Source organism: Gracilinanus agilis, chromosome 2 (genome assembly GCF_016433145.1).
Source record: "Gracilinanus agilis isolate LMUSP501 chromosome 2, AgileGrace, whole genome shotgun sequence".
Lineage (NCBI taxonomy): Eukaryota > Metazoa > Chordata > Mammalia > Didelphimorphia > Didelphidae > Gracilinanus > Gracilinanus agilis.
In genome coordinates, this window is record NC_058131.1 from 359,421,251 (window position 1) to 359,565,429 (window position 144,179).

Consider the following 144,179-nt stretch of genomic DNA (forward strand, 5'->3'; position numbering starts at 1 on the left):
CTGACCTTATTCATTCCTTGTCCACCAATCAGTTGAGGCCAGCCTGATCAATATCCTTTTGTACCGGCGGCTATGTGTCTTATTTTTTACTGGTATCCTCTCATCAGCTGAGAAGTAGTATGGTATTGGACATAGCAATGGAATTAGAACCAGAGCACCTTGGTCTCTTACTTAGCACCTGGGTGACCTTGAGCAAATCATTTCCTAAGCTTCCTTCAGGGTTAGGCCACAGGGTCTTCATCTTCAAACACCTAAGAGGAGAGGTTCTCTTAGACAAACTTAGATACCCTCTGAGCTGCTGTGGCCTCTGCTTCTCTTAGGCTTCCAGGCTAGGGGTTGAGGGGAGCTTGAAAACTTGACTGGTTGTCATGAAAGAGGAGAAGCCTCAAGGGCATGAGAAACACCATGATAAGACCCCAGTTCCCCTTGACTCACCAAGGGCTTCTGCTTCCTGGAACACACTTATAAAAAAGGACCTCTGGATTAAAAAAAAAAATTAATCCTTATCAGAGATTCTGTATGCCAGGTTCTTTTGTCTCTCTGAGAGCAAGAAAAGGTAGCCCTGAAGCTTCATTTTGGGAAGTAGGGATGATGTCACAGAGGAGAAAACATTCTTGCTTTTTGTGTTTATTTTGCCCTTTTGGAACCCTAAATGTTTGCATGAGGTAACATGTCACACAATAAAACTGGTTAAAATAAAGTCTATGTATCATATCAGTCCAAAATCTTGGGTCTTAAACATACAGTCTTCATTCACAGCTAAATTACCAGGTTTCAGGTTCTTGTGTATGATATCAGCTGAATGAATTTCCTTTAGGCTCCTGTGAATCTGGCACTCTCTGGTCATTTGTGAGCTTTTCACATTTCAAAATGTTGTTCAGGTCCATCCCTGAAAGGTGGCTAGTACAAGTGCTATCATCCCTATTTTATAGAGGACAAAAGTAAGGCTTCAAGATGGAAAATGAGTTGTCCTTGATCTCACAATTAGAGAAAAAATAAGAGCCATAACACCCTTGTCATTTGATTCAAAATCCATCACTTTTAATTCATTATTAATAAGAAGAACTCATATTTTATTTTATCCTAAGTACTTTATCCTTGTGAGATACAATGGCCAGGATTTCAGCAAGGGGTCCATTCCCTCCTTCCTGTGTATACTCCTCCAGGGGCCAAGTTTCAGTAACTTAGAACAACTTCCTGAACAGTGGGGCTTTAGTCTTCCTAGATTTGAAGCTATTCTTCCAAGAAGGGGGTGAATGGAAGTGGAGGGAGGACAGGGGACATATGGTAGTCAGTTGTAGTCATTCATTTTTATTTATTCTGAAACACAAGCTAAAGATTTGTGCAAAATAAAATGTAAACTCCAGTTTGGGCCTTTGGGCTAGGAGTGTGACTTCCAGACCATTGTTCTTAGATATCTTAATGGAGGAGATGGCCAACAATGATTCTCAAGCAGGAACTGTCATATATGTACCATGCTAATGTAAAACAATTGCATTCTTCTTTTTCCCTTCTCTTTTTTTTCTTCCTCTTCTCTTTCTTTTCACTCCCAATTTCTTTCACCTCTTTCTCTCCCTCTTCTCTGTCTCTCTATCTCCTATCTCTCTCTTCCATCTCTTTCTGTTTCTGTCTATTTCTCTGACTCTCTCTCCCTCTCCCCCTCTTACTCCTTCTCCTACTTCTCTTCTCCCTCCCTCTTTTTCTCTCTTTTCTTCTACCTTTTTTCTCTCTACTCATTCCTAATTCCTCTTCCATTATCCCTTTCTACTGCTTTCCTACTTCCTCTTCCCTACTCTCTATTTCTCTCTCCTTCTTCCTTTCCTCCCTATTTTCTACCTTCCACCTACCCACCTCTTTACTCTCCTCCTCCCTTTTTCTTCTCTCCTTGCTCACTCCCAGATCCAGAGTGGGATTGGACGTCTGATCCTGAAGGAAGAGATGAAGGCTCGTTCCAGTTCCTATGCAGATCCCTGGACCCCTCCCCGGAGCTCTACTAGCAGCAGAGAAGCCTTGCACACTGTTGGCTATGAGACTTCTCTCAATGGCTGTAAGAGCAAGATGGGTAGGGGTTGAGAAGTCTGAGGGATTCCCAGTCTCCTAGCCCCTCAGAGTTGGCTATCCCAAGATCCTACTCAAAATTTAGGAGAGTCTCAGGCTCTAGGAAAAGAAATACAGTTATCCCCTGAACCTTGGCTCCTGAGCTTGCAAATTATCTCTTGAATCTGGTATTGTGCGTGCCACCTTCTTCTAACTTGAGTGCCTGTTCCAAAATTCCAGCATATCTTACTTAGTGAAGAATATCATTCCTTCTTTCTGATCAGCAGTACAAGATTCATCCTCAGTCTATCTGCAGTTCCCTTAGTGATCTTGGAAACGTCTAGCTTTGAGCAATCCTTTCCAACTTCTCCCTTCTAGCCACGTGCTTGTCACATTTGTTTCGTACACCCTCACTTACTCCTTGCATCTCAATCCAAGTAGTTTTCCTCATAGACGTGGAGTCAAGAGACCTGAGTTTGGCTCTCTACCCATATGATAATCATCAGCGCATTTACCCAGCATTTGAAAGTTTGCAATGTTCTTTATAGATGCTATCTCACAACAACCCTTTGAAGTAGATGTTATTATTAGTCCTGTTTTAGATGACAAAACTAAGGTTGAAGGAAGCTGTGGCTTGCCCACCATTATACAGTTGATAGAGATCTGAGGCTTGAACTCAGGTCTTCCTGACTCCAAGTCTAGCACTCTATCCACTTAAACATCATCTAACTATTTAAGTTCTCTCTGTTTTAGTTTCTTCATTTATAAAACAAAGGCATTAGAATATATAATCTTTAGGACCACTTAATTCAAAGAGGAGATGGTATAGTTTGGTGGAAAGACTGCTGGATGTGGAGTCCAAGTACCTGGGTTTGGATCCCATTTTTACTACTTACTCTCTGTGTGACTTTAGACAAGTCATTTAACCTCTCTGGTCTCAGTTTCCTTTTCTGTAAAATAAGGAGGTTGTACTAGATGACTCCCAAGGTTCCTTCTAGCTCCAATTTTAATATATATGGTCAAATGATTCCCTGAGTATGTTTTAGATCACTGACCTGAATTATACAGAATTATAGATAAGCCTATATTCAAGGATTTTTCCAGTCTGTCAGAGGCTTTGCTTTGCTGGCATAACCTATGAGAGCCCAGACCGCCTCTAAGCCACTATAAGACATTCAATGGAGACTTTACTGGAGTATAAGCTGCTCAGCAATGATGTCTGTGTCTGTCAACTGAAGATCACAGTAGCTATCTTTGGCAAGGCCCATCACTGGGGGGCTGACCACAAGGGATGGATATTTTTGGCTGCAGTGACTAATGATGATAATCTGCTGTGTTGTGGAGGGTTTAGGTACTATGTCGGTGAAAAAAAGATTTACAGTGATGAAATCATAGATCTCCGAAATGCAGTTAAACTTTGTGTGGATTTCTTTTGAAACAATTTGTCATTTATCTTAGAGATATGCCGGTTGGAACTGGGAAGATCACTACTAAGAATAATCTGTTGGGCAAGGTTGTAGGGAGAGAGCTTGATAATTTTCCTCCACCCCAAGTGACAAACTGAGGCCTTGTTATAACCATTGCGGAAGGAGAACAGAGAGTGCTGAGAACACAAAAACCCTTCAGCTTCAACAGAAGCAGTAAAGAGAATAAATGAAAGAGGTAGAAAGTTCACAAAGCAAGGGAAACCCAATGTTTGAGGCAGGACAAATGTGACCTGGAGGGAAAAATCTTGCAGTGATCTAAGAGTCAAAGAAGCTAGAATAGAATTTCAGTTCTGTCATTAATTCCATGTGTGACCTTGAACAAGTCCCTTCCCTCCTCTGGGTCTCAGCTTCCCCCAACATAACATTAAAAGACTAGACTCACTAATCTCTAAAATCTCTCCAAATTCTGGCATTCTATGTTTAAGACCCTTTGCAGCTCAAATATTCTAAATTCTTAGGACTTCTTCAGCTCAGACATTCTGTGCTTTGAGGTTCCTCCAGGCTCTAATATTTTAGATTCTAAGGGTCCTTCTCTGGGCTCTGACATCCTATGCTTTAACATCCCTTTCAGCTTTGGCACTTTGTGTTCTAAGATCCCTTCCATCTCTAACATCCTATATTTTAAAGTACATACCAGTATTGACGTTCTACGTTCTGTTAAGTCTCTAACAACTCTGAGAATCTGTGTTCTGTTATTGTATGGTTCTGAGAGTAGACACAAAAGGGAAACAATTTCTGTTTCTGTTTCTGTTTCTATACATTGATCACTAGTTGGCAACTCAGCACTAATTGATGGCCTGTGAACCCACTTTGCATTGGCCAATAGATCAATTGGTAAAGTATCTGAAAATTGCTAATTGGGAATATGGGTACCACATAAGGGAAGCCACACAGTATAATTCAGAGGACCAAGTCTATTAGCGGGATAGGTCTTGCCTTGCATACCACCTTGTGCTGACCTGATCTATCTCTGATTGCAGCTCCCCGGTCCCATTACCTGGCTGACAGTGGTACGTAGAGTTTCTAAACCTTGGTCTAACAAAAGACCTCTTCACCCCATCCTACCCTAGTGTGAATCTACCTGCTTTGACTAGGAGATTGGGCTATATGTGGTGAGTTGGTTGGAATTGAGTCTTGCCAAAAGTTGAGTCCCTTATCATAATTTGGACCTTAAGGAGGCACTATTCAGTGTTACTACTTGTTCTGTTTCATAGCTGGTAGGCTACGTTAAGGAAGGGATGGAGCCTATTCCCAAAGCAGGATGGTAAATGAGCTGAGGTGAATATGCCATCCTATAAGCCAAGGTAGAGGTGTGTGATCTTTGTTGAGGAACTCGAGTCCCCTTAAAACAGAGAAGCTCATAAATCTTGGAGTCTTCTACTCTCTCTACCCCCTACCGAGACTAGAAGCAAGTTCTGGATTTGGAGTCAAAAGACCTAGGTTTGAATCCCAACTCTGCTTCTTAGAGATATATTTGTGTGACCTTAATGCAAGCCTCTCAACCTCCCTGGGTTTCATTCTCCTCATCTATAAAAAAGACAAATTTAAGGACAGCTAGGTGGCTCAGTACATAGAGAGCCATGCCAGGGGACAGGAGGTCCTGGGTTCAGTCTGGCTTCAGACACTTCTTAGCTGTGTGACCCTGAGCAAGTCACTTAATCCCAATGATTAGCCTCTTCTGTCTTGGAACCCATTGATTCTAAGACAGAAGATACGGGTTTTTTTCAGTGAGAGAAATTTACTAGATAATCACCGGTATAGATAATCTATGCCTTCCTATTCTAAATCCTGTGATCCTATTTAGAGATCTCAGGTTCAAACCCTAATTCTGCCTCTAACTGGCTTTGTAAAGTTAAGCAAGTTGTTTCTCCTCTCTGAACTTCCATCTCCTCATCTGTAAATGAGGGGCCGGAGTTGGACAAAATGTTCACTAATTTACTTTTTGACTCTATATGCTATGAATTTGGAGGGAAAAAAGGCTAATTTTTAAGACCTCTCCCTATCTTGTTTGTAGTTCTACACTCATGGATATGGGGAATATTTTTAATAGAGTGAATCTCCTCACTGCCCTCCCTAGATAAGAGAGGTCTTTGGAGTGAAGGTACAAGTGATAGCTCTGCTGTTTTCTTTTCAGATCCCCTCATTTCCAAGTCAGCCTCACTTCCTGCCTATAGGAGAAATGGGCTTCACAGGGTAAGGAGGCCGGGTGATCACATCTATACTAGGGCTGAAGTTCTTCCCAAATTTGATTTATTGTTCTGGGGGACTTGGGGGGGTAAAATGTTGACAAAGCTACGAGGGTGTTTATGGATAGAAAAGGTTTCCCTGAGGAAGTTTTGTTTTGTTTTTTTCACTTGGGGATCCAGTTAACACCACTTGAATCCTGGGAAGGAAAAACATGGATAAAATGAGGATGTTAGCATAGATGGCCTTTGAGTGAATAGCATGACATGGTAGATATAAAAGTTAATGGGGGGCAGCTGGGTAGCTCAGTGGATTGAGAGTCAGGCCTAGAGACGGGAGGTCCTAGGTTCAAATCTGACCTTAGACACTTCCCAGCTGTGTGACCCTAGGCAAGTCACTTGACCCCCATTGCCCACCCTTACCACTCTTCCACCAAGGAGCCAATACACAGAAGTTAAGGGTTTAAAAAAAAAAAGTTAATGGGCACTTAGATTGCATGAGTAGATAGATACTATCCAGAGTGAGGGATGTGAGAGTCCTACTGCCTTCTGTTGTAGTTAGACCATCTGGTCCATTGTGTATAGTTCTGGGGAAGGATGGTAACAAGTTAGAACATATACCGAGAACAATGAGGATGGCAAGGGAACTAGAGATCTAGCATGAAGCCATCCCCCCTGGCTGGGAGATTGGGCTATTTTAGATGAATTGGCTCCTATCAGTAGATGCATTCCACATCATGGTTTCCTGGGCCTTAAGAAGGCACTATTCATGCCTTATAAGGACTGTCATGGGAACTAGGGATATTTATCCTGGAGAAGAAAAAGAAATGGGGAATGGAATATGATAACTATCTTTAAATGTCTGAAGGGCTATTATGTGGAAGATGGATTAAACATGTTCTGCTTGGCCCCAGAGAACAAAATTGGGAGCAACAGGTGGAAATTACAGAGAGCCAGATAGGGATTGGAGGTTGGGAAAGACTTCTTAATAATTAGAGCTGTCCTGAAGTGGAATAGACTCCCCCAGGAGGCAGTGGATGTCCTGCTCCAGGGGTCTTCAAGAGGGAAGCCAGAAGGCCATATCTGATCAAAAATGTTGGAAAGACAGAATCCCATTTCAGACACAGGTTGGATTGAATGACCTCTAAGCTCCCCTTCAGCCACCATGGTGGGGCCAGCTTTGAGACTTTGACTGGTCATTACTGTGGAGAGAAACCTCCCAAAACTTGAGTCAAAAGTCTCGGAAGAGGCCCACTCTCCCACTAGTCTATGCATCTGTGTGCACGTGTGTGTGTGTGTGAATGCACGTGTGTGTGTATGTGTGTGCATGTGCATGCAGGTGATAGATCATGTAATGCCAACCTTGTGGTTTCTCTTTTTTTTCAGACACCCAGTGCAGATCTCTTTCACTATGACAGCATGAATGCCGTCAACTGGGGAATGAGAGGTGAGCCAAGCAGAGCCGAACTTTGACAGGGAAAGATTCTCCTCATCACTGGTTCCTTGAACTCCATCACTGCTTCCAAATGGAGATTATCTCCCTAGCAGAAAGTCAAATCCATCACTGCTAATAGACTGAGAGATGGCCTGTCCTCATAGTTCTGTCTCATCTCATCATCCAGTTCCTGTTTCCTTAAAATTCAGTTTAATTTTGTTCAACACATGTGGACTAAACTCTTACTAAGAGCTAAGATGAGGGGAATCAAATACAAAAATGTATCAAGCCTTACCTCAAGGGTCTTATCTTTTACTTTGGGAATACAATTTGTACACAAAAAAGTAAACACTAAGCATACACAGAAGCTCTTTACTTCAAATTAGGAAGGTCTGAGATTGAATCCTGCCCCAGATATTAGCTATATGACTCTCGGCAGGTCACTTAACCTCTTTGCCTCAGTTTCCTCATTTTTAAAGTAAAGAGTTTGGATTTGATGAAGTCTAAGGCCCCTTCCAGCTCCAAATCTAGAATCCCATGATTCTATATCCTAAATACAAAGTAGTTTTGCTGAGATTAGGGAAAGAACTCCAAGTCAGGACATCAGGAACCTTGAAGGGAACTAGGGATTCAAGAGGCTGAGGTAGTGAGGGAGGGAGGACGTTTCAGGCCCATAGAGCTGGAATGTTCACTGTGAGGAGCAGTAAAAAGAGGCCACTTTGGCTGGAACACAATACAAAGAGTAATGAGAAATGAATCTAGAAGCCAGACTGGAAAGGAGTTTAGATGCCAATAATCTGTTTTCTCCCTATATTTAGGACCTTCTGTCCTCTTAGAACTATAACAGTAACAACCAGAACAACAAAAAATTTTTCTAATCTCTCTGGCACTTGTAAAATGCTCCCCTCACAACAGCCCCTTGAAGTAAGTCTGTTGTTCAGTTGTGTGATACCATTTTGCGACCCCAGGGACCATAGCTATCCATGGGGTTTTCTTGGCAAGGATTTGGGAATGGTTTGCAATTTCCTTATCCGCTGGATTCAAAGATGAGGCAATTTGCCCAGGATCAGGCAGCTAGGAAGTGTCTGAATCTGAATCTGAACTCAGATCTTCCTAGCTTCAGGTCCAGTGTTCTTAATCACTGAGCCTCAGCTGCCTCTTTAAAGCAGGCCACACAGGTATTACTATCCCATATAATGGCTGAGTAAACTGAGGCTTGGAGAAAAGTGGTTTGCCCAAAATCATGTTAGTGAATTAACAGCATTCAAACCTAGGTCATCTGATTGCAAGTTCATTGCTTCTTTATATCCCAAAGTGGAGATAGACCTTAGAAATAGAGTCTGAGCCTCTGTTCAATGAATCAATTCCTTCTTGGTATAGAACACTGGATTTGAAGTCAGAACTCTGTTCAAATACTAGCTCTTTCACTTTACTTGCTCTGTGACCTTGGGCAAGTCACTTGATGTCTTTGAGTCTTAATGTTGTCCTCTGTTAAATGGAGGCTTTAGTACTACCTGTGTGACCTTGGATAAGTCATTTAATAGCTTAGTTTCTATATGTGTAAAATAAGCAGTTTGGGACTATCTCCACAAATTTAGGCAAGTCACTTAAAATCTTGGAGCTCAAGATACTGAACTAGGTGATTTTAAGGGCCCTTCCAGGCTCAAATCACTTTGATACTATGATCCTTGAGGATCTTTCTAGCTCTGAATCATCTGAGACTTGTTGGTCCTCATCCTGTCAGCCTCCTGGTCTAAGACCCCCTCCAACCTCAGTCCTGCCCCCTCGCCAGAGTTCCTCCCCTTTCAATGATTTCCAAACAACCTGCAAACAAAACTCTGGCTACTGAGTGGAGGCGAACATGGCACATGCAGTACGTTTCCATTTGGCAGACACCTGCCAAGCTCTCCTACACTGAGAAGCACCCGGTCCATATGTGTTCCCTTCTTGCTGAAGCCAGGAGTCCAGTGGGACTGAGTTAGCTGCCAAGAGTACTGTCCATCCTCTTCCCCAGGCTCTCCTGAGGTGTGTCAGGATGGAAAGAGTTACCTCCCCTCAAGGGTTTCCTCTTGAATGTCTCTCAGGAGTGGATAATGGGATTTGTTGGGGGGAGTGGGGGAAGGATGGAGAGAGAAAAATCTTGAAAAAGCAGACATTGCCTTCCCAATGTAAAACATACTAAAGTTAGGGAGAGGGATGAGGCATTATGGTGGGAATCAGTCTGGTGACATAAATTGATCTGTCTCTCTCTTTTTTCTCTCTCTGCAGAATACAAGGTAAGAACCATCCCATGTTATGGGGGCTATCTCCTACACAGAGAATAGCTGTGCTAGCAATTTATCATAGCGATGTGAATATTCAGTATTTTGCCTTTCAAAGATGGCCTTCCTTTTCACCTCTATCCCCCAACCGCAGATCTCACTATGGATCCTACCTTTGGAAATTAAATGGAAGAGGCAACATGGTGTGGTCAAAAGAGGAATTGCTCTAAAGTCAGGGGGCTGGTTCTATCTCTGATCTTGTCACTTGTAAGCTGTGTAATCACCCATCTGGCAGCCTCAGTTCCCTCCTTAGTAAAATGAGGAAGTTGGACTAGGTGATTTCAGTCTGATATTTCAGAGTACTCCAAAAGATCATGGAATATTATATCATAGATTATTGACCTAAAATTAGATGGGACTTCATCTAGCCCAGGATCTTTATTTACAGATGAGGAAATCGAGGCATGGGGAGACAAAGTAATTTTCTCAAGATTATATAAATGAATGAATGCCAGAGGTAGAAATTGACCAGGTCCTCTAATTTCAGGGTCAGTCCTCTGAACTTAGAATCCAAAGGCTCTGAACTCTTAATAGCCTCCATTCAGATCCATAAGCAGCCTGGTTCTAGGACTAGTACTGGAGCTCAGAGAACTACAAAATGACAGTAGTTTCCCCAAGCCTTCTTTGATCCATCTGTAAGAGTTGAACTTCTGATCCTTCTGCAGCGAGGTGAGCCCCTAAACTCTGAGCCTGGTTGGAGGGCTGAGTCACTTGTTTAGAAGCTAGATTCCTTTCATAGTTTACCTCACCCCTTCCTCCAGGGCTCACCAAATCCTTCATGATAAGCTGTCCATCTATCTCCTTGTTTGCTCTGCAGATCTATCCATATGAACTGCTCCTGGTGACCACCAGGGGGAGAAACCGACTACCCAAAGATGTGGACAGGACACGTTTAGAAGTGAGTGGAGAATTGATTCAATTTCAATTCCAATTCCATTGCACAAGGGTTCAAGTACTCTAATAACAGTTCTGTGTTGGAGAGATGGGTGAGGAGTACAAGATTGCAACAGGGTGCCAGAGGGCCTGGGTTTCAAGGCCCAACACTGCCACTAGGGCAGCTCAGTGAGCTATGCACCCCAATACCCCTCACCCTTAGTTTGTACCTTTATAACTTGGAGATAGGAATACTTGTACTACCTGCTTCCTCGTGCTATTATGAGGAAAGTGTTTTATAAACCTTAAAGGGCATTACAAATGGTAGCCATGGCTAGTCTCCTCCTAACAACTGTGCACTGGGTAATAACATGCTCATTTTACCTATCAAATGAGAAGTTTAGAAAACATACTAGGTGGCTCAGTGAATTGAGATCAAGGCCTAGAAATAGGAACTCAAATTAGACCATAGACACTTCCTAGCTGGGTAACCTTGGGCAAGTCACTTAATTTCAATTGCCTATCCTCCTTCTATCCTCTTTCTGCCTTGAAATAGATACTTGTGTCAATTTTTACACATAATGTAAGAGTTTTTTTAAAGCATGATATAGAAGTAAACTGTTTTTATCTGCCTATACTCAATTCATTCTGGTTTATGTTATTAAGTAGCTCCCATTTTCCTTATCTTACAGAGATTAGAATATAGAAGTTGAAAACAGATGATCTCTAAGGTCTTCATCAGCAGTGATATCCTATAATCCCTTCCAATTTTACATCCTCTAGCCCAGGGGTCAGCAACCTTTTTGGCCGTGAGAGCCATAAACGCCACATTTTTTAAAATGTAATTTCGTGAGAGCCGTACAGTGCTCACAGTGAGTGCTCCTGTAACAGTGCCTGAAAAAAAATGGACTTTGTGGCTCCTGCAGAAAGAGCCATATCTGGCCCTCAAAAGAGCCATACCTTGCTGACCCCTGCTCTAGCCTATTTCTAAGACTCCTTGTAGATCTAATGCTCTGTGTTCTAAGGTCTATTTTGTCCTCAATATTATGTTAAGATGTCCTTAATATCTCCAAGATAATATATTTTATGAGCCCTTTTGACACTTCCATTTTATATCTCTTGTTCTAAAGGCATTTCTAGATCTGACATCCTGTGTTATAAATTTCCTTCCAATACTAGCATTCTATATTCTAACATTTGTTTTAGCCTTAAGTCTATGGGTGTTGGGAAGGAGGGAGGCAGGGAGGGAGAGAGAGAGAGAGAGAGAGAGAGAGAGAGAGAGAGAGAGAGAGAGAGAGAGAGAGAGAGAGAGAGAGAGAGAGGGAGAGGAGAATGGAGAGAGTGGAAAGAGGAGGGAAGAGGAAGGAATAAAAAAGAAAAAAGGAGAGAAAGAAAAAGAAGGAAGGAAGAGAAAAGAGTCTATGACTTTAAAAAAAAGGAGTCTATGGCCTATAGTTTCCTCTATTATTCATATTCTATTTTCTAAGATCCCTTCCAACTTTAACATTCTATGTTCTGAGGGCCTTTGTAGCTCTTATGTTCTATGATCCTTTGGTTCTATATAAGGAGAACACCAGGAGTTGCCAAGCAGACAAAAGCCAGCTAAAATGGAAACTTCCCAAGGAGATAGGATTTAGAGCTGGAAAAGACCTTAGACATCACTTAATGCGACTCTCTCTTTTAATTCAACCCTCTGATTTTACAAATGAGAAACTAAAGACCCACAAGGAAGTAATATGCCCAGAGTTATACAGATTGTTAATAACAGAAGTGAGATTTGAATTCAGGTCTTCTGCCATCAAATGCAATACTCTTTTCAGGGACTATATGCCCCTGGTTCCCCATCTAGTCCCCAAGCTACCCTCCCCAACTCATGCTGTTTTCCCTTTCTCTGTCCCCCTACTTCCAGCGTCACCTCTCCCAAGAAGAATTCTACCAGATCTTTGGCATGACCATCACTGAATTTGACCGACTGGCCCTCTGGAAGAGGAATGAACTGAAGAAACAAGCTCGGCTCTTCTAAGATCAAAATCTATAAATAGACATTTCTATAAAGATATATGTATAAATCTCTATATTGAAGCTTAGTATAACCCACTCTCATATGGAAGGAGATGCTGCCTGCAGGAATATTTGCTTTTCTGGACTGTCAGGCAATTTCTAAGTTATTCAAAAGTTTTTATCTTCTTCATGTCCTCTTTTCTAAGTGCACTGAGATCCAGGGAGGGATTTTCAGGGGGCTCTAGCCCTTTCACTAGGATTCTTTTTATACAGAAACATCAAGTTCGTCTTAAGTAGGGCTCCTCTAACCCCCACCAGAATCCCAACCCTCTTCATCAAGAGAGGCTATGGGAGTCTCTTCTCTGTTCGATCCCCTGTTTCTTTCCCAAGCTTCCACTGTGTACTTCACATGAGGAAGTGGAAAGAGCACTCAATTTCTAGTCAGAGGTCCTGGGTTCAAATCCTGGCTCTACTACTTATTACATGGGTCACCTTGGGTAAATCATTTAACTCTTCTGGGCCTCCATTTTCTCTTCCACAAAATGAGGGGGCTGGACTAGATTATATCTAAGGTGCCTTCTAGCTGTGGTTCAGACCCCTGATTGGATACTCCCACGGAGTGATCCACAGGGCTCTCCAGCATCTTTGAGCCCCTCTGGCAGCCGACTGAAGAGAGAGAAGACTTTTTCACTGTTTCATTTGTAATAAGGAAATTTTGGAAGAAAAGGGGAGGTGACCTAGGTAGACTTTACAGAATGTGTCCCCCACCCCCAACACTGGAAATCTTTCAGTGGAATGGACAGATAGAGGGGTTTCCTGCTCAGGTACAGGTTGAACCAAAAAACAATGGGGTCCCTCTCAGCTCTGATATTTTATTATTCTCTAAAAAAAACTTCCTGACAACTAGAGCTGTCTAACCATGGAATATATCACCTCATAAGTTAACGAGTTCCCCATCAGTGGAAGTGTTCAAGTAGAGGCTAGATGAACACCTTCCAGGAAGAGTGAAGACAGGATTTCTGCACTGAGTGGGGGAGGAAGGGGACTAAATGAATTCTAAGCTCCCTTCCAGTTCTAAGATTCTAAGATTCTCTTCCTCTAGTCCAACACTTTTATTCTATCCCTTTACACATCAATCAGTTACATCAGTGAATAGTGATGCCCTAGGAGGAATGACTTCACCTTGTTTCCCCTCCAGACTTCTTTCCTCAATCATGATCTTTCCTTTGCCCAGAAACCAGAATAAGGATCACTTATCCTTCCTCTCTTGCTCCAGACTGCCTGACCCTTTCCCCTCTGCAGGGTAGACCAATCCCCTAAACCTCTATGAATTCTAAACTCTATATTCAATGTGCCTAGTGTCTCAAACACACAACAGGGATGATGCTCTCATCATTCCCCTTCTTGATTCTAAGAAAGTCTGTGTAACTCCAAGGAAGATTTATAGCCAGACACCTGTTCCCCTTGAGTAAGCACTAGGCTTTCTTGGGCCCTCTGGCTCCATTCCTCAGATCCAGGTGTGGTTCACCAGGATGGCCCTGGAGAAGCAGCTGCTGAGTGGAATATCATGGCTTATATTCCTGAGACTCCTCTTGCTTCTGCTTTCTCCCTTAACTGGCCTCTTTGCCCTTTGGAGTGGATGCCTCTCACTCTCATGCCTGCCTTCTTTCTTGAGAGAGTGATGGCCTGAGGAGCCAGTGATATATCATGGCTTATTTTCCTGGAAGCCCCATGCCTCTGCCTTCTCTCTTAACTGTCCTGCAATGGTGGATGGCTCCTCTAAGGAGAAACAAAGCATAAAGCAAGTCCACAGGTCACATAGAAATGGCAAAAGAGGAGCCTAAGCCTTCTTTGTGGTTCCTGTTGGTGGAATGATAAAGGTTCTTCTGTTTGATAAGAGCTTGTCAGGGCCTATGTTAAACTAGGGAGGAGGCTGTGGCCTGCAGTCTTGTGAAGGGAAACCTAAAGACCAACATTTTGATGCTATCATTTGAAATTCTAACCTGTATTAATTACATCCTTGCTTCCTATTGGGATCTTCTCGGCTTGCATGGTCCAGGCCAGAAACCACCTTAGGAGCTGAGATCTGATTATTTGGAAAGATTTGAAAAAAAATTTTGGTTATCGTTGTTGGATTTTTTCCCTCTCCATAAAACACATACTTTCAACTAATCCCTATGCCCTCTTGTATTTTTTTTTCTAGTCTGGATGGAGTTAGATTCAACAGCAGGAATATAAAGCAGACTTCTCATAGTCAAAGAACCTAGGTCTCCATTGAGCAATCCCTTCCCATTTGTACTCCCCAGGAGCACAGCTGATAGGTCTGTAGGAGATTTTATAAGCTAATGTGGGCTTCCCAATGGTATGAGCTGGTAGGACATTCATCTACTATTTACCTACTAATTCTTGCTTTTAAACATGGGCATGGCTACCACCTTCATCCCAACGCATAACCTGACATATTGAAAAAATAAGCCCTCGTTTGGGAATCAAGAGTTCTGGAGCCTTTCCCTGTCTGGCAGGAACACTCTGTGGGACCCTGAGCAAGTGACCTTCCCATCTCTGAGCCCATTTTCTTAATCATACAATGAAAAAGATTGAATTTGATGTTCTCTAAGTTTCCTTCCATTTCTGACATTCTGTGTTCTCCAGCCCCTTCCAGCTCTGATGATTAATGAAATGGATACGTCTTTGTAGGTGATGATGTTGGAAATTATTATGTCACTTTAAAATTTGCAAAGTGCTTTATATACATTAACCTCATTCTATCAAGACAACAGTCTTCTGTAGAAGGTAATTCTGGTATTGTTAACTCCATTTTATAGAGAAGGAAACTAACTCAGAAAGATTAGAACCCAGGTCCTTCTGACTAAATGTTACCATAAAATGTCTTCTATCTATTGATCCATGCTGCCTATTCAGTCTAACCAAGTTTATATTCTTGGTGGAAATGTGCAAAGATGTAAAGATGCATCATCCTTAAGGGAATTCTGGAGATTTAGGAAGGAAGATGGTTGATCTCCTACTCACCTCACCCTCCCACTTTCCAAAGGGAGATCTGGAGAGGGAAAAGAGGCAGGGTGTACATCCATGCAAAATTCACTCAGTCTTTCAATTCTCCCAACCCCCTGAAAAGGATCCAGCCAATTCATTTTTGGAGGTATCTATCTTTTTTCCTTCCACCTTCCATGGAGGCAGGCATCTGAATCACAGAATGATGTAGTCAAAAGAGAATTGGGGCTTAAAGTTGAAGGACCTGGGTTTCAATATTGACACTAGTACTTACTGGCTGATCTGTAAGATATGAATAATGAGGGGCAGCTACATAACATTGTAAATATAGTGCCAGGCCTAAAAGCAGGAGGATCTGGGTTCAAATCTGACCTCAGGCATTTCCTCAATGTGTGACCCTGGGCAAGTCACTTTACCCTATTTGCCTAGTTCTTATCCTTCTGTCTGAGAGTTGTTACTAAGATAAAAAAGGAAGAATTTAAGGAAAAATTATGAGTAATAATGCTTGGGGGAGCAGTTATCTATTTTTCTCGTTTACCATTGAGTAACTTCCTTCTCCCCTAACCCAATTTTAGGGAAACCAGATGATCTGGCATCATTGCAAAATAAGTTTTATAAAGATCATCCCTTGGATCATAGGACTTAAAGCTAAAAGCCCAAGCCTTTCATTTACATGGATGAGGAAAAGAAGTCTCAGAGATATTATTTAAGTGATCAGACCAAGTTTACATCTGTAGTAACAAGCAAAGTAAGAATTAGAACCCAGGGATTTGGAGTGCTAATGAAGGGTGCTTGCATAGCCCCTGGGTAGCTTCAATGACCTGGGTTTACTATAAGATGGTGATCTTGTTTTTATAAGGTAAATTGCTGACAGAATATAAGGGATTTGGGGGAAATAGCAGTCAATAGCAGAAAAGTGACAAATCATCAGTTAAAAATGGTCAATAAACAGTTCAACCTAGGAGGAGGGAAAGAGAAATGGAATGTAAGCACTTTTCCAGATTCAACAAATAATCATTGAGCCCCTACTATGTGTAAAGCGCTGAGTTCAGTGCTGGGGATACAGAGATAAAATGTGGCATGAGGGATAAGCTCAGCAAAACAGGGTCAAGCGCTGGTGCTTAGGACAAAATAAATCAATCTTTGATCTCAAGAAGGTTATAATAAAAAATAAAACACAAATATGTATAATAATTATGGTTGGGGGAAAGAGGTATCAGAAAAATCCTCATTGAAAACCTGGGTGATTGGGAAAATGATGTAATCTTGTCAAAAACTGAAACATTGGAAAGAGCTAGGTGGTTCAGTGGATTGAGCTCCAGACCTAGAGGTAGGGAGGGGATTCTGGGTTAAAATCTGAACTCAGACACTTCCTAGCTGTGCGACCCTGGGCAAGTCATTAACCCCCATCTACTAGCCCTGACCACTCTTCTGCCTTAGAACCAATATATAGTATTGATTCTAAGATGGAGGATAAAGATTTGTTTGTTTGCTGTTTTAAAAAGGAAGTGTAGGACAAATCAGAGGGGAAAAGAGTGAATTGCATTTGGGACATGTTAAACTTAAGATGTTATCAAAGTCAAGATTCTAGCAGATAGTTGGTGATACCACACTGCAATTCAGAAGAAAGATAAAGACTGTTTATGTATATCTGGGAATCATCTGCATAGAGCTGATCATTAAACCCTTGGGAGCTGATGAGATGATGTGATTACCAGAAGACCTTGTAGAAAGAAAAGAAAGGAAAAATCAGAATAGAACCCTGAAGAAAATCCATGCATGGCAGGTGGAAGAGATATGATGATCCTCCAAAGGTGACTGAGAGAGAGTAGTCAGACTGTGGTAGAGGAACCAGAAGAAAACAGCATCACAAAAGCCTGACTGAACAGGAAGGGAAAGAATATCTAGAGGAGAAAGCAGCAAACAATATTAATAGCTGAAGAATGGTTTAGAATGAGGCCTAAGAATGGGCCATTGGGTTTAACTAATAAATCATTGTTAATCTTGTGGGGGAAGATGGTTCCGATGATGAAGCAGAAAGTCAAAATGCAAGGGATTGAGAGTAAGTGGGAGGAGAGGAAGTAGGGAAGCTAGGTATTATAGTGGATAGTGTTAAGCCTGGAGTCAGGAAGACTCATCTTCCCAAGTTCAAATCTGGCCTCAGACACTTTCCAGCTGAGTGACCCTGGGCAAGCTACTTAAAACTGTTTCCCTCAGTTTCCTCATCTATAAAATGAGCTGGAGAAGGAAATGGCAAACTACTCCCAGTGTCTTTGCCAATAAAACTCCAAGTAGAGTCACAAAGAGTCAGACAAACCTAAAAACATAAAGAGAAAATGGAGTCAATGAGTGAAGATAACTTTCTAGGAGAGCCTTGAGGGGATAGTGAGGTCAAATAAAGGTATTTTAAGGATAGAAACTTTCTGGGTATATTTGCAGATAATGAATAGCAGAAAGATCTAAGTTTAAATGTTGAGAGGGGATCAAGAGAGGGGATCAAAAGAGCAAGATCCAGTAGAGGCTAGAAGGAATAAGATCAAAGGTATGAGCAGAAGTGGGAGCCTGATCAAGATGAGTCACCTTTTCCTGAGAGGGGAACAAAGAAAGAGGGAGTAGGGCAGGCTATTAAAGGGATTCAAGGTGTAGAATTGAGATGAAGTCTTTATTTCCTTAGGTATGTCGTGAGGTCCTCAATATGGGTCAGGAAGTAACAGTGTCGTGAGGAGAGGGGAGAAGGCTTGGAGCAGCAGCTTTGAGGAGAGCAATAGACTCACTCGGGGAAAAAGAAGTTTGGCCTGGATAATTCAGATTTGTAGTGGACTTGGTTAATATGGTTGTAGGACTTTCTCCTCCAGTGTTTAGGAGCAATAGAGTAGAAACTGAAGGCAGATGATGGGGAATACCCAGGAATTCCATTTGTCAAAGCCTGAGCTATAAAGGATTCAAGGGAAGAGGATCCATGAATCCTTTTCCTCTCTTCCACAGGATATCTGAAGATAGTAATCATATCTCCTCTTAACTCTAAATTCTGTGATCCTGTAATGAGTCTAACAAGAGCATCACCATCTCCCTGGTTCTAGACTCTATGCTTCTATTAATGCAGTCTAATGGGGCAGCTAGAGTGCTGGGCCTAGAGTCAGGAAGACCTGAGTTTAAAATTTAACTTCAGATATTTATCAGCTATGTGACCCTGGACAGGTCATTTAACCTCTTGTCTGCCTTAATTTCCTCATCTATAAAATGAGGACAATGATATTTCCTACTTTCCAGGATTGTTTTGAGGATAAAATGACATAATAATTGTCAAATATTTAGCACAGTACCCAATACATAGTAAGTGATATATATCCTATTATTATTAACGTGACATTAGCTTCCTTTGCACTTTTGGCCAAGAAGGGCTTTGTAGGAAAGTAGTAGAATGTCCATTACTAAGATTAAAGGGATTTTGCAGAAAAATTGAAGGAGTCAATTCAGTGTTAGCAGCATAATCCTTTTTATTTATCATTTTCTATAGATTGCTATGTAGTTAGTTTAACTCCAGACAGCAAAAGATGCACTGATGGGGGCAGCTGGGTAGCTCAGTGGATTGAGAGTCAGGCCTAGAGCCGGGAGATCCTAGGTTCAAATCCAGCCTCAGACACTTCCCAGCTGTGTGACCCTGGGCAAGTCACTTGAACCATTGCCCACCCTTACCACTCTTCCACCTAGAAGCCAATACATAGAAGTTAAGGGTTTAAAAAAAAACAAAAAATAAACAAAAAAAAGATGCACTGACAAAGGCAGCACCAATCCTCCAAACTGGGGAAGCAACAGGTAAATCGGGGCAAAGGCTGACACCATAAAGTGAAACTGGGAAAGGATACAACCAGGAATATCATCACAGAGCACAAGAGCACAGTGGTCTTCAAGGCATGGCAGGAGGAGTCAATGGTACTGTCAAGAGAGGATGATCTGAAAATTTTTTGAGGAACCTTTGAGGTCTGTTTTCATACCATGCTTCAGGGAGGCTCAGGTGTTTTATAGAGAAAGGAAGGATCCTACTCAGGTGTGTTGGACTGGCCTGAGATCACAGGCCAGGATCAATCAGCTGCCAATTGGTTAAACAACTAAGCATTTCTAGCTAGGGAGGTTTCAAGCAAAGACAATATCAGACATAGAGGGTTCTAGAAGGAATGGAATTAAGGGAGTTGTAGTACAGGTAGGAAGAAATAGGACATGGATAGTTTGTTGGATAGAAGAATGAAAGGTTTTTCTGAACTACCACAGTCAGAATCAGATATATAGAGAAAAGAAAAGTGAAGAGATGGTGTGTTCAGTAGCTATTCAACAAAAAGTCTTCCTTCAGATGTGTCAGATGGGCTGGTCCACACTGAGATTGAGCTCTGGTTGAGGAGGGGTTGTGAACCATTCTGGACCAAGAGCAGACCTCTAAAAGAAGATAGCAGGAAGCTTTCCCTTCTTTTTCAATCCTAGTAGATGCCCCTTTGAGATCTGCTTTCTGTGGCTTCATCCAGGCAGAGTGAATGTGTGTCACTTCCCTAGAGAGTAGGGACAGAGGCATTATTGTGCTGAGCAGGACAAGGGAGGCTTTCATCCAGCTGCCAACATCAGGCTGGCACAATGGCGAGATGCACAGGGGCACAAAGTCTGAGAGGAATATAGGAGGCAGGAGGCAGGGCCACAAACCAATGAAAAATTCTCTCCTGGGCAGGCTCCAATTGCCGAGCAAAGTGTAGGCTGGAGATGAAGTTCTTATGATAAATTAACTTCCCTTATTTAGGAGAGAGTAGTAGAAAGAGCTCTAACCTCAATTAACCAAGTAGACTTGAATGGAATCCCAGTTCAGTCAGTCAAGAAGCATTTATTAAGTGCTTACTATGTGCTAGATTACAAAAAGACAGAAAGTCCCTGCCTCAAAGAGTTTACAGTCTAATGGAAGTGACAACATACAAATATTTATACAGAATGAATAAGACATAAGAAATAATTAGCATAAGAAAGGAATTAGAACTAAGAGGAGTTGGGAGAGGCTTCCTATAAAAGATGGGATTTTAGTTGGGACTTAAAGGAAGCCAGGGAAGGCAGTAGGTGGGGAGAGCATTCAAAGCATGGAGGACAGCCAAAGAGGAGAGATGGAACGTCTTGTTCATGAAACAGTAAGGAGTCCAGTATGACTCGATTAAAGAGTATATAATGGATGGTAAGGTGCAAGAATACTGCAATTGCAGGGAAAGGCTAACTTGGAAAGGATTCTGAGTACTAGAAGAAGATTTTATATTTGATTCTGCAGGCAAGAGGGAGACACTGAAGTTTATGGAGTAATGGGGTGATAGGACTAGGGGTGCATGAGGAAAACTATGGTAATGCCATGAGGGTGGATTGGCATAGGGAGAAACTGGAGGCAGGCAGACCCACCAGTCGACTTTTATAATAATAGTCTGGGTGTGAGGTGACAAGGGCCTGTGCTAAAGTGGTGGCAATATCAGAAGAAGAAGGGGGCATATTTAAGAAAAGTAGTGAAATTGACAGTCCTTGGCACTGAATTGGATATGGGGGATGAAAGATATTGAGGACCTGAGACTGACTGAGGGACTAGAAGGATGGTATTACCCTCTATAGTATTAGGAAAGGCAGGTTGGGAAGGTCGGGGGGGGCGGGGGGGAAGGGGGGGAATAATGAGTTCCATTTTGGATGTATTATGTTTAAGATATCTACTGGACATCCAGTTTGAAATGTCTAAAGGCAGTTGGAGATGTGAGATTGGAGGTCAACAATGAAGTTAGTTAAAGGTAGGTAGATTTGAGAATCATCAGAATAGAGATGGTAATTAAATCCATGGGAGGTGATGAGATCCCCAGGTAAAGTAGTATAAAGGAAGGAAAAAAGAGAGCCCAGGACAGAACCCTATGGGACACCTATGATGATCTGAAGATCTAGCAAAAGTCAGAGAAGGATGGACCAAATAGGTAGGAGGAGAACCAAGGGAGAGTGAAGCCCTGAAAACCTAGAAAGAAAAGAGTATCAAGTTGAAGAGTGTGATTAACAGGGTCAAAGGCTACAGAGAAGTCAAGAAGAATGAGGGAGGACTCAGAAAAAGTCAATGAATTTGGCAACTAAGAGATCACTGGTAATTTTGGAAAGAAGAGTTTTAAAGGAATGATAAAGTCAGAAAACAGATTGTAAGGGATTAAAAAGAGAGGGAGAGCAGAGAAAATGGATGCACCTAGTAGGAGATGATCTTTCTGAGAAGTTTAGCCACAAAAAAACAGAAGAAATGTAGAAATATAGTAAAGAGGCATAGAAGGATAAAGTAAAGGAGTTTTCTTAGAATGGAGGAGACATGGACATGTTTGTAGGTAGTAGGGAATGAGCTAATATAAAGACTGATAATAAGTGATAATGTAATGATGACAGAGGAGACAATCTGTTGGAGGAAATGGAATTAAATCACATGAGCAGGTAGAGGGGTTAACCTTGATAAGGAATAAAGCAACTTCATTGCATGAGACAGGGGTAAAGGAGGAGTTAGTGGTAGAAGGCTTCTGAGGGATAAAAGGAAGAAGGGGGAGGAGGAGCTCACAGAAAACAGTCTTAATATTTCCCATAAAAATAGTAGGCAAGGATTTCAGCTGTGGAGAAAAGATAGACATGAGAAGTTTGAAGAGAGATGAAAAGGTTTGGAAGAACTGCTGTGGAGAGTGGGATAGTGAGTTGATAAGGGAGGTGTAGAAGCATTGCTGAGCAGCAGTGAAGACCCAGTAGAAGTAATGTAACATAAATTCTGATACTTTATCAACTTGAAGACCCTGAGAAAGTCTTTTCATCTTTTTTATTACACAGTTTCCTCATATATAAAGTGGTGGCGCTGCTCCTCATACTTCATTACTCTCAGGATTTTGAGGGAAACACTTTGTTGTTTTTTTTTAATAATTTTTAATATATTTTGTTTATTTACATCACCAGTTTCCTCCAGGACTCCCACCTATCCACCAGATAACCATCCCATATAACAAATAATATTTTTTAAAAAGAAAAGAAAAAGGAAAATATGTGCAACATGGGACATTTGTGAACCTCCAACCCCTGTAAAGGAATGGAGTGGGAGTGTCCTTCTCAAATCTCTTCTTTCCAGACATGCTTATTCTTTACTATTTTGCAACATTCACTTTTTTTTGCAGTTGTTCAAGCCATTCACATTTTTGTGGTCCTTGTGTATATAGTTCTTTTGACTCTTTTTCCTTCACTTTGCATCAGTTCATGTAGATCCTTCCAAGCTTCTCTGTATTTGTTGCATTCGTCATTTCTTACAGCATAGATATGTTCCATTACATTCATGTGGTGAAACACATTTTGCTTAGCCATTTCCCAATCACTGGGCCTCTGCTTTGTTTCCAATTCTTTGCTATTTCAAAAGATGCTGCTATAAATGTTTTGGCAAATATGAGGACTTGCTTCTTATCAAAGGTCTCTTTGAGGTAATGGAATCTCTGGAACACAGAGGAAATCACTTTGTTAATATTAACAGCCCCACAGAAATGGAACTTATGCCTTTACTTTTGTCTAGCACTTTATCCAGAATATCTTTTACCTCATTTGCTCCACAAAATAAAAGTAAAATGCACCAGGACATGGTCATTATCCTCATTTTACAGAGAAACTGTGACCAGAGATCATCCCCCTAAGGGAACTATAGCTAATGAATGGAAGAATTAAGACTAGTTCTTGAATTGTAGGATCTCAGAGCTTTTGAAGCAGGAAAAGGCCTCCAGAGGACATCTAGTACAGCCCCTCTCAGAGCTGGAATCTCTACTATATCATCTTGAATCAAAGATCACCAAGACTATGTGAAAACCTTTCTTGTGGCAGGGAACTCACCACCTTGTGAGGCAGCCCTTTCTCTTTTGGATAGCTCTGAGGAGGCTTTTACTTATATTCAGCAGAAATCAACCTTAAAGAATGCTGAACAGAAAGGATCCTTAGGTACCATCTCTTCACGACCCATCCCCTTCATAGAGAGGATAATTGGGGTTCAGAGAAAGAAACTGACTTGCTCAAGGTCACCCAAAGAATCAGGAATAGAACTGGCACTAGAATTCAGATCCTCTGATTCATAGTCCAGACTGTTTCCCACATCATCATGAGATTTCATACTATAAGGATAGTATACTCTGAGATGAGGTTTAGCAAATTCTTGTGACCTTCAGGCTCTTCTGAACTTAAGAAGACAACCTTAAAGGTGTCAAAACCTTGTTTTTACTCCTCTTTTTCAGACTTGTAGAGGTGATTCAGGCTCAGGTGTGAGCTTAATTTAATTGAAGAAACACTTATTAACCTATAGATAAGTGAAACGGTGGATTGAGCTCTGGGAAGGAAGGAAGGAAGGAAGGAAGGAAGGAAGGAAGGAAGGAAGGAAAGGAGATGGCTGCCTCCAAGAAATTTCTATTCCACAGAGTTGGGTCTGAGTTTGGCCAAGTAACCTCTTAAGTTCCCTTCCAACTCTAAGATCCTAAGATTTATGATTACATGGCTCTAATCTGACTGCCAAAATTGCTAGCTATGTTACCTTAGTAAAGTCACTTCTTTCTGATCTCAGTTCTCTCCATCAATAAAATTTAGGCATTATAGCCCCTGCCTTAGCCATTCTTGTAGCACTAATATATACTAATATTTGGCACAAACTTCCTTTTTTGTTTCCAAAGATAAGTGGTATTTGGGGATTAATTGAAGACATTAGCATAGATTTTTATTAGGGATTCATATTGTCCATTTGAGCATACCTAATAGATTAGCCTCACTGAGTACATCATTTATTCAGTAAACATGTATAGAACATCAGGAGTTCATAGTTTAATGGGAAAGGATGAAATATAAACATCAATAATTCCTCCAGGAAACTCTTCCCTAATGTCACATAGCACTTTGTCTTATAGCTTTCTAATACACGTATCAAATAATGTTGTATATTATAATTATTTCTTTATGTGTTTTATCCCTGTATTTTCCAGTGAACTCCATGGGGGTAGGAACCCTGCCTTTTCTGTATTTTGTATGTCCCCCCCAATACTTTACACATGGTAAGGACTTAATAAATGTTTGTTTATCGTTGATTGCCTGACATTCTATAATATGAAAAAACTCTCTAAGATGTACAAAGTGCTATAGACATTCAAAGGAAGAGGATTTCATTAATGGGAAAAAAACCAAGATGAACAATTGAAACAGAAAGCAAAAAAGGTTGACCTCTGACCATATCATCCCACTCTTGACAGCATATCCCCCCATTGCAAATTTCCAAAAGAAAGCAAGGAGGCTATCAATATGAACCAAATTTTAACCAAGAGGAGGTGGTTTGTGAAGTGGAAATGAAGAGAATCTTAGAAGAAAGTGACCTTAAAGATCATAGATTGAAGTTTTAGAAGCATCACCACTGAATTCCTCTTCTGATGTTTTCTTAGGCCCTAGAGCTGACTCTAGTTTGTTGATAACTGTGCCAACTGAGCATTATTTCTGCCAGATTCTATCAAGATGGGCCTGGTGATTGAGTTGCATCTGGGATCTAGACTCTAGCTAATTTTGGAGAGATTTGTCATTAGCTTATTGACATGATAATGAAATTTTTGGCTTTTGGTCTTCAAGAAATTCTGGAAGACCATCTACTGTAAGGGTTCTTGAACTTTTTGTGTCTCATGGAACCTTTGGCCGGTTCATAATCAGCCTATGGATCTCTTCTCTGGGTAGGATAATGTTTTTAAATGCATAAAATTCATAGGATTATGAAGTAAAACAATCATATTGGAAAGATTATGAGATACTTTAAGAACAAGCTAGTTCACACTCCTTTCAAAACCTATACAGATCTCCTAATGAAGCCCAAGCTTTGAGACACTAAATCAAAGAGGGTTTACAATATTACAGTAGGGAGAGTGCCCCCACTGAGGAAACCAAGAGCCCTTGGTCAGGTACCATAGGGATTAATATGTCCAATTCCAGACAAAATAGATGGGGCAAGAATGCAAGACAAGAGTTTCTTTGTTTTACAAGATTTAACTCAGAAGGTAAGACTAAACTGTAGCTAGCCGAGGGCCTGAGGAAGTAGAAGAAGAGATTAAACCATAATCCAGAAAGGGCCAGGATACATAGAAGGATTTAGGATTTCAGCATGACTTGAGAAAGAAGATAGTTAAAGGTCCAGCTGAGAGATTGTTCCTGGGTCTTCATGGTCCTAACTTCAGCTCATCCATCATTCCTCCTAATGGTTGAGAATAACAGCTAAGATTTAATGTCATCCACTAGAGAAGCCACAGTGGTTCCAGAAAAACTGATGTCCTACTAGGCTTCATTGCCCATATAACTACAGTTTATGCAACAGGGCAGCCTTGGGTGGCTCATATCCCAGAACAATAGCTGAACCAAAGCGAATTTATGTGAAAGACTGGGGTCTTATTCAGATTCACTTAGATATCAGATAGGAAGATACTAAGGTCATAAAATTGCAGAACCGATTGACCTTTGTAGCCTGAAAGGCTCCCAGCCAAAGCCTGAAAAGGGAAGTGGTTCCAGGGAGGAGAAGGTGGGGTATCTAGAAACAGCCTGTCTTGGGGCAGCTGGGTAGCTCAGTGGATAGAGAGTCAGGCCTAGAGAAGGGAGGTCCTAGGTTCAAATCTGACAAATCTGAGCTCACACACTTCCCAGCTGTGTGACCCCGGGCAAGTCACTTGACCCCCATTGCCTACCCTTATCACTTTTCTGCCTAGGAGCCAATACACAGAAGTTAAGAGTTTAAAATAAAAATAAACAAACAAACAAATAAATAAATAAATGAAAAAGAAATGGCCTCTCTCAAAAAAAAAAAAAAAAAAAGTAGGCCTGACAGAGACAATGAAAGAGGAAAATGATAAATGTTGGAGAGGCTATGGAAAAATAGGCACACTTGTATACTGTTGGTAGAGCTGTGAATCAGGCCAGCTATACTGGAAAACAATTTCTAAAAGTGGATCAAAAAGTTACTAAATTATGTATGCCCTTTGTATATCACTACCAGGCCAATATGCCTAAAAGATCAAAGAAAGTAAAAAAGGACTTATATTTACAAAAAAAAAAAATTATAGCAACTCTTTTTGTAGTAGACACAAATTGGAAACTAATGGGCTATATTCCCAATGGGGAATGACCAAACAAACTATGGTATATGAAAATGATGGAATATTACTATGCCATAAGAAATGATGAAATAGACAAAGGAAACTGGGAGGACTTTAATAAACTGATAATAAGGAAAGTGAGCAGAAGAAGAAGAACAATCTATACAGTGACAGCACTGTCAAGAAAAACAACTCTGAAAGGCTTTAGAACTCTATTCACTGCAACAATAAACCATAAGTCCAAAAGACTGAAGATGAAACACTCCACTCACTTCCAGCCAGAAAGGTGTTGAATATAAAGTGCAGAGAGAGACATACACTTTGGATATGATTTATGTGGGTATCTGCTTTGCTGGACTATGAATATTTATGATAAAGATTTTGTTTTTCAAAGCAGAACAATTTAGTGGGAGGGTAATGGGAAGGACAGATTATAAGCACATATAAAAATAAATAGATGCTTAAAAAAGAAATGAAAAAGCAGGCCTGAAAACTAGAAGTATTTGGGGACTAACACAATATGGCATTGCCTCCATTTTAGTGACCATTAGTGCTTTTTCTTACTAATATCCTAAAAAATGATGCTCTGAATTGAACCCAGTATTTCAGAGAGGGTCTGACAAGAGTTCAGTGGGACTATGCCCCTCTCAATTCAGCCTAAGATCACATTAGTTTTGGATGTAGTTAATATCACACATTTGACTTCCTTTGAGTTTCTGGCTCACTGAGACCTCTAGATTACTTTGATATCTCTTCTATCCTGTATCTGGGAAACCAATTGTAGGGGGTTATGAGGTTTTCAAGCATTTGTAAATAAATTTGCTTATCTCATGGAATGCTGATGAAATCTTCCAAGAGGAAGAGGCTGGGGAGTTTGCTTCTAGAAAGGCCTGATAATGTGTAACAGAACTTGTAAAGACATTGTATAATTGGTTCTGGTCTGCTAACCACATGGTAGGTAAAGAGGAGACTTTTTGGCTCTTTGGCTTATGGTACCAAAGCTGGGATGCATTCAAAAAGGAAATAATCAGGCAGAGTCTAACCAGAGGTCTTGGTGTGAGCTTTTTCTGGATTTGCTATCACGGGAGAAAAAGGACTAGCTATTGAAGACTTCAGGACTACAGAGAGCCACTGGACCTTCTCATCCCATAAGATGAAATGGACACTTTCAGAGGAAACTGGGAAGACCATTCATTCAAGTCCTCTCATCAACATGTAATCATGCCTTTCTAGAAGCAGTCTCCCAGCCTCTTCCACTTAGCGCATTGTACTAGCACCCCATTACACACATACTATTGTTTCTACCGGAAAATGCTATAAAGTTCTAAATAATGAACTTGGGGGACACAATCACTTTAACCCTGAGGCTAGTTGCTTTCTAATGTAAACTGATCTTTACCACTTGGAAATCGGTAAAACCAAAAGAGCCTAAAAGTCACTCAGGATGACACTGGAATGGTCCAATGAGAATCATAAATAAATAAATAAATAAACCTGAGCTATGGGAAATGAGGACTCTAGCTATGAGCTACGCTTCTCCATTATTAGAAGACATCAGTTGGGCTGGGCAACTGCTTGGTGGGATTATGCTAGGGGGGATTCCTGCTTCACAAAGACATCTTGAGTTCATTCTTAGTCCTAAGAGACTATGATTCTAGGACTGAGGGATGTTGAGGAAGATGAAAGAATACATAAGAATAAAGTATGCTCAATTCAACATTCATTAGACATCTATTATGTTCAAGGAACTCGAGATGTAAAGATCAATGTAATAATGTAATGCTGATCTTAAGGCGATAATACAAGGTAGAATGAGACTAGAACAAAGAAGAAACATTGGAAAGGTGCTCTGAGACAATCTAAGTAAGATCAGGGAAGACTTCATGGAAAAGATGGCTGCTAGGCTGGGATTTTTAAGGAAGAGAAAAATTTTTAAAGATAAAAATGTGGCAGGAATGCATTCTAGGCATGGGGACCAATCTACAGTACTACTTGGAGTCGCAATAGGGCAGGAGATTAGATTTGAAGGTGAGTGTATGCTAGTAAATGTTTAATAATCAGATATCAGGGTGGGATGTACATATAACACACGTGAAAAATATCCTTATCTTCCATCTTAGAATCAATACTATATATTTTACTAGCACAATACTATATATTGGTTCTAAGAAGAGCAGTAAGGGCTAGGCAATGGGGGTTAAGTGATCTACCCAGAGTTACACAGCTAGGAAGTATCTGAGGTCAGATTTGAACCCACGACCTCCCATCTCAAGGCCTAGCTCTCTATCCATCAAGCTACTTAGCTGCTGTCAACCTCATATCCCCCCATATAACACACTTTTAAGGTTTAATATTTTTCTCCAATGAACATTTTGGAGCTATACCCAATGGGCTCTAAAGAAGTATATACCCATGGACCCAGAAATACCATTACCAGGTTTGTATCCCACAGAAACATATCTTAGACTGATATAATTACATTAATGTAGGTGCTTCTCGTACTTCCCATCATATTCAGCTCCTTCACTGAATCTTCCAGGAAGGATCCACCTAACGTGGCTATTCTTTGCTTCTTTTGGAAGCTCAATACTCAGGCAGCACAGCTATGTCAGCACAAACACCATTATCATTAGCATCAGTATCATCATCATTATCACCATCATCATCATTAGGAGCAGCATAATCATTATCCTCATCAATATCCTCAACATTGTAATACTCTCTTAGCCAATTGATGCCTGTGGGGTTTTTTGTAGTATGGTGTCAAGTCCACCCTGGGTCTTAGAAATAGTAGACTTAGATTCAAGTTCTGACATGATCATATCTTAGCTCTGTGACCCTAGCTAGGGAAGTCACAAACCCTCTGGTGCTCACTTTTCCCATCTATAAAGAGGATAACAAAACTTTCACTAACTGCCTCATAGGCAATGGTAGGGAGCCTTCCAGGCCCTCAACTATGTACTTCAGTATCTCGAGGATCTATCACTTCAGCTCCACTGACACAAGTCAGAGCTCCTCTGTAACTTAGATGGCCACTGAGAGTTGTTCTAGCTAAAAAAGTCATCCCCCCTGTGGCCAAACCCCTGTGACAGCTCTCTGATCCTAGCTATTCTTTGGCCAGCAGACATAAAGTCCATTACCAGACTGTACTGGAAGCCTGCCTGGCTTAGTAGCACTTGCCAGACCCTGTGCTCCTCTGGCATAATGAGAACCCAGCTCCATGCTACAATAGAACATCAGAGAAGTACTTTAGTGAAGGGAAATGCCAAATAAATATGAGGTCTCTTTCTACTTTTCCAGTATTCTTACACTTTATTCCCCTCCACATACTCCCATCCACTGACTCTTCACTTTCTAATACCATGCATTTTTTTCTGGCTGTCTCCTATGCCTTGAATTCTATCCCTTCTCACTGTTGTCTCTTAGTTCTCTTGGCTTCCATTTTTCAAGACTCAACTCAAATCTCATTTTTCTGCCGTAAGACTTTCCTAATGCTAGTATCTTCCCTTTGTTGATTATCTCCAGTTTATCCAGGCTTTATCTCATTTTTTCATTTTTTTTCATATTATCTCCTCCATTGGACAGTATCTTAGAGATCTTTCTTTGTATTCTTATTACTTAGCATTAGCACAATGCCTGCACACTTTTGGTAGTATTGTTTAATTGTTTCAGACAAGTCTCACTACACTTTATGATTCCATTAGGGGTTTTCTTGGCAAAGAGAATGGAGTGCTTTGCCATTTCCTTCTTCAGCTCTTTTTATAGATGAATAAACTGAGGCAAACGGTGTTAAGTGACTTGCCTAGGGTGACACAACTAGTATCTGAGACTAGATTTGAATTCACTTCCTCCGAACTCCTGAATGCCAGGTTAAGAAGTTTGTTTTTTACCCTGTAGATAATGAAGAGCCCATGAAGGATGTAAAAGGGAAAGAAATTCCTCAGGGCAAACCAACTTCCCTATTTCTATCTGGCATATCGCTGTCCTTCCAGACAGGTTCTCAATCTCAGCACTATCCTTGATTCTTTGCCTTCTCTCATCCCACAAATCAGTCAGTTGTAAGGTGTTGTCAATTCAAACTGCTCAGCAGCTTTCCCATTCGACCCCTCCTCTGCACTCACAGAACCACCAGGTTCTCATCAGCTCTCCTCTGGACTTCTAAAGTAGCCTCCTAATTGGTCTCCCTGCCTCAAGTTTCCCCTTTCAATCGATTTCCCACACAATTGCCAAAAAGATATTTTTAAGGGCAGATCCAACCACTTCAGTCTCCTCAATAAGCTGCAATGGCTTTCTTTTACTTCAAAAATCAAATTCAAACTCCTGTGTTTGGCATTTAAAGACTTTCTGCTACCGGGCTCCAAACGATTTGTTCCTGGGTACTTCACGCTATTTCTTCTAGGTGCTTAATAAATAAATGTTTGCGGATTGACTAATGGTGGAGTGACAGAAGGAAAAGTTGAGAACAATGCTTGGAACAAAGTAGGCGCTTCATAAATTTCAGTTGATTGACTCACCTACAAATGTTAAAACAGAAAATAGCCCTAGAGATCACCTGGTCCAGGCTCTTCACTTTCCAGAGGAGGAATGCTGAGGCTCAGAGAGTCGAAATAGTAGAAGAACCAGTCTCAAATCTGAGCTTCATGGGACCTCTGAAAAGCTACTTTGGTTTTTTTGTGTCGATTTCCTTCTCTGTAGGATAAATGGGTTGAACCAAGTGATCACCGAGGTTTCTTTTGGCTAGATTGTTAGATCACTAGGCCAAGATCAAGGTGGCCATACGGGGCAAAGACGGGATTCGAACCCATATAGTCTACCCCATCGCCTTGCAAAGCACTTTGTCCCACACCGGACTCAATTAAAAGAATCCAGGGAGGGAGAGTGGTCCCGCCCTGGACAGCAGAATGTAGGGGAGGAGTAAGCTCTAGGGCAGCGGGTGGTGCTGATCCTGGGGCTAAAACTGGGCGGGAGCAGGGGGCTGGGGCGGTGCATCCTGTCTGGGGGTGGGGATATTTGGTGCGGCAGGGGGTGGAGGCTGCCACTTGCCGACCTGCTGGGACTGTCTCAATCCCAGCCGAGGCGACTAGAGAGCTGCAGCTACGGTGCGCCTCGTCCCGAAACCGGGGCTGCAGTTTACGCTCCGGGCAGCCCATCTGCGCGCCTCCAGCCTGGGCTCTGTGCGCTGGCGCCATGGAGCAGGACAGAGGTGAGCGCAGCAGAGGGTTGGCCTAGGGGTAGGGGAGAAGAAAGCCCTTACACTTGTCTCCCAGCGCTAGGGAGCCGGAGGAAAAGGGCTGCGTCGGGGAGGTTGGAGATGCTGGGGGCTGAAATGATGGCCAAAGGACGGGGACACTGGGAGTCCTGGCACTTCCCTGCCCCCTGGACGGATATTGAACAGTGTCGGGAGATAAAGACACCCCTGAACCCCTGCGCCTTCTCAGTTCCCCCTGAGCGCCCCTTATACCTTATACTCGGCGAGGTCTGGTCCCTGGCGAACGGGGCGCTAGCCCTGGCCACTTCCTTACTCCCTCCCAAGCCCCTCTCCCCCTTCACTACTTGGCGACTCTGTCTTCCCTTTTTACACCAATACCCGGCTGTTCTCTAGTCCCTCAGTTCACCACACTCACCTTTTGCACACTCTCCTCCCTCCCCATCCCCCTTCCCGTATATTCCTTTCTTCTTTCCCTTCTCCACAAACCCTACACTTGACCCTCTGCCTCCCCCCCTCCCTTCTTCCCTATTCCCCTCACATCCTGCTACTCCTCCCTACTTCCCTCCCTCCCCCCTTTCCACTCCCTTCTCCCCTCTTCCCCTCCCTTCCCGCTTCCGTTCCCCCTCCTTTTCTCTACTCTAACCCTCCCTTGTTCTGGGATGTACCTGCCCAGGGCTTAAGCAGGGTCCTGGACGGTCAGGTAACTTGTGTTTTCCGGCCCAAATGGGAGTTTCCAAACGTTGGAGTGGAAAGTGCACTGCACAGACCACCTGAGTTTGCTTCTGGTTCTGCTGTTTTAATTGATAGTATCTTATAAGATAATTAACTTCCTAAACCTGTTTCTTTATATGTTGAATGGAGACAAATAATACCTGCCTCCCAGTTTACTGCCACCTTGTACTAAGAAAAGTGCCCTATAAACTACTGAGGATTGAGATGCTTCTTAACAAAACAGAGAACTTAAAACTCCTGGAAGAACAGAAGCTGCTTAGTTTTTTTTTTTTCTTTGTAATCCATGAATGATCAGTATTTGCATATAAAATTATTATTATTATTATTATTATTATTATTATTATTAAAATCCTTACCTTCTGTCTTAGAATCAATATTGTGTATTGGTTCTAAGGCAGAAGAGCAGTAAGGGCCAGGTAATGGGGGTTAAGTGGCTTGTCCAGGGTCATACAGCTAGGAAGTGTCTGAGGTCACAGTTGAACCCAGGATCTCACATCTCTAGGTCTGGTTCTCAATCTACTGAGCCACCCAGCTGCCCCCATATAAAATTTTATTATTAGGGGCTTGAAGGGGTTGTTGTTTAGTCATTTCAGTCATGTCTGATTCTGTGAGACCCCATTTGGGGTTTTCTTGGCAAAGATATTGGAGTGGTTTGCCATTTCCTTCTCCAGCTCATTTACCAGATGAGGAAATTGAGGCAAATAGGATTAAGTGACATGCCTAAGGTCACTCTGCTAGTTAAGTGTCTGAGATCAAATTTGAATTCAGAAAGATGACTCTTCCTGACTCCTGGACTGATTCCAAGGCAAGTACTCTGTCTATTGTGCCACCTAGCTGTTTGAAAGGGAGGAGTTCTGCTAGTGCTGAGTCCTGAGGTGTTTGGCCAGTTGCCCCCGTAAAGGCTTGAGCAGAAAAGACTTTGATGGCTGGAGCAGGGGGTGTCAGATAGCTTTTGCCCACTTAGTGAGGCAGTTTGAACTATGGAAAGAGCCTTGGTGTTGAGTCAAACCTGGCTTCAAATCCTGACTGCCTCTTTGTGATCTTGGGCAAGTCACTTTACAGTGATGTCTCTTGGTTTTCTCATCTGAAGAAAGGGTGTAAGTTTCCCTTCCAAATCTGGTTAAAGATCTTCTATTATAATGTTAAATAGACTAAATCAGATTAATACAAGAGGAAATAACTTCTTTCAAACCTTCATCTTCCAGTTGTTTCTTTTTCTAGATGTTGAAAAATAAGATATGCTTTTTTTTTCTTTTTTCTAGTTCCCAAATAGTGTTTAAATTTAGACTGAATTAGCCCAAGGGGAATGAATAATTTTTCTACACATGCATAAAGGCTACTGCTAATGGAAACATGATTATTCCTTTAAGAATGACATCTGATTTATTTAAAAGAACACTAGATTGAGAGGTTGCTAAGTGGCACGGTGGATAGAGCATAGGTCTGGAGTTGAGAGGATATGGATTTAAATCTGGCCTCAGAAACTTCCTAGCCATGTGATCCTGGACAAGTCTTTTAACCCCTTTTGCCTAGCTCTTGATCTTCTGTCTTAAGAGTTGTTAGTAAGGGTTTAAAAAAAAAAAAAGAAAAGGGGAATGGGCATCAGGAATTTTGACTTCCGAAAACTCTGACCTCAGCCAAATCAATTAATATCTTTATACATAAGTGGTCTCATCTATAAAATCAGAAGTATGACCTAGCTGATCTCTTAAAGTTTTTCCAGCTATTCTGTTTTATGTTCTGACATTCTAATTGTGATATTAATGGATAATTAGCCTAATGTAGGGGAAAGTACCTTGAAATTAGAATTAAGATATTTGGGTTCAAATTCTGCTTTTGACACTAGATAGTTGTTTTGGGGGCAAGGTACTTCCATTCAGTAGAACTGACTCAGTTTCTTCACCTGTAAAATGAGGGAATTGGACAAGATGATCTTAACAGACCCTTCTGATTGTAACTCCTATGCCTTCTGTATATCCAGACATCAGTAAACCTTTATTATTAAACACCTACTATAAGCCAGGCATTGTTGGGATACCAAAAAAAAAAAAAAAAAAAGATAAGCAATGATAACACCTGCACCACCTACTTTGCAGGACAGTTGAGGGGGGGAAGTACTTTCCAAAAGTAAAGTACTATAAAAAATATGAGATGATTATTAGGTCACTTATGGGTCATGTCCTGGGCTCTCTTCCCTTTTTCCTCTATACCAGTGATAGTGAACCTTTTAGAGACCAAGTGCTCTGTCCCACTTCTCTCCCCCACCCCAGATAGAGGAAGGAGACATTGAGGGAGTGCCCCCAACATTTTGCTCACAGGAGGAAGTAAGAGCTTCCATTGGGCTCCTGGGCAGAGGGTGGGAAGGCATGGTGGAGAGGGGGAAGGGAGCAGCTCTACCCTAGTCCCTCTGCCTATCTAGTAACTAACTGGCAGGCAAGGGGTCTGTGCTCATAGAGAGGTCTCCGAATGCCAGTGGTTCTCTATCAGGGCTCTATACTGTTTTGGTGATCCCATTAGCTCCTATTGTGGTTTCAATGATATGCTGATGATGCTTACAACTGCTAATCCAGCTCTAATCTCTCCTTTTTTAAAATTTTATTTTTATTATCATGCAAAATATACTTTCATATGGGCCTTTGATGTAAGACCAAAGTCATACATAACCAAAACCCCCAAATAAAACCAAAGATACACTGATGTGAAAGACAACTCCAACAATTCTTTCTCTGGAGGTGGATAGCATTGCCTGTTATAAGTCTTTCAGAATTGCCCCAGATCATTGCATTGCTGAGAGTGGCCAAGTTTTCACATTTGATTATCATATAGTATAGTTATCTATCCTCTCTTAACTTCCAAATCTGCATCTTTGACTGCCTCTTAAACATTTCTCAAACTGCATGCCCCATAAACCAATATTGAATTCATTCTCTTTCCCTCTAAATCCTCCTCTCCTTCCAGATTTCCTTATTACTTTTGAGGCATCATTATCCTTCCAGTCACCCAGGAGCTCAATCTAGATGGCATCCTCATCTTTCACTCTATCCTTCCACCCACAGCCAATTTCAAATCCTTTGCCAAATCCTGTTGATTTTACCTTTGTAGCATCTCTGGGATGTTCCTTGTTCTCTCTTCTGATACTATCACTACCTGATACTGCCATAGCCTACTAGTTCATCTCCCTGCCAAAGTCTCTCCTTTTTCAAGTTGACAGTTGGCCCCTTAAAATCAGATTTTCTGCTTCTTTGTCTTATTTAACTTGCCAAAACTGTAAAAATAAAAGATGACTATAAAACTAATTAGGCAATGGATTGATTATTGATGATAAACTGATTTTGATACACTGCTTGCTGTGCTTGCAAAGTATCTTCAGTTTATATCAGAGAAGTGAAGCTCATAAGTGAACTTCTCTTCAGTACCAGGCGTAAGGATGCTAAGGACTTGTTATAAAAATATTTATTGAAATTATAAGGATAAAAAAGGATTTCTAACTCTAAGGGATTCTGACTCTAAGGGATTCTGCAAGGAACCGCTTCTTCTGGATCCACAAGCTACACTGATCTTTCCTGATCTGACTAACCCAAATTTTTTACTCTTCTAAATAAACTAACACTATTATCCTTAATTCTTAACTTCTGCTTCCAAGTTATAAAAATAACAAAGGCTAGCTAGCTGAGTCTCAGCAAGAACCAGGTTGGGGTTCTGAGCCTTAACAGAGGCAGAGTCCAAACCAAAGACCAGAGTTTTCTTTGGTCTTCTCAGAGTTAAAACAATCTATAAAACAGTAATAGATAGTCAGTAGTGTTTCCCAAGTTGGAGAAAGAAAACACTAAGCTCCTTCTAGTCTTTCCCTCCTTTCCTTCTACCTCAGATAGTGAGATAGAGAGAAAAGTTACCTCCTCCAAGCCTCCAGAGAGAGAGTCTCTGTGTGTGACTGCCAACTGCCAGAGACCAACTGTCATTCCCAGAGAGACTGTCACAGAAAAAAATTAGACTTTAAACTGACACTCTGGCTCAGTTCTTTTTAAAACTCCAATTCTTTCTCAAACTAGCTGCTCTACTTCTTATCTCTAAACTAATGAAACAATATTTATTTTCCAATATCATCCTTATACCTTCTAGTCCATCATTTATCAAATTAAACTTTCTAAATTGGGGATTGATTTGACTATATCAACACCCTATGCAAAAATCTCCAGTTGCTCCCTATTACCTCCTGGATCAAAGATAAAATCTTCAGTTTGACCCTTCACAACTTGTCTTCTCCTTTCTTTCTAATCTGCAATCCAGCAGCACTGGCTTCCTTGTTGTTCCTTGAATGAGATACTTCAATCTCCAGACTCTAAGGTTTTCACCTCAGACACAAGTCATTTAGCCTTTATCAGTCTCAGTTTCCTCATCTGTAAAATGGGGATAGCATTTTTATTCCTTACCTTCCGTCTTAGAATTGATACTAAATATAGATCCCCAAAAAGAACAGTAAGTAAACTAGATAATTGGGGGTAAGTGACTTGCCCAGGGTCACACAGCTAGGAAGTATCTTAGATCAGATTGAATTCAAATCCTCCAGATTCATGGCTGGGTACTCTACTATGCTACCTAGTTGCCCCAACATTTCTAAAATATTTCGCAAACTTTAAAGCATTCTATAAATACTAGTCATTATTATTATTATTATTATTATTATTGTTATTATTAGCATTTTCCCCTGGATGTCCTTCATGCCTGGAATATTTAACCTCCTCATTTCCACCTCCTGGCTTCTCTAGCTTTCTTCAAGTACCAATTAAAATCCCACGTCCAAAAAGCCATTCCTGATCCCTGTTAATGCTCCCCTCTTCATCATTCTTGATGTGTTCTGTTTGTACTTATCCTTGTACATATCTGACATCTTGTTTATACTTTGTTGTTTGCATGTTGTCTTCCCCATTAGACTGTCAACATCTAGAGGGCAGAGACTGTTTTTTTTTTTACCATTCTTTGTGCTCCCAGTGCTTAGCACAGCACAATGTTAATATAACATAGTAGGCACTTAATATGATTAACTGACTGTGGCTTTTGTTCTATTAACATTGAATGGCTTCTTTGACATCTGTTAAGGTCATATTCATGTGCTAAATTTTGACAGGAGATGATCCTGGATTTCCAAAGACTGAGGCAATGAATGAATGGAGCTTAAATTATGCCTTGCTTTACCAATAAGGAAAGACTATGTTGTCTTTAGTGTGAATATTTTATTGTAGCAACTTTTTAAAGACCTTCTAAGTCAGAGAGAGATTGTTAATCGTGGTAGCAAATTAAGGTCCCAAGCCAATGAAACATAGATCCCTAAAATACTGATGTTACTTTTGAATGATTCTTCCTTCAGCCCTGATGAGTCTCATAGCTGGAGAGATGACTATTGGGTGTTAACTTTACACTAGCAATTAAGGATGAATTACTAAAGGAAATGAGGCAGCAGAAGAGAGAATTTTGGACTTCGAATTGGCAGAGGTAGTCTTGAATCCAGCCTCTCTTTGCCACTTATTAGCCATTCGCTAAGCAGATCACTTCCCTTTATAACTGTATAATTGTATCATTTATAAAGGTTTATAACTATCATCTTTAAAATGGAGATAATAACGACACTACCTACCTCTCAGGGCTTCTATGATGATCAAATGAGATAATGTACACAGCACTTTGCAAACTTCATTCCAAATGCAATGAGGAACTTTTTTTTTTTTTTTTTTTTTTTAGCAAATTTAGGGATGTGAGCTTTTGGTGGGGGGGACGGGTAACTTGAGCAGCTTGTGCAGTGAGCTTTGGAGGGAGAGTGACTGAAGGAGGAAGATTGGTTAAGATACAGCTACAATAATCTAGTCAAGGGGGAAATGAGAATCTTTGTAAGGATACTGGCAATGTGAGGGGAGAGAGAGAAATGGATTTGAAAGGAAGAATGAACTGGCCTTGGTTCCTGGACATGGGGAACCAGGGAGAGAAAGGAGTTCCTATAATACAACATTTCTTTTTACCAAAGGGGAGACAAAAGAACAGAATAGGGAAGTGACTTAATCATAATCAAACCACTGAACAGAGACAGATCCAGAACTGGAACCCAAATTCATGTTTCCAGACTCCTGTTAATGTCATTCTAGTGGTTTCACAAAGGCTCTAGAAAAATATACTTAATGTAGAAAGAAATTATAATTGAGTTAATTATTATTAAGAAATTATTATCAGGGGAAATAGAACTCCCCTAACTCACAATTTAAATTATTACTAATATGATTCAATATGAAGTGCTGATAGCCAAAGAAGGAACTGTTAAAAGTCTGTTTGCAGATCAAAACATGCCATTTTCTACTTTATTTCCTTCATGAGTTTTTTAAGTATATGTGTGATATGTATCTTCTATCATGATATGGGCAGTATGGAAATATGTATTGCATAAAAGCACTGGTATATATCAGACTACTGCCTCTGGGAAGGGGAGGAGGAAGAAAATGTGAAATCATAAAATGTCAGGAAATAATAATTATTTTAAAATTGTTTCTATGTGTGACTGAAAAAAATAAATAAGGAAAAACTTTTTGAAGGAAAGAAAAAACCATAGGTTCAAAAAATGAAGTGCTGAAATCCTAATAGTTAAAACTAGAAGGAAGCTTAGAAATTATCTCTTCCAGGGGCAGCTGGGTACCTCAGTGGATTGAGAGTCAGGCCCTAAGATGGGAGGTCCTGGGTTCAAATCTGCCTCAAACATTTCCTAGCTGTGGGACCCTGGGCAAGTCACTTAATCCCCATTGCCTAGCCCTTTCCACTTTTCTGCCTTAGAGCCAATATGTAGTATTGATTCCAAGGTGGAAGGTAAGGGCTTAAGAAAAAAACAATCATCTTTTCCATCTCCTTATTTAATAGATGAAGAAATTTAAGAGCTAGAGAGAGTAGGTCTGACTTGCCCAAGGTCACAGCAACATGTTAAGATTCAATGATATTGGCATTGTAAGAACCCCTTCCATCAACTCAGATGTTCCCTTTTAACTAAGTAACTTTAAAGACTTTCCTGAAGATCAGAAAGTTTAAGTGAACTAGCTGGAAACAGAATTTGAACCCAAATCTTTCTAATTGTAAATCCAATATTTTAGCTGTTATGCTTTTTTAGATCTTGGTCCAAATCACACCAGGTACTAAGTAGATGGGCAGCTAGGTGGTATGATGGATAAAGTGCCAGGCCTGGAGTCAGGAAGACCGAAGGAATTCAAATTTGTCAAGATACTTACTATCCAGGTGACCTTGGGCAAGTCACTTAACTACCTTCATGTCCTGGTTTGTAAAATGAGCCAGAGAAGGAAATGGCAAACCACTCTAGAATCTTTGCCAATAAAATCCCAAATGGGGTCACAAAGAATCAGGCATGACTCAAAAACAACAAAAATTAAGGAGATAGTAGAGCTAAAAGTGAAACTTTGACTTTAAATCCAATACTCTTACTACTTCTTTAATGAAGAAATACAAAGGTACATATTACAGTGATCCCTCACCTACTGCAGTAGTTATGTTCCAGAGACCTCCAAGATAGGTGAAAATCTGCAAAATAGTGGCATACTGCATTTCCGTTATGTACAGTGAGGTATCAGCTCTTACTGAGTCACCTAAATAAAGCCTTAGATTGTTAGCATAAAGATGAGGGATGAGTTTGGTCTGGGGACTCTTGGACTGGAGGATGATACCTTTTGGAAAAGTGAAGGGGTCAACAAAGGTTCAATGGGGTGCTATTTATCCAGTTTTTTTGCTCTGAAGAAAACCCCATTCTTAAAAATGGGTGGTGTGATATAATAGAAAAGTTCTTCCCTGGGTGCCAGAAGACCTGGGGTATAGGGAGGCTGGTAACTTTGGACCAGTTGTTTCATCTCTAACTCTATGATCTCCCAGAATAAGGGAGGTCAAAACCTTACTTCTTTCTTGTCTGGTTGGGACTCTCTTTGAAGTATTCTCTCTAGCTTTGTGGGTTACATTTTTAGAAGATCTGTGAATAAAATGGTGTGTGCTCAGAGGTGGGGACCAGGATGGGGAGGGCACTTGAAATCTTGCCAATTGAGTGTCAGTTGAATGAACTGGAGATGTTTAGTCTGGAGAGAAGAAGACTAGGGTGTGGAATGAGGATGTGAAGGGCTACCATGGAGAAAAGAGACTAGATTAAGATCACAGGATTTAGAAAAAAATCAAGAAATCATCTAGTCCCAACTATTAATTTTCAAGATTAGGAAACAAACTCAATAGAGTCATTTGATTTATTCAAGTGGTGGAACCAGGATTTGAACCCAGGTCCTCCAATTTCAAATATGACATTCTTTGACATGTTATTTGTCTGAATACATTTTCTGAAACATATCCTTCTATTGATTGTTACTCTTCAGTTATTTTCAGTTGTATCAGACTATGATCCTGTTTGGGGTTTTCTTGTCAAAGACACTAAAGTGGTTTGCCATTTCCCATTTCCTTCTCCAGCTCATTTTACAGATGAGGAAACTGAGGCAAACAGGGTTAAGTGAATTGGCCAGGGTCAATCAGCAAATAAATGTCAGAGGACCAATTTGAACTCGGGAAGATGAATTTTCCTGACTTCAGGCCAGGTGTTTTATCTACTGTATCACTTTCTATCTTCCTTCTATCAATTAGGAAGAATTAATTAAAATCTGCTATGTGAATCTATCTATCTAAGGCTTAGAATAAAGTAAAAGACAGGGTTCTTATTCTGATAGAAGTTATAGTCTTCTTGGAAGAGAGAGAAGAGATGCCTCCCCAACCAAAAACTGTGGAGGAGTCAGAAGGAGCCTGAATTCTAGGCTTGACTTTACCGTCAAACAAATCACTTTTGTTCTTTGGGTCTTATTTTCCATCTGTTAAAATCCAGATTGGACTAGATGATCTCAAATGGCCTTTTCCAGCTCTCACAGTCTGTGTTCTATGTTCTGACATCTAGTCTTCTCCATTCTTCTAAGAGCCTTCCAGCCTTGACCTTCTTTGTTCTTTGAACTCCTTTGTCTGCTATTTTGTGGTTTAATACAAGATCAAATACAATCAATTTCTTAGAAACTCTGTGGGTGGAATAGTTGAGGAAGACTTCAAAGCAGAGGTTTTCCTTGAAGATCATTGGGTGGTGCTGAGGTTGGTGAGGTCCTTCCTGGTGGAGAGGCTACTCTTCAACCATACCTCTTCATTGACTTTGCCCCATGCCCAGAATGCACCTCCCTTTATTCCTGTCCATCTGGCCTTCCCTGGCCTTCTCAAGACTTACCTTGAAGTTCACCTTCTTCAAGAGGCCTTCTCAGTCTTTTATGTGTGTACCTCCTCTAATCTCACTTCTCCCTTTACTGGTAGATTTAATCTGTATCTCAGATGTATATCGATATTTGCATGTTATCACTTCCATTAGACTGTAAACTTCTTAAGGGCAAGAGCTATGTTTTTTGTTGTGTTTGTTTTTTAAACCCTTACCTTACCTTTATTTTTTAATTTTAAAACAATTAATTAATTAATTAATTTGGAATATTTTTCCATGGTTCCATGATTCATGTTCTTTCCCTCCCTTCCTTCTACCCCCTCCTCCTGTAGCCAATGAGCAGTTCCACTGGGTTTTACATGTGTCATTGATCAAGACCTACTTCCATATTATTAATATTTGCACTGGGGCGATCATTTAGAGTCTACATCCCCAATCATGTCCTGATCTACCCATGTGAACAAGCAGTTGTTTTTCTTCTGCATTTCTACTTCCACAGTTCTTTTTCTGGATGTAGATAGTGTTCTTTCTCATAAGTCCCTCAGAATTGTCCTGGATCGTTGCATTGCTGCTAGTAGAGAAGTCCATTACATTGGATTGTACCACGTTGTGTCAGTCTCTGTGTATAAGATTCTCCTGGTTCTGCTCCTTTCTCTCTGCATTAATTCCTGGAGGTTGTTCCAGTTAACATGGAATTTCTCCAGTTCATTATTTCTTTCAGCACAATAATATTCCATCACCAACAGATCCCACAATTTATTCAGTCATTCCCCAATTGATGTATACTCCCTCACTTTCCAATTTTTTGTCACCACAAAGAGCACAGCTATAAATATTTTTGTACAAGTCTTTTTCCTTATTATCTCTTTGGGGTACAAACCCAGCAGTGGTATGGCTGGATCAAAGGCCAGATGGTCTTTTAAAGCCCTTTGGACATAGTTCCAAATTGCCATCCAGAATGGTTAGATCATTTCACAACTCCACCAACAATGCATTAGTGTTCTAATTTTGCCACACCCCCTCCAACATTTATTAATTTCCTTTGCTGTCATATTGGCCAATCTGCTAGGTGTGAGGTTTACCTTCCACTTTAGAATCAATACTATGTATCAGTTTCAAGGCAGAAGAGCAGTAAGGGCTAGGCAATGGGGGTTAAGTGACTTGCCCAGACACAGCTAGGAGTGTCTGAGACTACATTTGAACCCAGGACCTTTTGTCTCTAGGCCTGGCTCTTAATCCCCTGAGCCACCCAGCTGTCCCTCAAGAGCTATGTTTTAACCATTTCTTTTTTTCTTTTTCTTTTTTTGGTATGTCTAGTGTTTAGCACCTTAAATGCTTGTTGACTCGGCTAATATTTGAGAGCTGGTATAGAAGTAGCCTGGCTGAAGAAATAGGCTCTCCATAAGTATCTAGTGTCATTGCTTGGAGGAAGTTAAAATAATTTTTTATCATTTATAACAATAATAAATCTTAGGATCTGAAGCTAGAATGAACAAAGGTTGAGACCAACTGCCTAATTTTTTATAGATGGAAGAAACGGAGGCACAGCCTGCCTGGGTTTAAGTGATGAGTGTCTAAAGCTGGATTTGAATTCCTGAAGCCAGATGGATTACGCTGGCCACTATATGGAGATAAATTTGGATAGGTAGACTAGGGGGAAAGTCTATTTTTATAATCTGATGGGGTGGGGCAACAAAAGCTTCTGGGTTTTAGTCTGGGTTCTATTGCCAAATTGCTATGTGAATTGATGAAGATTCATAAGCCTTTAACTTGTGAGCTCAAGGAATCAAGTAGCCATCCAGGCTTCAGTAAGAATTCCAGCTTTGCCTCTTACCAACTCTATGACCTTGGACAGAGTACTTGATTTATCTAGGCCTCAATTTCATTCTCTGTAAAATAAGAAGGTTGGACCAAGCCCATCTCTAAGGTTACTTCTATAGCTACATCCTCCAATCTTTCTTGGTACTTCTGAATAAACCCTACCGTCCTCATTTGCCTTACCATTCCTGATAACTCCTTTTCCTTTTGGTCCAGGGATAATGCTAGGGGCCCAGAAGGGATGAGCTGCAAAGTACCCTGGAGTATATTGATGAAAAAGACTTATTTACTCCAAAAGTGCCAGAGCTTCAAATTCCAGGCAGCCCCTGGAACTCCCTTGTGAGATCTCAGATTATATTGCTTAAAGAGAATTTAGGGATCATCTGGTCCAGAGGGTCTTAACCTTTTTTTTGTGTCTGGGACCACTTTGGCAGTCTGGTGAAGCTTAGGGATGCCTTGTCAGAATAATGTTTTTAAATGCATAAGATAAAATGTGTAGGATTACAAAAGAAACGTTATGTTAGAATATAGTTAGCAAATTATGTTTGGGGGAAAAAAAAAACAAATTCAGACTCCAGGTTAAAAATCCTTGATCTAGTCCACTCTAACCCCCATTTTATAGAAGATGAAACTTCCCTAGAGAGGGGAAGTGACTTTCCCAAGGTCACACAGTAGTAAGGAACAGAGTCAGGATTTGACTACCTGGTCCTCTTGACTCCAGAACCATTGCTCATGCTCTTTCCTTTGTGCCTTTGTGGTTTCCAGCTCTTGTGACAGTATGCTGCTCCCCCCTACCCCCCCATCCCACTCTTTCCTCTTGGTCTGCTCCTCCCTTCTGGCCAATCCCTTATCCACCCCTCTGCATACACTCTTAGTTCTAAGATGGAGTGGAGTAAGAGGGAGAGGTCAGAAGGAAATGAGGGGTGGGGGGTGTGGGGGGAGTATGGGCTGCCCCTTCCTGGATCAGCCCTGGGAATCCAGCTGTGCTGTTTGCAAAAGCAGTTATCACTTGCTAATTCTTTGTCAGACTTAAAAGTTGGGAGGAGGGAAGGAAAAACTTGAAGGGAGTAAATGATGCAGAGTAGGAGAGGGACATGGAAATGGCAACATGGGGGAAGGGAAGGACAAGTCAGAGCCCTTAGGCTTTAGAGCAGGAAGAGATTTAGAGATCTGGCACAATCTTTTCATTTTACTGAGAAGGAAACTGAGGTCTTAAGACATTCACTGATTTGCTCCAAGTCACACAAGTAGCTAAATGGCAGAGTTTGGTTTTAATCCAGGCTTTTGACTCTAAATTGAGCCTTTTTGAAAAGGAAAAGGAAAAGAAGAGAAGAGGAATGAGAATAAATAACTCGTGTATGTGTGTGTGTGTGTGTGTGTGTGTGTATTTTTTTCCCTCACAATAACCACGTAACGTAGGTATTATAGATATTGTCCCCATTTTTGGAGGAAAAAAACCCAAGGTTTATAGAGGATAGAGAGACCTGCCATCATACAGGTCATAAAGAATTGGAATCTCAGACTCTTAGCCTAGTTTTCTTTCCTCTATATTACAGAGAAGAGAGAAGAGAAGGAGGGAAGAAGAGGGGAAGTGCTGGGCTAAGCTATATAGGTTTTGATAGCTCTCTGGTTCAGCAATTCAATTTCCTTCATCCTTTCCTTCCTCAGATAACCTAAACTCAACCAAAAGCAAACAAAGCCTGATGCATACCCCCGTAGATTCTAGAAGTGGTAGATCTGGAAGGCATACCCCTTATTCATTCATTCACTCAGTCAGTCAGTCATATTTCCTGGAGGATGGACATGAGACTCCTAAAAGGGAAGGTTTTTACCCTAGTTCATACAGTAGCAGAACTGGGATCAGAACTCAAGTTCTCCCAAAACTGCAAGTAAAAAGCAGAATGACAGATGCAGACTCCTGTTTGTGGAGACTTTCAGACATTTTAGTGTTTGTTCTCTGCTCCCTACTCTGTATTTGGGAAATGAGGCAGGGAGAAGAATTGTCAGAAGAAATTCAGGACTAGGTAAAACTGGTACCAATCATTTCCTCCCTCCCCACTCTTAGGTTCAAAATATTTGCTTCTACTTCAAAGTTTCTCCTAAGTTATGGGCATCTTCCTTGCCTCTCTCTAGTTCCTGCAAACTGGAAAAGTGAATTTTAGCACTGTATTCATTGTAACTAGATTAAACCACCAAAAAATAATGTGCCCCTATGGAAGTGGTGATAATTACAGCTCCCATCTCTGGAGATTGTAGAGTCCTTGAGGTCAAAGACTAACTCATTTTTTTCTTTATATTCCCAAGCCTATAGGGCAGTACCAGGTACGGAGTCAGCATTTATTTAATACATGCTAGTTTATCAATTGAATCTGTAGCACTTTCAGATTTATAAAAATATTTTCCTCAGAGCAAATCCTTGGGTTCAGGAGTGCAAATGCTTCCTTATATTTTAAAATGGGGAAACTAAGACAACCACCCAGTATCTCAAAGCTACTGTGTTAGGACTGTAAAACAAATCTGGTCCTGTTGACTTCTGGGCCAATATTCTTTCCATGATAGCTTAGTGCCTCTAATAGGTTTTATTCTGGAAGGGAGAAGTCTAATATTTATATGTCAGGTAGGCTGGCTATTCAATGTTTTATTTTAATGCAGGGCCTTCTTATCCCTGAAATATGTCCTCCATCACCATAGTTCTTTCTGCTATTCAGTCAAAGTATGACATTTATTTTCTCTTCTTAGCACATATTCTTCTTTGTATTTCTTGGTCCAGGAATGTAGAATTTTAGAACCTTCAAACTGGAAGGGACCTTCGAACTTAGAATGTCAAAACTAGAAGCGACTATAGAATGCCCTAAGTGGAAGGGATTTTAACATAGACTTGGTAGAGTTGGAAGACGCTTCAGAACATAGAACCTGAAGATTGGTAGAGACCCAGAACAAAAAACAAAGGATGTCAGAGCTGAGTAGGGATTCATAGACTATAGATCTGGGGTCGGCAACGTATGGCTCTTTAGCCATATCTGGCTCTTTTGAGGGCCAGATATGGCTCTTTCTGCAGGAGCCATAAAGTCAATTTTTTTTTTTCAGGCGCTATTACAGGAGCGCGCACTGTGAGCACTGTACGGCTCTCATGAAATTACATTTTAAAAAATGTGGCGTTTATGGCTCTCACAGCCAAAAAGGTTCCGACCCCTGATCTAGATGATCAGAGCAGGAAAGATGTTTGGAACATGGAGTATAGAATATTATCTCAAGTTGGAAAAGGAGAGCTTAGGACCTACAACATAGCATGTTGGATGCAGAAGGGTTAAAGATCATGAAGTCCAAACCATCATATTTCCCCCCTCAATTTTGCATATAAGGAAATTGAGAACTAAAGAATGGAAATAGCTTGTTTAAGAACACTTGTGAGTTAAGGAGGAGAGCTCTCTATCTACTAGGATATATCCCAAGGTCATAGACTGAGAGCTGGAAAATATCTTAGTGGCCATCTATTCCAACCTCCTCATTTTATGCATAAGGATGCTGAGCTTAAGAAGTGTAAATGAAAGGAAATTCCTAGGGTTTTTCTTTTGTTTTGTTCTAAAGGAAATAAAATACTGTAGAGTTTATAGGCTGTAGGGATAGAGACTAGATTTGTGATTTCAATGAAGTAGGGAACTCCCAGGTGGATGAGGGAACTCTCTACCAAAGCAGACCTATACATATAGTGTTAGAGAATTGCCTTAGAAACTTGCCCAGGACTTGCTAGAGGTAAGACTGGACCCCAGGTTTTCCTGATTCCAAGCTTGAATCTTTACTACACTGCTCCTCTACTAAAGACCAGCATGTCTTTAGCTAGTATTTATGTTACTCTTTCAGGACTGCAACATACTTTACAAATATTACCCCTTCTTACCCTCACAACATGAGCAGTTGGTGGTGAAGAGGAGCATTAGGCTTAGAGTCAAGAAGACTCATCTTCCTAAATTCAAATCTGGCCTTCAGGCACTTAATAACTGTTTGGCCCTGGGCAAATCACCTAACCCTGCTCACCTCAGTTTTTTCATCTGTAAAATGAGCTGGAGAAGGAAATGGCCAATTACTCCATTATCTGCTAAGAAAACCCCAATTAAGGTTGGAAAGAGTTGGACATGTCTGAAACGACTTAGCAAGGAAAAAATTCTCAAATTCCCAGAAAGTAGTTATTATTTAAATAATCACTTAATTATTTTATTTTTAATTATTTAAATTTTTATTTATTTAGTAATTATTTCTTTGTAATTATTTAAATAATATTTAATGAACCGACCAAAGAAGCTAATAATTCAGAGTGCTGAGGTTGTTCTTCCAACAGCAGGGTGCTTTAATTTATTAAAATTTAATTTATTACTAAATGAATAGTAAGATCACTTTAATTACAAGGCCAGATCAGAAACAGTGACCTTTCCCTGGATTTTCCTCTTAGTTACCTTTTACTTTGTTGAAAAGGTCTGGGCTTCTCCTGCTTCTAATATCAGATTCTCTCAATAGCTCCAGATATCCTCACTTCTTTCCCCCTGATCTCAGAGGATTAGATTGTCATCTTCCTTGCCAAGGCTAAATTTATCCAACTGTGCCCAGATATATTGCTTTTCTGGTAGCTGGGGCCACCCCTCTTTGCAGCCATGGCCCCGGAGATATTTCAGTGTCTCCTTGGGGCCCATTCTAAGTCTAAGCCTAACATGGAATTGATCTTTTTGGAGGGTGAGTGATCCCTCCTCCTCAATCCGCTGTCACCAATTACAGAGCTGGAGGCTCTGTAGGATTTCACAGAGTGGGCTTTATAAGTGGATTTTTGATGGCTATCTCATGTATGCTACATTACAGACTCATAGAAGGGTCCAGTTCATTTGTCAGATAGACAAATTGGGGTTCAGAGAAAGGACAGTGATTTGTCCACAGATACAGCAGGGTGGTGATGGAGCTTGGATTAAACCTCAGGTACCCTGATTTCCCAGCTCAGGGCTCTTTAAGCCACACTCTACCTACCAAATGAATTACTAGTTTACTTCTCCCACCATACTTCTAAAGATCCAGATGATCAGTGGCATGAGCAAGAAATTTCAATGTGTCTCCTAAGAGATGCGTTATACATACGTGAATTTGCAGAACTCAAAGAGCAGTTTCTGGACTCTATTACTTCAGGAGAGACAAGAAGAACTTCTTTTCCATTCTAACCCTTTGCTGCCTGCCAGCCCTACCTTCCTTGGCTTTCCTTCTCCTTCAGGCTTACTTCTTTCAGGAATGATTATTTTTGACCAAAGGCCCTTTTGCTGGGGAGCCAGAGTTCTCAGAGTTCTCTTCCTGCTGGGCCAGTCCTGCTATGGTTTTCCTGGAAATAGCAGATCATTTCTGCTCACATAGGACAAGAAAATGTTAGACTTTAAGTTGGGAGGTCTGGATTTGAATTCTGGCTCTGATACTTGCTATCTGTGTGACTAGATAGCTTCCTCATCTATAAAATGGGATTAATAAGGCTTATTTTACTTCCTAAGGTTATTGTATGGACAGTATTTTGTAGATCTTAGTCTTTTGGAGATATGAGTCATTGAATTATTAATTGTAGCTATGACACTAAATCTCTAAAATGAAGGCTAGAGATCAAATGATCTCTGATGTCTATTCCATTTATAAATCTGATCCTCAGAATAATAGTAATAGCTCACATATATGGGATTTTTTCTGTCTCCAAGAATGTTCACATCTCATTCATTCTTTATAATTACGCTATGAGAGGGGTCAGAACAGAAATGATTATTCCAATAATACATACAACTGAGACCCAGAAGGAGAAGTGGTCTGACCAAGTAAGGTCCTTACTGGGGGGATTCACTGGGCAAACATTTCACTGCTGAGAGGCAGTGGAAGGACTTGCCTTACTTAGAGTATCATATCAAATAAATCACTGATTTGATACAAAAAAACCTCTTGACTTTATGCAGTTCTTGACCTAAGCTATAGTCTTTGACTTGTTGTTCAGTCACATCTGACTCTTTGTGACCCCATTTGGGGTTTTCTTAGCAAAGATACTAGAGTGGTTTGCTGTTTCCTTCTCCAGAGGAATTTATAGATGAGGGAACCAAGGCCAACAGGGTAAGTGATTTGCCTGGGGTCACACACCTAGTAAGTGTCTGAGGTCAGATTTAAATTTAGGAAGAGAAATCTTCCTGCCTCCAGACATGGCACTTTATCTACTGCTCTACCAACTGCCCGTACAACAGAGGCATTGTAGATTATTAAGAAGAGGTGTTGTAAATATTGTCATCCCTATTTGACAGATAAAGATCAAGAGAAGTAGTATGATCTATTCTATGACTATGTATTTGAGTCAATGGCGGAGCCTGGAATCAAATAGAAGTTTGCTGACTCTAGATCCAAGGCTCTTCCCCTTATGCCATTTTCTCCTTCCAATTAATGGGATTTAAGCAGTCCTGTTACCTGACTTTGAAGTGAAGCCCAGAGCATCAGGAAATCAGTGTGAGCTTGTTTCTGTCTTATTCTTCCTCCTTCCTCCTCCCCAGTTGTTATATATCATATTTTGTGGGTATGTTTGGAGGTAGAAGGGACCTTAGAAGTTTTCTAATTCCAAATCCTTCATTTTAATAGATGACACCTACAGAAATGACTTGCCTAAAGCTCTGCAAATAGTTAAGTAGAAGAAGTGGGACTTGAACTCTGAGTTCTCATATGGAATTTAGCTCTCTTCTTCTTGTTCACCACTGGGCAATCTGTTTGAGTAAGTAGGAAGGAAGCCCAGGCTAGTCTGAGAGGGTCCCAGGATAGATTTGAGCTGTTGTCTAAAATTCCATTTAGAGACCCGACCTATTGCCAGCCCATGGGGCTTTGTGGGAGGGAAGGCTACAGTAGGTCAAGGGGGCTGGGTTATTCCTTCTCCATCCAAGCCTCAGCTGTTAGGATAGAATGCTCAGCAACATTGCGGCAATTCCTCCTCCTGGGAATGTGGCAGCCCCGCCAAACCCTTAGCTTTTTTTAGCACAACTTGAATTAAGAAGAAAACTGATCTGTGAGGCTGTGGAGGGTGGGAGGTGGTAGACCCTTTTCTCCCCACCTCAGCCTTGACACTCCTTTAGCCAGGCAGCCTCTGCCTGCCACACCCAACCCCAAAATGTTCTCATTCCACTTCTGAGGAGTTTTAAGGTCCTAAGATCATGGGATTTAGCGCTGTGAGGGGAACGTGGGGATCATGAAGACCTACTATTACAGAAGAAGAAACTGGGGTGCAGAAAGGCAGAGGTATTTGTCCAAGATGAAAAATATACTGACTGACTCTGGAATCAAAGAAACTGGGGCCAAATGATGGTTTTGTAACTGGGCAAAAGTCATTTCACCTCTCTTTTCTCATATATAAAAACATGAAAAGTTTAGATTTGATGATTTTCAAGTCCTTTCCAAGGCCCAATAGTACAATGGATAGGACACTGGATTGGAGTCAGGAAGACTAATTTTCCTGAGTTCAAATCTGGTCTCAGAAACTTATGAGTTGTGTGACCCTGCACAAATAATTTAATCCTGAATTTCCCAGTTCCTCATTTGTAAAACAAGCTGGAGTAGGAAATGGAAAACTACTCCAATATCTTTGACAAAGAGTCAAACATGCCTGAAAAATAAAAAGGTCCTTTTGACAACTATGATCCCACACTGTCAATAAGTACAAGAGCACATAGGATCATAGATTTAGAGCTGAAAGGGATCTTAAAGGTCATCTAGAGTTGTGCAGGCCTCTCATTTTGAGGAAACTGTCAACCAATCCAATTTTTGCCCAAGTTCACAGGCCATCTGACAACCAATCCAATGTCTTTTCCACTGTACCATGCTACCCTCTGGGTGAGCAGGCGGGGGAGATGTGATTTGGAGAAAACTAGGCTAAAAGGGATCTTACTTTGCCATCAGTCAATTTGAATGCCAAAAAATAAGTGTGGCCAGAGCTCTGTACTTTTGAGGCCTGAGATCGTGGGATTTTAGAAATGAAAGATGCCAAAGAGATCATCTAATCTCATTTTATAGAAGAGAAAACTGATGAAGTTAAATAAGAATATCACAAAGGTAGTAAGTTGAAGAACTGGGATTCAAACCCAAGTTTTATGTCTCTGAATCCAGTGCTTTTCATCATTATGTCGAACTGGGCATGCTAAATCAATTGGCCACTCAATTTAGCATTTATTTAATATGTACCAGGAATAGTGTTAAATGCCAGGACTACAAAGACAAAAGCAAATTGTCCCTACCCTCAAGGTTCTTATATTCTAACGATGAGCCAAGATGTCCATCACAAGTTATATGCAATCATTCTAGAGGGGAAGGCATATAATCTGGAGGAACCAAGAAAAGCCTTTTGTGGAGGGTAGTATTTGAGCTGAGTTTTGCAGAAAACTAGACTTTAGGACATAGGTGTGGTGAGATCCCATTCATAGGATCATGGTCCTAGAAGTGGAAGAGTCTTGAGAGACTAATTTAACCCTCTTGATATAATTAATTAATTAAATGTGGCCGAAAATGTTTAATTAATTAATTTAGAATGTTTTCCCATGGTTCCATGATTCATGTTCTTTCTCTCCCCTTCCCCTATCCCCCTCTGGTAGCCAATAAGTAATTCCACTGGATTTTACATGTGTCATTGATCAAGACCTATTTCCATATTATTAATATTTATATTAGGGTGATTGCTTAGAGTCTACATCCCCAATCATATCCCCATCGACCCATGAGATCAAGCAGTTGTTTTTCTTCTGTGTTTCTACTCCCACAGTTCTTTCTCATAAGTCCCTCAGAATTGTCCTGGATCACTGTATTACTGCTAGTAGAGAAGTCCATAACATTGAATTTTACCACAATGTATCAGTCTCTGTGTACAATGTTCTTCTGGCTCTGCTCCTTTCACTCTGCATCAGTTCCTGGAGGTCTTTCCAGTTAACATGGAATTCCTCCAGTTCATTATTCCTTTCACCACAATAGTATTCTGCTTGATATCATTTTAAAGAGGAGGAGACTGAGTCCTAGAGAGACTGACCCAGGCATGGGAGCAACCAGTGCTAAATAGAAGACAATCTCTCTCCTCCAGAGGTTTACAGGACACAGTTCACTGTGATAGATTTCTACATTTTGGCTGTTGGTTTTGGCAATGGAGGAGGGACAGATCATCATAGGATCAGAGGTTTAAGGTTGAAAGGGACTGCAGAGAAACTGAGACCCACCAGGATCTGTGAATTGCCCACGGTTCACATGATTCGAGTATCAAGAGCTGAGATTTGGACCCAGGTTCTCTTGAATTAAAATGTAAAACTCTTTTCACTGCAATGTTTATATAATAATAATAGTAATATCCAACATTTATATTGTTCCTACTATGTGCCAAGCACTTCACGAATATGATCTTTTTTTTAAACCCTTACCTTCCGTCTTGGAGTCAATACTGTGTATTGGCTCCAAGGCAGAAGAACAGTAAGGGCTAGGCAATGGGGGTCAAGTGACTTGCCCAGGGTCACATAGCTAGGAAGTGTCTGAGGCCAGATTTGAACCTAGGACCTCCCATCTCTAGGCCTGGCTCTCAATCCACTGAGCCACCCAGCTGCCCCCTCACAAATATGACCTTATTTGATCCTCACAACCATCCTGGGAGGTAGATACTATTATTACCTCCATTTTACAGATGAGAAAACTTAGACCAGCAAAAGTTACATGACTTGCCCAAGGTCACAGTACTTACTATTTAACTCACAATATCACAATCTAGAGACAGGTAATATTATTGTCATTCTACTGATAAGGAAACCGGTTGAAATGAAGAGAGACTCTAAATGACAGAATCACAGAATGCTCACCCAGGAAAGAATCAAAGGGGTCATTTAGAGGAATCTCTTGATTTTACTGAAGGGGAAGCTGAGGCTGAGGGAAGAGAAAGGAGTCATTCACAGTCATAATGAAAGACAGAGCTAAGATTCAAGGCTTTTGAGTCCAAATCCAAATGCTGTTTCCACTCTATCCTTCTGCATCCTTGCTTGTTCCTGGCCTCATCTAGCCTATAGTCTATTGGGGAGATGGTCTCTAGCAATAAGGCAAGATAAAGGAAGTATTACATGAACACCAGAGAAAGGAAAGGTGGCCATCTTGACTCAACCACTTGCTATCTCTGTAAATATAGACAAGTCCTACCTCTAAATCCTCTTTACTTCCAAAGTTAATGTCTATCCAGAAGAAGGCTCTATGTGGTTAACATTTCAAAGTTTGATTTGGGGGAGTGGCCCTAGGAGGACTGAATGCTTTTGAGGCTCATTGTTAGAAGACAGGACTTTGCCTGGTCTTCCTTAAATTCTCAGATGTTTGTATAATCAGTCCATTCACCTTCTCTTCCCTCCACTTCAGCCTTCCGCTCCACTTGTCTCCCTGTCATCCTATCATGCCCACCCTAGGATGAAGTGTCAAAAAGGGAGGTCCTTGGGGTGCTGACTGAGGTACTTTGCTGTCTTGTTCTAGGACCTGATTGTCCCTGAAGTGGGGTGCATGTCCCATGAGATTATAGATCCAGGATGGCCTTTGAGAGAGCCTAAGATCTCCAACCCATCATTTGAGTGTCAAAAGATCAGCAGTTTAACACTGGAAAGGATCTTGGGGGTCACTAAATAACTCATTTTACAGATGAAGAAACTGAGACCCTGAGAGGTTAAGGAACTTGTCTAAGAAAACAAATGTAGTAAGCATCAAAGGTGGAATTTGAACTTATGCCTTCTGATTCCAAAACGTGTGTGTGTTTGCACATGTAAGTATGTATGCAACTGTCTGTATATTTGCATGCATGTCTGTTTGGATATGTATATATGCATGTCTGTATATATTTACTACATTTCTACGTATCTCTGTGTGTGTGTGTGTGTGGGGGGGGGTGTGTGTGTGTAAGCTCATAACTTCCCCACTTCCTCCTGGAACCATTTCCTTTGTGAGCTCAAGGGGGAAGAATGTTGAAGACAAAGGAACAATTCTGGGAGAACTCAGTCCCTCAGCCTTGAGCAGCTTCCATCAAAGCCAGCTGCCCGTCTCTCTAGTGACACTGATTTGTTTCCTGGTGATCAAATGGGAACAGGGGAGCTAGACTAAAATGGAAAGAGCCTCTGGATAGGGATTTGGGAGACCTGGGTTTGAATCTAGGCTCTGCCAGGAGTCATGGCACCTGGGGAACTCATCCTCCCCTACAAATAGAAGATTAGAATAGATATTTTCCCGTATCTTTCTAGCTATTTTCCTAGGTTTTTCAACCTCTGATGAATTTTTCTGGCTTTAGACTTGTCCTAAACTGCCCTCTCCCTTCAACCCCTTTAACTTTCACAACCAGGAATTGCTAAGTTGGTAGGCCTATCAAATAAAACTTAGGTTTTTCTTGACATTCAAGACCCTCCAAAGTCTGGCTCCTATTTACCTTTTTGGACCAACTTTTCCCCACTGTGGCTCAATTGTTAAAAGTACTGGGCCTGCAGGCAAGTAGGTGGCTCAGTGGATGGAGAGCCAGGCCTAGAGATATGGGAGGTACTAGGTTCAAATCCAGCCTCAGACACTTCTAGCTGGATGACCCTGGGCAAGTCACTTAACCACCATTATCTAGTCCTTACTGCTCTTCTGCCTTGGAACCAATAAACAGTATTGATTCTAAGACAAAAAGTGAGGATTTTTTAAAAAGGGACTCAGCCTGGAGTCAAGATGACATAAATTCAATTCTAACCTCTGATACTGCTTAGCTATGTGACCTCAGACAAATCATTTGTCCAAGGTCACACAGCTAAGAAGTATCCTATGCCTAGGAGACAGCTAGGTAGCTCAGTGGATAGAGTGTCAGGCTTGGAGTCAGGAAGACAGGAGATCAAGACCTGAGTCTCAGATATTTCCTGACTCTGGGCAAGTCACTTAACCTCCAATTGCCTACAAAAGGATCTTTTGGAGAAGGAAACTGCAAACTACTCCAGTGTCCTTGCCATACCCCCTCCACCAACCTCCCATGGATAGCTATGGTCCATGGGGCCACAAAGAGTCAACCCAACCAAGCAACCAAGTCACCCACTAAGGGTGGCCTATGTCGTGGCATTCCTTAAAATGCTTTGTGACTTGACTTAAACTATTTTCTCCACCTGGAATGCTCTGCATTCCAGCACTGCCTGTCCAAAGCCTACATAGCCCCCAGGTCCTGCTCCAGTGTGTCACATCCTCTATAAATCTTTCCCTTACCCCTACCAGCTGGCAGAGAGTTCTCCATCCTCTAACTATTCCATAAGCTTTTTTTTTTTGTGGCATTCTTATAGATAATATGATATTCTGCCTTTTGTTGTAGCAGTTGCTCCATTTGTCTGATAACCTAAATAAGACTCTGTCTAACTTGAAGGCCAAGGCTTGTTTTAAACATCTTGCTATTCTTCATAGAACCTAGCACAGGGATTTGAGTAGGTACTGAGTATACATTATATTATTATTACTAGTTGTTAATCATTTGTTGTCAGTTGTTTTTCAATGGTGTTTGACTCTTTGTGACCTTTTTTGATGTTTTCTTGGCAAAGATACTGGAATGGCTTGCCATTTCCTTTTCGAGGCCATTTTCCAGATAAGGAAACCGAGGCAAACAGGGTTAAGTGACTTGCCTGGGGCCACACATCTAGGAGAAGTATTTGAGGCTGGGTTTGAACTCAGATCTTTCTGTCTCCAGGCCCAGCACTTTATCCACTGAGCCACACAGCTGCCTTCCAATAAAATTTTTTTTTCATTTTAGAGATTCTTTGATTAGGTGTTTTTTTTTTAAACCCTTACCTTCCATCTTGGAGTCAATACTATGTATTGGCTCCAAGGCAGAAGAGTGGTAAGGATAGGGGGTCAAGTGACTTGCCCAGGGTCACACAACTAGGAAGTATCTAAGGTCAGATTTTAACCTAGGACCTCCCATCTCTAGGCCTGGCTCTCAATCCACTGAGCTACCCAACTGCCCCCTGATTAGGTGGTTTTGACTGGCTATAATTATTAAAGGAAGAAGTCAGAATGATAGAAATAGTAGGGGGCCTGACAGTGTATCTGTAGAGAAAGAACTGTTAAAGATAAAGCCTATGTCTGTGTGGTGACATAATAGTGATAGGCTGATGATGCTAATTATAAGGTTATGGGCTGTTGGATTAATTCACATTCAGGGCTTTTTGGAGTACCAAATTAGTGGAGTTAGTATGGAGGTTGGGGTTAAAGTTTTTAGCATCGTAGAAGATTAAGATTTTGGATATGATCGTTTCCATAGGCATTAGAAATGGCAACGAGTAAAGCTAGTCCTACTCTTGCCTCACAGGCAGAGAAGACTAGTAGAATTAGAGGTGCTATGGAAGTAGAAAATATGTGGAAGTGGGGAAAATAATAGGACTATGAGAATAGTGATAGTATTATGCCCTCTAAACATAGTAAAAGTAGTTGGGGTTACTTCAACTTCAGTGCTTCAAAATATCTATGATTTTGTTAATGTAGATCCTAACCAATTCCCTACTCACGCATATCCCGACTTTTCCACACCATATAATTGTTCTGAGTTGCTGTAGCTTAAAAAAAATTTAAATAAATTCATCCCCAGCTGACTAATCTGAGGGTGATCAACTTTTTACACTTAGGTAGGCTGGTCCTCAGCTATTTCAGGGCTCGTATTCAAAGCCTTCTAATTTAGTAGGATGTGCAAGAGCTTGTGAACCACTGATGGAATGATCCAGAACCTGGGGTCAGCTGCCCATCATTGTGGAACATTAGAAGAGAACTTCTGCAGAAGTATCCATAGTGCAGCGAGTAGAGTGCCCAGCCTGAAGGAGCTCTGTGACCCTGGGCAAGTCACTAAATCCTATTTACTTCAGTTTCCTCATTTGTAAAAAGAGTTGGGGAAGGAAGTGGCAAACCACTCCAGTATCTTTGCCAAGAAAACCACAAAGTTGGGCATAACTAAAATGCCTGAACATCATCTGGCTGAAACTCAGTTGTTAAACCTTTTTTAGGATGCCCCTTCATGAGAGGGTCTTCCCATTGTTGATTTTCTCCAGTTTATCCTGCATATACCTTACTATCTTTGTTTTCAAGTGTGTTTCATAAGAGCAAGAACTGTCTTTAGCCTTTCTTCTTAATCTTCAGTTTAGCATAGTGCCTGGCACATAGTAGATGCTTAATGAATAAATGTTGGCTGATCATCAATTAGAGTTATAAATGACCTCCAAAGCCTTCTAGTGCACCCCTTCCATTTGATAGATGAAGAAACTGAGAAGTGAAGAGTCTGTCCAAGGCCACTTAGATAGTAAATGTTAATGGTGGATTTGAACCCAGGACATCCTTTGACTCTTGCACAAGTAGAGCGAACTATAAGGAGATAGGACTGAAGTTTAATGCTGCATTCTGCTGCTTTTGCTTGTTTGTATTTTGCGTGTGTGTGTGTTTGTACGCAACTCCACTTGTTCCAGGCTACAATCTTTCTTATGGCTTTGTAAGGTCAGGAAGTGTTTGTTTGAATGATAAACAATGCTGATCCAGCTGGCTTCTGTGGCCCCTACTTCCAATCTGCTGTCTGGCCTTCACCAAGGATTGGAGGGAAATGCTTGTCAATTCAAAGGAAGGAAGGGAGATGTCCGTATAGCCCCAGCTGGGTACATTTGCAGTGGGTTGGATGAGACAAGAGATCTGGCTGTGGGAAAAGGGAAAAGAGGTTCCTCAAACCTTGGAGAGAAGCAAGGGAAGGTGACTATATTCCCTCTCTGATAACCTTTGGAACCAGGTGTCTGATAGGCAGATAATAATAGTCAGAGCAGAACATAGTCAGGATGGAGAAAGCATATTCACAGCTAGAATGTGGTTCCCGGGTAGAAGCCTGTTGATCCTTGTGTACCTCTGAAAGTATGGAAGGATTTTGGGAGAAGGAACACAGCTGGTCCAAATGAGACTGGATGGTATCCACTGATAAGAAGTGGTCTCAAATTATTCTGACTCATGCTTTGGATTATACATCTGAGGATCCTTTGAATCTAACAGGAGGTGATAATTTTGGAAGAGAGGCTGGACTCTGACAATAGGCAAAACCATCAAATGTGAAACAGAAGGAAGGCCTGGATATTAGCATCAATTCTGCTAATACTATTTAGCTGCCCCCATTTCTGAAATACTCTCCCTCTTCTGTTCCAACTACTAACCTCTCTGACATCCTTTAATTCCCTACTAAAATCCCACCTTACACAGGAAACCTTCCCCAGTCCCTCTTCAATCTATTGCCTTCCCTTTGGTAATTATTTTCTACTTATCTTATATATAGTTTGCTTTGTATATTTTTGTTTGCATGTTAGATTGTAAGCTCCTTGAGAACCAGATTTGGGAGGTTAAAGCATCGCCTTTCTTTTAGAATTGGGCCCAGTGGCATGGTGTCAGTCAAAGCCCCTTGCAATTCTGATAGCCTTAGATCCTTGCCAATGTTTTTCTGCTGTTTCTTAAAGGTGGTCCCTAACTGCTTTATCAGGTTAACAAAGTTGCTTACACTTAAAGTGAGCAAAATAAAGTTCACTCAAGGCAAATGTAGAATAAGAAAGTCAAGCAAGTGGAGAAAGATACTAAAAATGGTGGGGATTATTCATCAATATGATCAGGTTTAAAAAGGGAGAAAAAATGATCCAGCCTATAGCAGTAGGACCAAGGCCTATAAAACTTGGAAAACAATGCTTCCTCTGTGGTGAGTATTGATCAAGCCTTTATTAGAGTGCAGTACCCTTCAGGGGCCCTGCTGGGAGAAGAAAATGTAGACAAATGGATGAAGGTCTAAAGAGAGCATTAAGAACCCTGAAGGTTTTATGCAAAGGGAACTATCCTTACTTAGAATTCTAGTGTTCAGTCCTAGGTTAAGATTCTTTAATTAGCTTCTAGTTAGGGAATTCAGGTAAATGGCCTAGTATTCCTTTCAGGATTTTTACACACATATTAAAGCACAGATATAAAAAGGTTTTTGATTACTTGCTATGTGCAAGAAATTATTCCAGGGACTGCCAATATAGACAAAAACAAAATACCACTCCTCCCCCAAAAGAATGTAAGCTCCTTGAGGGCGGGGACTGTTTTTGGCTTTCTTTGTATCCTCAAATAGCATATAGTATTATCCCCTTAGCACCATCCCTGGCCCATGGGAGGTGCTTAATAAATATTGATTGATTAATCGCCATAGACATACAAAGTCAACCATCATAGCACTTTGAGACCAGAGAAAACCAGATGAATAGCATTTGCCAGAACCCAATAAGAAACTCGTTAGTTCACAGTGTTGGATACCTACCATTTTTAGGATTTTTTTTGAAATTTTAGAACTGGAATGAGCATTAGAGATTGCCTAAATCTTATCCTTCCATTGTGCTGATGAGAAAGCTGAAGTTGCAAGAAATGAAAAGGGCTGTTGAAGGCCATAAAGGTAATAAGTGGCAAAACCAAGTGTAAGTCCAATTCTTTCTGTCAAGTGTTCCACCATTTTATTTTATGGATACAACAGTTATTACTTTCACACCTAAGGTTACTGAGGCCTTAATGGTTGCTGCATTTAAGGCCATGTCCCTTGAGTGTTAGGCCTATTTCTCAGGCTAAAGGAAGTTTCAGGAGTTAACATGGAGGCAGGTAAGGGCTGTGCTTTGGAAGAGCTGGTTAGTACTATCAGCCAGAATCTTTGTGAATCGTATATTTAGATTTGGAGAGCATTTTAAATGGAGTTATATGGCTCAATGGATGCTATTCATTGTTGGTAGTGTGGAATATAGGAAGGGAAAACTATTTCCTATTACCAAATGAGATTGACTACCTCACTAGGTAATGATCTTTCTATCAGTTATGTTGTAGAAGAGATTTCTCCTCAGGTCCTGGCTGGACTAGATGATCTCCTTAGGTTCCTTCTTAGCTCTGAAGTGGCAGATATGAGTTCAACTCCTTCCACTCCTACCTATGTGACCTTAGGCAAGTAATTTAGCCTCTCTAGGCATCATTTAGAGACAAAATTGAGATCATGAGGCCTGGAAACAGGAATCTGGCCTCACCCACTTACTAGCTGTGTGATCCTGGGCAAGTCACTTGACCCTGTTTGCTTCAGTTTCCTCATCTTTAAATGAATTGGAGAAGGAAATGGAAAAACACTCTAGGATCTTTGCCAAGAATAACCAACTGCCCAAATGAAGAATTAGACATGACTGAAATGACTGAACAACCTGTTTCCTCCTGTGTAAAATGAAAGAACTGGACTAGATAACCTCTAAGGCCCCTTCCAGCTTTAGATATAGTATCTTATGAAGATAAAAAAGGGCCATATACCACCATAATGAAGTACTCTGTACCACCCTGGACAGAATGGGAAAAGAGTAACAAGTGCAGAGAAAGGAGGTATATAACCTTTTTTTTTTTTTAATTTTTATAAAATCCTTACCTTCCATCTTGGAGTCAATACTGTATATTGGCTCCTAGGTGGAAAAGTGGTAAGGGTGGGCAATGGGGGTCAAGTGACTTGTCCAGGGTCACACAGCTGGGAAGTGTCTGAGGCCAGCTTTGAACCTAGGACCTCCAGTCTCTAGGCCTGGCTCTCAATCCACTGAGCTACCCAGCTGCCCCCGGTATATAGCTTTTTTTTTTTTTTTTTTTTTTTTTTTTTTTTTTTTTTTTTTTTTAATTTGAAACCCTTAACTTCTGTGCATTATAGGTGGAAGATTGGTAAGGGTAGGCAATGGGGGTCAAGTGACTTGCCCAGGGTCACACAGCTGGGAAGTGTCTGAGGCCGGATTTGAACCTAGGACCTCCCGTCTCTAGGCCTGGCTCTCAATCCACTGAGCTACCCAGCTGCCCTCGGTATATAGCTTTTTGAGGAGAGCAATGTGTTGTTGTGGGAAGAACCCTGAAAAAACTTGTATTCACCTCCTGGCTTAGACCTTTACTCTCTGTGTCTTTGAGCAAGTTAATTCATTTTTGTGAGCCTCCTATTTCTTATCTCTGTAATGGGAAGAATACTTGCAGCTTAACCCATCTCACAAGGTCATTTTTTTTCTTGCTTTAGGTTTGCAAAGCTTTTTTTTTAATATATATTTTTATTTTTTAGAAAAAATTTTTCCATGATTCATGTTCTTGCTCTCTTCCCCTCCACTCCCCCTGGCCCCCAGCCAATGTGCATTTCCACTGGTTTCTTCAAGAGTCATTGATCAAGACCTATTTACCTATTATTGATAATTGCATTAGGATGGTCATAAAGAGTCTACATCCCCAATCATGTCCGCCTCAACCCATGTGTTCAAGCAGTTGTTTTTCTTCTGTGTTTCCACTCCTGTAGTACTTCCTCTGAATGTGGGTAGTGTTCCTTTCCATAAATCCCTCAGAATTGTCCTGGGTCATTGCATTGCTGCCAGTATAGAAGACCATTACATTCGATTTTACCACAGTATATGCACTTCGAGAAGAAAGAGGACCAAATTACAAGGTCATTCTGAGGAAAATGCTTTGTAAACTGGGCCTGCCATATAGGTATGAGCTAATTATTACTGTAGTTATGTTAACGCTGATGAATATTTGGCTTTGGGTGGAAGAGGCCCCTAGACACCAAGTAAGGAGATAGGAACCCTGGAGAACTAGCCATTTTTTGTTTCAGAGGTCAGGGAAGAAGAAATTCTCTTGCTTCCCTGTTTTCTGTCTTGGGGTAGGTCTACTGAGAACAGTGCTCTGAACTAAGTAAGGCAGCCCTCTGCCTGGTCATAGTTTTCAGAATGACCCTGAGGAACTGCCTCTATGTTCCCTGGGGTTTCCTTGTTCTTGAGCCAGGGAGGAAGCTGACTGCTTGGAAACAGCTGCATTTCCTGGTGAGATTATATGTGTGAAATCCAATCTTCACTCAGCCATTTAATAAGCATGTCCTGAGAATCTCCTGGACTTTGACATGTAGTAGTTGTGTGATCTTGGTCTGGTCACTTCCCTCTCTGTTTCTGTAAACAGGGCTTAGAGCTAGACTTGTGATTTCATTGATGGAAGGAATTCTCAAGAGAGAAAACTTTCTCTACCAAGGCAGTGAAGTCATTTTGTCTTAAAAGGCTCCTCCAAGGCAACTCGGTCACTTAAAATTTTAGAGAGCTGCCTGGGGGCACTGAGAGTGGGTTTGAAAGTGACTTGCCTAAGGTTGTTGAGTTCTTTCAGTGTCCCACTATCCATGACCCTATTTGAGATTTTCTTGGCAAAGATACCTGAGTCGTTTGCTATCTCCTTCTCCAGCTCGTTTAACGGATGAGGAGACCGAGGCAAACAGGGTTAAGTGACTTATCTGGGATCACACAGCTAGGAAGTATCTGAGGCCAGATTTGAACTCAGGAAGAGCCCTTAAGACTCCAGGCTTTAGCTTCAGCTCTTAAGTAAGCATAGGAATCATCTAGTCCAACTTCTTTACTTTACAGATGCTGCAGCTGATGGCCAGAGTGGGAGGTAACTTACCAAAGGCCACACAGCACACTACTCCCCAAATAAGGATTCAAATGAAAGCTTCCTCGTGTGGAGTCTGTGGTCCTTCTGCCACCTTCTACAATAAGCTTTCGCCAGTCCTAACTAAATGCTAGTTCCTTCCTTCCAAGATTTTCTTCAGTTTATCCTGGATAGATCTTGTTTGCATATAATTGTTGGCTTGCTGTCTCCCTCCCTAGATTGTGACCTCCCCAAGGGCAGGGATTGTTTTGCCTTTTTTTTGTTTTTTAATCTCCAGTGCTTAACACTGTGCCTGGCACCTAGTAGGCACTTAAATAAATCCTCATTGATTTAGCTTAACTATTTCACAATAGAAAAAATAAGGGGGAGCTTTGTATTAAAGCAAACTAGAACTTGAATTATTATCTAAGCTAGGAAAATGTGGTAGAGACATCACGTCCACTTAGAATGACTTCATAGGATTTATAGCTGGAAGGGAAGGGACCTAAGGATCATGTAGTACAACCATGTCATTTTACAATTGAGAAAACAGCTTCAGAGAAGTCAAGTGAATTGTCCAAGGTCACACAACTGGGAAATAACATTCAGGATTTAGATCATCCAGACCCCTCCTCTGACACCAAATCATAGAATTCTCTGCTGACTTTCCAGACTTTAAAAGGTGCTATCCCTAATAGAGGTAAAGCAGTTAGTGCAACAAGTTCTTTACTCAGGTTGGAATGGGTTAATATTTCATTTGGCCCTGGCCAAGAAGGGGGAAACAGAAGTTTCAAGAGATTGAAGAATATGAAGCGATACAGCAGGAAGAGCTACTTCCTGCAGACATCCTGGACTCAGAGCCGCACTGGCCTTAAAGGTCTGCTTGGGATAAGGAAAATGCCCAGGCTCTACATTGTTTTGTTTTGTTTTGTTTTCCTTGGGGGGAGGGTGGTATTTGGAGCAGAGCTGTATTCTGTCTATCAATGCAGAACACCTGCTCTGCAACTTACAGCTCTCTAGAGTACCCTGGGGTATGGAGAGATTAAGAAATTTGCCCAGAATCACACAGCTGTGTGTTAGAGAGATGGGACTTGACCCCAGATGTCTCAGACTCTGAGGCCAGCTCTACCCACAAATCCTCATGTAGCCTACCCTATCCTGTGTAGAAAAGACGGGAATAATTGGTGCCAAGGTCTGGTGCCCCTTGTCTCAGGAGCCAAGATGATCAATCCACTCAAAATCATGCCTTTCTTGTGTCTCTAGACCCTGGCTCTGATTCTTTGCAGAGCTTCACCTTGTCAAATGAACCCAATGGATTAGATCCGTAATTCCCAAAGTGGGTGCCACCACCCCCTGGTGGGTGCTGCAGCGATCCAGGGAAGTGGCGATGGCCACAGGTGCATTTATCTTTCCTATTAATTTTTATTAAAATTTTTTTTAAAATTACTTTCCAGGGGGCTAAGTAATATTTTTTTCTGGAAAGGGGGCGGTAGGCCAAAAAAGTTTGGGAACCACTGGATTAGATGATCACTTATGTTCTTTCTAGCTTTGAACTCTTTGAATCCTATGAATATAACCAGGAACCTCAAAGATCTTATTCATTGAAGTCCTTCTTCAATGCCTCATCAAGGGGCAGAAGGGGGCACTGATTCTCAGCACTGGTTCTGAAGTTGGAATTTATTATGGTCATCATTCAGTCATTTCAGTCATGACTGACTCTTTGTTACCCTATTTGGGATTTTCTTGGCAAAGATACTACAATAGATTGACTTTTTCTTCTCCAGCTTATTTTACAGTTGAGGAAACTGAGATAAATAGTGTTAAGTGACTTGCCCAGGGTCTAGTAAGTGTCTGAGGCCAGATTTGAACTCATGAAGAGGAGTCTTCCTGACTCCAGGCCTGGCTCTCTACCTTCTGTGTGTCATCTAGCTGCCCACTTTTATTTTAAAAGCTTCCTAACTGGTCTCCTTCACTCATTTCTCCCCACTCCAATCCATCTTCCTACACTGTTGCCAAAGTATTTTTACTTAAGTACAGATGTTATAATATTACCCCTTTACTCATTTAACTCCCTTGGCGTTCTATTTCTAATAGATATAGAATGTAAACTGCTCTATTGAACTTTTAAAGCCCTACATAACCTGGCTCCAACCAATTTTTCCAACTCCATCAGATATTACTCCTTCTATGTTTAGAGATCCACCTAAATTAATATTTTCTTTACTCCTGATACATTCTCTCTTCTGTTCCTGTGCCTTTTAACTGCTTGTCCCCCATATCTGGATTCACATCTTCATCTCTGCTTCATGGAATCTCTCTCTTCCTGGAAGACAAAGCTTAAACTCTACCTTCTACATGAAGCTTTTCCTGATTCTCTCAGCCATTAGTGTCTTCTCTTTCAAACTAATATTTATCTCTTTATGTTTATTCTGTAGCATTTTTCATCACTGACCCTCTGAAATGATGGCTGAATATTGTTTTGTTCAGAGTCTTGTGCTCTTTTTGCCAAATCACAATGCTTTCCACAAAACATAGGGTCTAACAAAGAAGAGAGAAGGGAAAAGGGAAGTTCAAGTCGAGGGAACGGAATGGAAAAAAAAATCAGAGGAAGGAATATTTGTGACATGTTGTTCAGTCTAGCCAAAATGGAGGTCATGTGTACAGAGTGGTAGAAGTTCAGATTGAAAAGGTCAGTAATCATAATAAATCATTTTGGCCTCACTTTGAAGCTCACAAAGTGCTCTTCTCACCACAGCCCTGTCAATTATTAGATTATTATAGTTATAGGTAGGTTATTTCAAGCAGTTAGGGGATGCAGTGGATAGAGTGCTGGGCCTGGAGTCAGGAAGACCTGAATTCAAATCCAACTTCACATACTTACTATCTGTGTGTCCTTGGGCAAGTCACACCACATGGTCCATGGGGTCACAAAGAGTCTGACATGACTGAACAACAACATTATTAATAATGGAATTAAGAGAATGACAACCAATGGAACTGTACACCATGACACAATGATCACTTGAAGAAACTGGGAATGCTTAGTCCAAAACAGAGAAGATTTGATGAGGAGAGATGTGATTGCTGTCTTCAAATAGCTATTAATAGTTGTCATGGGGAATGGGGCTTTATTTTCTGTGGTCCCAAAGGGCAAGATAGGAATTGGAACAGGACCTGTGATATCATTTAAATATGGACTTCAAGACCAGCTGTGTGTTTGTAGGGTATGCTGCATCTGCCTAAGGGGGAATTCTGAACCTCTGTGTGAGTGAGTGTGTGTGTGTGTGTGTGTGTGTGTGTGTGTGTGTGTGTGTGTGTGTATGTGTGTGTGTGTGTGTCCGTATGTCCATCTATCCTGGAACTCTTTGGCAGACTGGTGAAACCAATGGACTCTTTCTCAGAATAATGTTTGTAACTGCCTATTATAAAATACACAGGATTACAAAAGACATCATTTATATTGATATAAAGTTATGTACCTCCCCCTTTTTTTTAAGTTCATAAATTCCAAGTTCAGAGCCCTTGACCTAAAAGACAACAGTAGCTGAAATGGAAATGAGGGGGTATATGTAGTTGCAGAATAAATGACAAACCAATTCCTCATAAGAAGAAATTTCTTAGAACTGTCAGAAGTCACACGTAGTATCAAATGTTTGTTTTTCTAATGAACTGACCTTCTAACATCTCTTGTATATATCTCTCCTCACCAGTGCTACCACCCTGGTATAGGCTCTCATCTCCTCACACCTGGATTATTGCAGTAGCCCATGGACGGCTCTGCCTTGTCTCAAGTCTCTCTCCATTTTAGACTATCTTGCACTTGTTGTGAGGAAGATTAATTAGTGTTAATGTTGGGCCTAGCAGGAAGGGCTGGAGGATTCCAAGATGGAATGAAGGAGCAGGAAGTGGGCTTGTTCTCTGAGAGAGACTCCATTAGTGGTTGGCACAAACTGTTGCTAGCCCTGGGAGATCTCAGAGTTAAGGAAACCCTGCATCCTGATTTCCTGGGATCCTGAGTGGTGGAGGCTTTCAGCAAGTGGTCAAGACCTGCAGAGCTGCACCAAGTGGAGATGAAGTTTGGGATCTGGTGGACCGCATCTCAAGCACACTCTCTCTACCTGGATACCTTGGACCACCTTGACTCTTGGTGTCCTGTGATCATCTGTGGATAACTGTGAGCCCCAAAGCTATCCTCAGGCCCTTTAGCTGTGCTGGCCAAACCTGGCTGGAACCAGGTTTGAAGCAACCTTTCCAGTGATTCCAGAACTGCTCCTTTGGGCCCTGCCTGGCCTAGGTCAATTAGATTAGAGTAGTCAAGTCCTCCCCTTGCCCTGTGGTTTGCCCCTTAGGTTTTCAAGTGCAGAATCCCCTATCCCACCTTTATTTAGTTACTCACAATTAAACTGTTAAAACCTTTACCTTTGCCTGCTGGTTCCATAGACCCTGGCCTAGTGGTGAGCTGGGTGACCATTGGGGCTAACTGCCATCCCTGACAGTTAACAACAGCTTAGCAGTGAACCCTGGTCTCCCTATCCTGGTTGGTCCTGTCTCTCAGTGTGTGTACCCACAAACCATTTAGGTTATATTTTAACAACCCTGGTGCCCCATCTTTTACACACTCAGCTATCAAGTTACTCTGGCTAAAGAGTGACCACCCCATCACCACCCCGCCGTCCTTTTGTCCCAACCCACCCAAGTCAACAAACACCAGTGGTTCCCTCTCAAAGATATCAGGGACCCAGGATGAAATATAAAACCCTCTCTTTGGCATTCAAAACCCTTCACAATCTAATTACTTCTTACTCTTGATGAAACTAAATTGAGCCAACCATTCTGGAATAAAGCTAAAAAGTGGGGGAAGAGTATAGAAGGATTAAAATGTCCATTTCCCTTTTTTATTTCCTAAAACTCTTACCTTCCATTTAATACTCTATTGATTCCAAAACAGAAGAGCAGTAAGGCCTAGGCAGTGGAAATTAAGTGACTTGCCCAGGGTCACAGAGCTAGGAGGTGTCTGATGCCAATTTGAACCTAGGACCTACCATCTCTGAACCACCTAGCTGTCCCATCCATGCCTTCTTAAACCAAAATTCTTTACTTTTGTTTCTCATTTAAAATACAACCCCATTTCTCCTACTTTGATTGAGTTTGAATTCTACCTAGCTTTGCTGCTTATTGCCTGTAAATAAATGGTGACAAGTTATTTAAGTCTCTCTCTCTTTTTTTAAACCCTTACCTTCCATCCTAAAGTCACTACTATGTATTGTTTCCAAGGCAGAAGAGCAGTAAGGGCTAGGCAATTGGGGTTAAGAGACTTGTGCAGGGGGCAGCTGGGTAGCTCAATGGATTACGAGCCAGGCCTAGAGACGGGAGGTCCCGGGTTCAAATTTGACCTCAGACACTTCCCAGCCATGTAACCCTGGGCAAGTCACTTCACCCCCATTGCCTAGCCCTTACCACTCTTCTGCCTTGGAACCAATACACAGTATTTACTCCAAGATGGAAGGTAAGGGTTTGAGAGAGAGAGAGACAGAGAGAGACTTGTGCAGGATCACACAGCTAGGAAATGCCTGATACCAGATTTGAACCCAGGACCTTCTGTCTCTAGACCTGACTCTCAATGCTCTGAGCCACTCAGCTGCCTCCTTCGTGTTCCCTTTGATCTAGAAACTCTATTGCTAGGTATGTAGCCTAGAAAAATTTTTAAAGTTCCACACACCCAATATATTCATAGCAACACCTTTAAAAAAATCACAATTTGGTTAATTCTATATATTATGTATTATAATATATAAATAGAATATTATGATGTCATAAGAAGAGTTGACTGAAGAACCTACCTAAAGGATTCAGAGTCCAGTCTGAATGATTATTTATCAAGATTGTGTTAGAGGAGATTCCTTCTGACATCCATTTCTGCTCTAAGATTCTATAATTCTGCTTTTCATGCCTCCAGAGTTGAGGCCACCAGGCTTCTCTCCCAGCCTTTCTAGCCCTGCCCTGTGCTTAAAGAACCATTGCTGATCCCTGACTTGGCTCCTTCACTGTCCAAATCCTGTGTCAGGGGCACCTTCTCTGGATGGAAGGAGAAGGATCCTATGGAAGAAACTCCAGGTCCCCTGGCCTCCTTGACACCCACCCAGAGTCATGCAGAGAGCCCTGCCTTCATCAACTTGTATTTGTACCTTTTTTTTTTTAAGTTCTAGAGCAGCTTCTTCCTGAGCTTACTGGATTACTCAGTCTCCTGGATCATGAGCACCTGAGTGAAGCTACCTTGGAGAAGAAAATAGCTGTCTCGGCCATTCTGAAGAGTCTACAGCCTCTTCCAGGTCAGTCCCTCCCTTTCTCTCTCTTTGAGAAATCTCCACAGCCGAACAGCTTTCACCTCCTAATAATTAGTGTACTGACTTTGAAAATAATCACTGGACATCTCCCATGAGAAATCATCATGGAGATCACCTTTAAGTTGGGCATTAAAAAAATGGGTTAATGAAGAGAGGGAAGGGCAAACCTCTGGTTCTAGAGATTAAGATGAGCCAGAAGCCAAAAGAGTACAATAGTATAGACATATTCAGGAGATGGTCCAGTCCCACTATGTCTGGGGCATAGATTGGATGGAGGAGAGGAAGGGCCTAGAGTACCAGGTAGAGGAATTTGAACCTTACTTCATAGACAGTAGGGAATCATTGAAGATTTGTGAGCCTATCACTGATTTGATCAGATTATGGCCAAGAGAAATTCTTCTGGTTGGGTTGTGAAGGAGAAATGTTAACAGATAGAGTAGAGATAGGAAGATCTCTTAGGAAGCTTTTGCAATAAGCCAGGTGGGAGATAATGAGGATGTGTCTTCTAAAATGGTACTGATGAAAACATTGGCAATGGACAGGAAACCTGGAAGAGGCAGAATCTGGTATAATTTGATAACTGATGAGATTTGGATTATGAATCTAAGTTAACTTCTAGTTGCCAATATGAAGAAGGGAGAATGATGGTGACATGCACATGATTCTCTAGGCGTAGGAGTCACTCTGAGATATGCTTGGGTGCATTGATCTGAGAATGTCTTTGTTCTATCTCATCTCTTCTTTTTATATCCTCCACTACAGGCTATCCATTTCCAGCCTCTACTCTACAGAGGAATAACTGTCCTTTTCCTCTTTCCCCTCAGATTTGTAAACCAAATAGATCATGAAGGATCTTGTCAGTTTATCCTTTAGTGGACATTCTTGATTTTAAAAGTCCTCTTGAGATGGGCTGTCCCACTTCAGTTCATTCATGGGCTCAGCCCTTCTAGATCCAAATGATTGATTCTTCTTGGGCAAGTCTCTTCCCCTTCCTGGCCTTCACCTTTTTCTCTTCTGTAAAGTGAAAGGCTTGGCTTCTGTGCTCTCTAAGGTCCCTTCCATCTCTAAATTCATTCACTACCTTGCTGAATTATGGCTTTCCTCTCTCTACTAAGGGAATATTTTAAAGGACTAGATAATCCAGTTTCCCCATCACCTCAAGGCACAGCATCCCAAGAACACTCATTCTTCCTAGTCCCAGTTTTCATAGAATTAAGGAAGGCAAAACTTTGATATGTCAAGTAAATAATAGTTCCAACATATTCAGCACTTTACAGTTGATGGAGTGATTTTCTCATTTGCCCAATAGGATAAGGAGAACAAGAATTATTATGCCCATTTTACACATGAGTAAATTGAAGCCCAGAAAAAAAAGGAAGCAGAAAAAAAGTGGTTACTATCTTTTGTAGTTCAGTTGAAAACAAAAGAGACATTTTAACTATAGAAAAGTACTTGACTGTTACATGAAACAGTAATTAGAATCACTCTGCTTGGCTTCCAGAGCAGAGATAGCATCATGAGAGTAAAAGATGAAGAAATATAAGATAGGACAGTTGCTAGTTGTGGGAACCTGAGCAATTCACTTAACTCTCTTGAGCCTCAGTTTTCTTGCCTGTAAAATTGACACAGTAATAGCATTTATCTTATAGAGTCCTGGTGTTTATCAAATAAGATAATGTAAGGTAGAGTGCTTTATAAACTTTAAAATGCTAGGTCAGTATAAGCTATTATTATTGTTCTTTTGGCTCTTTAAAGGGGTAAATTTCCCATTAGCATTCCTTCCAGAAGTGAAATATACTGTCTTAAGCAGTGATAAATTCTCCATCTTTAAGTGAAGTCTAGGTGAATACTTGGAAGAGAGAAGATCCCTGCTCAGATTAGGTTCTAGACTTAATGACTTTTTTTTTAAACCTTACCTTCCATCTTAGAATCAATACTGAACATCAGTTCCAAAGCAGAAGAGCAACAAGGACTAAGTAATGGGGGTTAAATGACTTGCCCAGGGTCACCCAGCTAGGAAGTGTCTGAGGCCAGATTTGAACCTGGGACCTCCCGTCTGTAGGCCTGGCTCTCAATCCACTGAGTCACCTAGCTGTTCCTTGGGATTAAATGATTTTGGGGGCTTCCAGATCTTCCTAGCTCTTAGCATGCGGAAGCAGGACTTGAGCCACATTTATCCTGACTCAAAGCCTGCTATCTTTAGGATTCTCAGTCTTCTAGTTAAAAAAAGTACCTAGGGGGCAGTAAGATGGTACAGTGGATAGAATGCCAAGCCTGGAGTTGGGAGGTCCAAAGTTTAAATCTGGTACTAGTTGTGTAACCCTGGGCAAGTCCCTGTTTGCCTACCCCTTGTACTTCTATTCTATAATGGGGAATAACCAGGGAAGTTAACTAAATGTTATCTGTGGGCTCACAATGGAATGTGAAGGAGATAGGAGTGTCAGAAGGCAGGACCAAACAAGGTAGGGAGACTGGGTTTAACTGCTAGGAGATTATGTTAACAGAAGTGGCAGTTAGACCCTAACTGTCACCCTGCACCACCTAGACAAGGGGCCTATGGAGCCAGCAGGCAAATGGCAAGAGTTTATAACAATTTTAATTAAGGAAACAGTAGTAAAGGATGGGAATAGGGGTTTCTACACTTTCAGACTAAGGGCAAACCCACAGGGTCAGGGGAGGGACTTATCTACACTCATCTAAGACCTAAGCCAGGCAGGGCCCAGAGAATAACAGGACTGGAGTGGGAATCCTCACAGTAGAATCCAGAGATGTTATCAGGATGCCAGAAACCAACTCCTCCAGAACTGAGGGTCCAAAGTAGCCCAGTAGGGAGAGGAGCCTGCAAGCTGTCCACCAGATCGCAGATCACTCCCTACTCAGTGCTGTCTTGCAGGATTGATGTCCTCTGCTTCTAACCTTCACCACTCTCCAAGATCCCAGGGAATCAGGGTGCAGCTCCACTAGCTCTGAGGTCTTCCAGGGTCAGTTACAGTTTGTCTCAACCACCATAGAGTCCGTCTCAGAGAGCCAGCCACACTTCCTGCTTCCCCGTTCCATTTGGAATTCTCCAGCCCTTCCTGTTAAGTCTCCTAACTAATAACTAAATAATCTTCCTCACAACAGTTCTAAAGTTGTTACTTAGAAAGTAAGGGTTTAAAAATGTATATTCGGGTCTGGCCTGATATAGCAAACTAAATATATATAACAAAGTTATACATAACAAACTAAAATCACAGACTCCTAGAAGGTAAGTGTTCAAATTGGCCTTAGAGAACATCTCAAACAATCCTCTCCTTTTACTTTGGGGAAACTGAGACCCAGAAAGAATTCCCTGGCCCAAAATCAAAATATGAATTACTGACAGAACCAGGACTAGAATCTCATTCTCCAGGATTTTTTCCACTGCACTTTGCTATCTCTATCCCCCTAAACAGCCTGTGTTCCATTTCTGCCTGATCCCTGGTGGAGGGAATATTTCCTAACCTTGTACAGAGTCTGGAAAGGGACCTCTTAACTCCCTCTGAGCCTGAGGCAGTGTGGAGAGGATTCCTTCCCTCCTTTCTGACTTCTTATCCTTCTTTGCAGGAAAGGAGATATCTTACATGTATATGAACACAGCAGACTTGCACTCTGGACCAAGCTTTGTGGAGTCACTTTTTGAAGAATTTGGTATGTATTTTCAAATATGCAACTCTTATAATACTCTTCTGTGGTTCTCTGAAATACCTGGGTGGCCCCTGCTTTGTCCTGTGTCTCAGAGTATCTCTCAGATGGTCAGAGCTAAGAGGGACCTTGTTGTTGTAGTTTAGTCCTTTCAGACATATCTGACTTTTTGTGACCGTGTATGGGGTTTTCTTGGCAGAGATACTGGAGTGGTTTGCTATTTCCTTCTCCAGCTCATTTTACAGATGAGGAAACTGAGGTAAACAGGGTTAAGTGTCTTGCTTTAGGTGTCTGAAACCAGATTTGACCTTGGGTTTTCCAGACCAGGCATTCATCGCCTAGCTGTTCAGAGAAGGATCTAACTTAGGTCCTCTTATTTAACAGGGGAAAAAGTTGAGGTGTGAACAAATGACTTATCTAAAGCCACATTCCAGTCAGTGGCAGAGCAAGCCCTAGAAGCCAAATTTTCTGGCTTCAAATTGAATGTTCTTTCTATTATACAGTAGCACTTTGTGTGATTAGAATTTAATCAGCTTGATGAGTAGGGTTGAAGTCAGGCTTTTAAGACATATTTTTTAGGAACTATGGAAACCTAGTTTTGAGTTTGAAAGAATGGGTGCATGTTTGATTGACCTTAGAGTAAATTGGGGGACAAAAAGAACCCTGACCTAAAGAATCAGGAAATGTCTTTGGAGTTAGAGGACTTGAACTCATATCCTGCCTCAGACAGTACCTTCATGACCTTGTGTGAGTCATTCCTTCCTTCCTTCCTTCCTTCCTTCCTTCCTTCCTTCCTTCCTTCCTTCCTTCCTTCCTTCCTTTCTTCCTTTCTTCCTTTCTTCCTTTCTTCCTTTCTTCCTTCCTTCCTTCCTTTCTTGCTCTCTTGCTTTCTTTCTCTCTTGCTTTCTATCCTAGCAACAACTCTAGAACAGAAGGACAAGATCTCGGCAAAGAGAATAAAATGATTTGCCTGGGATCACACAACTAGGAAATATCTGAGGTTAGATTTGAACCCAGATCTTCCCAACTCAAGGCCTGGTGTTCTATCCACCAGGCCACCAAGCTGCTGTCCCTGTGCTACTCATTTATACAAGCCCTTCTCTGGGCTTTAGTTCCCTCTACTGCAAAATGAGGAAGTTGGATGAGATGACATCTGAGGTCCCTTCTAGCTCTAGAGCTAGGACACTATGATCTTTTGAGATGTGACTTTGGATCAAACCCTTCCCACTTGGTAGCTCTCAGCTTCCTAATCTATAAAATGAAGGGAATTGGAGGAGGTGATTTCCAGGATTCCTCTTATTTCTAATTTTCTAATATCATCCTGATATGGACAAATCTTTGGATTAGATGTTAGGATTACAAACAGATTTGAAAAACAATAACACTTACATAGCATTTTAAGATTTATAAAGAACTTTCAAAATAATTCTGTGAGGTATATCTTTTTTATTATTTTTATTTTTTAGAAAAGTTATTCATGGTTACATGATTCATGTTCTTACTTTTCCCTTCACCCCTCCCCCCAACCCCCCCCATAGCCAACGCACATTTCCACTGGTTTTAATATGTGCCATCGATCAAGGAGGTATATCTAATAGACCCTGCTTTCAAAGAACTAGTACTCAAATAGGGGTTTACCTTCAATTCCAAGAAGAACAGAGAGGGACTATTTAATTTTTTTTTGTCTTTGCATATCTATGTTTCAGCTGTATGTGTCTAGTACATGTTAGGTCATTAATAAATACCTGTTGATTAGATCCCAGCAAAAATCACTTAATACAATGGAAAAGGAGATAAGTGAATAGGAAAAGTATAAGCAAAGTGTTAAGAGAATGTAGCAGAGGGGGCAGCTGGGTAGCTCAGTGGATTGAGAGCCAGGCCTAGAGATGGGAGGTCCTAGGTTCAACTAGCTGTGTGACTCTGGGCAAGTCACTTGACCCCCATTGCTTACCCTTACCACTCTTCTGCCTTGGAGCCAATACACATTATTGACTCCAAGATGGAAGGTAAGGGTTTAAAAAAAATTAAAAAATAAAATAAGAGAACTTAGCAGAGAAAATGATCATTTTACTGGGATCGGTGGAAGGGTAGGGTAGAGAATTGGGGAAGGCTACTTAGAAAGATAGCACCTGAGGGGGCAGCTGGGTAGCTCAGTGGATTGAGAGTCAGGCCTAGAGACAGGAGGTCCTAGGTTCAAAGTTGGCCTCAGACACTTCCCAGCTGTGTGACCCTGGGCAAGTCACTTGACCCCCATTGACCACCCTTACCACTCTTCCACCTAGGAGCTAATACACAGAAGTCAAGGGTTTAAAAAAAAAAAAAAAGAAAAGAAAAAAAGAAAGATAGGACCTGAATTGGACCTTGAAGGAGAAAGACTTCAGTAGGTGGAGATGGAGTTTTGGGAAATTCATTTCTAGGCTTTGCTGGGAGGGGTAGGGAATGTGACCAATCATGAGAAACAGGAGAGAAAAGGGCAAGAATGAGAGTTAGAGTAGACCATTTGGCTGAAATATGGAATATATGAAGGGGAGATACAGTTACGGTGTAATATAAATTCTTTCATTAGTTGATTCAACAAAACTTCAATAAACTACTTTTTGCAGAGAATCATATTTGATTCTAGAAGAGACACAAATTTTAAATGAGGCATCATCCCTTTCCTCATGATGCTTACAGTTTGTTCGGAAGATACGTTGTAAAGACAACTATAATTCACAACATTATATGTTAGATACTTCAGTGAGAGATGCTAATCATTTTCTCACTATATCTTCTGATTGGCCAAGGGTACAGAGTGAGTCATATTATTTTGGAAATGGCCAATGCTGGAATTTATTTTGCTTGCCTATGTATATTTGACACAAGAATATTTTTTCATTTTTTCTTTAACAAGTGGAAGTTGGAGAGAAAATAGACTTTTGTTAATTGCAGAAAAAAAATTAAATTAAAATAAAATTTTAGCAAGGTACAAAACAAACTGTGAGATCAGAAATGGAAAGTCTTTACAAATCAGGGAAGCCTTCAAGAAAGAGGTGACATTTTAGTTGAGATTCAAAAAATGGAATCTATTCCAGGCTCAATCTCTATCTAATGATCTGAATCTTTCTTAGACTGTAACCTGAGTGACCTTCAGAACATGCATGAGGATGATTGTGAGACTTACAGAGACAGCTTGGAGCCAGCAACGGAGCAGTTCCTGAGAAAAGTGAGTTAGGGATTAGAATGTTTTCGGTGCTGATCTCTCCCTTTGATAATAAGGATGGGTCCTAGTTCTATCATTAGAAGTAATGCTGGGGCATCTAGGTGGTTCAGTGGATAGGGAACCAGACCTGTTCTGGGTTCAGATATGGTCTCTGGACACTTCATATCTTTGTGACCCTGAGCAAGTCACTTAACTCCAATTGCCTAGCTCTTAACCCCCTTCCACCTTGGAACTGACCCTGAGTATCAATTCTAAGACAAACAGACAGTAAAGGTTTAAAAAAAAAAAAGAAAAAGAAGTCATGCTGTGTCAAACCTAAACCCACAGAATCTGAGAGAAGGGATACCAAAGGATGCGTAATCCAACTCATGCTCCCTGGGCAAAAAAAAAAAAAAATTTCTCTAAGTTCCCTGACGATGAATCAAATCGATGATTTTGAAGATTTCCAGTGATGAGGAGCTCACTATCTCTTACAGTAGCCCATCCCACTTTGGGAGAGCTCCATTAGGAAGTTATTTTTTACACTGACCTGAGATCTGTTTCTTTGCAGCTTCCATCCATTGTTCCTAGTTCTGCCCTATGGGACCACAGAATGAGTGCGATCCTTTTTATAGTTGAAAGCCCTATAAACACTTTAATGCAATTATCATCTTCCTTCCCACCCCCTCTTAATTTTTTTCCAGACTAAATGCTCTCAGTTCCTCTCAAAAGACTCACATGGCATAGCCTCCGGTCCTCTCACCATTCTGGTCATCCTCTAGGATATGTGCTGCTTTGTCCACTTCCTTTGTCAGCTAAGCAATGGTGCTTAGCATGGAGCACAGTACTTTATGTGGGGTCTGACTAGGGCAGAGGAATGCAGGATTACCATCTCCCTCATTCTGATCACAGTGTTTATGTATTTGTTTGTTTGTTTGTTTGTTTTTTAAGACCCTTACTTTCTGTCTTAGAATCAATACTGAATAGTGATTCTGAGGCAGAAAAGTGATAAGGGCTAGGCAGTTGAGGTTAAGTGACATGCCTAAGGGTCACACAGCTAGGAAATGTCCAAGATCAGATTTGAACCCAGGGCTATCTGGCTCCCTATCCACTGAGCCACCTACCTAGTAGCCCCTACAATACTTATATTAATGTAGCCTAAACTCAATTAGTTTTTTTTAGCTGTCATATCACACTGCTGACTTTTGTTGAGATTGCAATTCTCAAACCCCTCAGAACTTTCATGACAGCTATTGTCTCCCCAAACCTTCTCTGTCCTGTTCTTACTCTATAAGAGGCAATTTTGGAATCCTACCATGGAGATGCCGTGATTCCATGATGTGAGCTCTCCTACCATTTTATAGTCTTTAGGCTGAAGAGTTATTTTTCCTGTTGCTAAAATAGTATTTCAGTGTCAGGTTTTTTCTTTGTCTTTTGCTCATTTTGGGGAGGGATTTTTCCCCAACCTCACCTATATGTTGAAGTTTAGCTCTATTCCTGGGATGGAGGGAGTACTGTTCTTGGGTTCCTTGGTGCCACATGCACTGGATTAAGCTGGATTCTGCTCCTCAGTTACCAGTTCCCTGGGTGTCTTAAACTGAGTTGATCCTTCTGCTAAGGGTTCCCCCACGTATCCTTTCACCAGGCCATTCCTACTCCTGGTTCTCCTGGTGCTGAGAGCACTGGGCTGCTCCTGCATGTCCGGGGCTCATCTCATATTACTGATTTCCTTGCTCTTCCCTCTTACCCCATTGAGATGGGTCCCTTCTGCTATCCCTCTACATTTTTATTTGGCTATAACATTGCTTCACTCCATCTTTTTTTGGTTCTACTACCTCAAAAGTTGTTTTTGAGGTTCTTTTTTGTGCATATATGGTTGTTTGGAGGTGGGTTTGGGTGAGATGGGAGTCTTCCTTACTCAACCGTCTTGGCTGCCAAAAGCAGGTCTTCTAGGCTGATAGCTGACTCTGGCCTTAGACAAATCATTTTCTCCTTTCTTTAATCTGTTTCCTCATTTTTTAAATGGGAATTTTTAAAATGTCTTCTTCAGCAGACAATGGTGGAAACTGGGAGGATCTATGGCCAAAACTTTTGCAACTAACTATAAAAGACTCTAGAATTAGTAACTTTTTTTTTTTTATTAAACTCTCACCTTCCACCTTAGAATCAATACTGTGTATTGGTCCCAAGGCAGAAAAGCAGTAAGGGCTAGGCAGTGGGGTTTAAGTGACTTGCCCAGGGTCACACAGCTAGGAAGTGTCTAAGACCAGATTTGAACCTAAAACCTCCCTTCTCTAGACCTGGCTCTCAATCTACTGTGCTACCCAGCTGCCCCCAAAACTAGAAACTTTAAAAAAAATTGGTATTCATGAATTTACTTGGGAAGGGAAGTGTTGTTATAATAGAGTTTTCCTGGAGATAGAAGGATATCATCCAATGAAAAACAGTATTAGAGCAATAGAAAGTTCCCTGCACTAGAAGCTGTGAGATCAGGGTGTGAGTCTTGGCTTTGGCACAGTCACACTGTGTGTCAGTGAATGAATCACTTTCTCTCTCCATGCCTTACCTTTATATTTCATAAAACAGACTTTGTGATCTCTGAATCTCTTCCCATTCATTGCTTCCTTCTTTTAATTTGATAATCTATCTTGTATATGGCTTGTTTAGTATATAATTGTTTCCACATTGTCTCCCTCCACTGTAAGTTCCTTAAGGGAAGGGACTGTCTTTTACTTCTTTTCATATCCCCAGGGTATAGCACAGTATTTGGTGCAATGTGGATGCTTTGTAGATGTTTATTGTTTGATTGATCCCTAATGATCCATGGTCCTGCCATTCCTGAGTCCAAGTTGTGGATTTGCATTAAGATTGACATTCTTACCACCTGTGATTCCCCCCACCCCATCTCCAATATGCCAGTCTCCTTTCCTTTGTACACATTAGTTAATATTTTTTTCTTTTCTTTTAGACATTGGATCCTCCTCCACCACTTCCCACTAATCCTCCCCCAGAAGATGACTATGAAGAAGCCCTTCCTCTGGGTCCAGGCAAAACACCTGAATACATCAGCTCTCATAGTGAGTCTACTAGGTGGTCAGAGGTCAGACAGAGACTGAGGGGTGGGATAATGGGTAGGGATATTCATATGATGATGGGGACTGGATCTATGATTTTAAAGGAAAATCTGCATGAGGACTCATCACCTTCTAATGCAGGTTGGCATCTTCTGCAACTTAAAATATTAGAAAGTTGCTTAGATCACAGAGATGTTAAATGACTTACAAAGGGGCCAACCGATATGGTGTTTGATTTTTTTTCTATTCATTTGTTATTCACTCATTCATTTCTCTTATGAGAGGTTAATGCCCAAATAATAGATACATGTCATTATTAGAAGTGGTTTTCTCTACTGGTTTCTCTTAATTTTATTGGCGTGAATATAAAAATTTGGAAGGTTGGGAGCAGGATAAGTCCAGGGTAAATCCCCAATTGTTGATTAGGGAAAAATCCATACTTAAAAACCTTCTAAGTTAAAAGTACCAGATATTGGAATTCTGTTTAATTTTGGGTAAACAATAATTATAAAAGTAAGAAATATTATCTCTTCTTCAGATGAGCTTAATAGTATTTAACGATTAATGGTAACAGAGAAGATATATAACCAATGTAATGTAAAATGTAAGTGGAACTAATATGGCAATGAAAATGAAAAAAAGTTATAAGATGGATTAAAAACCAGAATTATTAAAGATTTTTTTCAGTAAACATTTAATGAAAAAAGATCCATATTAATTTAAATGAAAAATTTATCTTAAATTATTAATGCTACTAATAATTTACAAAAGCTAGTGGTGACCCTGATAATGATGAACAAATTTGAATTTTCAGGAAAAGCATTAAAGTAGACAAGAACATTATATTGTTTGTTTTTCCCTGAATGACAGTAAGTCAGTTTTGTGTGTGTGTGTGTGTGTGTGTGTGTGTGTGTGTGTGTGTGTTTACATTTAATCTGCAATATTTTAAGGTGAAATAAAATTCTTATCTAATTATTAATTTAATGCTCCATTATCAAATAAAACACCCAAAAAAGATAAATAACAAAAAATTACCAAGCCAAAGAAAGATTAACTACATCTAATATAGAGAGAGAATTTAAGGAGAAAAAAGAATACAGGGTTTTTCCAAGTACATTTGGAATACACAAAAAAAACCAACCATATCTAAGGCTTAAAGAAAATACTTTATGCATTACATTTATGGAGCAAAAGGTAATAAAGTTAGTTGTAAATGATGATGCTATGAAGAAGCTAAAAAAGATCTCTTAAATAATTCCTCAGTGAAAGAGGAAGTTGTTTTTTAAAATAGATTATATGAAATATAATAGTGATACAAATATTCTTTTCAAAATCTCTGGAATGTAGTCAAGGTGGTACCCAGAGCCAAATAGATGGTGCCGAATATATAATTCAATTAAGAAGAGAAACTTATAGTCGAGTCTACATTTCAGAAACTTGGAAAAGAAAAAAGCCAATATATACTGTTCCATATAAAATAGAAATAACAAAGAGCAGAAATGAGTAAGTGGAAATAAGAAAATAACTGTATAAAGGATTCCCCATAACTGATAAAAAAAAGTTAGCAAATAGAATTAAACAAAATGATAGACAGAAGCCCAGATTATCAAAATGAGAAACAGGAAAGAGAAGAACAAAATAATTTAAGAAAATTATTGGAGATTATTATTCTACATAATTCAATGCTAATAAGTTGGAGAATCTAAAACATGGTTAATAAAACAATACCACCAAATAGTAATATTAACTTTTAAATGATCAAAGCAATGATTGATGCTTGTGCTACATTTTAAATGTTCAAGACAAATCTTAGGAAAAAATCAGACTAACCATTAAAGATCTGTCATAAAAAAAAAAAGCACGCAATAAATAGGTGTATCATAAGCAAATTCTGTCAAACCACTTCATCTTTCAAGTAAACATAGGTTGGGTCCCTATAACTAGGCAAATGTAAGACTGAAAAAAAGGAAATTTCACACCAAAATAAATTAATATCTACAAAAAATATATCAGTACTTTAAAAAATTATCCATTTTGATCAAATGAGATTTAAAATTGTAATGAAAATAAAGTTAAACAACAGGAAAATGATGTCACAAGTATATTAATAAAAAAATCCACAGCTACATCAGATACTTTAATTTCTTTTAAAGAATGTTATAAATACAAATAGGGAGAAAATATTTTTCCTTGTTATAATAAAAACAAATATAGAAATTATGTGAAATGATGAGTTCATATCATATGCAATGTAATAACCTTATAGGAATTCTCATTAGACAATTTGTAAAACCGGGCCAACTATTCTTTCTACTTTTCTTAATATAATAGATGCAAATTTATTTTAGCAGTAAGGCATGAAAAAGAAATGAAAAACAAGTATTTGGAGATAAAAAAGTTAAAGTATTTTCATATGCAGATGAATATAGTTACACATTTAGAAAACCCACGAATTGCAACAACAACAAAAGAATTTATGAAATAATTTATTTCAGCAATCAACAATCAGGTCCTCAACTTTGAAAGGCAATGGAGTAGTATAATATAAAAAAAGACAAATTTATAAAAATCCCAAGAAAAATGAGAAGATATAGGACATTGAGGCAATGGGAGGTCAGCAGAACCAGAAGGATAGCATAGACATTGACTACAATTCTGTGAAGACAAAAATAAAACTAAGCTTTCCAAATATAATGATGGAGTTATGAGGAGGACACAAAGGATATTCACTTTTGTTTGTATTTGGTTTAATGTTGATAAAATTGTACAATACTGTTATTTCTCTAGTTGGTTAAAATATAAATGGTTCAAATTTGAGGATCTGACCGGGTTAGTTCCATTTTTTTTTCAGTTATTTTAATTTTCATTTGTTGTGAATGATTTTAATAATTAAATTCTATATATTCTAGTTTATAATAATTAAATTTAAATTTAATAATAATAAATATCAATTTTAGCAATAATAAAATTATAATTAACAATAAAATACAATTATAAAAACAAAGATAAGTAATTTAATTTTAATAATGATAAAATTAAGTAATTTAATTTTAATGATGATAATAATGAAAATTTAAAATTAAAACAAGGAAAGCAAACATTTTAAATATGGTTCATTGGAATAGAAATCCAGAAACTTGATTTTGAGTATTAATTCACCTACTTATTCAGTATGTGGTCTAGGAGTCCCTTCCTCTCCCTGAGTCTCAGTTTCTTCATCTCTTAAAAGGGAGAGAAATGGATTGGATGACTTGAAGGTTTTTTTGACATTGTGGGTTCCCCTTGGAGCCAGTTGAACTACTGCAACTCTAACCTCAGGCTTTGGTGTCACTGGAGGAAAGGACCATAATCTGTTGACATCATCAGTATCTTAAACCATTACAATTCTTTGGTCTAAAGAACATACTAGAACAGTCTTCCCACTGGGGAAGCCAAGAGGCTGGGCTCACAATATCCCTGGCAGTGGGAGAGCCATAGGGCCCGAGAGGGAAGTGACTCAGGAAGAGAGATACTGGAACCTTTTCCAGGGAGGAAGGCCCCAATAACGTCATGCAGTATCCTTCCTGACAGATACTGCCTCTGGATAGTATTGCCAGGTGTCCGGAGGTCTCCTCTCAGAACAGAGATTGGACGAAATCCATTCCCTCTCTTCCCCGCTCCCACACCTCCATCTCTGACAATCTGTGGCCAAAGTCTTTGCTTAGTTTCTCAATAGAGCCAATGTCCTTGGATTTTGAGGATTCTGAGGAAGGAATGATGATGGTTTCCTAACAAACTTTTGCTGCTTTCCACATCTAGAGTCCACACTTACCCTCTGGGGAGAATCATGAACTTGAAGTCATGAGGCTTGAGTTCTATGCCCATCTATGACACTATTTACCCAATGACTCTGGGCCATCCAATCACCATAGTCATAAATCTTAGACTATGGCATACTGGTTAAAATGCTGCATCTGGTCAGGAATGCTTAAGATCAAATCCAGCTTCAGACACTGGGTGACCCTGAGCAAATCACTTAACTTCTATCTGCCTCAGTTTCCTCATCTGTAAAATGGTGATAATAATAGGACCTATTTCCCAGGGTTTTTGTGAAGATCAGTAAGATAGTATTTGTAAAGCACTTTATTACTTTCCTGCATAATCCTTTATATCCTGGACTATAATGTAAGAGTAGTACTGACTTCATAAGGATTTTTGGAAGCATATTAAATAAAAAAGTCTTCCCTTTTGTTTCATATGTAAATATTAAGAAATAAATACTTCTTTTTCATAACGAACTTCTTCCTTGAGGAAAGTGTGTAGAAGGTCAAGAACAACTCCCCTTCACCAAAAACAAAACAACACAAAAAAAAAAAATCTAAGGCCTTAGGAAAGTGTATTAAGTGTGATAACCAAATTTAGAACAAAGAGAACCTCTTGTCTGAGTTAAAATCTTTGTATTCTTCCCCCTCAAATGATTGACCCTATGACCTTTCCATTCAGAAAGAATTATATACTGATCACTGGGAGGAGTCCCTCTTAGTCCTGAAGGCTTAAAGCATCTGTTTATCCCAGTTTTTAAATAGAAGATTGTGTCTTATTCTAGAATGTTAACCTAAGATTGTATTTTTACTTATCTTGGCCTTTTCTTTGTCAAAGATTGAAAGTTTAGAGATATATTTAATCTATAACTACATAGATATAACTCTATCTATCTACCTATCTGTCTATCCCTCTTCCTGTCCGTCTATCTACTTATCTGTCCCTCTGTCTGTCTATTCCTTGTATTCTTTCATTCTATCTACCTATCTATTCTATCTATCCACACACCATAAATTATCTTGGAGTAGAGAGCCGTCCTGGGGAAGAGAATGGGGGGAGACCAAAACAACTGTGCTAGTCCAGACATTTTTCTCTCTAAGCTAAATGTGTTTCTATTTAGACTGTAAAATAAAAATTTTAAAAAGTTATTGCATCCATACTTCCACCGAAATGAAGAATACAATATTTAATTTTTCTTCTTCAGAAGATCAAATGAGAGAATGGTATGATGGAAAGAATATTGCACAAAGAATCAGGATTCTGCTTGACTTTGAAGAAGTTCTTTCTAGCTCAAATGCCTTGTCTTTGAAAATTATCTTCCATTAAAAACGAATATTAATAAATGTTTTAAAAAATTATCTTCCAGCTCTAAAATTCCATGTACTATGTTTTATCTTTTCCACTATTAGCATTCCTCACTTCCGTATTCTAAGGTGATTTCCAGCTCTGATATTCTATGTTCTAGTATACCCTCTAACTTTCCAAGGTGCCTTCTAGCCCTGATAGTCTGCATTAATGTAGTAACATACTTTGTGGTTTGATGTTCCATGTTCTGTGTTCTGTTTAAGGTACCTACTAGTTCTAGTATTCTGTATACTAAAGTGTCTTCTTCTAATATTTGGGGACTTTTTTGCCTCCTTTTTACACTGTGAACTTCATTCTCTTAGGAGGTGGGGCGTGCTTAGACTTTTCATTTGCCATGTCAGGGAGAGAATATTGAGGTTCTTCCCTCAAATGAGGAGCTTTTTGAAAATGAAGGACTCAGGTTGAGCTCAAAGAGAAAACTGATTTTTCTGAGCACCTCACCTGTGTTCCTGAGAACTGATGTTGGTAGCAGGTCTTGTGTGTTTCCTATCTGATGCCATTTCTTCTGTCTTTCCTGCAGATGGTTCTAGCCCACCTAACTCCATCATGGATGGTTACTATGAGGATGCAGAAAGCAGCTACCCTGTGACCAGGATTAATGGGGAACAGAAGAGTTCCTGTAAGTGATAATGTTGTGAAAGTCCTTCAGTCACTTTGTCCCAGAACCTCATTTGTGGTGATGACTCTCCATAATTGCAAGAGACCTATTCAATACAATTGAACAGTCCCCATTTAAGCAGCTACTCTGTTCAGAGCCTAGCACTAGTTATATTTCCAAAAAGTTTTTCCTGGTCCCTCTAGTTCAAAGTCATGCAGTCAGGAAGCATTCATTAAGAGCCTACTATAACGGGATGACTAGATGGCTCAGTGGATAAAGTGCCAGAACTGGAGATAGGAGGTCCTAGGTTCAAATTTGGCTCTGTTGTAATGGGAAAAAGGGGTTTGGGTCAAATATATTAAAGATTGGTCGCCAGAGGATCTCAAGTCAAAATTGACTTTTATGAAAGTTTATTTACAATTAAGAAGAGGTAGAAGAAATAAGGAAATAAGAATCTAACACAGTAGGTAAATTGCTATGATCTCCTAGTTAATCCAGGTAGATCTAATTATCCCAAAGTCAGAGGGCCAGAGACTGGAGGGTAGGGGGTGGGGGCAGCGAATGAGGCAAAGGCTTCAGTCACAGAGTCTCTATTAAAGGGAATTTCCTTAAGAGAAATTCAGGAAGATTCAGACTTTGCAAAGTTGTAAGCTTCATTAGGATAGCGACCATATCTTTATTCACTAGGCTAAGCACAAGACCTTGCATATCCTAGAAGCTTTATTGATCTTTCTTGATCCTCAGCATTTAAGATGGTAATCATGGGGACAGCTGGGTGGCTTAGTGAATACAGAGCCAGACTTGGAGATAAGAGGTCCTGGGTTCAAATTTGACCTCAATCACTTCCTAGCTATATGACCCTGGGCAGGTCATTTATCCCAGTTGCCTAGCCCTTCCTGCTCTTCTGTCTTGGAAGGGATACTTAATATGGATTCTAGGGCAGAAGGTAAGGGTTTATTTAAAAAAAAAAAAAAAGATGGCAATTAAGTGAATGAATGAGGCTAAATGTGGGCTGATATTAGACAAGTCAGTTACTCCTCTTCAAAGGAATCTTCTCCAATCATAAGATGATCAACTGGGTGGAAATGAATGATTTGTGAGATTTCTTCTAGCTCTAACATTCTATGTTTTGCTGTCCTTTTTTTTAAAGTTAAAAAAAAGTTTTTAAGCCCTGAACTTCTGTCTTAGAATCAATTCTAAGTTGGAAGAGCAGCAAAGGTTAGATAAATGGGGTTAAATGGCTTGCCCAGGGTCATACAATCAGGAAGTGTCTAAGGCCAGATTTGAACCCAGGTTCTCCTGTCTCCAGGCCTGGTGCTCTATCTACTGTGCTACCTAGCTGCCCCTTTGGTGTCCTTATTAAGCTTTCACATGTAATTTTCTTTGTTCACCTCTGGCATTTCCATATCAAACTCTAAGCCTCAGTTTTATCATTAATAAAATGGAAATAATACTTGCATCATCTACCCCCCCCCCAAGATTACAGTGAGGATAACATTTTGTAAATCTTAAAATATTATTATCAATAAGATTTATTACAATAATCATCATTATTGTTATATCATAATCTTAGTTCCAAGATCTCTTCCAGTTCTATAATTCTGTTTTATGATTTTAAGCCCAAAGACATTTTTAAACACTTATTATTTTCTGTCATAATAATTCTGAGATGGAAAGGCTAGGACTATGTGTTCAGGGTTAAATGATTTAACCAGGGTCACATAGCTAGTAAGTATCAGAAGCCAGATTTGAACTTGGGTCTTCCCAACTCCAGGCCCAGGCTCTATCTTATCCACTGAGCTACTTAGCTGCCCCAAAATCCAAAGACTCTTGATCTAAACCTCTACATTCTACCCAGCAGTCATAGTCCTGCACCTCTGATCCCTTGAATTCAGGATCTGTTTTTCTTTTTCTTCTGTCCCCAGTGTTTACAGTATCTGGCACATAGCAAATAATAAAGTAAATAAAAAATTTAAAAATAATAAATATTTTAAAAATTGAATTGGAGTAGAGGAGCTAGGTGCTTTCCTGGTCTGAGTCTTCCTTTGCTTCATCCAGATAATGATTCAGATGCCATGAGCAGCTCTTATGAATCCTATGATGATGAAGAAGAGGATGGAAAGGGGCAGCAGTTAACCCACCAGTGGCCCTCAGAGGAAGCCTCCATGCACCTGGTGAAAGACTGTAGAATCTGTGCCTTCCTTCTACGGAAAAAGCGCTTTGGTCAATGGGCCAAACAACTGACTCTTATCAAGGACAACCAGCTGTTGGTGAGATTTTGCATGCATGTGTGTGCACAAGGAGCACCAGTCATGAAGTCTCTGCTATGACACCTCATGTGACCATGTAGGAGACTTTCCCCCTTTCTGTCCCTTGCTTTCCTCATCTGTAAAAATGACTCACCTCATAAGGCTTTCATGATAGCGCTTTGTTGCCTTCAAGTGCTATAGAACTGAGAATCTTTATTATCACTGCCCTTCTAGAGATCTATTCATTGGGTTTGGTATTGTCTTTACCATTATAAGTGATCACATTTGAGTTGCTTTAGCTCAGAAGTTAATAGTCTCAGTAGTCTATCATTAAAAACAAAACAAAACATTTTTTAAGCCCATACCTTCTGTCTTAGTATTAATACTAAGTATTGATTAGAAGGTGGAAGAGCAGTAAGGGCTAGGCAACTGAGTTTAAGTGACTTGTCCAGGGTTACATAGTTAGGAAGTGTCTGAGATCATATTTGAACCAGAACTACCTGCCTCCAAGCTTGGTTCTCTATCCACTGAGCCACCTAGCTATCCCTTAATATTTTGATAACTGTATTTCAGTACACTCGGTTTCTTTTGTAATCCTATATATATTCATTCAAAGGTTATTCTGAGAAGCGGGAATCATAGGCTTCACCAGACTGCCACAAAAGGTTCATGACCAAAAACAGGACTAAGAACCTTTTCTTTAGTTAAAATAAAGTCATCCTCTGATGGCTAGACCTTCGATGATGAACCTTTTTTCTGAACTCTTGAGTAAACCGAGCTCCAGATGATTGTCCCCCATAGTCTATCACTGGGATCTTCCTCAAATTCTTCCCAGTATGATAGAACCTAGACTCTCTAGGATATCCTTTAAGAATCCAGGTTCCCTTCATCCATCAATGAGGCAAACAAGGAAGATCTAATTCATGGATCAATTTCATTATTTACATAAGACCCCTTTTTTCCTCATGCTTCATGGTAGCATTGACAAGATTCTGAGTTTTTCAATGTTTTACCAGTGGAATATAAGCTCTGGCAGGTCCTTCCAAACTCAAAAGGCCTTAGAAATGACTTTGGTGATGTACTGTTTATCTCTTATCCCAGGACCTGCTTAACTAAATGTGGAGAGGCTTTGCCAGTAGATGATATATTCTTCTACCCTGGCAGCTCTCAAAGCAGATAAAAATGCAAAATGGCCCTCAGTTCTGGGTATCCCTTCTTCTGTTTCCATAGCAACATAGCTATGTCTCCCATAGCATAGAAAGAGAACAGAAAAGGGGGCAGAGGGCCCTAAGAACTGCAGGTTTTAGACTAACAAATCAGAATTTAACTGTCTATAATTTGAATATATGATCTTTGTCCAAATATTGGATTTTCATGGTATCACTTAATATTGTTAAGCTGTATATCATTCAAATGAAAGAGGTAGTGGTTCCTATCTAAGGCCAATAGGCCTGGTGTTTTTGTGTGATGACCTAGATTGGACAAATTAACTACCAAGTGTACAAGAGTCTCCAGGGATTAGTATGGAGGTGATGGGTATCCCTGGAATCCTGAGCTATGCTTTGGCTACTAGTCATCAATGCTCCCTCTTTTTAGCTATTGGAGAGCTAGTGTGCAGTAAGCCTGCTCTTTCTGTGACAAAGGCTATGAGAATGTGCTTTACTTTTTCTTCCCTTTCTCTTTCTTCCTTCTTCTCCCCTCTCTTTTTTCTCCCCCATTCACTCTCTCTATGCTTCTCACTATTTCTTTCCCCTTCCCTCCTTCCTTCCCTTTCTTCTTCTCTTTTCTATTTCTGCCTCTCTGTCTCTGTATTGTTTTCTCTGTCTCTGCCTCATTTTATCTCTCTGTCTCTTTTTCTCCAGTGTTACAAAAACTCCAAAGACCATCAGCCCCACCTGAAGCTGGCATTGGATGTCTGTAATGTCATTTATGTGCCCAGGGATGGACGTCGCAAGAAGCATGAGCTACGCTTCTCCCTGGGTGGTACAGAGACCCTGGTTCTGGCTGTACAGAGCAAGGAACAGGCTGAAGAGTGGTTGAAGGTAGGAATACTTAGTCTTCTCTCCTCAGGCAGAGCTACCTCAATTTCCTAAGGGGGGAGGTATTTCTCAGACCTGTTTGGATTTCCCAGAATCCCAAGCCCAAGGCAGGAGTTAGCCTGATTCACACTAAGCTCTTTTCTTGAGCTTTACTGGGAGAAAAGAGAGGCATCCTTTGGAGTATTGGAAGACTCTGTGAATGTAGAGAATCTGGCAACAGTACTGGAAATCTGATAAAATAGTAAACTGTTAAAGGAAGAAGGAATTTTGGAACATAAAATGTCAGAGCAGAAAGATGCTACAGATCATAGAATATCAAATGTGGAGAGAACCTTCAAATGTAGAATCTTGAAACTGGAAAGGTTCTGAGATGTTATCTGATCAAAACTCCTCATTTTGTAGAGATCAAAGAAATGAATTGACTTGCCCGAGTTCACATAACTAGGCAGAACCAAGACTGAAATCTAAGTATCCTGATTTCCATTCAAGTGTCCTCTCTACTCTGCCACACTGCCAGTATCTCCCTAGGACTCAAGAAGGGAGTATTTGAGCTTCTCCCTCTGATGGTCCAATTAAAACACTAGAGCTGAGAGCTACTTCCCGTTTAGGCTTTTAGTGGTAATCTGCTCCCTGGATATTTGGTTTCCTTTCTATTTTCTTTGTCTTGGGAATTAAAAGGGAGCAGAGTTGGATGATCTGTAAGTTTGCTTCTAGCTCTGATATTCTATATATAGAAGTCTAGAATTAATGTAGTCATACAAGATAGTTTTTCTCCTTGGGACTCAGTTTCCTCCTTGCTAAAATAAAGAATTTGCAGTAAATGAGTTCTGAGGTCCCTCTTAGTCCTGAAGTTCTATGTTTCTATCAGACTAGTAAGGGGCAATAGAAAGACTTCCAAAGTAGGAGGCAGGCTAGACCTGGTTTCTAGTCTCTAAATTACCATTAAAACTACTCTTGAAACTTCTCTCTCAACTCCCATTTCTTCCTCTGTAAAAATGAGATGATAGTTACTGCCCTGCCTATTTTGGTATTGTGAAAATCAAGTGGTACAATTTGTATGAAAACTCTTTTAAGCTGTATATACATATAATAGATTGTTACATTAAAAGCATCTCTATTTCCCAAGACCCCTTGCAAAGAGTCCCAGTATCATCACTTAAAATCTTTTCAGTGGGATATCTCTCCCTTCATCTCTTCCTTCTACATTCATTTTTAGGAAAGATGAAAATGTTTCATGTTTATTTTGGTCCTTTCCACAGGTTATCAAAGAGGTGAGCAAGTCTAGTGGTGGAACAGATGGGACAGAGATACCCAAATCTCCAGTTTTCCAGTGCAAACTAGATCTGGATAAGGTAGAATCTCTTTTTGGGTGTCCTCTAACCCTCCCATGAAGCTCATTTCTTGAAACAAGAGTGACTTGAGTCATTGATTCATCTATAAAATATTAATAACTGCCCAAAATATACAAAACACTGTTTATTTTGATGGGGATGCAAAGTCATAGAATTATCAGGCCCTAAGAAATCAGTTGTTCGAATTTCCTGATTTTACAGGTGAAGACATCAAAGGCAAGAGAGGTTAAATTATTTGTCTAGATTTACAAAAGTAGTAAGTAGCAGATCCAGGCATCAAATCTGGAACTCCAAACCTAGTGCTCATTTCACTGGTCTATCTGCTTTGATTTATTTTTGGATTTAATTTTTATTCTGAATGTATATGCACTCACGTGTATACATATACATATATGTATTTATTTGTGAATTTCCATAGTAGAATACCTTGGTTTTTTATGGATCTCATTAGTAAGTAAGGCATGAATACAAATAAAGTAAGAACATAAGAAAGATACAATAAACTTTGTGAATTCAGTGGAGAATGAGATCACTTTTATCTGCAGGGATCAAAGGAGATATCACAGTGGTGATGCTGGAGTTGAGCCTTAAAGGATGAAATGAATTTCTTATTTCTTTTTAATGTTAATCACATTTTTCTTTTTTCAGTTAATTATACTTTTCCCCTCCCACCCCACTCTATCCCAGGAGGAAAAAAATTAAAAGTCTGTAACAAAAAACATAGTCAAGGAAAATAAATTCTCTCATTGTCATTTTCTAAAAATATGTCTTCTTCTACATATATAGTTCATCCTCTCTCTGTCAGAATGTGGGTGGCATTCCTTTTCTCATAAGCCTTTTCACTGCATTGTCCAGAGTTCATAAGACGGTGAATTGAATTCATTCCTGTGAAAATGAGGTGGAAAAGATAAATAACACACTGGGTAACACAATTAGGATCCAAAAGGACATGTAAAATCTGAGAAGATGTGCTAGATCTAATAGATGAAATGAAATAAGAATAAAATATAAACACCTACATTTGGGTTCAAAAAATCAATTACACATGTATAGCATGAGGCAGGTGTTGCTAGGTAATGGCTCTTATGAAAAAGACCTGGGGGTTTCAACAGAATCTCAGAGATGATTTTGTCCAACATATGCCTAAATGCAAATCCTTTCTATAACATCCTTAATATTAGATGGTCTTCTAGCCTCCACTTGAACTGTCTAGTGCAGTGATGACAAACCTTTCTTTTAGAGAGGCTGGCAATGTGAGAGATGTCTTCAGGGCATGTGGAGAGGGATGTGTGTGTGTGTGTGTGTGTATGTGTATGTGTATGTGTATGTGTGTAAAAAGCATGGCCCCATGTCCCTCTGGCTTTCTAGTAATGAACTCTGGCAAACTGTGCTGTGGCAATGGCATTCATGCCCACAGAGAAGGCTCTGAGCATCCCCTCTGGCATGTGTGCCATAGGTTCACCACCACAGCTCTAGTGAATAATCTCTGCTTTGAAGCCTCTAGTGATTGAAAACCCAGTGCTTCCAAAGGAAAACAAAGAAGCATTTAATGAAACACTTCCTATGTGCCAGGCATTTTGCTAAGTGCTTTTCTCTAAATATTCTCTCATTTGATACTCATAACAACTCTGCAAGGTCAGTGTTATTATTTTCTCCATTTTATAGTTGAGGAACTGAGGCAAATAGAGTGACTTGCCCAGGGTTGCACAGCTAGTAACTGTCTGAGGCTAGATTCGAACTTGGGATTCTAGCCCAGTACTCTTATCTATCTCATCACTTAGGTCTCTCTAAGCAGTCTATTCTTTTGTTTTGGACCACTCTATCAGCAAGGATTTTTGTTTTCGATAGGCTAAATCTTCCTCTGTTGCTTCTTCTATTTGCTCCTAATTCTTCCTTCTGGGGCCATGCAGAAAAGTATGATCCCACTTCCAGGTAACAGTGTGAGTGTGAGTTTGTATTTATTTATGTGAATACATGTATATGTACACACACTCCCCCTGGTGGCTGAGCTTTTGGTGATAGCATTGAGCTACTCTGCAAGGAAAGATCATCTTTTCTCCTCTCTCAGCCTTAGTTTCTTCTTCCTTAAAGAAAGAATTAATAGTTTCCTACCTTCCTCATACTATCATTATAAAGAAAGTGTTTTGTGGCCCTTTCAAGTACTATAAAAATGAAAGTTATTATTGTGCTTTATTAGCTAGATGTGTCCTCAGATGCTAGAGATCAGGATCCATCAATGGTTCCATACTCAAAGCCTTTACATCTAGATAGACAAATAGATCCTGAGAGAGCTCAAGGGACCTTCTATCAAGGTGTGAGAACTGCCTATTTTGTGACCAGGACAATGAAAGCAGTACTTTGGAGTGGTGATGACTGAGAGAATGAGTGAGTGAAGATATTGGGAAAAGGTGATACTGTTGAGGAGAAAAATGGGTTATCTCATTTATGTCCCACCTGTTTTCTTTTCCTGCAGAGATTATCCCCAGACAAGCAAACATCAGACTCAGACAGCATTGGCACAGGAGAAAGCTGTTCAACCAATAGTCATCGAACATCTGGGGACTCTGGTAAGAGCCTTCCTCTTCTTCTAGTTGGGTGGTAGATCCCTAGAAGCTTTCTTAAAGTAGCCCTATGGAAGGAGAGAGGGAGAGGGGGAGAGAGAGCCAGTCTGTCTGACTGACTGGAGCTGTCTATTCACAGGAAAGTTTTTCAGGAGGCACACACACCGTATTCAGGTGTAATTGTTAGAACATTGTGCTGCACCTGCTCAGGTATGTCCTGGATCAGCCCTTCCTAAGAGGCCACTTAAAGCTAAGGAGGGCTGTGAGGCCCAGGAATGCAGTCCTAAGAGAAGGCCTGGAGGCTCCTCTTTGTTGTAGCTATAGCATAGTAACACAAGTAGTGGCTTTGAGTCAAGGGACCTGAGCTTGAATCCCTGCTCTACTCCTCACTAGCTAGACACCTTGGGCAAGCCATTCAACTATCTAAGCCTTGGTTTCCCTTTCTATAAAATAGGCAGGGGGAGGAGGGAGCTTTCTGACACTTCTCCATGAAACCTTTCTTATCTTCTCCAAAATGTGTATGCTTTCTCCTTTTAATCCTCATAACATGCTTCTTTTCTCCTTAAATTGATCCTTACCCGATTAAGCCTAGTACTGTAAAAATTCTGATGTGGCTCATCTCCTTTATTAGATTATTGACTCTATATGAATCTTTATTTCCTTTTTAAAAAAATTTAAACCCTTACCTTCTGTGTTAGAATCAATACTGCATATTGATTCTAAGGCAGAAGAGCAATGAAGGCTAGGCAATGGGGGGGGGGGTGCAGATTAATAGTGACTTGCCCAGGTTATCACACAGTAGGAACTATCTGAGGCCAGATTTGAACCTAGGACCTCTCATCTCTAGGCCTGGCTCTCAATCCATTGAGCCAACCAGGTGCCCCCTCTTTCCTTTTTAAAAAAATATTCTTACCTTCATCTTAGAATCAATATTGTAAATTGATTCTAATATACAGAAGAGTGGTAAGGGTTAGGTAATGGAGATTAAGTTACTTGCCCAGGCTCACACAGCTAGGAAGCATCTAAGGCCAATTTTGGACCCAGAACTCCTATCTCTAAGCTGGGCTCTCAATCCACTGAGCCATCTAGCTGTCCCTTATTTTATGGCTCTTTTTGAATAGGAAGGATGTGGTTAATGGAATTCATGCTTTTACTTGAGGTTGAACTACATAACCCTGAAGTCCCTTCCTGTTCTGAAATTCTATGACTGAAATGTGTATGTCAGTTGCTAAATCAATCCAAATCTATTCCCTGTTCCCAGGATCAGGAAGGATCATGAGCAGGATAAGGCTAAGGATAAGGAATTCTGGGAACCAGTTTCTCCTCACCACTGATCTTGCTATATTTCTGTGATAGGGAGAGGGAAGAAGAGTAGCCTGGCTGAGCTGAAGGGCTCTGTCAGTCGCGCCGCTGGCCGGAAGATCAACCGCATCATTAGTTTCTCCAAGAAGAAGTCACTGACCGAAGATGCCCAGATGTCCCTAGCAGATGAGGGGGTCCCATGCTGTGGTGGGTATATAGGAGTCTCTAGGGCCTGCAGTGTTTTTACACTGAGAGCCCAGACAATACTGTTCTAAAACTGTTGACTCTTAGAATTGAAAGGGTTCCAAAAGACATTGTAGTTTAACTCTCTAGAGAGAGTTTGAATTTTCTTGACTCCTTCACAGTGCAGGATGTTGTAAAGGGTAAAAAGGGGTTTGGGTTGGGTGAAAATTAAAAGTTTTGGTTGCCAGGGAAATGAATAATTATCAATCCCAATTTAAAAATAACCTCAAGTCAAAATGACTTTTATGCAAGTTTATTTACAAATGAAAAAGAGGAAGAGAAAATAAGAAAATCAGAGAGAGGATAGGATAGGATAAGTAATCTAACACACTGAGTAATTTGCTTTGTCCCCTGGCTCAACCCAGGCAGATTTAACTAGTCTTTAATTGGAGAAGGCTGAGCCGAGAGTCTCTGAGGCCCAAGGGCCAGGAATGAATGAAGCAAAAGCTTCAGTCTCTGGTCCTTTCTTTAAAGGAGAGTCCCTTCACAGAATCCAGGAAGATTTAGTCTTTACACTCACCATGAGTAATTTCAAGAGAAAGATTTAAGAACAGTCTCACCAAAGTCTCAGAGTCCCAGGTCCAAATCAGGAACAAGAAGAGAGCTACAGGAAGTTGTCACTCTCTTTTAAAGGGGCTTCTTTTGCATCACTTCCTGTGCCTTCCTCTTAGTTTACATGTCCAATCACAACAGACACTTTTCTTAGGACTACGTAGGAGGCAGTCAGTAAATTCTGATTCATCACTCACTCTAGCACACGTGAGTCACAGACCTCCCATCTTGTGAATTAAGTGGAATTGTTTACATTTTTGATTATTAGATTTGAGAATGGGCAAGGTAGATTTAATCTCATGATCACAATGTCCCAGTTCAATTTAGGAAACATTGACTAAGGAACTGTTGTATGTAAGGCAATGGGGGAAGGGAAATAGAAATACAACAAAAGAAGCAGTGACTTATAGTGCAACAAGCAGTTAGCTTGGAAGATCATCTGCAAGTGATTCTGCCACATAATGCTATTAGTGTGACTTTGGGTAAATCACTTTACTCTCTGGGCCTCAGTTTCCTCACCTGTAAAATAAGGGAGTTGGACTAGATTTAAGGGTCATTCCATCTTTATCTCTATAAAATAAAACTTGCCCTTAAGGAGCTTATAATCTTCTTGGAGGATGCAACATATACACAACAAATAAGTATAATTGAAAGAAAAAGCTGCTAACAAGTTAGGAGATCAAGGAAAACTTTGTGGAAGAAGTGGTACCTGAACTGTGCTTTGACAGAAACCAAGGTTTCTGGGAGATGGCAAGTACAGAATGAATTCCAGGGTTAAAGGATAGTCTTTGTGAATGCACAGAGATAAGAGATGAGGAGCCGTGTTGAGGGAAGAGTTAATTACCCAATTTAGCTAAAAAGCAGAATTTATGAAGGAGAAGAATATGAATTAAGGATAGAAAAATAAGTAGGAAGCAGTTTGCAGAGGGCCTTCAATGTTAGGTAAAATAATTTAAATTTTATTCTAGAGGCAATGGAGGGCCATTGAAGGTTTCTGAGCAGAGGAGTGATATGGGTCAGACCTATACCATATGAAAATTATTTTGGAAGCTCTGGAGGGTGGACTGGAAAGGGAGAAGAGAGTAGAAAAAGATAGACCAATTAAAAGGCCATTAGTAGATTCAAGAATGATGAAGGCTTGAGAAGTAGGGTGGGGTGGTGGCCAGAAAAGTGTAAGAGAATTTATAGGAGCCAAGACTTAGTAACTTATTGAATCCATTAGGGTCAGGAAGAGAAAAGAGTTAAGGATCATATCCAGTGTTGTGTCTGAGCACTTATCTGTATATTGTGTTTGAGGTCCTATCAGTGCCTCAGCACCAGGTATGTGTCAGAATTCCTAATCTTTTTGATTCTAGGTTTAGTGTCTGAGGCCCCAGAATGGCCAACACTGGATTATTTCTGTCACTTCTCTTTGGGGGACCTTTCCTTCTTTATCTTCATGGAAGTTACTGAGATTCTATTATAGAAGGAAGTACTACTTAGTACTATCACTCTTTTAGTCTATCACTTCTCCACAGAAGACATCATAAAAGTTGCACTAAGGAACCTCCAAGGTCCATTCCAACTCTACATTTTATGATATTCCATGTTCTATGTTTCCTTCCAGCTCTAACATTCTATATTCCTTTAATTCAAAGCAAGAAGAAGAGCCCTTGGCTATTTCTGTTATGAATATTTTTCTAGTTTTGCTTACTTCATTTAGCAGCTGGTCATATAAGTCTTCTCTGAATTCTTCATATTCATAATTTCTTACTGTACAATGATAATTCATGACATTAATGTATCAAAACTTGTTTAGTCATTCCCCAATCAATGTGCATCTGCTTTGGTTCCAGTTCTTAGCCATTGGTTATTCTCAGAAAAAATTAAGAAAACATCCATAGGTGGGTGTGATGCCCCAGTCTTACTGTTCTCCCCACACACACACACACACACACAAGATCTTCTCATTTTTTTCAACAGTGATCTAGATCCTAGTGATCCTGATGTCTAGTGATAGAAACAGAGAGTATCATGGAGTGTAAAAATATACAAACTGTAAAAATATAGGTATATATTGATGAGGGTTTGATGTTGGAAAGAGTGACAGACCTAGTGTGAATATCTGTCAACTCCCCTCTCAATAATCTACTTTTATTAAAGACAACAGAGGAGGTTTCTCTGGAATGGTGGATGTCCAGAGAATGGGAGCCGGCCCCGGATGCTAAAAGGAAGGCTTTCCTATTTGGAGAGGTGGGTGGAAATGCTGGTTGATCAAGCTCAGACCCTCTCCCTACAGAAACCTCCCCATGGCAAATGTCTGCACCTCAAGGGGTCTCGCTCAAAATGGATTGTGAGCAAAGCAGCTGCTCAAACCCCTTTTCCCCTCTTTGCCTCATGAAATGTTTTCTCCTTGATCTGACTGTGAATTTGTTTATGTTGTAGATGAACAAAGTAGATGGAGAAAAGAGAGGATAGAGGAATCCAGGTGGGATACGTTTAAGAGAAGAGGAGACCCTATTTGGGGTGTCTTGTTTTCTTCAGCTGAGCCAAGATGTCTCTGCTCCAACTTAACTATCCTCTTTTTATCTAATTAAAGTCTCTCTCCTACCTTAACCAGTGGCAAGTGTCCTTCTTGGGAAGGTCAAGGAAAGGAAAGGATTTTCAGGGTGACCCCCTGAAGTTAAGGGATCAGCCCCTTCTCGGCAGTGGTAGTTGTTCATTCTTCCTCTAATGGAGGCTCTCAAACCACAGGAACCTTCTTTCTCTTCTAGGCAAGGGAAAATGGAGGCCAGGCTTTTCCACAGATGGGAATCTAGAGCTCGAGGACTTTGCTCTTCACTTGACAGAGTTCAGAGGGCAAAAGCCCTTCAGTTAACAGTTTTTCCCATAATCGTCTTTTCTCACTCCAACTGTCACTGCCCCTCCCATCACATTCCAACAGCTGTCTGCTTCTTCTCAGTGGGCTGAAGTGCCAAAAGCTTGATTCAGTTTTCCTTTCTACAGGAGCAATAGTTTTGTGTCATCATAATTATACACAAATTTCCTACTTGTATCCAGCCAGATGGGATGCATACCATTTTCTAGCCCCAAATTCTAGGATTTGGTGGTCTTATGACTGATCAAGAAATCATTAAGTGTCTTCTTTCCCATCCTACTCAGGTTATTTGAATGTATTGGGGAACCAGTGCTGGAAGGAACGTTGGTGTCGTCTCAAAGGCAACACATTATATTTCCACAAGGATCATACAGACCTTCGGACTCATGTGAATGCAATTGTCCTTCAGGGCTGTGAGGTTGTGCCAGGTTTTGGCCCCAAACACCCATTTGCTTTCCGGATCCTCCGTGGCCGCCAGGAGGTCTCAATCTTGGAGGTAAGAGTAAAATCCATGAAATGTTCCATGTGGTTTAGAGGCTTGGAATAGAATGCCTAGCTAGAACTCTTGGTAGAAATCCTGCCTAGAAAAAGAGTGTACCAACATAGATCCATTCAAATATCACTTGAATGAACCTCTCTGTCTTTTCTGGAGGACTTTAAGGTTGGAAAAGTTTTTAGGTTGCCTAGAGAAGTGAAGGAAACATTTATGAAGTGAATGCTATGTACCAAGCAGTGTACTAAGCATTTTTTATATATGATCTCATTTGATCCTCATAACAACCCTAGGAAGTAGATACTATTATTATCCCCATTTTACAGTTGAGGAAACTTAGGTAGGCAGAGGTTAATTAACTTATCCAGGGTCACACAGTAAGATTTGAATTCGAGTCTTCTTGATTCCATACCCAGTGTTCCATCCTCTATAGCACTTAGCTGCCTAAACATGCTATTACCAAGCATGGGCTTTAGGGTGACAGCTATTAATGTCCTTGAAAGGTAGTGTGGTATAATGGATCAGGGACTAGACTTGAAGTCATGATAACCTGGGTTCAAAGCCCACTATTGACACTTTACTACCTGTGTGACCCTAGGCAAGTCACTTAATCTATACAACCTCAATTTCTTCACCTTTAAAACAGGTACAGTAATAAAACCTATCAAATGAGGACATTTATGCCAAGTGCTTTGCAAACCTTCGCTATATAAATGTGAGCTAGAGTTATTACTGGTAGGTCAGTTGTTCAGGCAGTCATTTGAGCACAGCATTTATTAAGTACATATTGTATACAGAAAGAATACTGTGATAGGCACTAGAGGAAATAATCATTTTTTTTTTAGGATACCCTACATCAGGGGACGGCAACCTTTTTGATCATGAGAGCCATAAACACCACATTTTTTTAAATGTAATTTCGTGAGAGCCGTACAGTGCTCACAGTGCGCTCCTGTAACAGCTCCTGAAAAAAAATTGACTTTATGGTTCCTGCAGAAAGAGCCATATCTGGCCCTCAAAAGAGCCAGATATGGCTCGAGAGCCATATGTTGCTGACCCCTGTCCTACATCCTCAGTGAACTTTAAGGGAATATGATGCAGCTATTACATACAGATCACAATGATAAGTAAATTAGAGAATTACAAAACTGTGCTAATTGAAATATTAAAAAGAAGGCCATTATCAATTTGAGGGAACAGAGAAAGCATTTTGTAGGAAGGAGTATTTGACTTGAAATTCACCAAATGAAGGAAGAGAAGGCCTTATAGGGAGCAAACTAAAGGAAAATACAGAAGTTTAAGGGCATGAGGTGTGTTCAGAGATCCAAGAATTAATCCACTGTGGCTGAAGGAGAGAGTATGCGGGGGGTTGGGGGAAAGAATATAACGCTAGAGAGAGAGGGTAGCTCCAAGTCATGGAGGGCTTTGTATGTGAGGCAAAGAAATCTGAACATTACTGAGGAGGCAGTAGGGGGTTAATGATTTTCAGGTGGAGGTTGACCTAAGTGGAAAGATTACTCAGTAGTACAAAAGGTGAATGGCAGAGGAGGAATAGAACAGAAGTTGGAAGATTTATAAGGAAGATATTGAGGGATGGAAGGGACAGGGTTGCTGGGAGGGCCTAGGGCATTTCCTGATTTGTCCTAGGTATTCACCATGACCTTTCTTATTGTGTCTCCTACCCAGGCAAGCTGCTCTGAAGATATGGGCCGCTGGTTGGGGCTGTTGCTGGCTGAGACAGGCTCCAGAGTTCCTCCGGAGGCCCTGCACTATGACTATGTAGATGTGGAGACGATAGCCAGCATTGTTAGTGCTGGACGACACTCCTTTTTGTAAGAGCCTGGTGTCTAGTGTAAGACCTGGTGGTCTGAGTCAGTGTAACCACAACAGAAGGGTATCAGACAGAGTCCTCCAGCTCTGTTTCAGGGGAAATGGGCTGGTCAGATGGGAGTGAAAGAAGAGACTTAGCAAAGGAGGGTAGCATGTATCACTCTATCCTCTTAAGGGAGGAAAGGGGAGGCATAGGCTATAGCAGTGATTCCCAAAATGGGCACTAGCGCCCCCTGGTGGGTGTTGCAGTGATTCAGGGAGCAGCGATGGCCACAGGTGCATTTATCTTTCCTATTAATTGCTATTAAAATTTTTAAAAAATTAATTTCCAGGGCGCTAAGTAACTTTTTTTCTGGAAAGGGGGTGGTAGGCCAAAAAAGTCTGGGAACCACTGGGCTATAGGGAAGCCTTTGGATGGAGGGAAACATGTGGGAAAGAAGGATCAATAAATGGACAGATAGGAGAATGAGCAGATGACCAAATAGCTAGAGGATGAATAGATTGGTGGCAGATAGACAGATAGATGAATATATAACTGGATGGGTAGACTGATGAATAAATGATGGATTAATGTTTGATGGAAAAGCATTAGTATTATTTTTTTATAGTTCTAAAGCCTTAGAAGCTTGAACTTCTTTTTTTTCCTCTCTTCTCTACTATCCAGATTTGCAAGTTCCTGTCAGGGCCAATGGCCTGAGCCTAGGGTCTATGATGAGGTGCCCTATGAGAAGATGCAGGTATGAGCATAAGGTCAAGTTCTTTTTTTTTTTTTTTTAAACCCTTAACTTCTGTGTATTGACTTATAGGTGGAAGAGTCGTAAGGGTAGGCAATGGGGGTCAAGTGACTTGCCCAGGGTCACACAGCTGGGGAGTATAAGGTCAAGTTCTTGGTCCTTCTTGCTACCCTGGATCCTTTTTTTCTCCCTTTCTCCATTGCCATAGTGATACAATATTGTCATGAATCCTAAGGATAACTTCTTTAGAATTATTTGCAGATATTTGGTGGAATGGTGCGTAGAGAGCCAAGAAGAAAGGATGAGCAGGTTAAATTTTTTTTAAAAATGGAAAGACCTACATGGAATTATAAAAAGCAAAGCAGAACCAAGAGAACATTATATATAGGTATAGAATTAATATTTGAAGAATATCCTATGAATATCTACCTGCAAAGAAAAAACTAATAAACAGAAGCACAAAAGACATAGTTGATATATATATTTTAAATATATGTCAAATAATGCCTTCTCTGGTGTGTAGAGAGAGATGCCCAGAAATAAGAAAGAAAGAAGGAATCTTCCAAAGAGAAATAGAACCAATTCAACTCAGAAGATCTTCCAGTTTGGAATAATTGAAATAAACTGTGAATAAAGTGTAATTTATAGATGGCAAGAAAAGTAAAAAGAGTACTAGGCCTCAGACATTTATTACCTGTGTGACTCTAGGAAAGTCACATAATCTCTTTTTGCTTCAGTTTCCTGAGGATAATTATAGTACCCTTCTCTTAGAGTTGGTGTGAGGATCAAATGAAATAGGATTGTGCTTGGCACAGTGCCTGGCATATAAGTAGGTGCTATATAAATGCTCATTCCTTTTTTTCTTATCTTCCCCATCCCAACTCCTGGCTTTGCCTCAAGGACCACAACCCTTCTCAATGTCTGCCTAACTAGGTCCAAGCTGCTCCCCACATTTAATGAACCTGGGCCTACAGCAGTGAGGGGCATATTCAACCTTTGTCTTAGAGTCATGTCAGTCATGAAGTCACATGCCCTGTATGCTAAAATCTGGTTGGGTTTTCTTGAAAATGTAGGATTTAAATTAATGTTCAATATTTCAAGTATTATATTTTATAAAGCTATTATTAATCACTAGAAGTAAAGGAATAAAAAGGTAATTATCTAACAAAATTAAGACCACATGAGCAATAGTCTCCTAGCTCTCATCTCACGCCATCTCCTCTAAACCCAGCTACAGGAAGAGAGAGCGAGACGTGGGGTACACAAAATTTATAACCTCCTTACATCAGCATGTAATGTGAGGAGAGTGGGGTGCTGGGAATCGTAATTTTTAGAGTAACAGATTCTAATTACACAGATCATAGTCTTCTTTTGCCCTCTTTTTAGGATGATGAGCCTAAGCGTCCTTCTGGAGCCCAAGTGAAGCGACATGCCTCTTCCTGCAGTGAGAAATCACTCCGAGTAGACCCACAAGTCAAAATCAAGCGCCATGCTTCTAGTAGGTTTCTCTGGGGACTTCTTCCCCAGTTAAGGTGGGAGATGGGGAAGATTTCTAAAGTCACTTCCAGCTTGGAAGTTTTATGCTCTAAAAGCCCACCATAGTCAGGTCACTTCAACTTTAAAATGGGGACCTTCTAGTGCTAACATTTTATATTTTGTATAATAGTTTAGATGCTAACATTTTATTTTCAAGTCTTTTTCTGATTCTAATCTATATTCCTTAACATTTCGCATTCTTTTTTTCTAAAATTCTTTAAGCTAGGAATATCTGTGATTTTTGTCTGGTGGCTTTCTTTCTGTTTAGAAATATACGTATACTGTCTTAAAAGTCTTAGTGTAGTTTTATATTATATATTATATATTCGTTTCCTCACACCCACATTGTTCATACACCAATTCTAATAAGTTCAAAAGGTATTTTGTGGATCCACACTCCTGAACCTATATGGGTCCTTCCTTATAAACTTGACTTCGATAGCCCTCTTTATAGACAGTTATCCCCAAACCAAAGCATTTCCTAAGAAGACGTAGTAAAAATGATAGCTATAAAACATTCTTCCCATAAGCTTTCTCCTCCCCTACAAATCCTCCCAATATCAGAGGGAAAAGGAGGCACAAATTCAGAATACCCTGGTTAGGAAGCCCCTATGTAGGGAAGGTAAGGAGCAAATGCAGCTAAGACATCTCCCACTTCTGGTACTACGGCACCCCAAAGTTTTTTCTGTTTGTGACCTGTCTTCATGCTTCTCCCACCCAGGAGCAATATTTCTTTGGGATGGATCACTAGGCTTAGATCCCTGAGCCTGCCCTCTCTGCAACCCAACTCCCAGATGCCAGGGCTAATGTTCTTTTCTCCCATAATTATTTCTCTTCTCTGGTATCAGAGGTCATGCTTTTAGAAGCTCCTTCCTGCCCTGACCCTCTATGTCCATGTCTCCCTACTTATTAGCAACTCTGTAGCAAAATGCTATCACTGATCAAGGAGGAAAAGAGGAAGAAATATTCTTACACCCTGCTTCCCTCTTGTAGAGGCTCAGAGGTTACACTCCACAAAGCTGTTCCTGGCTCAACAATGTATCCAGAGCTGCTTTTTTTTTTTTAATGGATTCTAAACTATTTAGAATCGATACTAAGAATCAATTCCAAGGCAGAAGAAATGATAAGAGCTAGGCAGTTAGGGTTAAGTGACTTGCCCAGGACCATATAGCTAGGAGGTATCTGAAGTCAAATGTGAACCCAGGACCTCCTGTCTCCAGGCTGGACTCTGTCCATAGAGTACCCAGCTGCTCCAGAATTAACTTTTTAAAAGGTTTCTAGGGTTGTGGTCAATTTTCCACAGAAGGCTAACTGCCTTTCTAATTCTATCAAAGGGAATTTCTTCACATTTTCTAGCAGCATAATAGGATATGAACACATCTTTTCACTTTGTTACCATATTAATACCTGTTATCTACCCTTAATTTCTGTGACTACATTAGGAGACAGGAACCAACTCCTACTATATCTGAAGTGTGTGTCTGTCTTGTGTGTCTGTGTGTATCTGTATGTCTGTACAGTCTGTGTACAGTGTCCTAAAGTCTCAGTGCAATTCCGAGTGATAAAAGCCGAAATAGCATTACAGCTTGACCCGTATATAGTACATGTGTAAATGTATACACATATTGCACTGTGCTTGGGCAGGATTGTATAACTCTCCAGAAGTGGAATTTGGGCTTCCTCATCGAGAATTCTGTGCCTGTGATGAGGCCGCTTCTCTGAGGGCCCTTTTCATCTACTCCTTCTTTATAGGTGCCAATCAATATCGGTATGGAAAGAACCGGGCTGAGGAAGATGCCCGCAGGTACCTGGTGGAAAAGGAGAAACTGGAGACCGAGAAGGGTTTGATCCGGAATGAGCTAATGACCCTACGAAAAGAGAAGAGAATGCTAAAGGAGGCCATAAAGAACAGTGAAGGTATGAATGGTCCTCATTCTAATCAGGAGATCCCTTAGAACAACATGGTTTTTAGGAAAGTTTGGGCAAGATCCAGGAAGTTTGGAAACAAAATCAAGTGTATCTAGGCACAGCACACAAAGAGACCAGTTTTTCCCTTCCTATGTCCACATCCCTGTTGGCTAAAATGCATTCTTTTGACTGTGACTATGTCATTCAGCAGTAGAGTTAAATTTTCCTCCCCTTTAATGATTTGATTCTCTCTCTGACTCTGTCTCTCTGTCTTTCTCTCTCTCTCTCTTTCCCCTTACCTTTCATCTTAGAATCAATATCATGTATTAGTTCCAAAGCACAAGAGTGGTGAAAGAAAGAAAGGCAAAGGAGGTTAAGTGACTTGCCCCAGGGAACTCAGCTAGGAAGTGTCTAAGACCGAATTTGAACCCAGGACTTCCCATGTCTAGGTTTAACTCCTATTCCACTGAGTCACCTAGTCACATCTCCCCCCACCCCCCAATAATTTTCAAAGAATATTTCAACATTTTTTTTAGTAAATCCGCATCAAAGATAAATATTATTAGCTTAGATTTCCATTGTATTTTATCTTCTCTCTCCTGAATTAGCTTGTTCAAATATTCTTGTTTAGTCGTATCTGATTCTTTGTGACCCCATTTGTGGTTTTCTTGGCAAAGATACTGGAATGGTTTGCCATTTCCTCCTCTAGCTCATGTTACTGAAGAAGAAACTGAGGCAAACAGAATTAAATGACTTGCTACACTACTAGAAAGTGTCTGAGGCCAGATTTGAACTAAAGAAGATGTGTCTTCCTGATTTAGGCCCAGCATTCTATGCACTGGGCCACCTAGCTATACCAAGTGTTATTGTCCCTATAACAATGAATATCTGGAGAAATAAAATGGTATAGTGGATAGACATGACTAGTATTGGACCCAGGAATACCCGGGTACAAGTCCTGCCTCTGAACTACCCTAGCAGTATAAACTGAGCAAGTTACATAACCTCTCAGCGTTCTGGGGCAATTCTCTTAGCACTATAAATTATAGTTTGCCAATTGGCATTGTTGGAGAGATGAGATCATAGGACCAGATTTCTTTAAAAAATGAAGTACCAGTTAGTTGAGAGGCATTTATTAAATACTTGCTGTGTGCTTGGCACTCTGCCCTGAAGATACAGAGGGAAAAAATGAGATAGTCCTGCCTGGCCTCTCCATTTTTTTCAAATTAAATCTGTCTTCCAAATGAAGATCTTATAAAGCAAAACTTGCATTTTTTTTCTAAGTTAAATTTATTTTTCAAATGAAGATCAGCCTTCTTCCTTTCCTACCTCCCCAATCCTTCCCTCTCATTGAAAAAGCAAGAAAAGTGAAACTACCTGTTGCAAACATGTATTGTCAAGCAGAATAAACTCCTAAGGCTTAGCAGTGGCTAGAAGCTCAGGAAAGACCTCATGTAGGAGCTGGTGCTTAAAATTGAGATTTGGGGGAATGTAGAGAGTTCTAAGAGGCAGAAATGAAGAGAAGAGCATTTCCTGCCTAGGGAGGGAGTGGGAGTACTTCTTTTAAGCTTCAAGCATTTCAGTCTTATGGTGCCATAAGCTGGTGCCACCTAGTGCTTAAAGTGAGGATTTCTTGTCTCACCTGAACCACTTTAGGCAGGGAGGGCATTCTCACAAAGAAGTTTTACGCTTTAGCTTTCAGAGGCTGTTTTCTTTATTGTTGTTGATGTTGTTGTTACTACTACTATTACTACTACTACTACTACTACTACTACTATTTTTAAACACTTACTTTCCATCTCAGAATCACTACTGTGTTCTGGTTCCAAGGTAGAAGAATGGTAAGGGCTAGGTGGTTGGGAGTAAGTCACTTGCCCATGGTCACAAGCTAGGAAGTGTCTGAGGCCAGATTTGAATCCTAGACCTCCAGTCTCTAGGCGTGGCTTTTAATCCACTGAACCACCCACCTGCCAACTTATTATTTTTAAAAATATTTATTTACTGCCCTAGTAACAAGTCTAAGACAAAATGGCAGGGTCACACGGCTAGGAAGTAGCTGTTTTATTTATTAAGAAACTTGGAGAAGGTAGCACAGTGCATGTAAAACCACTAAAATTAGAGTCTTAGTATCTGAGTTCAGATCTTGACTCCACTATTTCTCTTGATCTTAGATCCCTCATCTATAAAGTGAGGGATTAGACTAGATGACTTTCGTGGTTCTTTTGAGCCTGACAACTATAATCTTGTAATGATCTGAGGACCTCAAGATTCTGAAAGGAAGGGAAATAACCAATTTCATCCTGCAGAAGGGTGATCGATCTTGGTCTAATGGATAATCATTAGAGGTCAAAGGTGTGGGCAGAAATAACACAACTAGTCGAGGAAAAGTTAAGTTAATTTAATAAACATTAATTCAGCACCTTTTGTACTAGATACTATGCTAGATACTAGAGATGTTGGTGGTCTATGCCCCAAAGGAGCACAGTCTAATAAGGGTATAAGAGGTATGATAATTAATTAGAGTGTGATTAAATACATAGGAAAGGTCAAATTGAATGCTCAGTAGGTGATGTAATAAGAGCTTCTTCTAGAACCCCTAAGGGACAGTTGTCAGAAATTTGCAGAGATGAGAACAGACAAGGTCAGGTCCTGAAACAACTAGTAGTCTAGTCTAGAGAGAAACTAATGTCTAAGGTTAGAAAAAAGTAGTTTGGGATTAGGCCTTAGAAGTCAAAATAAGGAGTCTGTATGTCCCTATAGACATTAGTGGGCCAGTGAATGTTTTTGAACTGGGTAGAGTGATGTGATCAGAATTCCGAATTCTTAAGATTAATATGTCAGTGTTTACAAAATGGTTAAAAGGGAGATTAGTTAGTGTTGGGTGACCCAATAGGCCTCACTAGAATCAAGCCTAGCTGTCCCCACAATCCTAATAAGACAGAATCTGATTTTATACTTCTTTTGTAATATACATTCAGACAAAAATATATACATACATGCATATACAGAGAAAGAGAGAAAAGAAGGGATGAAGGAACCAAGAAAAAGAGGAGGAGAGAGGGCAAAGCCACAGCCACCTCAGTTCAACATTTATTAAATTCTTACTATGTGCACTATGTGCAAAGCATTATGCTAAGCAATAAGTAGCCTTTGCTATCAAAGGTCATTGATACAGAGCTAGAAGGACTGCTAGAACTTATCTAATCCACATTCCTCATTTTATAGAAGAGGAACCTGTGGCAGAGAGATTTTTATAAGTGACTTGCTCAGTCACTCAGATATTAACTAGGAAAGCCAAAATTCAACTAGGTTTCTCTGACTCTGAATCCAATATTCTTTCTACTTTACTATACAGCTTCTCAGTTTATATTCTAATGAAATTCCCAAAGGCCATCTAATCTCAACCATTTCAGGGAAGGAATTCCCCCACTAAATATCTCTGACAAGTTGTGGTATCCATGTTTCTGAGAGGGGTTCAAGCTGCATCATAGAATTCCATAGTGCTCCCCAGAACTCTAAGGGAGGGGGCAGTTAAGGGCAGTTGGAGTCCTGGTATAAGAGCCAGGTCACCCCTCTTGCAAGGGTCCTGACACTTGGCTCATAGCTCTGGGCACAAATATACTCTGTGTAGCTCCTGGGGCTGAAACAGTCTCTGATAGCCAGGGCTGCTTAACCTTGATAGCTAACCACAAAGATAGACCTTCAAGCAAAATCAGAGTCTACCTTCAGTTTAACAGTTTAGGTTTTAGAAGGAAGATTATTTAGGGACCTAGATAGGAATTCAGCCATTCCAGATACATTCCCCTCTTGGGAGAATGTGTTGTTAGCCTACAGTTAACAGTTTTAGCCAGATTACCTTCCCTCCTATTTCCTTAAACTGATTCCCTTCTCCTGTTCCCTGAAATCATTAAATTCATTTAATTTGTGAAAGATAGAGTTTGTATTCAGTTAACTGGAGGGGTTATACTTACTACCTTCCTTTCACCAAGCCAAGTATTTCATCCAAGCAGGCGCTTGTAGCTGCCTCTGCCCTGGGGCCTGTGGTCTGATCGTAGAAGACTTTAACCTCATCAATTTCCATCCTGTGAGAGAGTAATTCAAAGAAAGTTATCATCACAAGGGGTTTAGTCCCTATCCACTTTCCATCTTGGCCCAGAATTTACCAAACTTGAATAACCTCTATAACTAGCTCTGAGTGTGTTCTGTTAACTGATTTCCAACAGCTTACAGGGTTGGGGGAGGTGAAGGAGTACTCCATGAGCTTTTGCCCTTCCCATCCGGTCAAGTTTACCTGCTTCTCCTCTGATCTGGGACTAGGGTGAATCCATTGCCATCTGACCCTTAATCTTACAAAGTGAGTTATTCAGCCTTTGCTTAAACCTCTTCAGTGATGGAAAGTTTATTGCCTTATTTTTTTTAATCCTTACCTCCTGTCTTAGAATCAATACTGTAAGAATTAAAATTTAGTTATTATAGCTATATATTAAAAATATGTGGCCGCCAGGAATCAACAATTCAGGTTGATTCCGTAATTAAATCAGACCCAAGTCAGCATCGGGTTGAGTTTATTTACAATCAGGAAGGTAAAGTAGGGATAAAGAGAAGAGGGAGGTTAGAAGTCTAAATAAATGAAGCTGTAAGCCACAAGGCCCAACAGCCAGATAGGCAGAGTTTAGAATTGGCCCAGCTAGGCCAAGGAAGCCAGCCTAACTTACCCACGTGACAATACAGAGTGTAAGCTGTCTGTGGTCTCAGGAGATGCTTCTTCCTCCAGTTCCAGAGGGCAACTGCCCCCACAGGAAGTTCACTCACTTACTTAAAGAGATCGTGTCTTTCATCACTTCCTGTGGTCCACCTCTAATTCAAATGGACAAATGGCAGTTTCTACATTGATTTGGACTGCCCAAAGGGCAGTCCCTTATTCTTGATTTGTTACTTATTGTCACGTGTGGGTAACTCGTCTCCCCTCCCCACTAAGGGAGGTGGGAGTGACATCATTAGCATGCCTGGGTTGAGTAGATTTTGACTATTAATGGGATCTGGCTAATTCTATTTACACAATACTAAGTACTGATTCCAAGGCAGAAGAGTGTAAGAGCTAGGCAATGGGGATTAAGTGACTTTCCCAGGGTCACACAGCTAGGAATCCAGGCCTAGTGCTCCATCCACTAAGCTGAACTCATTACCTCATAATGTAACCCATTCCATTGTTAACTGCCTCAAACAAATGTTTTTCCTTAATGAAAAAGAAGTACCTACCTCTATGTGACTTCTACCTCTTGGTCTTTGTTCTGGGGCCAAAGAGAAGAGTCTAATCCCTCTTTCCCTGTGCTGGCATTTTATCACAATCATCCAAAAAGAGAAGAAATTAAATTAAATTAAATCTTCTTTTCCCCAGACTGAATACTTTAGTTCCTTCAACCACTCTTCACATGGCATGACTTTGAGTCCCTTTCATCAACCTGATCGTTTTCTTTGAGAGAATATAGTGTAGTTAGTGGCCAGAGAGTAGCACTGTAGACTAATCTTGCTATTTGGGTCACTTTGGGAAGGTATAAAACTTCTCTGACTCAGTTTCTTTATCTATAAAATGAAGTTAATAGCATATCTACCTATCTGTAGCTTAAAACAAGAGGTATAAAATCACATTCTATCTGGTATCTATCTCATTGAGACTGTAGGGACAGCTGGGCTTGATTCTGGAATGGCCACTGGCAGCTCAACACAGACTCCTTGTTTCAGACTTTCTTCCATCTAATCTAGCCTATACTTAGTGACATATTAATCTTCCTAATTCACAATCTAAAATATTTTGCATCGATTGCCACAGTTCCTGTGGCATCAGTGGTTATTATTTGTCAATGTCCTTCCTAAACCATGGCACCTAGAATAGGGCATGATACTGTTGGTGAAGTCTCCCTTGACTCCATGACTCCTGAGAGTATCCCCAACAGAAAGAACATGAACTGCTTTGTTATGCTCCTTGAAAACAGGGACGAAATTAAAGGATCTAGAAGAGAAGGTAGTGATGCTAGAGGCCCAGTGCCGGGAAAAGGAGGAGAGGCGGATTGATCTAGAGCTGAAGCTTGTGGCCGTGAAGGAGAGTCTGAAGCAGTCCTTGGCTGGAGGACCAGCTCTTGGACTTGCTGTGACCAGCCAAAGCAAGACTGTGGTGAGTATTCATTTTTCCTTCCCATGTCCCCTGCCACACATATGCTATGGATATCTCTTTTGCCTGAGATCCCTATTTGGGGTGCTGAGAGTTGGAAAAGAGCAGTCTTGATTACACTTTAAGAAATCCTACCACCTTCTGTGATTTATTGTTGTTGAGTCATTTCAATCAGATCCAACTCTTTGTGACCTCGTTTATAGTTTTCTTGGCAAAGATACTGAAGGGCTTTGCCCATTTTCTTTTCCAGTTCCTTTTCCAAATGAGAAAACTGAGGCAAACAGGATGAAATGACTTGCCCAGGATCACCCAGCTAGTAAGTGTCTGAGGCTGATTTGAACTCAGGAAGATGTGTCTTCCTGACTCCAGGCCCAGCACTTTATCCACTGTGACTCCTATTCAGCTAATTTCAATCCAGCAAATCCCTCTAGTAGGAAATCCAGAATACAAAGGTGAAACAAAATAAGGTCTCTCTCTTCAAGAAGTTTACGTTCTAGTAGAGGCAATAAGGCATAATAATTCACATCTGTGTAGCATCTTATGGATCATAGTGTTTTCTTAACAGTATCCTTGTAAGGCCAATAATTCAAGCCTTATTATCCTCAAAGCTAAGAGAGTGAAATGAATTGGATTGTAGAGCTGGAATGGGCATTAGAGAGCTTTTAGTCCAATATTCTCATTTACTAAGTGAGGAAATCAAGGCCCAAAGTAAAGTGAAAGGTTATGCAGATAATATGTCAGAGCTTAGATTTGAATGCTGGTCTTCTGACTTTTTTTTTGAACACTTATTTTCTGTCCTAGTAACAGAAGGGTGAGGGGGCTAGGCAATTAGGGTTAAGTAACTTGCCCAAGGTCTCATAGCTAGGAAATGTCTACTGTCAGATTTGAACCCAGGTCCTCCTAACTTCTGACCTGGCTTTCAATATACTGAGCCACCTAGCTGTCTCTGGTCTTCTGACTTTTAATCCAGTGCTGTTTCCACTACCCCACATTCACTTGTCCAGGCTAGGAAAACATTAAAAGTAGAGCTAGACCTCAGGCTTTCAGATTTCAAGTCCATGTTCTTTCTACTATCCCATTCTGCAAAATAACAAGTTGTAATGCAACAAGTGCGGAGAGATCTTTCTAGCTAAAGGAACCAGGGGAGGTTTCATGGAACAGGTAGCAACTAAACTGGGCCTTGGGCAAGGCACTGGAATCCTTTGGGTCTTAGTTTTCAGGTAAAATAAACAAATTGGGCTTCATGATTTTCAAGGATTTTCCCTTGGCCCTATCTAGTAAAGGCTTTCACTAGGCTAAGGTGTATGTTGCGTAAGGCAGGGGTGGTAAAAATGGGGGAGAGGCTGTAGCCAGGGGAAGAAGATGGATGCACAGAGGTGAGAGAGAGCAGCAGCCCTGTCCAGAGCAGGTTTCTTCTCCTTGCCAAATTGTGGGATCAGGTAAGGCAGCTTTCTCCATAATCCTAAATTTCAACTCTGTTGCTTTCCCTAGGAATCAGCAAATAAGTCTCCCAACCTAGAACACCCACCTCCTGTCAATTGTACAGCTGAACTGAGAAAGAGGAGCCCATCTATCAATGCTTCCAGCAAAGGGAAAGTGCTCCAGAAAGCCAAGGTATGGGAACAGTGCCCTACACAGCATCCAGCTACCACAATGCCTCACCACACCTAAACAAAGCCAAGAATTAGAAAGGCAACCTTTAGAAAAGACCAGGGATCTAATCTTGGCTACACCACCAATTTACTGTATAATTTGGACTAGTCCCATTTCATTTTGGGGTTCGGTTATCCTCCTCCACATAATAAGTAATTATCTTTCCACATCTCATAATTCTTCAGAGAGCTCCTGAGACTTTCATTCAGATCCCATTAACTTTTTGTTTAGACACAATTCAAATATTAGGCTAGAAGCAAGGAATCAGAAAGGGGAATGGATGTCCATTAGTTTATTGATGTCCTTTTTAAATTAAAAACCGTTACCTTCTGCCTTAGAATCAGTGGTAGCAATCATTTCTCTAGCACACCCCTGACATTGAACAGAGTAGAGTGGAGAGGGTCTATCACCTCATTATTTCTTAGGAATTTCTCTAAAGAAATCTATGCAACTCAATTTTTTTTTCTTTAAATGCAGCTCAAGGGGGCAGCTGGGTGGCTCAGTGGATTGAGAGCCAGGCCTAGAGACGGGAGGTCCTAGGTTCAAACCCGGCCTCAGCCACTTCCCAGCTGTGTGACCCTGGGCAAGTCACTTGACCCCCATTGCCTACCCTTACCACTCTTCCACCTTGGAGTCAATACACAGTATTGACTCCAAGATGGAAGGCAAGGGCCCTAAAAAAAATTTAATTAATGAAAAATAAATGAAGAAATGACTGAAGGAATGAACAAACAAACAAACAAATAAATAAATAAATGCAGCTCAACTTTTCTTACTACCATATCCCACTGATGACTCAAAATACTTACAATACATTAGAATCCCCAGGTCTTTTTCAGACGTGTTGTTGTCAAATTATGGCTCTCCATCTTGTATTGTTGAAGATGACTTTTTGATCCCCCTTTACATTTTATCCCTAGTGTATTTCACAATATTAGATTCAGTCCAGGATTCTGGTCTCTCACAAGGAGATAATAGTCATTTGTCAGTGTTTGAGGGAACAGCCCATCATTTGTTGAGTCCAAAGCATTCTTTTTATAGTGACAAGTCTCAGAGAGGCTGGGGATTTAGATGGTGTAATGGATTGGGCACCAGATCTGAAGTCTGAGTTCAGATATTACTTACTAGAGTGTGACCCTGAGCAAGTCACAGCTTTTATTTGCCTTAGTTTCCTCATCTCTAATTAAATGGGGATAATGATAGCACCTGCCTCCAATGGTTGTTTTTGAGGATCGAATGAGATAATATTTATAAAGTGCTTTGCAATCTTTAAAGTGATATATAAATGCTCATTATTGTTACTTGGTATTGAAGAACCTCTTTACTACTTTTGTGAAATTAGGCAAGTCCCTAATCTCTAGGTCTCAATTTCTTCATCTCTAAAATGGACTAATAAATAGCTAACATTCTTATCGCACTTACCAATATTATCTCCCTTGTCCTTACAAACAACCCTGCAGTGTTGGTGCTATTTATTGTCCTCATTTTGCAAATAAGAAAACTGAGGCAAATAGTGGCAAATACTATTTGCCCAGAGGTTATGCCATTAGAACTGAGGGCTTCTTGACTCAGGGTTAGCACATTATTTATGAGGTTCTCTGACCAGATGATATATTTCTAGTTCTAAGTTATGTGGCCCTACTTATTAATCTTTATCTCAATATTTTAAGAATCTGTGGGTTTTTTTGATACTTTTAGATACTTCCTCCCCTCCTCCATGAGACTGAAGCTCCTCTATAACTTAGATAATGATTTTTGAAGGTTGCTGTGGCTGAAATATTTTGCACCCTCCATCCAACCTGATAAGTTTCCTTGCATTTGTTAATCCTAAGGGTAGCTAAGTGGAACAGTGGATAGAGGACTAGTCCTGGAGTCAGGAAGACGTAAGATCAAATTTAGCCTCAAACACTTACTACTTAACTTGTGTGATCCTGGGCAAGTCACTTAACCCTGTTTGCTTCAGTTTCCTCATCTGTAAAATGTTTCCATTCTTGTCCTATATATGTGTGCCATTTTCAGGACGACTGGAGCTCCTTGCTCTCTGACCTCTGTTCCTACACCATTTCCTGACATTTGGAATACACTCTGCATCCTCACTCCCATTTATCTTTTTAAAAACTTCTGATTTTCAAGATTAAGCTCAGCCCTCTCTATACTTCTAGTCAATGGCATCCTTTCTTTCTTGGGCCTCATTTCACTTGATTTGATTGCTTTTTTCATTTAAAACTCTTACCTTCAGGGGCAGCTGGGTAGCTCTTGTGTATTGAGAACCAGGCCTAAAGACGGGAGGTCCTAGGTTCAAATCTGACCTCAGACACTTCTCAGTTGTGTGACCCTGGGCAAGTCACTTGATCCTGAGATGGGAGGTAAGAGTTTTTTGTATTTTTTAAAACCCTTACCTTCTGTCTTGGAGCCAATACTGTGTATTGGCTGCAAGGCAGAAGAGTGGTAAGGGCTAGGCAATGGGGCTAAGTGACTTGCCCAGGGTCACACAGACACTTCCTAGCTGTGGCCAGATTCAAATCCAGGATCTCCCATCTCTAGGCCAATTTGCCCTTTTCTTAAAAGCTTGCCATTTTTCACTCTGTATTTGTGTGCATATCATATCTCTTTATTAGACTAGGGCCCTATCTTATTATCTTATCTCATTCAGTGGTGGCAAAGAGCTCTGAACATAGAAGGCACTTAATATCTAATGAGATGGAAAATGAGCACTCAAGCATCCACTATTTACTGAATTCTATCTTTGGAGCTATGGAAGTAAAGGATACAAGAAACAAAAGTGGCATTCCCTATTTCTCATAGAAATTATAGCAGAGTTTGGTGTCCAAGTTTCTGTCTGTTGCCCTACCAGAAAATACTCACTTGTATGAGTGATGGAATGAATAATCTTGAACCAACTCTAATACTAAGCTATTACAAGAACTTGGAGACCATCCAGCATTGCCGGGGGCTCCAGTTTAACTTGGGATCCATTGGGATGCTTTATACTCAGTGAGACTCACTCACAGGTTGTTATCATATAATGCAAGAGGAGGAAGGGCCTTTGGAGATCATCTGGTCCAATTTCCCTCTCAATGAAGGAATCCTTTTTGTAGCTTCCCTGAATGAGACTTATGAGCATTCTTGTCTACCCAGGTACAGATTGCTCTTGAACTATTAAACATCACTGAGTACTATGGAACATTTTTATTGAGGATTTTGTAAAATCAAAAGTGGCATGTTTATCAAAAGGCAGATTATATAAAGTAGGAGGGAGAGCCAGATGACAACGGTGGAATTTAAAAAAAAAAATCTTGGCAGGTTGAAACATTAGATTTAATGTTACAAGATGATGGGGACAAATGCAAAGTCTTAACTTTCACAACTTTTAAGTACAAGATAAAAGAGGTTTTGGGCTAGATAGCAGTTTCTGGGCTGTGAAAAAGATCTAGGGGTTTTAGTGGACCATAAGTCAATAGTATGATATAGTAACCAAAAAATGCTGTGGTATCTCAGGCTACATTAGCAAGGCAGTGTTGAGAATGCAAGAGGTAATTGTCTTGTAATATTTTGTGCTCTTCAGAGCACACCTAGAATCCTGTGCTCAGTTCTGGACACAATATATGAAGGACCCCAACAAGCTAGAGAATGGCCAGAGAAGGGTAGCCAGAATGGTGAAGGGTCTTAGGTTCATGTTATATGAGGCTCAGTGGAAGGAATTCAAGAGATCTAGCTTGGAGAAGAGATGCCTGGACTAGGAGGGAAAGAGGCTGAGATATAGTAGATATTTTTCAGGTATTTGAAGGACCAGCAGATGGAAAAGAGACATGACTTGAGTTTAGAGGGAATAACCAGAGACAATGAGTGGAAACTTCCAAGGAACAAGTTGGCCATGATGAAAGGAAAGACTCCCAATAATCTAAGTTGTCTGGAAATGGGAAGGGATGCCCTGCAAGGTAGTAGTTGCCTTCTCATTTATACTATGTAAGTTAAGTCATTGAATAGATGCTTTTTTAGGTATGGGTGGACCAGATGCCCTTTTATTCTGCCTTTTTTTTCCTTTAAAATTAATGATTTGGGGAGGATATAGTCAAGATTGTTTCATTTATTTATTTATTTACAAGGTTTAACCAGATGCCCTTAAAGGTTTCTTTCAGCTCTGAAATTATGTGATCCTAGGGGACTAATATTTCTGGGTGTAGCTGGGCAGAAAACCACCCATCTCAGTAAAGTCATTATTATTTTTCTAGTGCTTTACAATTTTCAGATCCTGTGAAATAAGTCTTAGTATTATTATTGTCTCCATTTTATAGGAGAAGAACCTGAGGTATAGCTTCTTAGCAGAGATCTTATTCTAAGTAACACTGCTAGAATTGAATTCAGGCCTTCAAAGCCCAAGTCCAGCGCTCCTTCTGCTGCACCATGCTTTCTATCTGCAAAGAACCTGTGCTCCTTTCCCAGTTCTAACTTTTTAGTATCTGTGTGACTGTGAGCAAATAATTTCTGCTCTCTTGGTTTTTAGTTTCCTTTTCTGTAAAATGTAAATAATAATGCCAGTAATAATAATATCAGTTACACAGGAGGATTCTTGTGAGGTTCAAGTAAGATATGTATGTGGAATGCACTTCACAAATTCTTAATCAATTAAAAACTATGGCCTAGTATTAATTTTTGTTATTATCATTGTTGACCCCATAAGTTGAAGCCTAATAGTGATTCCTCCTTTTAGTAATAACTCATTTATATGATACTCAGGGAAAATAATAGCATCTTGCTAGTGGTGATGTAGATGGGACCATGATTTGTATATAGTTAGCCTAAATGATGCTGATGTCCTTTCAGATGGTTATGCCCCTGCTTTCTGGGTCTCAGGCTCCTCCTCTGTAAAATGAGATAAGATTAGATGAAATCTAAGGTCACCTCTAATGCTGAGATTCTCTTAGAGCTATTGTAATAGGGCTCTTGAGTCTTCCTTCCCTCCTTCATTGAGCAAATCTGGCTACAGTCTGGTTTTTTGTGCCTTACCTAGATGGAGTTTCTTACTTTTTTGTGCCTCATGTAGATGCAGTTTCTTACTTTTCTGGAGTTTTCCCAACCCCCACTACTGGGGCAGAGGTAGAATGACCACTCATCCAAGAGGACTGTCCTATAATGGTGATGGCATGTTTATTCTTTTTTCATCTCAAACCTCATTTGATAAAACCTGCTCATTTGTCTTTGTGTATTGCAGGAATGGGAAATGAAGAAGACCTAAGAGGAACATGAGGAATATATTCTCTGGGGAGCTACCAGCTTCTCCAGTCCAACCTTTTAGACCCCTTTTCCTGGAGAAACAGAGAAAAGTATCACTGTTTGGGAATCCATGAAGACTATTTTCATTTTCTGTGTTTTGGAGGGAAAAGGAGAAGGCACTTTGCCATTGGGGACACAGGGAGGGAGGGACAGGTAGACAGGCTAGTGATGGAACAAAAAAGACTCTTGGGAATTTTAGGGGTGGGGAGTGGATTGGAATGAGAGGACTGTTAGGTAAAACAGTATCTTTAGACAGGCTGGATTGGCCATTTAACTGAAGAAATAAGGAACTGGTAAATAATCACTTTTATTTAAGTCTTAGCATCCCATTTCTGATCTCTGAAATGGCTTATGGAAACAGTAATGTAAATGGGACACTGTAGTAAGGATCAGCATCTCTTATCACACTATAAAGTGTTCCTAGGACCCTGGCAGCTACTGGAAGTCAGCCTGAGACTGAATATGAAGAGGATCCTCTGTACTGGCACAGATCTGTGGTTTCATGGCTTGACCAGTCCCCTCTATTTTACCAATCATATTCATCAATGGATCTGGCCCTCCAAAACTCTTATTTTTTGTGACTTCTGGTGATCTGCTTCTCCATGCTCAGCTGATCATCAGATAACACATCTTGCTCACCAGACCTGGGCTTAAAGTAATTTCAGTGTGCTATGGCCTGCTAAAGCCTTTACTATGCTGAAATAATCTCAGAAGTCCAGGGTCACCTCCACACCATGGAGAGGTACTAGAGGAGAACTTTACTGATGATGGCTAGGATAATGGCTGCTTGTTTAAGGTTGGGCTAAAGCTATGTGGAATGCGAATCCTATGATCCTTCAACTATTCTGTGTATAGAGATGCCTTTCTGGGAATTAGGAGAACTATCTATCAGTAGTGTCTGCTGTACCTATCATCAGATCCCTAAATCTGATTGATATGAAAGCAGAGACCTAAAGAAGTGGGGTAAATGAATGCAGCTGGAGTATTTTTAGTCACATATTTTGCCCAGGCCAGCCCTCAGGAGAGTGATGCACACAGATACACTCACAAGTCTACACGTGCTCATAGATGGGCACTGTGCTATCAGAAGGTCATGAGATTTGGGATCAGAGAACCTGGGCTAGAAACCTGCCTCAGACACTTACAAAATGTGTGTCTCTAGGGCAATCGCTTAATGTGGCTGAGCCTCGGCTTCCTCATCTACAAAATGGCACCTACCTCACAGGGCTTTTGTGAGCATTAAATGAGATAATGTATATAAAGTGCTTTGGAAATGAAATGTTATAGAAATATAAGCTATTCTATCTCAGCCCTGCAACTTAAAACCTGCTTGACTCTGGGTAAGTCACTTGACTCTGTAAACTTCATCTAAAACAAAGAACTTGAAGTAAGTTAGTTCCTTCACATTCAAAATCCTGTGAATTTATATACTTCATAGAAAGCTATGAGCTAATGGTGCAGGTGTTTTAGTATAGCAAATGTACAGATGACCTCTTCCCTGGGGCTCTATCCTACAAGCTGTCTTGTCTCTTCTCACATGTGATGCCTCATCTGCCAGTTAATCTCTTGTGTATGGGAATAGAAGTCTGCTTAAAAGGTGTTAAAGAGAAATCTAAGTACTCAAGATTTCTCTTCCTTCCTCTCCATGTGGAGCTCACTAGGGAAAGGACCTCCTCCCCTTTCCCTTTTCCCACCTTTTCTGTAAAATAGTCCATTGCCAAAAGCCAAATGAACCCCTGCTGTGAGTATAAGCATGCTGGGGAAGTGGAAGTGGGGACCTTCTGTATTGAGCTGTCATGCATACTGGGCCACAAGTTACGGTTTAAAAACTGTAAGCACTTTAAAGGTCTGTGTTATGTTCTCCAATAAAGATAAAACTGTGTAACTTCCATTGCTGCAGAGTCAGTAATGTTTCCAAGGGAGTTTTAATAGTCTTAGAAAGTTACCTAGGAGGCCACAATTTCACATTCATTGTATATTTATCGAGTGCCTGCTGTATGCAGGGCAGTGTGGTATGCTAGGCTAGAGAGACAACTGTCACATTGAAGAATATTATGCTTGGAGGCAAGTTCTGGCCTTGAGCCTTGATTCTGCCTCTTCCTAGATACGTGACTCTCAGTGAGGCATTTTATCTCAGAGCCTGCAATTCATCTTTCAAATGAAGGGTTTGGGATAAATAATCTTTAACATCTTTTAAAGTGGCATTTTACGAGTCTAGATAAGACACAGTTCCTGGCCTCATGGATTTATAGTCTAGTAGAAATCCCTTAGGAGATTGTTTTCAAGTAAGTTTGTCATGTCTGACTCTTCATGACCCCATTTGGGGTTTTCTTGACAAAAATACTGGAGTGGCTTGCCATTTCTTTCTCCACCTCATTTTGCAGATGAGGAAACTGAGGCAAAGAGGGTTAAGTAACTTGCCTAGGGCCATATAGCTAGTAAGTGTCTGAGGCCAGATTTGAACTCTAGAAGCTGAAGCTTCCTGACTCTAGGCCCAGCGCTCTGGGCACTATGGTGCCACCTAGTGGCCTCTGAATTCAAGTATTGTATTTCCTTTCTTCTCTCATCAACTCTTCTGAGATGAATAAAAGGTATTATCCCCATTTGATAATGAAGAAAACTGGATCTTAGAGAGGCAAGTATACAGCCTAAAGTTGCACCACTAGATAGTGTTAGAATCAGACTGAAACACAGGCTTAATGAATGAGTGTCCTTTGATCCATGTCTGTACTGTCTTATGCAACTCCCAGTGAATAGCTGGATCTTAACTTGATCAGAGTTGCTCAAATGGGCAGTACTTAGTCATCCCATTAAATCTGCTGAAAAGTTCAGAGGAGGAGAGTTTGGGGAGCTCCAATGGATAATTACATTCAATTTTTAAAAATTAAGATGTTTTTACTACTGAATGTTAAAAGGCCCTATGCTAGGATAAAAAGATTAAAAACAAAAACACAGAGTTCCTGTTCTTAAAGGGGATAAGCTCCTTTATCTTATTAACTACCATCCACTCCATTCTACAAACCAGAGGGGCTGAAAGTCCATGGAGCTACAGTTTTCTTTTGAATGTCTTATCCTCTATGACCCATAGGCCATATCATCAAATAAGACCTCACCTACCATTTTTTGAGCCCCGACTATGTGTGAAGTCTGGTGTGGGAAATAAAAATTAATGTAAGTCAGTTCTTATCCCTAGAAGAAAAGGAGATAAAAATGGAGAGATGAATAATTATAAGATGAAATGAATTCTAAATAGAATTCAGTAAACCTGGAGATCTATAAGGGAAGGTTGGAAAATCATTTGTTGGAATGTTGTAGAAGATTTAGGGTTAAAGTAGGGGGCCCCTGAGATCTCTTCCATCCCTGTTATTTTGAGCTTAATAGTGATAATAGCTTAATAGTAGTTTTTAAACTTTTTAATCTTCCCTTTTCACTCTTAAAATTATTAAGGATCCCCCCAGAGTTTTTGTTTACTTGGGTTTTATTCACCAACATTTAGAATATTAGAAAATAAGACATCTTAATATTATGAAAATAGTTTTGATCTTGTGGCCCCTCTGAAAGATTCTCCAGGTCTCCCACTGGTCCTCAGAATACTTGGAGAACTACTGCTATAAATAATATTTGTATTATCAAAAACAATTTCATTTCTAGAATGCGATATGGTTTTATAAAACAATTCCCCCTACAACCATACTACAAAATAGGTAATATAAGTAGTTTGACATATGAGGAAAATGAAGTTCTTTTATCAAATATGAAATTTTAGCTAAAATGAGACATATAGTTCTAAGTAATTTTTATGACTTGTTTGTAGCTTACCTCATTGTTCTTTGTACTTGTTTCTGAGGCTCTTGATCAATTTTGTCTCCCACTTAATTCATAGCAATGCCTCCTCTTCTATAGCCATCTTATTTTCCTTCTCCCTCTTTTTTGCATACAATAAATTCAGAAAGTTGTTTGGAGCTCTTCTGGATTTTAGGGACTTTTGTGTCACTACTAGAATTCCTTAGCATCCAGGTTTGTTGCATCTGTACTTATTTGTACTCCATGACATCAGGAATGAATACATTCTTTTCCTTTTTGTTCACTGTCAGATGTTGCTTTGCCAGTTCCTTGTTTGGGTGCAGTTGTTTCTATATTACTTTGTGGGCTTCTAGGACATACCTTTTCAGAATAGTCATATATTTGGCCTGTGTTTCACTATGCTGTTTGCTTTCTAGTTATCACCTCTACCTCTTCCCCCAGAACTAGGATCTCCTCCCCTAGATCCCCAGCTGTGATAGGTGAGTTTTCACCTTCTCTTGCTGGTAGCTACACTTCGACACCACTTTCCAGTCATCTCCATACCATGTCACTTACTCTCTTGCCATACCTCCTTCTCCTTTTCCCTCCTCTTCTCCCCAAATAGAATGTAAATTCTTTGAGGGCAGAGACCGTTTTGCTTGCTTATATTTGGGTCTCCAGTGCTTATCACAGTGCCTGGCCCATTTGTTATTCAGTCTTCTCTGACTCTTTATGAGCCTTATTTTTTTCCATGACACTGGAGCAGTTTGCCATTTCTTTCTCCAACAGATAACCATATGTATGTCTCTCTCTCTCTCTCTCTCTCTCTCTCTCTCTCTCTCTCTCTATATATATATATATATATATATATATATATATAAAATCTCCACTGTCTTGAGCTTTCTAACTAAGACCAAGCAAAGTAGATTGAGATAGATTTGAGTAAATGTAAACACTGAACAAAATTTGGACTTTGGCAAAACATAAGGGAACCCAAAACACAAGTTTGGGTGAACCCAAAACAAAAATACTTTGAGTGGATCTAGGACCTGGAGAATCTCATATTTCCTTGAAGTTACTTCCAGCATTCCTGGAGAGTAAGACTTGAATGAAAAAACTCTTGATTTGTTGTTGATTCAACTGTTAGATTTCCTTGGAATTAAAAGAAAAATGAAAAAAGAAAAAAAATGTATGGAGTCACAAGATGGAATGTCCAGTAAGAGGAACAGCAAAGAGTCCAGTGTCACTGGATCAGAGTCATCCTGTGAAGGTAACTGTGAAGAGAAGAGTAAGGATTAAGAGGACTAGAATGGTGGAGTAAGGTTACATTATGAAGGGCTTTTAATGTGAAATAGAGGATTTTTTAATATTTAATCCTAGAGGTGATAGGGTTCCACTAGAATCCTTGGAAAAAAGAAAAGATACTAATTGAAAATAGCTTTAAAAATTGCAGACAATAAAATTAATACTCATAAATCAACAGCATTTCAATATAATAATACAAAACACAAGAAGCAACATTAGAAAGGGAAATCCCTTTACAAATAGCTACAAAAATGCACAAAATATCTGGGGATCAGCCTACTGAAGCACACATAAAACTTGTATTGTTTCAATTACAATGTGCTCTTTAAAGAAAAAAATAACTTTTTGGTGGTCTTGTCTAAACATGTCAATTGTAGTGCAGAGATTATGCATGCAATATTACCCTAGGCAATCCTGTCAATTACCCTGAATGGAATCTTGCTTATGGCATGCGCTATGCCAGGGGCCAACCGGCAGTTGCTCTGTGACTATATAAGGCCCTACAAACCCAACCTTGGGGTTCTTTTTTCCCTTGACCTCACCTAGACAACTTGCTATCCCTGACCTTTCCCCTTGGGACCCCTAATTGGGAAGGGTGGAAGGGAGGAGGATCGTGGGTAGGAACTTAGTGTAGCCTAGTGATTAGGACCATCTCTAGAGCAATTCAACAACATCAACGGTGTACCTAGCTGTCAAATAACACCAAGCCAGAGTTTAGTCATCTCTGGCTGGGGGCCAGTTGCTCTCAGCCTGTCCAAACCCTTAGGTCTTTGCCAGCACCTGCCAGTTGCCCTTAGCAACCGCTTAGCAAACATAAGCCCTCTTACTTTAGTTTTCCCTTTCCAGTTCAAATAAATCCTTTAGCCTTAATCTGTGAATTCCTGTGCTTATTATAACACCTTCAAGGCTAAAGAGACTAAGGGGAGGACAGAATTTTGAGAAGTAGGGGTTACTGTGGAACTGAAAGCTAAGCCTCCATTGTTGAGAGGAAGTTGAGCCATGGTTTCCTTCTGGGCTCTGCTCTCACCCAATAGGGAGTCAGTTGCCTCAGCAGGGAGGGGCCACCTACCCAACATCTTAAAGGAGCCTGCAGCTAGCAGTGGAGACTCACTGGGCAGTTCAGCTGAGGCTGCTCCCCTCTGATAACATCAACTCCCATCTCCAGCTAGTTAAATTACTGGCTCCTAGGCCCCTGGCAACCCCCTCATTACCACCTCCTCTTATCCCTTTATAACACAATATAATAAAAATGATGATACTACAAAAATTAATTAATAGCTTTAATATTATGCCAATCAAATTTCACAGGGAATACTTCACAGAGCTTCATAAAATAATAATGAAATTCATTTGGAAAAACAAAAGATCTAGAATATCAAGGAAAATGATGCAAAGAAGTAAAGATGAAGAGGAAATTGCACTTTCAGATCCCAAACTATATTATAAAGCAGCAGTCATCTCAACTATCTAGTATTGGTTAAAAAATATGTCAATGGAAGAGATTAGACAAGGGAAAATCAGAAACAGATTTGTCAATGTCTGATAAATTATCGAGGGAAAAAAAATCCTTATTTATTAAAAACTGCTGAGAAAACTGGAAAGCAGTCTGGCAGAAACTGGGCTTAGATGAATGCTTTCCACCATGTTCCACAACACAACTTCAATGGATATGTGACTTTAATATTAACAATCATACTATAAAATATTTAGAAGAAAAACAGATCATATGTCTCTCACAGTTATGGGTGGGAGAAATTTTCTTAGCCAAATGAGAGAGGCAACTACAAAAGATAAAAAGTAGATGTTTCATTATATGAAACTGAAAATCTTCTGCACAGACAAAAGTAATACACCTTGCACAAGAAGGGAAAGGGTCAGCTTAGAAAAAAATCTCTATCAAATTTCTCTTATTAGAGTTTGGTATCCAAAGTATATAAATAATAAACCTATAAGACTAATAACCATCCCCAACAGAAAAATGGTTAAAATATATGAATAAACAGTTCTCAAAAGAATTGCAAAATATTTACAACCAAATGAATTTTTTAGATCACTAATAAAAGAAATACAAAAACAACCCTGCAGTTTCACCTTAATCCATCAAATTGTTAAAATAGTAATAGTCAATGTTATAAGGGTTGTAGAATGACAGGCACATTAAAGCATTGTTGGTGGAGCTGAAAAATACGATCATTTTGGAAAGCAATTTGGAATTATGCAAATAAAGTGACTAAAATGTCCATCTCCTTTGAACCAGAGACTTGATAAGAAAATTCCCATATATAACAAAATGTTTATGGTAGAACTTTTTGTGATAGCAAAGAATTGGAGAAAAAGTTGATGCTTATCAAATGTTGAATGGTTACCCAACCTGTGGTACTTGAAATAATATTGTGCTATAAGAAATGATGTGTGACCAATACAGAGAAGAATGGAAGGATCTATGTGAACCAAAACAGAATGAAGTAAGCAGAACCAAGAGAACAACCTACATTGTACCCTTCATGAAAACAAATTCCAGAGTCTGAGATTGTTTTAGAAATAAATTTATTAAGCCATTTGTAGGGGGAAGGGAGCAAGGAAGGAAATATAGTTTCCTCCCATCTAGATTCTGGGAAGTTTACATTATAAAATTTGTATAACAGTGCCTGAATGTACCAAAGATACACAGTTAAACAATTTTTGCAGAGAGGGCAAGTTGAAAGTGAAGTAGATTGAGATAGATTTGAGTAAATGTAATTACTTCTGGCAAAACATAAGGGAACCCAAAACACAAGTTTGGGTGAGCCCAAAACAAGAATCCTGAGTGGATTTAGGATCTGGGGATCTCACAGTTATCTTGTAGCTATTTCCAGCATTCCTGGAGAATTATTATAAGGGTCAGGTGGCATTCTGATTGCAGACTATCACATAAGGGTAGATTTAAACAGTATAACAATCTTTTCCCCAAACAATATAAGAAGTCATTTTTCCCACAATAACCATATAAATGGGAAGACCTACACACTAAAATATAAAAAGTGAATATAAAAAAGCTTATAAAGATCAAGTAGGATTTGAATGAAGAAAGAGGATAGATATCCCAGATCCACCCTTTATGGAGGTTGGAAGTCCACAAGTGTTAACACTTTGCACGTTTTCAGACTTTTTCAATGGATCCATCAGTTGTGCTAAGCGTGGGTAGACAGGAAGGATGGATGGTACACTGACAGTGATAAATGTTGGGGATACAAAGAAAGGCTGAAATACTCCCCACTTCTCTACCTTCCAGCATCCTTTAAGTTGCAGCCAACAGGAAGCCTCTCCCACTCTCCCTTCATTGTAGTACCTTCTCTCTGTTGATTATTTACAGTTTATTGGGTATATCGCTTGTTTGCAGTGATTTGCTTAGATATTGTCCCCCCAAATAGACTGTGAGTTCCTTGAGAGTAGGGGGGCTGTCTTTTGCCTTTCTTTTGTCTCCTGTGCTTATTAAGCACAGAGCCTGGCACATAGCAAGCTCTTAATAAATAAATATTTATTGAAAGGTCAATTCCCATCGGTCTACAGATTGTTATTTTCCTACTACCCCATTCTCACTCCCTTCTTTTCCATTCTCCTTTTTAATCTTAAAAAAAAAAATTATCTCTTTTCAATTAAGAAGTATTTTAGCTCTCCATTAAAAACAAAACCCGTAACATACGTAAAATCAGGCAAAATGTCAACATTCCCCCTTTTTTATTCCCTTACCCCGTTCTTTTCCTTCCCCAACTACTCTTCTCTCTTCTCCCCTTCTATCTTTTCCCTTTCTCCCCAAGTCTTTTGCCCCACCCCGCTCCTGACTTACAGTGGCCGGAAGCGAGCGTTTGGCCCGCCCCTTCCGGTAGTCCGGAGTTGCCATGGGAGTTAGTCCCTGAGCTAGTTGGTGCTCTGGGACTTCACCTGTCGGAGCCGCGAAGATTAGTGGGACTTGTAGTTCTCGCTTCTGGTGTCTGGGACGAGGGCGCCTCTTTCTCTGTGACTTCAGTCAGGAAGACGGCGGAATATGGCTGGACGCTGGTTTCTGGCGGCCACGCGGACCCTGCAGCAATTTGCGGGCCCCGGCGCCGCGGGCCGGGATAGGTAACTGCGGGGAGGGGCCTTGGGGAGCTGGGGTCACAGGCGAGGATGGCAAGGGCGCGGGATGGTAAAGGACTGGCTTGAGGCTCCAGGGTCCAGAGCGGACAGGGACCTCGGAAGACTCTCAGCCAAGGAAGCCCCTCAGGTGACCTAGGAGGAAACCGAGGCTCAGGCAGGTGAGGAAATGATTTGCTTAAGTTTCCACCGGTAGTAATGTGCCCGAGCTGAGATTCGAACGCGTGGCCTCCCGTCTCCCACTGTCCCTTTCCTGCCCTGGTTGGAGTTTGAGTGCCTGGCGGATCCAGACCTGGAACCCGCCTGTGACCGACCCTGGCCAGTGGATTTCCATACCCCATACCTGGGCCTCATTTTCCTTCTCTGTAAAGTCAATGTATGTGAGTCTCTGCATCAATCAGTCAACAGAGACACAATTTGCAAATAACTGTGTACAAACAGTTATACACGGGGTTACTTGGTGCCCTCCCCCTGAAATCATCTCCAGCATTAAGAGGAGTTGGGGAAGGCTTTTATAAAGAAGCCCTCGAAGTCTGGAGGTGGGAGAGATGACAGAGTTTCTAGGCAAGATGGTTGGTCTTTGTGTGTCGTCCCCCCCCCCCCCCCCCCCAAGGACTTCACGTTGTAAGAAGGGGCAGACAGTTTTTATATTAGGAACTGTAGCAGCAAGTCAATTTGTAAGGTCCAGTAGTTCTCAGGGTGCACTAGCAAGGCAGCTTCTTTAGTGGTTTTTCCAGTGACAAAAGTGTCTATGTTTCTAATGTTAAGTCATTTAATAGTGCCAAGGACTTGGATGGTGAGAACTTTTCAGGGGCTATTTGTGACTTCTGTGAGATTGTTGGATAGGATAGACTATAGTTTGGGCAGAGGGAGTTGCCAAATTGAAACTCAAGTGTTGTTCCCCTGGGAAATGGCCCTGGAAGCACAGCTGAAAGTCTAGGTTAGGGGGATGAGAACAGCTCTTTGCAATGGCAGTCACTGATATAGAAGGTACCAAGGGGTGTTGAGAGGAAGAGGAGCTCACTTGAAATGACCTTATTTTTCTCAGTAAAGTAAGAAATGAAAGATGCTCAGCTGAGGAGGGTAGGAAGGAGATAGGGAAGACTTGAAGAGAGAAAAGATTTGGGATAGTATTTTCTTGATGTTCCAGTAGTTTAAAACTACATCTTACTGACTTTATACCAGCACACATCACTGTGCCAAGTTGTTACTCAAGACTTTATATTTATCTCTGCAAAATTACATCTTATATTTGATCTGTTATATTGAACTACAGCAACAACAAAAATAGTTTTCTATTACATTGGTAAAAATAGTTTAACCTCACAGTATTTTTTCTTTGTGATTTAAATTATAGATTTTGTTTTTTAATGTCATCATTTTCATAGTTTTATATTACAAAATGGTGCTTTAATTAAACTAAAATATAATTAGTGGCATTGATGATTTCCTTTTGTATTTTGCCTGTGGAATATCCCTTCTTAACATCTAACAGTTTTTAGCCATCATGTTTTTATTTCACTTGGCTTGGTTTTCCTTTTTCTATTGTAGAGATTTCTTTTTTTTTTAATTGAAAATTTTTATTTAATTAATTGATTTAGAATATTTTTCCATGGTTACATGATTTGTATTTATTTCCTTCTTCTCACTCCCCTCCCCCCCCCCAGCCAACAAGTAATTCCACTGGGTTTTACGCATGTCATTGATCAAGACTTATTTACATATTATTGATATTTGCACTAGGGTGATCGCTTAGAGTCTACATCCCCAGGCATGTCCCCATTGATCCATGTGATCAAGTAGTTATTTTTCTTCTGTGTTTCTACTTCCACAGTTCTTTCTCCGGATGTGGATAGCGTTCTGTCTTATAAGTCCCTCAGAATTGTCCTGGATCATTGCATTGCTGCTAGTAGAGAAGTCCATTACATTTGATTGTGCCACAGTGTATCAGTCTCCGTGTATATGGTTTTCCTGGTTCTGCTCCTTTCACTGCATCAATTCCTGCAGGTCATTCCAGTTCACATGGAATTTGCCCAGTTCATTATTCCTTATAGCACGCTAGTATTCCATCATCAACAGATACCACAATTTGTTCAGCCATTCCTCAATGGAAGGGCATCCCGTCATTTTCCAATTTTTTGCCTATTGTAGAGATTTCATTGCCCATGTTTATCACTATAATAGCACACAGGTTTTCTTTGAAGAAGTTCAAGTGTGCATTCCTGAAATTAATCTTCAGTGATATGTTATATCCACTAACTTTAAGGAAATAATTGATGCTATTGTGATGCTTTTTGCCTTGTAGATTCTCCAAAAGTATTTTGTCAATTTTTGCAATGATTTCAGTGAATCACCTTCAACATCAACTTTTATTTATTCTTTAAAGTATTTTATTTTCCTAATTACATGTAATTAAACTTATTTAAAATTGTCATCCTTTGTTTTGAGAACCCACAAATGCCCCTTCTTAGAAAGATTTAGCATCATTGATTGTTGGAAATTTATTCTTCAAATAAAGAAAATTGGAAACATTTTAATACATTGCACTAACAAGATATTTCATTAAACTAAATTTGTAGTCCAAAAAACCAAAAAACCTTTTTCTGAACTAACCCATGGTTGACTTACAACATTTTCCTTTCCTAGAATCACTTCTTTTGAGGCTAGTTTAAAAAAATTTTTTTAACTCTTGCTACTCTTTTCACCCCAAACAAAAGTAGCAACTTTAATGTGCTCAAATTGTAACCATAGTAAAGAACTTTGAGTTCCCCATAGATATGCCAATAATTCTTTTCATACTTAATGCTTCTTAAGAAATGTTTCATGTTTTAAACATATTTTGGTATTCTCTTGCTACTTCACAGAGCATCTAAAAACAAGCCAATCATTGACTTCTTATCTCACATCTCTACCACAATTTATTATTGCCATATTACATAATTTAAATCAAAACTAGAAATTCATGTTACTCAGTAATTCTTGGTGATAAGAAAATTCTATTTGCATTTTTGAATTCAACATCAAAAAATTATACACATAAACTATAAACAGGTTTAGATAGGTTCAACTTATATGTGACTCCTGAAGGAATTAGAGAAATTCTCTTTTTTGGGGGGAAACTTTGTTCTAGTTAAAACAATCACTTGCTAGACTTGCTGTAATCAAATTCTATTAATATGTTACTTATTTCCATCCACAACTCAGTTACTATGCCCTGCTGTTCCAAATAAGTACCACTCATTTGCTTTTCGTTTTCCCATTCCAATGTAAAAGACTGTAAAGTTACAAGCTTTTATGCAGCTTAGAGAGGAACTTTTTTTTACAATGCAAAGATTCTGTATCTTTTATTTTTTTTTTCATTTTATCATTTTTCTTAAAGTCAATACTAAGTATTGGCTCCAAGGCAGATGAGTGATAAGGGATAGGCAATGGTAATTAAATGACTTGTTCAGGGTCACACAGCTAGGAAATAGCTGAGGCCATATTTGAACCCAGGGCCTCCTGTTTCTAGGCCTGGCTCTCCATCCTTCGAATCACCCATCTGCCTTGTGAACATTCTTTTCTTGGAGGTGCTTGAATGCCTTGACTAGTCTGAAATCAATGAAATAAATATATTTATTCCACTTTACTAAGAAATTTCAGTTGACATAATGCATGTTGAACAATGTCAAAAAGATTTCTTGCCATAATAACTAACTGAACAGCTGACAGACTACTGAGCAAGCTCTCACATCCTGCTCCAACAAAACCCTAAAGTTCTTATGAAATTTGAGAAACTATACTAAGTGATTCCATTCCAGATCTGTACAAGTGATACAGAAAGAAGCCTAAGGGTAGTAGAAAAGGAAGCCCCTCAACAAATGCAGCATAAGTGCAGGGAGCTTGTGCTACCAGAGGCAGGACACATGTAGTCTTATAATACTGATCTGGAGGCAGCAAGAGCAGAAATTTCTCTGAGAAAGTCTGGAGTAATCAGAAAGCCCAGCTTGGGGACCCAGGAAGCCCAAGGAAGCAGCAACAGTGACTAGTAGGGAGGGAGTTGCTGTATTCAGGCAAGAATAGCACAGACAGCCCCTAGGTCTCTTAAGTCTCTCCTGTGAGAACCCTGTATATTCAGTCCTCTGAACCTAAAAGATCTGGGGCCTAATTTTGAGAGGTAGAGGTCAACATACAAACTCAGTGGACCCAGAGTAAAATGAGGGCCAATTGCCCCATCTAAAAGTGCAACGGAGGGAAAACCCCCAATTTGGAAATTAATGTTGGAGAGGAATAAATGAGACATCATTGATAAATATTAAAAATTTTTGCAAATCTAGAGATTCCCCCAAAGAGTAAAGTCAAATGATTAAGAGAATAGAAGAAAATGCATTTTTGATTCTAATAAGAGAAAACCTGATATAAAAAAAGCAACTGACTAGAAAATAGGTTAAGGTCAAATGTATTAAGGTACATCAGGCTTCCTGGAAACCATGATTAAAAAAAAGTCTAGACCTTTTATTTCATGAAATCATTAATCATTCATACTCAGATATATTAGAATCAGAGAACAAAGTAGAAATAGAATTCAGTGATCATCCCCTGAAAGGAATTTCCAGCATAAACGATTTAAGGATGTCATAGTCAAAGTCCAGTTCTCATTAAAAAAAAAAAAAGTTATTGCAAGTATCCAGAAAGAATGAGTTCCCATATTAAAGAACTACAGGCAATATCATAAAACCTGTCAGCTAGTTTCTAGTGAAAACTAGAGGCCTCGAAATAATGTTATTTCAAAAGAAAAAAAAAAACTGGCCTTACAACCAAAAATAATTTATCCTACAAAATTGAGAACAATTCTACAGGGGAAGAAACGAGTAGTTATGGGAACAGAGAATTTTCAGACATTTCTGTTGAAAGTATCAGAGTTGAATAGAAAATTTGAAATACAAATAATGCAAGGGTCCAGAGAAATCTGGAAAGGGAAGTTTATTTTTAAAAATGGAAGGAGTTGTGTGATGTAGTTCTAATATTCTAATAAAGAGAGAATAAACTTGATTCTTCTGAACCTTAATGTCTTCAAAAGATAAAGATGTAAATAAATAAGAAAAATTGAAATCCTATGTGGATGTTTTTACTTTTTAAAGAGAATGGAAGGTAAGAGGAATATATCACAATAGATGTGAGAAAAAAAGAGTGAAACTTGCATTCTCTCTTAATTGGGGTATATGAGAAGAAGCGTGTACAATTATGAAAATAATATGAGATAATGGACATCAGGTGAATTTCACTTTTAAACACATAAAAAGGTTGATCATCCAAGGGGTTTGCAATAGAAATAGAAGAAACTCAAGAGAAATAATCAAGGATGAATAGGAGAATGTTGAGGGAAGATAATAAAGGGGGAAGGAATAGTCACAAGCCAAAAAAACCTTTCTGATCCAGAAGGGGGAGGAAAAGGAAGGAAAAAGAAAAAACCTAGTGAGTGCTTTGGATTAGCTCTTAGACAATTAACAAATGGCCAAATTGGTATATGAATAAAATGGAATATTATTGCATAATAAGAAATGATGAAACATTATTTTAGAGAATCCTGGATAGTGAGTTAATAGAGAATAAGTTAAGCAAAACCAAAAGAATAATTTCTGCAAGGATAGCACCAATGAAAAGAAAAATAATTTTGAAAGATTTAATTCTGATCTCCAAAAGGACCTGTGATGAAGCATGTTTGCAACTCCCTGACAGGTGGTGGAAACAATGTGCAGAAAGAAATGTATATTTTTGGACATGGCCACTTTATGAATTCTGCTTGATACTTTTTTTCTTGGTTTTCATTTGGGAAGACAGGAAAGGAAAGAATTAGCAATAGTGATGAGAAAAAAAAAGGGCTATTGTAATATTATTGAAATAAACAGAAATTAGCAGAAGGAATTTCAGAAGTAATCCACAGACAAGTATGAGTTTTGAAAGTAACATACAGAATATATTTGATACTTTTTCAAAAGCTGGTGGTATGAAAAGGAGATTAATTTTTATAGAGAATTCTCTTGTAGAGAAATGCTTTGGGGGAGGATTTCTAAATTCATTAAAAAAATTGGGGGGGATCTTTATGGATCTTCACTATAATTCAGTGTGTTGGTTATCCCTCCTAACTTTCTATTATCTGCATATATGATAAGCATGCCATGGTATTTATATCTTCTTTCAATTCACTGATTAAATGTTAGTTAACAAAATGCCAAAAGTAAATCCCATTTCCTGATGTAGTGGAACTCATACCATAGTTTTATCATATCTTCTCTTTCACCTCTTTAGCTTAGATTCTGGGATTGTATATAATGCTATAAGTAATTTAGAGAAACTTTTCTACAAAATCTCTCTTCTTGAGCTGGGATACCAAATCTCAGAGATTAGAGGTGACTTGCCTAAGACTAGCTAGAAACTTGTTGATCCAAGATTTAGATATAGATCCTTTAAGTCTGAATTCAGGGCTTTTTCCACTGTACCATTTTGCTTCAGCACTATAGTAAGGTAGACAGAAGCACAGATAACTATGATATACAGTATTACATGAAGAACACATTAAAGAGGGACAGAGTGCTGGGTGAGTTCAGGGGAGATGTCCTTAGCTCTTTGTGGGACTTCTTTGAGGGAGTGACATTTGAATTGGCATTTAAAGTTTGGGTAGAAACTCTACTGATGCTAAGGTTGGGAAGGATGATATTCCATAACTAGTTCAAGTAACGGTTTAAGTATAGGCATAAAGGCTCAAAAATTCAGGGCATGTTTCTGGGACAGAGTGATCTAATTCAGCAATGGGATATGATTGAAAGAACTGAATTTTAGAGACATAAAACTTGGGCTTAAGTCATAGTTATGAACTGGCATGAGAACCACATATCTTAACTATCAATCTAGACCAGTAATGGTGAGCCTTTTTGAGACAGAGTGCCCAAACTGCAATCCTCAGGCTGCATGTGAACCACCTCCTTACCCCAGATAGGAGAGGAAGGAACTCTCCTGTTGGGTTCCTGGGTCATGTGAGGAATGCCCTCAGGCATGTAGGGGGAGGGGAGCATCCCCCTCTGGCATGTATACCATTGGTTCACCAACATGGATCTAGAATAATATAGTAAATTACATTGATACAATTCAGTAAGCATTTTCTGTATTTAAATATTGCGACCATGTTAGATACTGGAAATAAAAAGACAAAAATGAAACATTCCCTGCTCTCAAGAAGCACATATTCTTTTGGGAGAAAACAACATGGACAATTTAAATAAGCATGAAGTACATATAAAGTAAGGCTAAAACAATTAAGCATTGGGGACTGCAACTATGGCTGCAAAGCACAGACTGTTGGGGAGATAGGGCGATGAATGCAAAGCTTGGTTTCAATTGTGGAAAATTAAAAAGGACTCAAATAATTCTTTCCCTTATCCCAAAGTGGCCTTGGTCAGTTAAGTTAAAAATATCAACACAAAGACTAGCAACATTTCAAAATAGGTAGACAAAAGTTTAAAAAAAAAAAAAAGGAACATGGAGGGAACAGCTGGGTCCTCAGAAACAGGAGATCCTAGGTTCAAATCTAGCCTCAGATACTTCTTAGCTGTGTGACTCTGGGCAAGTCACTTAACCCCCTTTGTCTAACCCTTACCACTTTTCTGCAAGATCAAATGTAAATGACTTAACTATTATCAGAAATGTAAAAATCCAGGACAACTCCAAGGGACTCGATTTAAAAAAAAAAATAAGTATTCACTGCTATAGAAGGAACTGACAGAGTTGAAATGGAGCATACCATTCTTCACTTTATTTTCTCCATGAATTTTCTCTAGTGTAAGTGATATTTGCCTTTTTCACAACATGATGAACATGGAAATATGTTTTGCATAACACATGTACAACCTAAAAAAAAAAATCCTAGCTAGACTACTTATCAACAGCGTGGCCTTGAGTAAGACAATTAATTTCCCTTCCTTTCACTTTCATCATAAATTAAAGAAGTTAGACTAAATGATTTCTCAGGTCCCTTCTAGCTCTAAAATCTTGTTCCTTGGATTGAGTGTATTAGGGAGGTGAAGAGTACACCTAGCCCCTGCCTGCATCTCCAAGCATCTTACACCTTAATCCCTGTCATAGACTCTTCTATCCAATGTCCTTGCCCTCCTAGCTGTTCTACAAGCAAGATACTCCATCTCTGCTCCGCATAAACTCTGTTTTCCATGCTGGGAATGCTCTCCCTCTTCCACTCTGACTGCTGACTTCTCTGACTTCCTTTAAGTCCTAACTAAATCATATCTTCTTTAGGAAACCTTCCTCTAGGCCTCTTAATTCTAATGACTTTTGCTAAATATTTATTTATCCATTCACTTCCTGACCATTCCCAAACAATACTGCCATAAGCAAGTATTTCTCCCCCTTCCACCCTCCAGTCCTACTTATGCATTCTGTTCTTCCATTGGAATGTAAGCTTTTTGAGGACTAGGACTGACCTGTAATATTTATATCCCTAGTGCTTAGCCTGCAGGGCACATAGTAAACATTTAAAAAATGATATATCATTTGTTGATTCATTTAATTTCTGCTTAAAGAATTCCTTTGATGGAATTACCTTATAAAACAGCACATTCCACTATAAAATAAGTAAAACTGTTAGGGGAAAAAATTTTTTTTTTTTTTACTTGAGATAGAGTCTGCCTCATTGTACCATCAACTTACCTCAGTTTTGATCTCTGGGACCAAGCAAAACAACTCAGATACTGCCTTTACCTCCCTTTCCTCACTTACCCCTCACTTCTTGATCCCTTGCAATCTGATTTTTGATTCTTTTTTCTTTTTTCTTTCTTTTTTTAGTGTATAGTACAACTTTTTCTTTAATTTATTAATTTATAACATTTCTCCATGGTTATAGGATTCATGTTCTATCCCTCCCCTCCTCCCACCCCCTCTCATAACCCACACACAATTCCACTCGGTTTTACATGTGTCATTGATCCTACTTTTCAATTAAAATTACTCTTGCTTAGGTTTCCAATGATATCTTAAATTCTTAATCCAATGGTCTTTTGTCAGTTATTATCCATCTTCAAGACCAATAGCTTTTGGTGACTTTAACCATCCTTTTCTTCTAGATAAAATCTTCTCCCTTGGCTTCTTTGACACTGTTCTTTCTAGTTCTCCTACTTGTTTGAGTATTCTTTCTTGATCTTTTTCACTGAATCCTCCTTTCTGTTAACTTAGAAAAAACACAGAACTATTAAATAGTCAGAAAAACCACTCTTTAATTAAGGAAAAGGGGGAACAGGGCTGATTAGGCCTCCACTCAGAGCGGCACTCCAAGGGCCTTATGCAAAGTCGAGGATTGAACTCTTGCTTGCTCTGGTCCCTGACCCCCTAGGTGTGCCACCTCCCAGCTAGATGAGGATTCCTAGGAACAAAAGAAATTGGAGAACTTATATACCATTTGGGAAGATCCCGGGGCTGGGAAAGATGATTGGCATTATCATACTGACAGGATACAATCAAGCTTGGGAGAGGAATCATAGCCAGAGGCTAGGGTGTAAGGCAGTGGTCTGCAACAGAGCCATAAATGCCACATTTTTTAAAATGTAATTTCATGAAAGCCATACAGTGCGCGCTCCTGTAACAGCGCCTGAAAAAATTGACTTTATGGCTCCTGCAGAAAGAGCCATATCTGGCCCTCAAAAGAGCCAGATATGGCTCCAGAGCCATACCTTGCCGACCCCTGGTATAAGGGAAGAGGCTACTTACAATGGATACTAAAGGATGGTCCCTGCCCAGGTGTGTCTTCCTGGGAAAGGGTCTCTCATACCTTGGGGAAGACTATCTCAGACAAAAGGATATTTAGCATTTACCCTAGGGTCCATTATTCATTCAGCCACTACTAGCCTGAGATTCCCTTCCTGGTGGATTTTAAGGGAACTGCGAACAGGCACAAGCTTTGTGGGTCTCCAACCTACAAGCTATTTCTAAAATTTGGGGTTCATCAGATCTCACCAGGCCACAAGTTTGGGGTCTCTAGATTCCACATCAAAGTTGACATGGAATCTAGGGACCGCATTGTAAGCAGCCCCTTCCCTTACACCCTGGCCTCTGGCTATGATTCCTTACCCAGGCTTGATTGTATTCTGTCAGTATGATAATGTCAATCATCTCTCCCAGCCCCAGGATCTTCCCAAATGGTATATAAGTTCTCCAATTTCTTTTGTTCCTAGGAATCCTTATCTAGCAAGGTGGCACTCCCAGGGGGTCTGGGACCAGAGCAAGCAGAGTTCAATCCTCGACTTTGCATAAGGCACTTGGAGTGCAGCTCTGAGTGGAGGCCTAATCAGCCCTGTTTCCCCCTTTCCTTTAATTAAAGAGTGGCTTTTATGACTATTTAATAGTTCTGTGTTTTTTCTAAGTTAACAAAAGAGTCTATCCTAGGCCTTTTCTTACTCAGTGTTCTCATCAGCTCCTGTGGTTTTAATAATCATTTCCATGATGAGCAGACTCAAATCTGTATATTCAACAATAATCTTTCCTGATCTCTAGTCTTTGGAGATCTTCCTATAGAAATCCTAAACTCAACTTGGACAAAACAGAACTCATTCTTCAAAAACTTCATCCCTCTTCTAAACTCCCTGTCTTTTGAGGCTATCACCAACCTTCCAGTCACCAAAGTTTAAAACTTAGGAGTTTTCCCACTCCTCCATCCCTATATCCAATTAATTGCCATATCTTCTCAGTTCTATCTCTATAACGTCTCTCATAGATTTCAGCTTTCTACTTATATAGTTCCTGATCTAGTTCAGACCTTTATTGTCTTCTCAGGACAATTGTGGCAGCCTTTTCTAACTGGTCTCTCTAACTCTAGTGTCTATCCTCTTCAAATTACCCTCCATATAACTCCCTTGTTTGGCATTTAAAGCCCTTTGCAATGTGTCTTTAGCCTAATTTTCCAGCCTTATTATTCCCTCCCCTTCATTTATTTTCTGTTCCATTCAAATTGGCTGTTACCCTACATGACATTCATCTTTGCACTTGTGATCTTTCAGGTATAAAACATCTTCTTTACCTATATCATGTTAGGTTATGTTGCTATTGTTTGTCCTTTTTTTTTTTTTAATCTTAAATTTTAATTTTTTAATTTAAAACCTTTACCTTCCGTCTTAGAATCAATGCTGAGTATTGATTTTAAGGCAAAAGAGTGGTAAGGGCTAGGCAATTGGGCTTAAGTGATTTGTCTAAGGTTATAGCTAGGAAGTATCTGAGGCCAGATTTGATCCTAGGACCTCCTGTCTCTAGATCTGACTCTATCCACTGAGCCACCTTGCCAACCCTTGTCTTTTGTTTTTGACCTATATCATATAGAATCCCCAGCTTCCTTCAGAGCAAAGCTAAAATACTACCTTATTAACACTTTCTTCCTCTTGAATTATTTTGTATATATTTGTGTACATGCTCTATCCCCTCAAACAAATGAAAACTAGAGAGCAGTGACTTTTATTTTTGTCTTTGTCTTCTCAGGATTTAGCACAATATTTTGCATATAGTAGATACTTAATACTGTAAGAGTGGTAATGGCTAGGCAATAGGGGTTAAGTGACTTGCCCAGGGTTACACAGTTAGGATGTGTCTGAGGTCAGATTTGAACCTAGGACCTCCTGTCTCTAGGCCTGGCATTCAATCCACTGAGCCACCCAGCTGCCCCCAATAAATGTTTGAAATTGAAACAAAATGCAGATGACTTGGATATGGTTAAGGAGTACAGCTGTGCATTCTGGAATTGTAGCAATATATACTGATAGCAGCAGAAGAGAAAGTTAGATATCAATGACTGTAACTGATCTGTGAACCTAAGGGGCTGTAAGGGTTAAATTGGGGTTTTGACTAAATAAGAGAGTTATAAATTCATTGTTGTGGTCACTGATTCAAAATATTATCCCTAAGCCAGAAAAAAAACTTTTAGCAGTTTTTATTTATAATGAGGAAGAGAAAGAATTGAAGTATGAAATGTAGGAGGGGAAGAGGTAAGGAGTTGCCTAGGCTACCCTAAGTGCTGATCTGATGAAATTTAGCTTGCTCCCTGACAAAGTTCCAATCTCCACGTGGAAGTCCAAGTCCCTCACCAACAAGCCAATGCAGGATCCAAGGAAAAGAGTCTCCACAGAACTCACACTGAAGGGACTATCCCACCAAAGCACCAATGAGCAGAGAGGGTCTCCTTGTAGAACCACCAAGGCAGGAATCTCTCCAAGCCAGAAGTCTGAAGGAGAAGCCCCAAGGAGCAGTCCTCCAAAGAAGTGAAGAGGACAGGAAGTTCCAGACTTTTTATAGTTCTTTTCCCATGTGACTTCCTGTCCCTTCCCCTCTTCACAGAGGTCAATTATAGCTTCCAAATTGCCTAGCACTACCCCTGGGGCAGTGTCTGTGGGATCCACCTCTCCTCTGAGGGTGTAAACTCTTATAGGATTCACAAGTTTCTGACTGAGTTAAAAGGGTGGAACTCTCTAAGTAAGTGACTTGTGAATTATCTTACTTGATGGCTAACAAAGTGTTAATTAGAGGTTTCTTGATTGATTAACTCAAAATAGACAAAGAGAATAAAGAATTCCCTTTCACAATCCCCCCTATAATTCTTTGGGAGACTAGTCTCCCCAGTGAATCATTTAACATAACCAGCTTATACCTCTAAAGATCTAACTAAATGTGCATACAATATTGCACTTTCTAAGAAGAAATTCCAATAGTTGGAGATAAGAGGGAAATAAAAGAGAGAGAACAAAACTAATGATTGGTAGGCGCATTGACAAAAAGCCAATTAGGGGGCAATCTCCTTTGGCATAAGAGTTTACATTTGGAATAAATGAGGTCAACCCTATTCAGTTCAATACATCCCAAAATTCATTCTGGATCTTCTAATGCAGTGTAGGTTTCTTTTAGATTTCTTATAGCACCTTCTCCAAACAATTAATTTTCTTGATTTGGGGAGTTAACGATCTTCTTTCCTGAAGTTTTTTTCTCAAAAAAAATTTTAAGTCTGAATTTTATGAAAATTATACAGGGCCAAGGTGGTCAAGAAGGTATAGAAGATAATACCTCAAAATGAAAGTAAGTAACTTTAGTAATGAAGGAGAAATCCTGGGCCAAAGGTAAGAGTTTCTTTCACCAGTTTCAAAAAGGAGGCAAGCAAACAGTTCAGGAGATATTTAGGCTTAGGGCTAGGTCTTTCATATTCATCTCATATTGGTATTTACCGATTATATGTCTCTTTTTTTTATACATTTATTTCAGAGGCTGGACACTTGCCTTCAGCATGGCTGCACAGAGTAGCAAGGGAGAGGCATGTGGCTCTACTGACCCTCCTGGTGAGTCAGGTCCCTTTTCAGCTGAAGAAGCCCTGGAACACAAAGCACTTCGACTGCAGGAGGAAGTCCGGGATTTAACTGTGAGTCTTAAACACAATACTCTTATTATTCTTTGTGAGCTGAAAGAAGGTTTCCTTCTTTTACTCACCTTGATTTTGAGGTTATCTTGCACTGATCAGCTGTCCATGGTTCTCTTTTAAAGTCTAGCAGAGGCTGTTCTGAAACTTGAGCTGTTTTATAGGCTTTCAGCAAATCACTTCCCCTCTCTTAACCTTGACTTTCCCATTTGTTTGGGGATAATAATATTTACCCTATTTATTTCACAGGGCTGTTCTGAGAATCTCATGAGATAGGTATGTAAGTTTCTTTATGATCATAAAGAATCATAAGAGTCACCCTAAAAAGGGCCTTGGGAATGGTCAAATACATTGTCCTCATTTTCTAGACTTGCAAAGCAAGCCTGTTAGAGGCAACTTGCACAAGTTTAGACTAGGTGTCTAATTATAGAACTAGGATTTGATCCCAGCTCTTCTGATTTCAAACCCATCTCTAGGCTGTCTTCTGTTAGACATGAACCTTGTACTGATTTCCATGACCAATTTTCCAGGCATCTTCTTGGTGGACTCAAATGTTGGTCACTAGAGTATCTCCTATGTCCTATCTTCAGCACAAAGAAATTTTAAAAACTAGACGTTGTTGCTTAATTTTTTCTGTATAATAAAAGCATTTCTGTATGAATGGGAGGTGGGACATGCCTGAGACTGGTATTTGAGAGAGAAATGGAGTTAGAGGTAACATTTCTGTTTAGAAAAATACTATCTCACTGCCTGGGGGCAGTGGGAATGAAATGAGACTATCAAAATGAAAGTACAGATATTAATGAGTACATTTCAGTCACCTGCTTCCTCTCACTATTTTACAGAACCGGCTTTATTTAACTTTTTAATTATTGGATAAATTTTTGTTATGAATAGCTTCCAAAGCTTCTTACCTATATGAAGTATGATGGGTTAGGAGGATAATTTTATTTTTAATTATGGATTTATTCTACCTCTCTGATCAAGAGCACTGGTCTTGAAGTTAGGAAACCTAAGTTCCAATCCTGTTTCATGCATTTACTAACTGTGATCATGGGCAGGTGACAGCAACAGGGACTTGGCCAGCTAGTGTCCTGCCGATGTCAACAATCTGGGGTCTTATGGAACCAGGTAGATGAGAAGAATGAGAAGGACCAGGAGGTCCAGGCTTGTGGATTTGCAAGCAAGGCACTTTATTGGAAGTAGTCAGGATTTTTATAGGGGGAGAGAATCAGACGAAACTTTCCATATACATGGTAATAGGCAATGTTTACATGGTGACAGGTAGTGATAAGGATCATAATAGAGTCATACATTAGTGATTTATCAGAAACATCTCTTACAAGGATTGGAAGATCAGAGGTGTTCATAGGTTACATGATACATACAAACATGCCTACATAGAGAGGGAAAGGGAAGGGTGGGGAAACGTAATTGGGAAATCTTCTGCTTCATGGGTCTAAAGATCCTTGGATCTCATCAATTCCTCTCTTTTTATTTTAAATAAGAAAATGAGGTAAGTGACTAGGAAGCTGAATTCTCATCTTTAGCTACTAATCAAATCTGTTTGTGTGGCAAATCTGTTTGTTTTAGAAATGGAACTTTCAGTATTATTAGGGTTATTGTTAGAGTATGCTGTTCATACTGATCATAGAGCTTTGTCATAGAGAAAAGTTGTTTGTATATTTCTGTGACTTCAGCTTGGAAGCTGAAATTGTTTCTGGCTTGTGTCATAACTTTTGCCCAAGGACTATAGCCTTAAATCAGGAGGGTCCTATCTCAGGTTTAGACTGAGATCACCTCCCCCAACAAGGAGTTTTCCTCTGAGCTCCTCGGATAGCTGTAGTTGGAATTCAGGCTTGCAATAGCTTCAGTTGAGATTTTAAAAATCCTTTTGCCTTATATGACAAGTATCATTTATCACAGCTTAGGAGAGAATTACTCTTAGTAACCTGATTGTGTTTATAGAAATGTCCAATTCTTTGTTCCATATGCCAAACAAATATTAACTTCTTCCTTGCTATAAATCAAATTGTTTAATTTCTAAGTGTCCTTGCTACTAAGAATCATTTCATTCTTCTCTTTCTGTTATGGGGTATTACACTGGGGTCTGCTATGTTACTTTCCTTCCTATTCAAATCTGAAATAAATGCTTGATAAAAAAGAATAAGTAACCCAGTTCCTGTTAAGGAAAACCTAAGAATGTGGTACTAAGTTTTTAAGGTGTGAATTAATTGTGTTGCATCCTTTTCTGGTAAAATAAGAGTAAGGTGAGACCAAGGAATGGTTAAAATTTGTCTGAGTACCAAGAGTTAGGAGTATGATAATTAGGTTGTTTCAGGAGAATAGTCTGATCAGTTATAGAGATAATAAAAGGGGAAATACACTTTGAAACCTTACAATCAATACAAGAATAGTTATACCTAATATCAGAATACAAGCCGGTACATCATCCTAAATACATTTTCCAAGGTAGCTAAACAACAACAATAGGTATGTTGGATGGGGGCCTCTGGATTAGTTGGGCTGGGGTTAATATAAAAGGTGAGGTAACCATTTATTAACATGAACTCTTCGTTTGGCTTGTCCCCAAGTCATGGGTTTCATGGCTTGGGTCCTTATGGTGGTCATTTGTGTTCTCCTTACTCCATTGTTCCCGAGAGCCTTCTGTTGCATCTGTCTCATTGTGTATCCAAGCCTGTTCATTTCCTGTGTAAATAAAAGCAAAGCCTTGACCCCCTATGTTATAATTCTGTAAAAGATTGATAGGTTTGGGTTAGGTGATATTCTTTCAAATATAGTGTGGTATGGATATAGTGTGTTATTCTCCCTTTTTTTAAAAATTGTTTTAAATGTGTATTCTAAGGGTTAAACTATAATGGATTGTCTAGTTGAAATTTTTAGAGGGCCATGAGGGTGAGGGGATATGGGTAATGTTTTCAAACTTTTTGACTACTTCCTGCTGAAAAAGGGGTGATGTAGATGATTCTCTCATGGTCCAGTCTCTGTCTACTCAGAGGGATTGGTATTGGTGATGTGAGAAAGACTTAAGTTGGAAATATAATCCAATTCTATTGTGTTAAGCTTTTTGTCCTGCAGAGCTAGTGACTGTTCATATAAACCAAACTGTTCATATAAACCAAAAGTTACTGTAAATGGAAAATATGCAAGGGTTTTTGTTTTTTTGTTTTCTAGATAATGGTTACTAATTTTCATTCTACTATTTTTTCCGTTTCTTTTTGAGTGTTATCACTCACTAAACATGCTTAATTATCTGGCAATTTTTCCCAATTCATGTATTTCCTCTCATTTTTATTGCATTTAGAAAAAGGGTTAATAATTTTGTTACCTTGACTAATGACTGGTATAATTATTATCTGTGAATCCCTCAATTATTTTTTCTGGTGTGAGAATTTATTTTTTATGTACTATATTAATTTTCTTATAAAGGTCAGTGAGAATTTCTATGTATTCTCTTATCTGGGCTTTGGGTCAGAGATTTTATCCAGTTTATTGTTTTTTGCATTTTCTTTGTCTTTAGGAATCCCAAAGTATGTCTTCCTTTTGAACAGAATTTGGTTAATAAGTGAAAGAGAGAATATTTCTTTCTCTTCAGATATGACAAATCCCTAATCAGTCCACCTGTGGGAATGGGGAGGGTTAGAGAGTTTGATGGAACATCTTTCTTAAATAGCTGATTGCCAGTTAGAAATGACTTGGGATATTCAAAGAAGGGGTTGAATAATGAGCTCCTAAAACTATTTTTTTTTTAAACCCTTACCTTCTGCCTTGGAGCCAATAC

At 40.0% G+C, this 144,179-nt stretch overlaps 3 protein-coding genes across 4 annotated transcripts in view; all 3 read left to right on the forward strand.

Annotated features, from left to right (window-relative positions):
* ABLIM3 (actin binding LIM protein family member 3) overlaps positions 1-14,944 on the forward strand; it is a 187,991-nt gene extending 173,047 nt beyond the window's left edge. For both annotated transcript variants that reach the window (XM_044664440.1, XM_044664441.1), the window contains 7 exons: positions 1,900-2,047; positions 4,505-4,534; positions 5,659-5,717; positions 7,094-7,154; positions 9,411-9,418; positions 10,281-10,361; positions 12,246-14,944. In XM_044664440.1, the coding sequence (XP_044520375.1) occupies positions 1,900-2,047; positions 4,505-4,534; positions 5,659-5,717; positions 7,094-7,154; positions 9,411-9,418; positions 10,281-10,361; positions 12,246-12,359 (501 nt within the window). In that variant the 3' untranslated portion in view covers positions 12,360-14,944. The remainder of the gene's footprint in view (positions 1-1,899; positions 2,048-4,504; positions 4,535-5,658; positions 5,718-7,093; positions 7,155-9,410; positions 9,419-10,280; positions 10,362-12,245) is intronic.
* Positions 14,945-31,822: 16,878 nt separating this feature from the next.
* AFAP1L1 (actin filament associated protein 1 like 1) lies at positions 31,823-117,765 on the forward strand. Its single transcript, XM_044659833.1, has 19 exons — positions 31,823-32,057; positions 69,173-69,301; positions 72,902-72,985; positions 76,090-76,184; positions 79,129-79,237; positions 84,921-85,019; positions 87,057-87,268; positions 89,110-89,289; positions 90,546-90,638; positions 93,112-93,205; positions 94,556-94,708; positions 98,438-98,649; positions 100,333-100,478; positions 101,141-101,213; positions 102,597-102,708; positions 104,499-104,663; positions 110,648-110,826; positions 112,315-112,437; positions 117,689-117,765. Exons 1-19 carry the CDS (start codon positions 31,823-31,825, stop codon positions 117,710-117,712), a joined length of 2,517 nt encoding a protein of 838 aa, XP_044515768.1. The 3' UTR covers positions 117,713-117,765.
* A 9,097-nt stretch (positions 117,766-126,862) lies between these two features.
* Positions 126,863-144,179, forward strand: part of GRPEL2 (GrpE like 2, mitochondrial) — a 23,414-nt gene continuing 6,097 nt past the window's right edge. The window contains exons 1-2 of the mRNA XM_044661665.1: positions 126,863-126,939; positions 140,227-140,380. Of these exons, the coding sequence (XP_044517600.1) occupies positions 126,863-126,939; positions 140,227-140,380 (231 nt within the window). The remainder of the gene's footprint in view (positions 126,940-140,226; positions 140,381-144,179) is intronic.

Excerpts from the sequence above, each read along its gene's own strand:
- AFAP1L1 (XM_044659833.1), top strand. The coding sequence starts at position 31,823 with ATGGCCAAAGGACGGGGACACTGGGAGTCCTGGCACTTCCCTGCCCCC. Across the intron at positions 85,020-87,056 it reads TGGGGAACAGAAGAGTTCCT|ATAATGATTCAGATGCCATG; the intron begins GTAAGTGATAAT and ends TGCTTCATCCAG. Across the intron at positions 87,269-89,109 it reads TCAAGGACAACCAGCTGTTG|TGTTACAAAAACTCCAAAGA; the intron begins GTGAGATTTTGC and ends CTTTTTCTCCAG.